Source organism: Sarcophilus harrisii, chromosome 3 (assembly GCF_902635505.1).
Source record: "Sarcophilus harrisii chromosome 3, mSarHar1.11, whole genome shotgun sequence".
NCBI classification, from domain to species: domain Eukaryota; kingdom Metazoa; phylum Chordata; class Mammalia; order Dasyuromorphia; family Dasyuridae; genus Sarcophilus; species Sarcophilus harrisii.
In genome coordinates this window covers 25792662-25936840 of record NC_045428.1, presented here as the reverse complement: position 1 = coordinate 25936840, position 144179 = coordinate 25792662, and the positions used below count along the sequence as shown (strand labels likewise).

At 38.0% G+C, this 144179-nt stretch overlaps 1 protein-coding gene across 2 annotated transcripts; it reads left to right on the top strand.

Moving 5' to 3' along the window:
- Positions 1 to 35129: 35129 nt before the first annotated feature.
- On the top strand, positions 35130 to 132934 carry GOLIM4 (golgi integral membrane protein 4). Of its 2 annotated transcripts, XM_023500820.2 has the most exons (16): positions 35130 to 36093; positions 100015 to 100089; positions 101431 to 101480; positions 103609 to 103662; positions 105009 to 105159; positions 107748 to 107830; positions 110681 to 110764; positions 114026 to 114187; positions 116969 to 117316; positions 121134 to 121375; positions 122484 to 122566; positions 124266 to 124369; positions 126265 to 126432; positions 126758 to 126826; positions 131390 to 131470; positions 132621 to 132934. In XM_023500820.2, the coding sequence occupies exons 1-16, from the start codon at positions 35907 to 35909 to the stop codon at positions 132762 to 132764; spliced, it is 2085 nt and encodes a 694-aa protein (XP_023356588.1). In that variant the 5' UTR covers positions 35130 to 35906; the 3' UTR covers positions 132765 to 132934. The 2 variants fall into 2 exon arrangements, with proteins under 2 accessions (XP_023356588.1, XP_012402057.1); XM_012546603.3 differs by lacking the exon at positions 110681 to 110764.
- Positions 132935 to 144179: the final 11245 nt, after the last annotated feature.

Below are 144179 nucleotides of genomic sequence, written 5' to 3'. Positions count from 1 at the left end.
TTAGATACATATTCTCTCTGTATGTATCTCATAACAAAGTGTTCTAAACTTGTGCCCACTTTTCCCACTGAAACTATATGTATTTGTGGAATGAATACTGCTCACTCACATTCATGAAGAGAAGGCCTTTTGTTACTATTGTTCTTATTATCTTTGCTTTGAGCTATTTGTATCTATTAATATTAAAGATAAGCACACTAGTGAGGGCTCATAGACTATAGTTTTGGTAGCATGAACCTAAAGAATATTTTTGAATCCTGAGGGTAGTTATTTTCTGAAGCCCCCAACCTGAACAGACTGCAAGTTAGAAGGAAGCAGATCAACAGAGATGCTATACTTAAAATAGCATCTTAACATCTATCCCAGCCTGATTGCCCTCCTTAGGACTCTGTACAATCTATCAAGATCTTTCCTAGTGTCCAAGACTAGAGAAACTCAGATCTGATCTGGGATAACCTTTCATATACTCAATGCACAAATGTATGTGTGTGTTTGTGTGTGTGTGTGTGTGTGTGTATACATATGCATGTACAAAGCAATAATAATAATGCTTAATGTTTATATAATGCTTATTATTTATCATGTACTAAACTAAGTGCTTTACAAATATTCTCATTTGATCCTTACAACTCTTGCCAGGTAAGTGTTATCATTATCCCCATTTTTTTACACATGAAGAAACTGAATCAAACAGAATTTCCTTGCTTAGGGTAACATGATTAATAAGTGTCTGCAGCTGAATTTGAACTAACTGCCACTTAACTGTTTATATATTTATCTTCCATTAGAATACGAGTTCCTTGAAGACAGTGAGGGTTGGTTATGCTCCTTTGTACCCTCATCTCTTAGCATAGTTCTTGGAACATTGGAAGTATTTAGCAAATATATACCAACTGGGACAGAATACAAATCTAGCAATCCCCTATTTCTGGACACTCTGCTTTTCCAAAGGCAAACTTGGATTTTATCTTCTCCTGACCCTTTCTCTTAGAGCAGAGATCCTGCTCCCCCCAAACCCTCTGACCTTTATCCTGCTATCCCCTGAAAATGATGATGCTTCAAAAGAGCTTCTGCCTCAAGGGACTCAATGATGACAGATTCCTTCCATCTCTGAGATTCTGAAAAGTCGCCACTTTCCAGAGTCACCTCAACTCATACAGATTACAGAAAAGGAAGTGAACTTTTTAGCAAATGATCTATATTTCTGTAATCTTTTGCCAACTACAAAGCCTTTCCTTCACTGTAATCTTATGAAGTAGGTAGAAAAAGTATTCCTACTTTACAGTTGAGAATCCCTAAAGTCCATCCATAGAGGTAAAGAAATTCTTCCCAATATGATCAGTCTTCTCACATAGATTTCAATGTTCAATTCACTCTTTTTCAATGACTCTTGGCAAAATAAGCATCTACGTACGTCAAGAAGTTCTGTGATATGTTCTGAAGGAATTCCCGTTGGTATTTGCTTGCTTTGATTTCCTTTTCTCTCTACTCAAGTGAATTTTAGGATGTGGTTTTGCCCCAAGCCAGTTTTGCAACAAGAAAGCCCTGTCACATGGAAGTGTATTCCTCTCTGGGTTCTTACTGAAACACAATACAATTTTAGATGTTGTCATCTTGGGGGGGGGATCCAGTGAACTGGAGGAGACATTTCTAGGGTAAATGAAGCTCATTTGACCAGAAATATGACAGAAGACTGAAAGAAACATATACATACATCACTGTATGGGCATGTAGCCACATGAATGTCAATAAACAGGATTAAAGGTATGTAATGAAAAACACACTCATTACTACAACACTGGAAGTAGAGAAAGTAAAGCCCATTTGAAATGGAAAGGAGAAAATAAGCAAAGGATCACAGGCTTATACCAAAAACTTCTTGTGCCACAGATATTCAAATGGAAGTCAAAGACCCTTAGCCTGCAAAAATGAACAGAGAGATAGGGCTTAGTGCTTTAGGGAGGGAGACAGAGAGACAAAGACACAGAGAAACAGACACACATACATACACACACACACACAGAGAGAGAGAGAGAGAGAGAGAGAGAGAGAGAGAGAGAGATCCATAAAAAGAAAGAGACAGAGATACTAGAGAAGTAGCTGAAATCCTGCAAAGAGACAATGGTCTAATCAGCTTTTTTTATCTTTCTTTGGAAGCCAGGAAGCCTAGTCTAAGTTCAAGCTCTCAGCAGTGATGTACTGATACAGATGAGCTCATCTTTGATCTGGTCTCTAGCCTTAGCTTCATTACTAGGGCACATCAATGCCTCAAGGAAGCCTTAGGAGGTCCCTGGAAGCTCATAAATAGAAAAGAAAACTGGGCAGGTCCCCATCCACAGCAGTCAGAAATTCCATTACAAATCAGCTTGTGTATGTAGGCTCATGTGTTTTCCTTGGGTTCTTTGCCACTGAGTTTCATCCCAGAAAGTATCTCTAGGCCATATATTTCTGAAAGGGTGGATCTTAGTACAGTGTTCTCTACCAAAATTATAGGTAGTGGGAAGAAAGTGGGGATCTTGTTTAAGGTACTCAACTTGCTTAAGGTAGACAGCCTGAATTTGAATTCCATATTAGACTAATTTATCTCATGTCTGAGCATTCTCTGAGGCATCTTGCATCTCAGTTCCAAGGAACTATACAAGGAGAGGAAAGAAGTATCCCTTTATCTAATGTTCAATCTCAAATAATCATCCTATAAACTTATTTTCAGTAAATGCAGTCCCATTAAAGCTGAAGAAGACTTTTTTTTTCATAAGCCAGATATTATGGTTTCTTAGTATAATCTAGCATATAGGTGGCTCCCCCCCCAATATATATGGGGCTTTGAGTCAAGCACTAAAGGCCTTAACTCTGTAAGATGACACAGGAAACCCTGGGTGATCCCTTTGTCCCCACTGGTTTCCTTACCCCCATTATTATAGGAAGGGGAATGTCAAAGTTCTATCAGTTTAAAAGGAAAGTAACTTCTTTTGCTATGTGTGTGTGTCTCTCTCTCCATCTCTCTCTCTCTCTCTGTCTGTCTGTCTTTCTCTATCTCCATCTGTCTCTCTGTCTCTTTCTCCCTCCTCTCCCTCCCCTCTCCATCGCTGTCTCTCTCCCTTTCCATCTTTCCCTCTCCCTTTCCTTCTCTCTCTCACTTTCTCTCTCCCTGGGTCGGTCTCTGTTTCTCTTTCTCTGTCTCTCCCTGTCTCTGTCTCTCTCGCTCTCTCTCCCCCTCCCTCTTAAAGTACCAAGCCTTATCTCGGAGTCTGTTTTGTTTCTCTGTTTCCTTTTTGTCTCCATTTCTGTTCATCTTTGTTTTTCTGTCTCTCTCTGTTCTGTATTTCTCCATCTCTACATTTCTCTTAAAATAAATCTGATTTTCACATAAGTCATGTGATGCCATAATTGCTTATTGGCAATGTCTAGAGTTTTTTTGGTCATGTCCAACTTTTCATGACCCCATTTGGGATTTTCTTGGCAAAGAACCTGGAGTGGTTTGTCATTTCCTACACCAATTAATTTCACAGATGAGAAAACTAAGGCAAATAGGGTTAGGTGACTTGCTCAGGATCATACAGCTAGTAAGCATCTGAGGCTAGATTTCAATTCAGGAAGGTAAGTTATCCAAATTCCAGGCCAAGAACACTAACTACTGAGCCACTTAGCTACCCTTCTATGTTAAAATACTAAACATGTTATCACTGGGCCACTTTACCTCTCCTAGATGCAATGGAATCACGGGAAAGAGATCATAAGATCACATATCCAAAGCTTGAAAGGACTTTACAATTCATCTAATTTACCTTGCTCACTTTATGGATGAAGAATCTGGAGAGGGCAAGGTTTAGGAAGGTCATGATTTCTCTCTCCACACATGAATGAATGAATGAAAAAGGTTTTAGTAAGTGCTTCCTATGAGCAAGAATTGTACAAAGTGCTGGAGATTTAAATGGAAAAATAGTCCCTGCTGCCAAGGAGCTCACCTCTAAGAGAAGATAACTCATAAAAGAAAATTCACCTGCAAGGTAGTTGGAAGGGATTAGGAATCCTAAGGGTTTTTCAGGAGCACCAAGTCCAAGGCTCAGAGATTCTTATGATGGGTTGTCATGTGGAAGAAAGATTATATTACTTTAGTTTGCAGGATTATTTAGTGATAAAAATCACAGATACAGTTGGAAGCTATGCCCTGCTGCTGCCAATCCAAACTTCCATTCTTCTCCTCTACATTGCTTCTCAATGAGTGGCTGGAGTACAGGTTCTCTCCTCCCCTATCCCATATAAGGGAGACAATTCCTAAAAAAATAAATCTACTTGACAATGGAATTGGAGACAGTTGGAAGTTATGGATAGATATGTCCAGAGAATTTCAAGGAAAGATTGGATTGTCAATTACCAGATATGCTTAAAGTAAGATTCTAAACCATGGCTACAATTTTAAGGCCATAAATTCTTCATTTGTAAAATGAGAATGTTACACTAAATGGTTTCTTTGGCCCTAAATTTCTTTTTTTTTTTTTTAATAGTCTTTTATTTACAGGTTATATGCATGGGTAACTTTACAGCATTAACAACTGCCAAACCTCTTGTTCCAATTTTTCACCTCTTACCCCCCCACCCCCTCCCCCAGATGGCAGAATGACCAGTAGATGTTAAATGTATTAAAATATAAATTAGATACACAATAAGTATACATTGGCCCTAAATTTCTGATCTTGATATCCCAGGTGATCTTTGAGGTCCTTCTAGCTCTGAGAATCTGAGAATCATTTCCAGAGAGAGGAAATGATTTGCCCATTATTTTTTTCCTTTTCTCCTTTTTTCCTCTAGGGGAGTCATCTTTTCCCGGGTAAAAATAGGTCTTGCTCTATATTAGTAAATTTTGAAATGCCAACTGTCTTTCCTTCCCACAATCTTAAAATGGAGGCTATAAAATCCCAATTGATTCCTTTTCCTGGATTGCTACATCTCTCAAATCAACAGGGTAAGCCTCCATGCCCTTTGCAAAAGAAGCTGTGCCTTGTCAGCCAAAGAGAGCCCAGAAGGTTTCCAGCAATAGTTCTGGGGAGCTCACCCAGCAAGAACCACATATCATAAAAGAACAAGAGAAGCCGTGTTTCATTCACCAAGGGAATTCTGACAAACAAGACAGAGGTGACTAATCTGCTCTAAAAATCAATGAGGCAAAAATGGGGCAGCAGGAATAGGATCTGAAATGTAATTGTATCTAAAGTGAGCTACAAAATGAATGCAGCAGTATTTCTATCTGCAATACAGTGTGCAGTCGTATTGACATTATTCCCATAACAAAATGCCCTATCTCCCAAGCCCTGCCACTTCTCCCCCAGATTTTAAGGCCTTTTTAAAATTTATGTTATTTTGAACTTAAAAAATAAAACAAGCATTTCTATAACATTATAGAATAGGGGAGAAAGGTGATTATACACAAAACTGCAAATCTATTTTGTACAATTAGCCATGTTTAATTATACAATAAAGTTATCATGTAATATTTTTTTTTCTTTTTGCTTCTCTCCCCAATCCCCCAGAGGTGACTATCATTAGACACAAATATGTATGAATGAGTAGACATGGGTATGTATTTATGTGTGTTGTGTGTATGTGTGTGTGTATATATATATGTATATATATACACATATATACAAATATGAAAAATCATTATATACATACTTCTATTTATCAGTTCTTTCTCTGGATATAAATACCATCTTCCTTGCTATGTCATTTGTAATTAATTTCAGTATTTATAATAGAATGACTTAGTCACTCAAAGCTGTCCTTAAGGCAATATTGCTGTTACTGTGCACAAAGAGCATTTTTGCTCTTCATTATTTCATGCAAGCCTTCAATGTTTTTCTAAGCTCATCAAGCTCATCATTTCTTTCTTTCTTTTTTTTATTTAATAGCCTTTTATTTACAGGTTATATGCATGGGTAACTTTACAGCATTAACAATTGCCAAACCTCTTGTTCCAATTTTTCACCTCTTACCCCCCACCCCCTCCCCCAGATGGCAGGATGACCAGTAGATGTTAAGTACATTAAAATATAAATTAGATACACAATAAGTATACCTGACCAAAACGTTATTTTGCTGTAGAAAAAGAATCAGACTCTGAAATATTGTACAATTAGCTTGTGAAGGAAATCAAAAATGCAGGTGTGCATAAATATAGGGATTGGGAATTCAATGTAATGGTTTTTAGTCATCTCCCAGAGTTCTTTCTCTGGGCGTAAGCTCATCATTTCTTACAGCATAGTAGCATTCCATCAGGAATCATATACCACTTGTTCAGCCATTTCTTCATTGACAGGTATCCTACCTGGCTTATCCAGTCCAACTTTAAAAAGTATAAAAAAAGATGGTTGCAAGTTTGAAGTCTTCTCTGGGAGTAGATACGCATTTTTATTTCAGATTTGTCCAGGCCTATGATGTCATTGGTATAAGGAATTCCTAATACAGAAACTCCTTTCTGTTCAGCACATCTACTTGTGCTTTGAACTTTGAGGGGCAAGCATCTTATCCTGTCATAAGTCCCACCAGTATGTTTCCAAGGAGGGAATCAAACCAGGCCTTCTTAACATTTCTTTAAATCATAATTAGGCTATATGATAGGTTTGATAAAGTTTTGAAAGGGCATTTTAGTAAAGCTATAAATACAGGAAATACAACTATTGGGGTTTAGAGTATTCTTAGAAAGTGTGGCAACAAGAGTAATGGGGGGGGGAAGAAATGGACTTGGAATCATTAGATTATAAAATCCTTGAAGATAGGAACTAATTTTTGGTTGGTCTTTGTATCCCCAATGCTAAACAGAGTACCTGGCATATAGCAAGCATTTAATAAAAACTTAATAACTAACTGAAATTGAGAATGTTGTCCAAATGCTGAATTTGACATTTACTAACTCTATGACATGGGCACAACTTTTTAACATGTGGAACTTCAGTTATGTATAAAAACAATAATATCACTTTATTAAGCACTCACAGGATTGAGGTGTGTAAAATGATATATTATTAGCTATTATAGTAGGAGAGAGAGCACAGATTATTTGCTAGTGTGGAGCAGAAGTAAATGAGGCTCATTCAGATTCTTCTGTACTGAAACAGGTAAATTTGGGCCAGCTGGGTGGCTCAGTAAATAGAATGCTGGACTTCTAGTCAGATAGATTCAGCTTCCTGAGTTCAAATCTAATCTCATATACTAACTATCTGATCAAGTCATTTAACCCTGTTTGCCTCAGTTTCTTCATCTATAAAATAAATGGGAAAAGGAAATGATAAAATACTTCATTATTTTTGTTAAGGAAAGAACAAATGGGGTCCTAAAAAGTGAAACAATTGAACAACAAATTTGGAGCCAGTAAGCTAGCTTGCTCTTACTACATGATGGCCCATATTTTTCATAGATTTTATAGACTGGGAACTGAAAGGGACCTCAAAGATCATTTAATCCAATCTCTCAATTTTCCAATAAGGAAACTGGAGCCTAAAAATATCAAATGATTTGGCCAGAGTCAAACAACGGATACTAGAGAGTATAATAGAAATCCCAGGCTTTTGTCCACTACATTAGATCATAAATGTGGACCTGAAAAGGACTTCAGAAGCCATTTGACCTAATTCCATAATTTTGCAGATGAGGAAATTTGATGGCCAGAAAGGTCAGAATTGAGTCAGTAGACTTGGATTCAAATGCAATTTCTTGTGGCATTTAAAAAGGCTCAACAGATATAGTTTCTGGGTAGTTTCATCATTTTATTAATCAGGCTAGAATATTTATTAATAAAAGGATGGTCATTTGGCCATCTCTTAGAACTAATGGTGATGGGCTCACAGCTTATATATTCTTGGAAGAGCAGGTGTTTCTCAGAGTAGCAATCAACTCTGTATAACAATGGGAAAATGAATATCACAATAATAGGTGACAGTATTACAATGAGGGTTTGGGGGGACATAACTTGGATCACCCAAATCTTGGTCAAAGAGTCATCAATTTCCATATTGCTCATCTGACTAAAGGGAGGGTCTACATTTTTCCAGATCTCTTGGAGCAAACAGAAAGTCTACTCATTACTCTTTCAGAGTCTATTCATTAGCCCACACTTAGAATTTCTCTTACTCTCTTATTAAATCTTGACCTAGGTAAATCTCTGCCTAAGGTTTCCCATACTGGTTAATTTCTGGATGAGGAAATAGAAAAGAGGAACATAATATAATATAATAAATATTGTATTGTATTGTATTATAAAAATAATATAATAATAATAATTAGCTATTAATGCCAGAGAGAAATAATCATTTCTCACATTTTGCCACTTATTACTGGTATGACCTTCGGCACACAGTTTCATTTTTCATCAGTAAAATGGGGGAGTCAGAATAAATGATCTCTGAGAGCTCTTCCATCTCTATACCTAGAATCTGATTGGCAGGTCTGGCCTGTAAACCTAGGGCCTCTGACTTTAATCAACCAATCAATCAACACTTATTAAGTGCCTACTATATTCCAGGCACTATGCTGCAATGCTCACTTGCACAGCTTTCTCCCATCATGCATTTCTCTGATGACACCCTTTAAGGCACAGTAAATAAGAGTCCAAAAATAAAAACAAAAACTCTTTCATACTGATGACAGCATAGCCCAAGAAGAACTAACAAGTGACTTTCTTCATTGCCCCAGTCCCAGAATACAAGTACAGTACATGTGTTTTCCCACATATCCTTAGCCTAAGGGTATCTTGTCTTCCTGTTTTTTCCTCCTGAGGCTAAGACTTTAAAGTGAACAAAGCTCCTGGCATTTTTCTCTGTTCCCCAGAGTCATTATTAGTCTGCTGGGCTGGGCCTGAAAAGGAGAAAGCTGCTCCACCCTACAAGGAGCAGGTCTCAATCTCTCATTCTTGTTTCATCTTGCAGTCATGATGGCACCTTTCCAGGCTAGCAGAAAACACAGGCTATTAAGCCGAGCACTTCAGCAAAGAACAACTTATTAATAAACACAGAGAAGAGGATCTGGGAACCAGAAACAATATACCAAGGAGGGCAAACTCTCCAGGCTTCCTTGTCAACAATGAAGTTCCTGTTCCCTCCAGCCCCTTGGAGACAAAGATATCTTTCCCGCTGGTCTCTAGCCTCTCAAGTGTTAACATCCTCTTGTAGCCTTGGTTGGTTCATTCCTAGGTGAACAGGCCCAGATTGTTGTCTCTGCTTCCTTTCCCCCAGAGGAGAATAGCACCACAAGAGAATCGAGTGGAAGAAGGCTAGATGGTACTCAATGAACTGAGCCCCAGCAGGTTCCCTGCTCTGGAGATAGCAGGGGAGTTAAAAGGAGCCTCAGCCTGTGAGCTCATAATATAAATTAGAACCTTCCAATAAAGCAATAGGCAGCCTGGTGAGTTAGGGAGCTGAAGGAAGAGTCTACTCTGCAGAGGCCAAGGGATATGGAGCATAGACCTCAAGCTGGAAGAGACTGTAGAGACCATCTTCTCCAATAAACTCATTTTACAAATGAGGAAACTGAGGCTAGTGGGGCTCATCAATCAACAAGGATTTGTTAAGGTCTCACTTAAACTAAGTGTGCCAACTAAATGTTGTGGATACAAAGAAAAAGTCAAAATAGTCTCTTCCCTCTAATGGGTATATATGGATGGTGTCAAACTCAGAGAACTGGAGCCACTAAATAGCACAAAAGAATCCTTATGGGTCACATTTTGACTTTAAAAGCCTTATATTAATTAGTATAATCTAGGATTTTATTTATTTTGTTAATTATTTCCCAGTTACACTTTAATCTGTTTGGGCCCCACTCTGAAGTGTTATGAGCTGATACATCCCAAAGGTATTTGATATCTCTGGTGTATAGTCAAGATACTTTGAATAGACAGAAGGCGTTCTTAGAAGGGAAGGCACCAGTACCTGGGAGAGTTCACAGATAGTGGAAATGTAAGAATCAGAAGCTGAATCCAGAGCAATCAAACAATCAGGGATGATAAAAAGAATCCAGCATGGTTGGCGTGGATGACCTAGGATACTCTTTGATTCAAATATCTTAATGATATTAGATATAGAAATCCCTCCCCTCTTAGATGCATCATAGAAGAATGATTCACAGGAGTGAATTTTCCAAATCATATCTTAAGTTCCTGTCTCAAAAATTTTGGTAATGTGAATAATTTTGTAAAACTTATTAATTAATCAGTCAGTGATCACTGATTAAGCACTTCCATGTACCAGACACTGTCCTTAGTATTAGCCATTCTTGAGTCATGTTTTCCCACTGGATTTCCATAATTCTGGAGAAAAGAATGACATTGATGTTCTTTTGCAGCTCATTCTTACCTGAATCCAGTTCATGACATCACTCTCCTGATGTCATTGATCTTCAGGAACAAAGGACAAATAACAAAAATGAAAGTCCCTCATCTCAAGAACTTCCATTCTGGAGGAGAAGAGATAAATACAAATGAATGTGCACATTATTAGGCAATGTATTGGGAAGAGGAAGCACTAGCTAAGGGAAATCAGAAGAAGCCTTATGTAGGAGGCAGCATTTGAACTGAATTTTGAAGGAAACCAGAAGTTCTAAGAATGGGAGTTGAGGAAGAACCATATGCTAACATGGGGGGGGTAGTCTTAGCAAAGATGAAAAATGGAGGTGGGGGGAGACAAGAAAATGCACTTTGGTCAAATTATGTGGAGTATTGGAATCATGGATATCATATGTCTTTTCACAGAAGAAAATCTTGAGCTTAATTTAATTTCTTTTTGGATGACCATAAAACAAAATCAAATATTTTAATATTTCAAAGTTTTTAATAGCCTAATACCACCTTTTCTATATTGTTCCACATTTTCTTTTGATGTAACATGAGGTAAGACAGCCTGCATATACACAAAGCATCTGAGGCTACTTGCCATATAGAAAAGCTAGAAAGTTGTATTCTGGGGGAATCATGAAAGAAAGAGAAGTAAAGAGAAAAGAAAAGGAGAGAAAGTTTAAAAAGAGAGAGAGAAGAACAGAAAAGCCAAAGTATCTTCGAGAGTTTTGGGTACATTTATTTACATTATATAACTGCTTCCAATCTACTAATTGGATAATTCGAACAAGCTCTTTTGATTAATTGCTGATTTCAGCCCATTCTCAGACCTTTCTCTTTCTTAGGGGAGGGGAAGCAGAAGCCCTGGGAAAATAAAGGCAGATAATTCTCACTACAATAATATAATAGAAAGAGTATGGAGTTTGAAGTGGTAAGAAGTGGGTTAAAAAATAAGATGGAAACAAAACATAAATTTAAAATCAATAAGATGGAACTCAATTACTAATATCTGTGTTATAGAGGGTAAATTACAATCTCTCTAGCCTTTGTTCTTCTGTAAAATGAGGGATAAGTCTATATGACCTCTAAATCTTCTAGCGTTAAATCTTTGATTTTGTATATCCTCTATACTTACAAGGCCTTCTTTCTCCTCTCTGACCATTAATTCCATAGATTTTATATAAAACCTAACTTAAAAGCTGCCCCCTCATCCTCCCAACTCAATTGCTAATGAACTTTAGCCATTAAACTATTAAGTCAGTTGCACATAAAATAGTGTGTTTCTTATACCTCCCTAACATTTATCATGCATTTATAATGTTTCTTCTACTTTTCTTTTATCTCCCAATTTTCTCTCTGTTTTTAAAAATTCTTTTTGGGCTTTTCCAGGGAATCTTTTGGGGCCTGAGACCAATTCATGTTCTACTTTGAGTCTCTGGATGAAGCAATTTTGATTTTGTTGTTGTCTTCTGGATTTGTTTTAATCTTCTCTGACTAACTTTTATGATTAGATTGTTCTTGTTGTTGTTTGCTTATTTTCCAGCTTTTTTCTTGACTTTTTATTTCATATTAAAGTGGGACCCTGCTTCCAGTGTGGAAGGGGCACTGTCCCAAGCTTCAAGGTTTTTGTGCAGTTCCCCCCCACACCCCGAGATAGTTCTATGGATCGTTAAGTTTACAGTTGTTCCAATGAAATGACCTAAGGAGAGATATGGTCACTATTCTCTGGTACTGTGCTCTGGTCTGTGCATAACCCTAAACATTCATTTCTACCCCTAAAACTTTGACCACATTCCCAGTTCCCCTGCAACCACAGCTCTGTGGTAAATAGTGCTCCTCCACTTTCTGGGATTGTGACCCAGGACCACAATCCACATATGGACATTGAAAGAGACTCTTACACTCAGTTCTAGCAAAGGAACCTGTATAATCTCCTTCTGACCAATGCCTTATACCCTTATCTGTAGGCTGAATGTTCTGGAAGACATGACTACCATCCCTTATTTGATCATCCTCAAGGCCTATTTTTGTTTTTCTATGACAAAATCAACTCTGGCACAACCTGCTACAGATTGTGCTTTATTCTCACTCTGGTACCAAAGACTTTTTCTGCTGACCTTCTAAGTTGTATTAGACTGAAAAGATGTTTTGCCTAGTCTTTTTTGTGGATTCTGCAACCTTAGATTCTATTTTGAGGCATTATTTAAAATTATTTGAGGGAAATTTGGAGAACTCAGACAAATCCTTGCCTTTACTCTGACATCTTGACTCTGCTAGATTGTTCATTTCTATAGCCTTATTATGATTTTGAGGTAATTCTGATTTCTCAAAGGCTATGCTTGTAGATGTCGAGGCTCAGCAACTCCAACCAAGCTTGAAGAACTTCAAGAATGATTCCAATTTGAAAGAGTCAGTCTCTTGCCTAAAGATCATTGTAGCAATATCATTGGGTTGGCCATATAATGAGGAATTTTTAGTCACAGATTCCTTAATACCATTGAGATTTTGCAATCAAGCAAACAAGGCTGATCTCTGGCTATGAGGTTACTATCCATCTATTTTATATGTACAGTACTTATTTATGTATATGTACATTTTTCCCTGATTCAAAAGTAAGCTCCTTCAGAACAAGACTGTTTTTTTAATGACACACTGCTTGGCATACAGCAAATGCTTAATAAATGTTTATTAAATGATTGATAGGAAAATAGTGATCCTTATATAAACTATCCTGTTTGGACCACGTGTGGACTATTGTGTTTTGGCACTAATTTTTGGAAATGACATTACATAAGCTTATTGAATAAACATCTACTAAACACCTACTCTATGCCCTCTAGAGCAGGGCTTCTTAAACTTTTTCCACTTGTGACCTCTTTTTTTGCCCAAGAAATTTTTATGTGAACCAAGGTATACAGACATATGAAATATGTATACAAATCAAACATTTATTAATAAATCATAATTTCACAAACCCTTTATTCAATTATGAGACTCTTATATGAGGTCACAAAGCACAGTTTAAAAATTTAGGCTCTACAGAAGGGCAACCATGATGAGAAAAGGTCTATTTTATTCAAATAGTTTATTTTTTATTATTTGTTTATTTATTATTATTCCAGTAAGTAATTTATTATTTATTATATATTTATTAATAAATAAATAAATTATTATTTATATTATATTAATAATATTAAAGAAATAATATTTATTTAATCTGATTGATTTTTAATTAATTTAATTATTTAATTTAATTAATTTAAGTAATTAATGTAATAAATATTAAAATAATAATAATTCAATATAATATTTATAATTAAATAAATAATAATATTATATTATATATAATATTTATAATAATATATTATATTATTATAGGGATTATTCCATAATAGCTAACATGTAGATAACACCTACTATATACCCAGCACTGAGCTGAGTACTTCACAATTATTATCTCATTTGATCCTCACAACAATTCCAAGAAGGAAGTGCTATTATTATTCTAATTTTGCAACCCATGAATCTGAGGCAAGAAGAGATCCCAGAACTAGTAAGTGTTTAAGGACAGATTTGAACTCAGGTCTTTCTGAAGTCACTGAAAAGAGAAACCTTGAAGTAGGAGGACATGTTAGTGGTTTACAAGTATTTTAAGGGATGCCATATTGAAGATTAGACTCATTCTATTTGGCTCATTGAAGTAGAATGAGGATTGGGAAATGGAAGTTATAAAGGTAACTTTAAAAAAATCAGTTTGATATAACATAAACAAAGTATAAAAGATTTTTTTAATAATTAGAGCTTTTTTAAAAATCAGTTTGATATAACATAAACAAAGTATAAAAGTTTTTTTTAATAATTAGAGCTATCCCATAGTTTAATGGAGTATCACAGTTTCTTCACTGTAGAAGGTCCCTAAATAAAGGCTGGATTATCATGCCTTAGGTATATTGTAGAGCAGAGGAATCAAACAAGCTGTCCATTGATCCGTGCAGCCCACAACACTCCCACATGAGACTGGAATTAAATTAATATTACCTGGGAAATATTTAACAAAATAAATAAATTGCAATAAAGCATAGAGAATATCACATTTAAATACCAAGGCAATGTACAGCTTCTTATGAAATTTTGTGGCTCCTATTTCTATTTCAGTTTAATATTACTATTGTACATATTGGGGGGTGTCCTCAAGCTCACATAGAGGGTAGGAGGAATGTGCTTTGAGATCCTTTCTAACTTGAAGTGACTATGTGATCATTGGATAACCGATATGTTACTGGAAGGGGTTCTGGAGGCCATTGAGTCTAGGTCCATTGTTTTCCTTAGATGAGAAAGGGAAATAATAAATGGAAGCAGCAGAGAAGAAGAATTTTAAAAAAGTATCAGAGTACCTGAGTTCAAAATCAGATGTTGAATATGTGACCTTGCATAAATCATTTCATCCCTATGGGTCTTAGTTTACCTCATAAAGAGAAAATTAGAACAAATGACAGCCACTCTCTTTTCAAACTCTAAACTTATAATCCTATAAAGATGAAAGTATAGATTTCATCCTATAAAGATAATTGACCCAGTAAATAGACTTAAGAATGCTCATATATAACTAATTGACTCAATATTTTGCTTCTGACAGTGACAGTAAGAGACCTGTGATGGTTATCTTTCTTTATGAGTGCTTCAAATCTTAACATGTATATAAAATATACCAGCTTCCTTTAATGTCTCAACATGACTCTGTCATCCATGCATTTATCTAAACCTGTCTTGACTAAGTCCAGAGGTGTAACCCATATATCATGTCTTGAAATAACAAATTCCTCACTTTTTTAAAGAACCTGCTATGGGAAGCAAGGAGAGGTAATCTGATAAAGTAATAGAGTTAATTGGAAGGTCAGCATGATGTGGGTTTAAGACCTGTCTCTGATTTTCATTAACCTGTGATTGAACAAGTCACTTCATCTTTAAATGTCCCAAGTAACTTTCTAAGACTGTTAGATGAATTGCTGACCTTCATCAGCACTGGAAATTTCCACTCTGGGAGTTCTCAATATACATGAAATCACTGATGTGGTCACTCCCTCTCTCCTTCCACCAAAAGAGAATTAGTTCTTCCTTTTTATTGGCTTTAAGCCTCTCTCTCAAACTTCCAAAGAGCAATCCCTAGTTCTGGTATCCTAGGTCTGAGTGAGCAAGCCTGTACTGACCCCATCCATTTCACTCATTACATAAGAACCTCTCAGGAGGCCTCCTCTGCTTGCCTTTGCCTTAATTAGGAGAAAGCTGCCCTTTGGGGGTTCCTCCTGTTTCTCTGTTTAGCAGCACACCTCTACCTGTCCTGGCTTGCCCATTTACAGCAAAGGCTATAAAATAGGGCACAGTGCAAATAGCTTCCTGCCTAGCAATGAAACATAGTCTGGATCTCCGGCTAATGAGAACTATCTCTGACTCTTGCCTTATGGACTATAGACACTGAGGATTAATGGAAAGGCCTTTAGATTTGCAATTAAGATGAAGTGAGTTTGAATTTCAGTCCTTCTATTTATATACTGAAGAAGGTACAATCAGAAGGGATTGTAGAAGGTGTCATCTATGTCAGGAAAAATCTCCCCTCTATAATGTACCCAATGAGTGATCAAATCAAATCAACAAGCATTTAATAAGCACTTGCTATGTGTTAGGATTGTGATGATGTCAGTTAACAAGACTTTGCCAATAATGTCTGATGTGAAAAAACAACCTACTTATTTTCAGGGAATCCCAATCTACTTATTTCTTCTGTGTTTTCAGCAAATTATATCCTGTATTAGATCCTCAATTTCCTCAACTAGAATGTGAAGAAATTAAGACTACATATCTCTCATTTTCCTTCTTTCCTTCTATAATAACTCTGCCCAGACCTTAAATTTTTCATGGCCTGACATGGCTTCTGATATTACCAATCCTATCTGCCTCTCAGAAACTTTGATATATTGCCTGCTTAACCTGTCATGATGAAAGTCAATACATCAGAGCGGGGAGAGAACTAACCTTGACAGCAGGGAGACGGGTTCAAGTCCTATTTTTGAGACATTCTAGTTTTGTGACATTTGCAAGTCATTTAACTCCCTCAGATTTCAGGGTATTTTCTAAAAAAATTAATAGAAGAATTGTGGAAGGAATCTATGAAGGTCAATCTCTTGAGAAGTTCAGCTGACACAGATCACACTCATGCACTGGCTAGAAGAATTATATGTTCTTGGGCATCAAAAGAAGTGACAGGTATGACTGTTGATCCATAGGAAATCACTGTTGAAAAATCAAGAGGAATGGGAGAACCAAAAAAAAATTGGTCTAGATCTCAAAAAAGGGAAGAAAAAGCTATAAAATAAAAGACTAGTGAGCTTGACTTGAATTCCTGACAAAATACCAAAATGGGTTATTAAAGATGTGAGTAGTAGACATCTAGAGAGGAAAACAATGATCGTGAAGTGTTAAGGGGCAGGCCAATTCTTGGAGAGCCTCCACAGCTGGGAATCATAACATCTGAAAGAGCTGCAAGGCAGACTTTGCTGACACAGGAATTGCAGACTGGGAATGAGATAAATTGGAAGCAAAAGGAAGAGGAGAAAGGTCAGACAACACAACTGCCTCTCAGTCTCTTTATATCATCCTCTCACAAGAGGAGATCCATTCTACAGGTCTGGGTTGGATCTCAAGCAGCCACCGTCAGGTAGCTCCTGTGTATTCCAACAGCTCCTGTGAATTCCAACAATGAAGAACAAGAATGATTCCTTTGAGAGCATGTCAGACAAATCTTATTTCCTTTTTTGGCAAGATTAGAAAGTGGTAAATATGTGCAATCCTTTTAAATATATTTCCATGTTTGTCATGTTGTACAAGAAAAATCAACCATGTTAAATATATTTCCACATTAGTCAGTCTCATGAGCTTATTGTGAGGAAAGGATAGATTGGGGTTAGATAATAATGGTGTGGTTGGCTTCCTATATCTTTGATGTCTAATTCATCCTCCAAAAAGCTATCAAAATAATTTCCCTAAGGCAAAGTTTTGGCCATGTCACTTCCTGAAAATCCATTAATGCTTCCCATTGCCAATACTATCAAATATGAACTGATTCCTTGGCATCTAAGATTTGGTAGGATGGAAGAAAATAAATAGTAACCATAACTGCAGGAAAAAAGCTTTATCAGAGAAAATTTCTCTGATAAAGACCTCATTTCTCAAGTTTATAGAGAACTGAGTCAAATTTATATAAATACAAGTCATTCTCTAATTGATAAATGGCCAGAGGATATAAAGGATATAATTCAGGCAAAGTAATCAAAACCATCTATAGCTGTATAAAAATGCTCTAAATAACCATTGATTTGAGAAATGCAATTTTAAATAATTCTGAAGCATCACTCTATACCCATCAAGTTGGCCAATGTGACAAAAAGAAAAAGTCAAACATTGGAAGGGATATGGGGAAATTGAGACATTTGATGCATTATTGGAGGAATTGTGAACTGATTCAACTATTCTGGAGGGCAATTAGGAACTATACCCAAACTATAAAACCATTTTTGACCTAATAATACCAGTACTAGATCTATATTCCAAAGAGATTTTTAAAAAAGAAAAAAGACCTATATATACAAAAATATTTATAGCAACTCTTTTGAGGTAGAAAAGAATTGGAAATTGAAGTAATGCCCCTCAATTGAGAAATGCCTGAATGAGTTGTGGTATGTGATTGGGATAGGGTAGATCCTCTCAGAAAAAAAATCCTGGAAAAAAGTGAAGTGAGCAGAACCAGGAGAACACCGTACCCAGAAACAGCAATACTGAATGATGACCAACTGTGAATGACTTAACTCTTCTTAGTAATAAAATAGCCCATGACAACTCCAAAGGACTCATGATGAAAATATTCTATCCACTATCAGAGAAAGAATTATGGAAATTGAGTACAGATTGAAGCATACTTTTAAAAAACTATTTTTCTTCTTTCATGTTTGTTTTGGTTTATAATTTCTTTTACAACATGACTTATGTGGAAATATGTTTTGCATGACTCCATATGTACAATCTATATCAAAATGCTTGCCTTCTAAATAAGGGAGCTGTGGAGAGAGAGAGAAAAAAATGGAATTCAAAATTTTGAAAATTAAATTGTTTTTACTTATAATTTGGGGAAATATTTATTTATTTAACTTTTTGCTAAGGCAATTGGGGTTAAGTGAGTTGCCCAGGGTCACACAGCTAGGGGAAGATTTTTTTTTAAAATAAAAAATAGAGTTAACTGAATAAGGGCTGGTTTGGACTTGATTCAATAGGGAGTCAACTATTAAAGCTTTCTCTGAATTATTTTATAATGGTTCATTAAAAATTGATTCACATGTAATTCCTTTGATGATTCACTGTTGGCTGGGCAAGACCTGGGTTTTCAAAGGCTGTGTCAGTGTTATGCAAACCACAGCAGATATAGAAATGCTTCAAGGTGGCCCTGAACAAGTAGCAATGTTTATCTTCAGGCTACTTTGGGAGATAAATTAAAGTATCTTCACCTAGATTCCTTCCTAGATTTCCATATAGCTTGCAAATTCAATGGATATCAAAAATACAATGTAGAATCCAAAACACACTCATGATGTCTTAGGCCATATTAAGTGACACTCAACTTTCAGGAGTAAGTTCTTAATAGTTTCTTTATATATATATATACCTGATCACACCATATCCAGAGCATTGTTTTCAATTCTAGATGCCAAAGCTTAGCAAAAACTGGAATCATACAGGAGAGGGTCTTTATTTTATAATGTTAATTGTAGCTAGTAGCATTTAGGTAGCACTTTAATGCTTATAAAGCACTTGACAAATTCTGTTTATATCATGAGCTTCACTTTACAAAAGTGTAAACTGAGGCTGAGAGATTAAGAGACTTGCTTAGATATATTCAAGAGAAAGAATTTAAATTCAGGTCTTCCTAATTTCAAATTGAGTGCTCTGTTCACGTCATCACCCACTTGCCTTTCCAGTTTATGCTACATAAGGACTTCTTAATGGAGAAGAGAAGACAGGTAGGTTATGATAATTGCCTTCAAGTATTTGAATGGCTATCATGGAAAGAGAAATTAAGAAAATTGAGTTTGACTCCATAGGTCAGAACCAGGAGCAAAGGGTAGAAATGAAGAGATATAAAGGGGAAAAATTATTGCTGACTATTATACAAATTCAAAAGCAAAATAGTGACCTTGAAAAATAGTAAGTTCTTCTTAAATGGTGATCTTTAAGAAGAAGTTGTCCAATCATTCATCATCTTTATTACAGTAGACATTCCTTTCTGGTGTAGACTGGGCTAGGATGATCTTAAACTTCCCTGTTCAGTTATGCCTACTCTTTGTGACCTCATGGAGCATAGCACACCAGGCAGGCCCTTCTCTCCTCTAGTACCTAAAAAGATCTGCCCAAATTCATGTCTATTGTTTCCACTACATTTTCCATCTTATCCTCTATTTTCCCCTTTTTCTTGCAACTCTGAAATTCTGTATTTCTCAAAATATGTGTTTTGGGCAGGTTCTCCAAAGTGTTCTGGCACTTATTGCCTTTGTGACGTTGGGATACTCAAGAATTTGATTTTTAACTGATATTTTGAAGGAAGATATGAAAATTAGATAAGTGTAGATGTGGAGAAAGGATATTCCAGGAAAGGAAGCAGCAGTTTGGATAAAAGTTCGGAGTCCAGAAAGCACAAGATATACCTAACAAATAATAGGGCCATTTTGATTGGAATGAAAGGTTTTTTTGAAAAGAATGATGGCTGGTGCAGCTAAAAAGGCAAGTTGAGATGAGATTGTGGAATTTCTTGAGAAAAAGACTAAAAAAGAGAACTAAGAATTCTATAGGAAATGGAAAGTGATTGAAAATTTTGGCTGTGGAGGTGAGGAGAGAAGAATGCTCAAAATATTATTTTAGATAAAAAATGTATGGGAGCTTAGATGGAATAGTGAAGAAGAATCTGAAGTTAAAGGGATCTGTTAGGAGAAAGTTATAATGCTTTAGGATGAAGTATCATAGACTTGGTTGCCAATGATGGGAACAGAAAGTAATGGAATTATACAGTAATCATTTCTTAAGCACTTCTTTTGAAATAAGCACCTTGCTAAATATTGTGAATAGAAAATAAGAAGTGAGACAATGGGTATACTAGGCATAGGTCAGGTAGGATCTGCCATGTAGGGTTTTGCTTTTAAAAACTCATATTTTAATTTATGGAGAAAACACATTGAGAGTTCAGCTGATAAATGGATGAATGGGTCCCCTGGACCTTGGAGTATACTTTTGGGAAGGAGAGATCACAGTGGGATGTGAGAGAGCAAAGTTTGGGATGAGACTGAGGAAAGAGCTCATATAAGTCTAGAAGTCTCCTGTATGGTCTCTGGATAGGTGGGATTCAGCCAGGATATTCTGAATGAAGAGACAAATGAAAAATAATTATAAAGAATTCTTTATGAGTGAGAGGGCAGAAACGTGACTAATGATAAAGTTCAAGTATGCTAAACAAGGCCTATATGGAGAAGATGTACTGAATTATGTCTCTGTCAAGTCCAAAGAGGGCCAGAGTAGGAGTCAGAGGGTCTAGGCAGAAATCATGGCTCTGGCACTTATTGCCTTCATGACCTTGGATTACTTGGGTAATCTCCTCAAGCCTCAGGCTCCTCATATATAAACTGAGATCAGATTAGATGGCCTTTCCTGTCTTTCCCACCTTGTTTCCATGATCCATATACATCATTTAAAGGGAACTAGAAGGCAGGGACATTTGTAAAATAGTAAGTATCACCTTTTATATTTTCTAAACTGCTTCAAGTATAAATTGGTAATATGTAAGGCAAATTAAAAGTTAGGAGATTGAACCAGCTAAAGGTAAATGGGATGTTGCTCCAAAGTATTGCCATCAAAGGGGGTTCATTTCCTCCCTATGGTAACTACCATCTTATGCAGGTCTACATCATTATGGAGTACAACCATCCACCCGCAGAGTGCCATCATCATGGTACCCTTTTCCATGCTACACCACCAAAACCAGCAAATAGTTTCCAGGGATTGAGGATTCCTTTCCAGAGGATCCCTTTCCCCCAAACCAGCATATAGTCTCCAGGGATTGAGGATCTCCTTTCCAGAGGATCCCTTTCCCAGAATGCATATGTTCTTATCAGCCAAACCTCTGAATGTTATATCTTTGCCTGCCTCACTTCATCCAACAACTATTTTTTCTCTAGTTACAACTCTGTTAAGAATGAATGGACATCAACATTTTCCTAACAAAAACCCTCTTTATATTCTCTAAATGTTCCAGTCAGAGAGACTTTCAGCACATCACAAATTGGAAGAGGAATAAAAGTTTCCCATCAGAAGCATTCAGGGTAGAATAAGAGGCCATCTGTGGCTCTTTGAAAATGTTGTGTTTACTCTAGTCTGAAGGTATTTTTCTCTTCAACCAATTTGCTAAAATTTACCAGCTGGGAAAGAAACAATTTGCCAAACCTGAATTAATTTGTCTTTTTCCAACATAGCTAGCCTGTCCACTTTGACGTTTATTCTTAGCCAGGTAATGCCAGCAGACTGTCCATCTGGGGATGTGACACAACAATATCCATTTGTCCAGGCTCGATAGGCAGATCAAAGAGATACTCTGAGCCAAATGTCCGAGCAAAAATGTTATCTTCCCTGAATTACCCAAGTAATTGAGTTAACATTCTGTTCTGCAGCAGCTGCAGTAGGAAACTTCCCAGGCATTGTACCCATAACATATAATAATTTAAAAGAACAAGGCATTGCACGTGTACAGGCCTTTAGAGTTCACAAAGCCCGTGCATGTATAATCTATTGTCTGATATGTACATCAACACAGGAGATTGGCGTGTTCCCATTCATGATCGAATACCACTTCTTTTGCTTTCTATCCATCTTTATTTAAATAAATGCATCAGAAAAACTTTTTTTGTTATTACAATCAAAGGAATGGAAATCTGGATTAAATATGGCAGCATAAAAAATTATCTAATCGTAAATCAGTTATAGAATGGTTTGCAATCAGATACAGTCAGTCAAAAGCAATTATTAAGGGTTTATCATGTGCTGGGCATTGTGGTAAGTTCTGGTGATTCAAAGAAAAGCAAACAAGCCATCCAGAAATAAGGAGCAATCTCACAATCTGAAGAAGAAGACAATATGCTAACAACCAACTACATACACATGATTCATATGCTGGAACAATTGAGAATAATCAACAGAAGTACTAGTCAGGAAAGGCTTCCATTAGAAAGCAGTATTTTAGGAAGGTAGAAAGGAATAAAGGAAGAGAGGGACTGAAGAAAGAAGGGAGGGAAAGAAGGCAGGTAAAAGAGGAAGGGAGAAAGGAGGGGGAAGGATGGGGAAGGGAGGAAGGAAGGAGAAAGGGAGGAAGAGAGTGAGGAAGGAAGGAAAGAGGGGGAAAAGAGAGAGGAGAGGAAGGAAGGGAAGGAAAAAGAGGTAGGAAGGGAAGAGGAAGGGAAAAAAGGAAAGAGAAAAAGTGGAAAATTTTAATAAATGCAAATATTTTCTCTTTTTATCCTCACAATAACCCTGGGAAGTTGCTGCTACCATTTTACAATTGAAGAAACTGAGTCAAGGAGAGGTTAGTCCTCTCCAAACTAGGAAGTGTCCAAGATCAGACTTGAACTCAAATCTTCCTAACTCCTGGCCAAGATCTTTACCCACTGGTCCACCTAATTGTGCCTCAGTGTCACAGCTTTTCCTTTTTTTTTTTTTTTTTTTTTTTTTTGCTGAGGCAATTGGGGTTAAGTGAATTGCCCTGAGTCACACAGCCAGTAAGTATTAAAGTGTCTGAGACCAGATTTGAACTCAGGTCCTCCTGATTTCAGGTCTGGTGTTCTATCCACTACCAAGGGTCCTCAAACTATGGCCCATTTCTCTTTTTATCCTCACAATAATGCTGAGAAGTTGGTGCTACCATTTTACAATTGAAGAAACTGAGTCAAGGAGAGGTTAATCCTCCCCAAACTAGGAAGTGTCCAAGATCAGACTTGAACTCAAGTCTTCCTGATTCCTGGCCAAGATCTTTACCCACTGGTCCACCTAATTGTGCCTCAGTGTCACAGCTTTTCCTTTTTTTTTTTTTTTTTTCTGAGGCAATTGGGGTTAAGTGAATTGCCCTGAGTCACACAGCCAGTAAGTATTAAAGTGTCTGAGAGCAGATTTGAACTCAGGTCCTCCTGATTTCAGGGCTGGTGCTCTATCCACTACCAAGGGTCCTCAAACTATGGCCCATGGGCCAGATGTGGCAGCTGAGGACATTCATCCTCCCACCCAGGGCTATGAAGTTTCTTTATTTAAAGGCCCATAAAACAAAGTTTTTGTTTTTACTATAGTCCGCCCCTCCAACAGTCTGAAGGACAGTGAACTGGCTCCCTATTTTAAAAAAATTGAGGACCCCTGAGACTACACCAACTAGCTTTTCCCATTTCTATAATCTACTTCAAATAAAACTAGAAAACAGGTTTCAATCTGGAATAGAAAATCAGTTTAATTTTGATGATGATTTAATCATCTTGAATCAACTGAAATATTAAAGGAGAGAAAATAAAGCTAATTGAAAGAAAATTTTAATACTGTACAAATCCAGTCCCATAAAATTTTGGCTGCTGCATATGGCAAAGTAAATAGAAGTCAAGAAGGCTTGAGTTCATATCCTGTCTCTGAGAACCCTAGCTGTGGAACCTTGGTGCCTTAGGGAGCTCCCTGGGACTTGCTTCTTGAATTCTATGACAGAGGGAATTTCCAACAAAAAGTTCTCCACACTGACAAAACCACAGACACTTTAGCATTTCTTTGTGCAAAGCCACTTTTACAATTAGAATGAATACACTGTGATCAACAGGCCACTATCCCCCCAAATATCATATATCTCCATTATGTGCCTACAGCAATGACATTGGAGAGAAATATTAACATATTGCCAACTCCAAACAGACATCTTTAGAAGAGATAACATATCATTACCACTTGAGTATAATTAATTATTTCCTCTAATTAAACAACTAGCTGAGAAAAGGAAAGGAGATAATTTGGGAGTTTGAGTGAAAAAATTGAGGATCAGGAGTTGAGAGAAGAATCCATCTTGATTATGACATACTGGCTTGAGAAATGGAATGTTAGGTAGAAAATTAAGATATGAAGAAATAGCTGAAAGGGAGAAAGAAAAAGTAGAAGATCACTAAGATGTTTTGCTAGATTCATACTTTTGTCTAGAGATACTGCTCAGTTCTGAAGAGCTTTGGGATTTTAATGACAATTTTGTGAAAGACCATTTGATTTTTCTTTTGCCTTAAATTTTACCCACTTTAATTCTGAACATAAGTTTAAGCATCCCAAGGGTTAGCAATAATATGATCTTAGAAGCTCTCTATAAGGAGGTCCTCTGTAAAGTAGAACAGATTTTCCCATAAGGATAAAGAAATTATTTGGGGAAGAAGGGTTATGTTACTGACCAAGGACCAGAAATTGAATAAATTTCACATTTGATGGAGAATTTGCTTGCCTTTTTAACCTATGATAGAGTTTATGGTGGCTGGTTCGATGGTCCAAACTAACTAAGGAGATTTGAGTTTTTGCTTCCTTTCCTCCAATAATATTTTGTGTTTAATAATTTAATTCCCCCAAATAAATTTTTAGTAATTAAAATTCAACAAATATTAAATATCTAATGAATGCAGAGTTCTATAAGACTATAGAATCATAGATTTAGAATTATAATGAACCTTAGGCTATTGTTTGCAAACATTCATTTTACAGATGAGGAAACTGAAGCACAGATAGATCTAGGAAGTTGTCCAGGGCCATATGAATATTTGAGGTGGGATTTTAACTCAAGTCTTCTGGATTCCAACGTTGGACTCTACTCACTTCTCATTTGGTGCTAAGACAAAAAGATAAAACACTGCCCCTAAAATCATCAAAGTTTTGAATCTTTAAGGGTGAGGTGTATCCACAAATACTGTAATCAAAAAAATTGTATAAATACATAAGAAAGATTGGTTGTGGTATTTCACTCAGAGGTGGGAATAAGGGGTATTCCAAAAGTCTTAATGAAGTTTTGAACTATTAAAGCTGTTAAATTATAAAAATACATTTAGATTTAAAGGGGCACCCTGTATAATTTATGGCTGAGAGTATAATAGTTGACATGTATACATACACACACACATATATATTGCTTGAAGGTTTGAAAAAAAAACTTTTACACACATCATTTCATTTTATTATCATAAGTAGATACTAGTTTTATCCTCTTACATCTAAGATACAGTTAAGAGAAGCTGAGTGACTAGTTCAATAATAAGCATCTGAGGTTATTGTTAGTCCTTCATTCTCAAGGAGGACTATGACATCAGGGAGGTGATACCATGACATACAAGTTAATTAGATTTAAGTGAGGGAGGACTGTGCAATGTTACCTTCTTCCCTTTCCCCTCCAGAGTCATGTCTACTGGCAAGATATAGATCAAGATTAAGATGGAAATGGTCCTGGATGAAATGGGAGATGTCGGCATTTTGAAGCTAAGTTCTTCAACAGTTGAAGCATCTGAAATATAATGTCTTCCTGATTCTAGGCTAACACTTTAACCCCTATACTACACTTTCTTTTGAAGGAGGTAGAATTCATGTCGGTTCTTGAAGAAGGATACAATATTTCATCATCGTATCTATGTTAACAACACAGAGTTCCGGATACAATGATGAAATATAGGATAAAATAATTCAGTGAACAAATCTTTACAAGAAAAATATAATTCTACAATAATTACAAGTAGGCCTACAGAAGAATAAATGGAGGTGGAGAACAAATGATGCACATGAATGTTTGAATAATTTTATTTTAAAAGTGCTAAAAAAAAAAAGAATGATTTTCTTTAAAACTTAATAAGATATGATAATTCTGATGGATGTGGCCATCTCCAGCAATGAGATGAACCAAATCAGCTCCAATAGAGCAGTAACAAATTGAACCAGCTACACTCAGTGAAAGAACTCTGGGAGATGAATATGAACTGTGATGACCGCACTAGCACCCAGAATACCCCAGAATCAGCCAGAGTCAGGATAAGCAAAAGTCCTTAGTCTTCATTCTTGGTCTTTAGATGCAGGATGTAACAGGATGGAAGCAGAATCTCCCTGACTGCCTTCTTCTTCGTCTACTGCAAAAAGGGACTCTGGCTAGTCTTATTCCACCCCCTAGTCCCTCCTACGATCCTCTGTATACACCAATCATTGAGCCAGCACAGGATAGTGGGAAGGACCATTTTCCAAGCATATGCCCATAGAGTATTGTCCAATCAGTAATTAACCCTAAGTGCTTGAACCAATCTCAGTGCAACAACTCAAGAGTTTCAGCCTTCTACAATGAACCATTACATAGAATTCCCAATCCCTCTATTTTTGTCCACCTGCATTTTTGATTTCCTTCACAGGCTAATAGTACACTCTTTCAAAGTCTGATTCTTTTTATATAGCAAAATAACTGTTAGGATATGTATACTTATGTGGTATTTAATTTATACTTTAATATTTAACATGTATTGGTCAACCTGCCATCTGGGGGAAGGGATGGAGGGAAGGAAGGAAAAAATTGGAACAAAAGGTTTGGCAATTGTCAATGCTGTAAAATTACCCATGCATATAACTTGTAAATACAAAGGTATAATAATAATAATAAAAACTTAATAAGAGAACTGAGAATCTGAAATAGGTGAAAAATTATAACAAGGCAGTCTACACCTTCCCAAAAATAATGTAAGAAAAAAACTAAAAAATGCAGAGATAAAACAATTTTTAAAGAAAATCAAAAGATTGAAAAATTAGGAGTACATATGGTGTCTACAACTGACAGTAACTGATCTTCAAAACAGAGCATGGCAGAATAATCCAAGAATCGTTTGCTTTCCATTATCATCCTTGAATGCTATAGTTTTGAAAATCATAAAAGAATATTGCCCAGAAGTATGGCAACTAAGGAAGAAGGTAAGAGCTGATAGGAATCCATATGACACTAGCAGAGAGAACTCTTTAACTTACTCCAAAATGTAGTCATTAATCTGGAATTTTTGGAATAAGTTTAAATTCATCCAAGAAGCTAGAAGGAGACAAATTATTTGGCAAGAATGACAATCTGGATTGCATAAAACTTTTTATTAACAATGATAAATGAAATAAATGCTTGGAGAATGATATAATTAAAGCAAAGAAAAACAGCTTACACTAATATTTGAACATAATTTTTACCAAAAACTGAAATTTTAATACACTCATTTCCCAATCTTTACTTTTGAGAAAACCAGTTTAGCAGAATCTTTGAAATGCAAAAATGATGTACAGAGGAAATGTGAGAAGAATATATAAGTCCAAATAAACTGAAAGGATTAGATGATGATTTGGGGGTTACTTAAAGCCAGGAGAAAATAACCATTGTCTTTTGGAAGTCCCATTTTATCTATGGATGATTGAGGGAAGAAATAAAGTCATAGGCATTGGAATTTTTAAAAATATCCTGGAGAGAGTAGAGGAATGGGAGATATAATGTGTTTTGAAATCAGAGCATCCCATCTATAGATAATTCAGATAAAAAAAATTATGTGGGATTGAATACAGTACCAGAAACATTGTGTGATAATCTACTATAAATGACTCAAATTTTCTCACTAACACAATGATCTAAGGCAAGTACAAGGACTCACAAAGACAAATGTTATCCATTACCAGATAAAGAACTGATGAACCCTGATTATAGATTGAAGCATACTTTTTTTTCATTTACCTTATCCTTTCTCATGTTTTTTTCGCTTTTGATCTATTTCTTCTTTCAGAATTGTGATTAATATGGAAATATCATTTACATGATAACACATGAACTATATCAAACTGCCTACCATCTTCACAAGAAGGGAAAGGAGGGAGGGAGAGAAAAAATTTGGGACTCAGAATCTTGTAAAATGAATGCTATAAATTTTCTTGACATATAACTGGGAAAAAATAAAATACTATTTAAAAAAGAAATTGTGTGTGGATTGGAGATGCAGTCTTATTTTAGCTGGGCATGGGATAGGAAAAAGATTATATGCTGTAAGATTTTAAGTTGTAACAGTAAGATAAATGAACAGCATGCTGAGGCATTTTAAAAAGGGGAAAAAGTAAGATCTGAGGAATCTGAATCTGAAGAAGGAGATAGTAAAGACAAACTATCTTTAGTTTAATAGAAGAAATATTAGACTTTGGAACAGCAGGGACTTGGGTCCAAACCTGCCTCTGAATCCTAGTAGTTGTATGGACCCAGGGAATTCATTTAAACTGTCTCAACGACAAGATTGTGATCTATGAAATGAGGACAATGATAGCCGCATCACTTAGCTCACAAGCATTTTGTAGAGATTAAATGAGATAATGTGTATAAAGCACACTGCAAAACTTAAAAGGTTGTATAAATCTTATTACTCATTGCTAATAAAGGCTGATTTACAAAAAGGGAGGGCTCAGAATAGAGCTTTGTGTTTTCACGCAGAAGGGGTTGAACAAGGATAATGACACAAGGAAGGAAACCGAAAAGTAGCCATCAGAGGGATATGAGGACACCAGGAAAAATATATTTGTTAAAACACAAAGAACAGCATCCAGGAGTAGTGAGTGGTCAAAGTTAAACAAGATTCAAGAAGACTCAAGAAGAAGATGAGAGGAAAAGGTATTGATTTAACAATTAAAAGCTCATTGGTAACTGTACAGAAAACAGTTTCAGTCAAGAGGGTGAACTCATAAGCCAGATCTCAAAGTGGGAGCTGAGGACGCAAAGATAAGATGTTCTCAATCTCTTTTTCTAAGAGTTTGGCTATGTAAGGGAAGGGGGGGGGGCACAAATATGGGATAATATACTGAGAGGATTTAAAGGTGTAGTGGGTTTTTTAAAGGAGAAATCTGGGCATATTTGTTGGTATCACCAAGAGCCAGTGGAAAAAAAGAAAGAGTTAAGATCAAACAGATAGCAAAGATGGTCAAAGGGCCAAGATACAGGAGAAAGGTATGTGAGTGTATGCGCATGTGAGCAGAAAGATGATTTTCAGTTAGGGGAAGGAATATATTGACAAAGTTTGTTAGATAAAAATGAAAGATATCAATACAATTAACTTTTCAAATAAATACTTATGTTAGGAAATTTATATAGAAAAGGAATATGATAGAGAATACTTGATTGAAGATCAAGGGAAGTAGTAAGAAAAACACCATTCTAGGTAGGGTAAATTGTGGTTTGTCCAAATTTACACAGGTAGCCTTTTCATGGCAAGGTAGCAAAGTAACCCTATTGCTTAGAGGAAGAAGGAACATATCAGTGCAGTGATATAAACCATGATTCTTTAGAGAAGAAAAGTTGTACTAATTTATGGGATTCAGGAAGGTTTTCAATTCAGTAGTCAACATGTATTAAGCACTTTTTTTTAATTTTTTGCATAATTCAAAATTGTTTTCCAGAATGGCTGGACCAATTAACAGATTCAACAGTGTAAGAGTGTGTGTATGTCTTTCTGTACTCCCTCCAACATTGATCTTTTTCATCTTTTTATCATCTTTGAATGCAAGTCCATCACTCTCTCTACCATATCAAGTTGTCATTCATTAAGTATAGTGATGTATATGTCTTCAAATTCACTTCATACATTAGATGTTGAGCTTTTTGAAAGCGAGTATTTTTTATCTCTGTTTCTCTTGAAATTCTATAGATAAGCAGTGAACCTGGAGTCAAGAGAATCTGAATTCAAATCTGGCCTCAAATACTTGATATCTACTAGTTATGTGACCCTGGGAAAATCACTTAACCCTTATTGTCTTGAAAATAAAGAAAAAAGGAAGGAAGGAAGGGAGGAAAGAAGGAAGGGAAAAAGGGAAGGAGGAAGAAAAGAGGAAGGAAGGAAGAAAAGAAGGAAAAAAATTCTATGGATAGCAAGTACATGGAGTGACCATTCCATACATTCAAAATATAATTGGTAAGTCATGACTCTGATGTTATTCTTTATTCACTTCTCTCAGACCTTTGTTTGCAATGTGTTATAGGCTCTTCTCATCCACATGAGCCTCTCCTTTGCCAAGGGGGTCTCAAATTTAATGTCTCCAGAAAAATAATTCTGGTGACCTCTCAAAATATCAATATCAAGTGAGAAATAAACAAGGAATATGTATGCTCAATAAAGATTTCCAACAAAGTTCAAATAGAAGGGTGATTCCCTATAGGTCAGTGGTTTTTAACCTTTTGTCTTGGATTCTTTCGGCACTGATGAATCTTATGGATCCCTTTTTTTTACTTAAAAAAAACTAGGGAAATTTTAGCTAGTGGTAGGTGACAATGAAGATTTATTTTTCTTTATGCCAGTTCACAGACTGCCCCTCCTTGTAATTAACTTTCTTGTAATTATATTTAATTCAACCTGTGTAAATCTTGTTTGCAAATAATTGTTTGCATATTGTCTCCCTCAAATGACTGTGAGCTTCTGTTTTTTTTTTTTAACCTTTTTTTTTTTTTTTTGTATACCCAACATTTAGCACAATACTTGATATATAGGTACTGACACTAGCAGACATAAGGCATACCAGAAAGGAAAAAAGAAAAGAAAAAACAACAATAACAAACGAAGGAACATTGTCTCTAATAGCATTACACTATACAGTCTTAGTCTTAAGCAACAAACCTGCTGAAAAATCCTGATATTTAATAAACATATAATTACTCACAGTAAACCTCTCGTTCCTTAGCCAGACTGATTTATCCTTTGAAAAATCTGTCCACAGATTTAATGAAGATTCATGGACTGCAATATAAAACTCCCCAAGAGAGATAGTAAGGTTTTCCAAATGTTTCTGTGTAAAGCTAACCTGATATCTGTACCAAGTGCTAAACCAATCAAGAATTTCCAAAATGAGATCTATAATCACTTAAAATGGTTTGATCAAACTATCTAGAAACCTTCCAGAGGGGAAAGCCAAACCAAACCAAACAGAACCGAACCAAATAGATAAAGAAAAACCTTGCCACCACCACAAATGAATGAAGAATACTTAGCATCTAGACTATGACAAGTAATTAGATGGATACCTTAGATAACAAATCTATCAGCAATAGTGTAGCTTATTGAATCTATATATCTATCTTTACCCATAAATGGCTTCTATGTAGAATGTTAATAGATTATATTAATCAATATGTATTTACATAGATTGTCATATTTTGTATATTTCACTTATTCTAATTTTAATAGATTTACATGAAAATACATTTTCTAATCCATATAGACAGTGTCTTAAAGGCAAGAAACAACGTTTTATCTTTGTATCCCAGTGCCCAGCAGAATGCCTTGCATATTACAGATCCTTAATATTTCTTGAAAGAATTCTACTATTTATCGTATTATAAAGGAAGGAGGAATAGTATCAAAAGTAGAAATATTCTTATCATGAATAATAATAAGCTCAGAAGAAATCATAAAACATGACTCAGGCCCCCACCCCAAAGCACAGGTGTATACACACAATTATTACCTTTCATAATATCTTGGCTCCCTCCTTCAGTCTCCAAAAAACTCTTTTAAAAAATTTAAGAACCCAACAGCATGCTTCACCTTTGAGTTTTAATATTCTGAGCTTGCCATAGGCAAGTTTAAATATTTCTTACATTTGAAATAATGGGATTCCTCAGGTAATAATTTTTGTTCTCTTTCAAATTTTATGACTAAAATATTGAATGGAATTTTACCACCTGTCAATTCCATTCTGCATAGTCAGATAGTCAGCTGTAGGCAATCAACATTACTGAGCTCAGGACTGGTGGTTAAGGAACCAGAGGTTTACTGTAAGTAATTATATGTTTATCAAACATCAGGATTTTTTCAGCGATTTTGTTGCTTAAAACTAAGACTGTATAGCACAGCACATTAGAGATAATGTTCCTTAGTTTGTTACTGTTTTTTCTTTTCTTTTTTTCCTTTCTGATATGCCTTATATCTGCTAGTGTTAGATGTCAGCTCCCTCAGGATTCTCAGGCTGCTTGTGATTGGGATTACTTGTCACTATTTTCATTTAGCAATAAAAGGTAATTTATTAGGGAGAAGCAAAGAAGAATTTAAATATCATCTGACAGATTTCAAACAAAACCTAAATAAGAGATAATCTAAATAAAATGATAGGTTATAGCAATTATTCAATTAACAGACACTTATTATGGGCCTACTATGTGCTAGGCTACTGTGCTAGTGACTGGTGATACAAAGATAAAACTAAAACAGTTCAAAAGGCTTATATTCTATCAAGAGACACGAACTACATCTATAGTTCTACAGCGTTTTATATATATATATATATATATATGTGTGTGTGTGTGTGTGTGTGTGTATGTGTGTGTGTGTGTATGTGTGTGTATGTGTATGTGTGTGTATGTGTATGTGTGGTCAAAGCTTTACTCAGGTGCTGTCTTATACACAAGAGTTTTCCTGTTCCAAATCTGGGCCCAATTACTAGTACATAGAACTTAATAAATTCTTGTTAATTGATTGGCTGACTTTTCCAATTATTATTACCCCCCTCTCTCTTGAGATAACTGTATGTTACTTTATATTTACCTGTTCACATGCCTTCTTCCACAAAGGAGAATGTAAGTTCTTTGAAGAAAGGGACTTTTTTTTTTTAATTTTTGGTCTTTTTATTTTTAGCATCTAACATAGGATTTCATTCATAGTCCTCCCAATGCCTTCCTTCACAGAGGGCAGAAACTAGATTCTCAATTTGCTTCTCTTTGTATCTACTGCCCTGTTTTCAATTCCATTCCTCCCAGAATAAACTCATCACTTAATTTCTCATTCCCATGGCCCTAATTCAACTTGATTAACTTAATTGCCACCACCTCTTCAGCTTCCTTTCCTTTCTGATTGGAGGTCTGAAGTAGAGTTCAGGAGGGCTCCTAATTCCTTCCTTTACAAAGGGTAGAACCCGGTTCTCATTTCACTCCATTTTGCATTTGCTGCTTTTCCTAGTTACAAATACAGAACAAAATGCTCTGGCATTGGGTACTTTCTAGAATCCAGTCACTGCCATTCTTCTGACTTCTGTCTCCCCCTTTAGATTGTAAATTCCTTGAAGACAAGATTCCAGTTTCCTTTAATTCATTGCATCTCTAGAGCTTAACACTGCACACTTAGTGTTTTATTTGCTTGTTTATTAAGTAGACACTTAAAAAAAAATGTTTGGTAGCTGCCTTTCACAGTGGTTAGAACACTAGGCTTGGAATCAGGCTTTTCCTGAATTCAACCCAGCCTGACACTTACTAGCTGTGACCCTGTGGCAAATCACTTAATCAAGTTTACCTCAGTTTCCTCATCCGTAAAATGAGCTGGAGAAGGAAATGGCACACCACTCTACTATCTTTGCCAAGAAAACTCCAAATGGGTCACAGTCAAACACGATTCAACAATGACAACAAATTGCCTTTGTATTCCAAACAGTTTCCTGGTGCTCACTACAAACAATTAATGATAAATAGTAAAATCCTGCCAGAGTGTAATTAAAATGATGGGGCATATAATGAATTTCACTAATAATAAGGAAGCATCTGGGAAATAGCTCACTTTCCTTAGAATTTAGGTCAAGGGCAGAAACATAATTATCATTTTATGGGTATGCACAACCTGAATTCCCCTTCCCCATATACATCTCAAAATATGCCTGCACTGCAGATTTGATTTTCTTTTTGAAGTAGTGAATGCTTCCCAGTTTTGCTAATGTTTCAATTATTTTTATCTAAATAGATACTCCTTTCCTTTACAATGTAATTTAGAAATGTTTCAATGACTTGCTTTTCTCACCACTAATAAAATAAATATACATGAGGAAAGAATATAAACTCATTTCAGCCAGTGAAATTTGTTTTAAAAATCGTTCTATTGGGGGTGGGGAAGCTCTGGGGAACGACCTCTTTTTTTTTTTTTTTTTTTTTTTTTTTTTTTTTTCCTTCCTCTCTTCACTAACAGGCTGATTTCCAAGGGCCGCTGTAGACAGCTGACACGGCACTTCCAGTTCACCTGGATCCGGGGATGCACACATGCACACACCTAGACTTATGTAGTGCATAATCCGCATGTGTGTATCACACGCCAGATCCCATCTGAGGATGCTGGTTCCGAAGATAGCGCACTCCACGTGTGAGTGCAGCGTTTACACACTGTGCGTCGTAGAAGGCAGAGAGGGCCCTGCATTTCCCAGCCAGTGTCCTCTGGGCACTTGGGTGTCTGCCACACGCCCTCTGCCCCTCCTTCCCTTCCACGTGTGCTCACACTTGGGATGCGCACACTCATTCACAGTGCCTGCGGTTCATGTGTCGGCGTCTGGACCGCATATATAATAAACACAATCCTACACCCACACGGTCACACACGTGCGCTTAGTAGTTCCATGCCCCTGTCCAGCGACAGCTAAAAGTCCCCTCTGTTCGCCCTCCTCCTCCCACCCGGGACAAGTTCCACGTGGGCACCCCGCGGTTCCAGCTTTTTTCCACCTCTCCAAGCGAAGTAGCCCCCCTCCAGCCCGCCCGGGGGGCGGGCCGCCAGAGCCCTCCGGCCAGACAGACAAAGCGGGCGCCCAATGGAGCTGGGCCCTGCCTCCCCAAAGGGAGGGAGTGGCCGCTCGGACCAGCCCAATGAGCGCCGAGCCGCGCGCGGGACTTCCTCCCGGAATCCCGTTGGCCGGAGGAGCGGGGCTGGTGGGTGACACGTAAGTTGAGTGGGAGGCTGTGGCGGCCCCGGCCCGGTCAGAGGCAGCGGTCGAAGAGGCAGTGGTCACCCCCTCCTGGCCCAGGCGCGCCGTGCCCCGCATTCTAGCCTAGCCCAGCAGCGATGCGCCCGGGCTAAGGAGCCGGCCAGCGGACCGGGACCAGCCTCGTTTCCCTTTGTCCTACTCTCACCCTCCTTTAGGTGGCAACAAAGTAGCGCCCGGAGTCCGAACCGGCCTGTCCGGACTCTGACCTGTGTGCTGCCGGCCAGCCCAGCCCAACCTGCCAGCAGCCCAAATCGGCCGGATCCCGCGGGTGCAGGGAAGCGGCGGTTGGCCGCCAGCTCGGCTCGGCCGGACCAGGGACCGAAGCAGGCTGGGCAGCCGGCACCGAAGCATGCGAAGGGGCCCCGCGCGGGCGACAGCACTCGGGGAGAGCGCACTCAGGAAAAGTTTGCTGCTCCGCCGCTGCCCCAAGGAGTTGGAGTTGGAGCGGTCGCGGCGGTAGCGGTGGCGACGTAGATGGCAGCCCACCCCTCAGTGCCAGGGGGCTGAAGCGATCGCGCGCCGCTGTGCCTGGGGGTCCTACGCCGCCTGCGCCTCCTCCCTTCTCTCGGACCCGTGCCCGATGCTGCTCCTGCTGCCGGGTGCTGCAGCCCCCTCCTGTTGCGGCGGCTGCAGCTGTTGAAGCGCTTGGGGCGCAGAAGAGAAGGAGGTGGAGGAGAAGGAGGCTCGGGGGGCCAAAGCGGGGACTATGGGAAACGGGATGTGCTCCCGAAAACAGAAACGGATCTTCCAAACGCTGCTGCTGCTCACCGTGGTGTTCGGCGTCCTCTACGGGGCCATGCTCTACTACGAGCTGCAGAACCAGCTGCGCAAAGCCGAGGCGGTGGCGCTCAAGTACCAGCAGCACCAGGAGGCCCTCTCCGCCCAGCTACAAGGTACCTGGGGGCCCCGGGGGCCCCGGGGGCGGAGCGGGGCCGGCCTGGGAGGCAGCGAATTGAATTCACTGGCTGCACACACACACTCTCTCTCTGTGTCAATGTATCTGTGTCTCTCAATGTTTCTCTCTCTCTGCCTCTGTCTCTGTCTTTGACTTTCTCTCTGACTCTCTGTCTCTCTCTGACTCTGTCTGTCTGTCTCTCTCTGTCTCTGTCTGCCAGCCTGACCGCCAGCGAGCACAGTCCCCAATCAAATTTTGCCTTTCTGCCTCTGATTTAGGACACAGTCATGGGTGTGCTGGTGACCAAGGCACCGCCTTTGACCTTCAGCATCTCTATAACTCACTCTCCTGTCATATCTCCCTGCCCCCTTTTACCTGTTAAGAAATGGGACCATCCCTCCCAGCATTCCTGCATTTCAAGTAGCTTCAGAGAATGTCATTGGCAGGTCACTTACAAAGTCCGTCTGAGGGTTATAATGGGATTTTTGATCTGAAGCTGGAAAGGTCCTTCCTTAAAGATCAAGTTAGTTCAAGCCCCTTATCTTTTTCAAGCCCAGAGAGAGTAATCAGATTTTAAGAAGAAGGTAAGCAGATTTGAGTTTCTGCCCTGGAGTTGAGATACTTTGCCCCTTACATTATATCATAAGCAGAGATCTAAAGCTGGCAGGGGTCTGAGCGATTATCTGGCCCAGTAGGGAAACTGAGCTTTGGAGACATAAAGTGGCTTGACCTACGTGAGATTTGGAAGTGGCTCTGTCAGGATTGGACTGCTTGTATTGATTGATCTGAAATTCTTGGAGAGGGGGAGAAGTGTTCATAACCCCATCTTTTGCTTTCCTAGTTGAATTCCAAGTTTTATCAGTAACAAACATTTGTTACTATGATGTTGTGGAGTTCCTGGACTTGTAGTCAGGAAGAGCTAGACTAAAATCTTCTTACCTTCCACGTTTACCAGCAAGTGACTTAAAGTATTTTTAACTTCACTTTAACTTAAACTTATTTTTTTTTCATCTGCAAATGGGGAGGCTGGACTCACATAACCTCTCAATCTCTTCCAGTTCTTTATTTTTGATGCTATGACATGTTTATTATATGCTGAGTATATAAAGAGCAAAAACAAGCAGTCCCTGCCTGCCCAGTAGGACCTTCCATTCTATTTACTTTGGGGGAATGAGGAGATAACTAGGTATAGAGATAGGCAATTACCCCATATGTAAAAATTTGAGTTAAATACAAATTAAAAAAAAAAAAAAAACGAACAAGCAGAAGAGGAATACTAACATCTGGCCAAGGGGAGTATGGCCCCTTGTTGAAGGTCACCTTTGAGCTGAGCCTTGAAAAGGGAACTTAGTGGTTTGCATGCAGTGGGTGAGGAAGAGGTTGAGTTCTCATTCATAGAAGTGCCCTTCCCCTCAGACTCTGTCTATCCATACCCTCTCAGACAGGATCAGTATTTTCAAGAGTGATACTGAGGAAATTTGGGGGAGTAGAAAGGGATCATTGCCACAAAGCTGATGGAAACTGATCTAGCTAGTAGTTGAAATTTTCAAAATGAAGTCCTGATCCCCTGGTCTAAGCAAACGGGGAATCAGCCGTGGATTGTGTCAGTGCAGATGGATTGGAGAAGCTTGGAATGTTCACAGTGTATATGCCATACGACACTTAATGACTTGTTTACCTTCACTGGTTGCATTTGGTGCATCCCATATGGCTTATTTTCAAAAATGTTTCTTCTGGACTCAGTGCAATTGATCACTTTTCCAGCCTCAGCAAATACCAATCCCAGCCACACCATAGACTCACTCAACTTCTATCTATCAATATATCTAATGGAAGTGTCAAAATCACATAAATAATGCATGGATTCAAAATAAACACTATGTATGGTAAATAGTCCTATTGGGAAAGTCATTTAACCTTTGAAGACTTTGAAAGTCTTAAACTATAGTTACTTTTTAGCTGTTTCATACCTAGTGTTACTTAAACTAAGGAGTCTAAAATTCGTCTGGAATCTTTTGAGATAGTGTTTCCTGCAAAGTAACTGTCAAATTACCATTGTATACTCTAGCTATAGCTTGTATGTATCTAGATAATTACACATTGTTTCCTAATTTGAATGTCTGGGTTGAATTTTCCCTTCTTTTTTTATTTTTATTTATTTCCAGGACTTCTATAGTATCTGGGCACAGTTTGTTGACTGTAAAAAGTTTGTTGACTGAAAATTGGCTGTCTAATATACCTTAAGTATATTGCCTTCCAGGGCAGGGACTGTTTTGGTTAATGTCCTCATCTCCCCTGTCTGAGTTTTCACACCAAGTAGTTGCTTAATAAATATTGGCTTGAATCTTATTGAAGATTGTTATGGAGACACATTAAAGCAATGCCTTTAGGTCACTTTAGTTCTTTTGGATGCTTTTTCTAATTAAAAAAATATATTAAGGCCGAAGAGAAAATTAAACCCACCTATTTGCCTGCATGTTTGCTATGACCAAATTAGAAGAAAATAAGGTATTTTTAGCAAATAAAAACTTCATAGCTATAGGCACCATCCATCTGTGGGCTCGGCTGGACTCTGAAGAGATCTTGTTTTTTGCATTCTGGCTTTTGACTGGTTTTTCCCCCCTTTCTTTTTTAACTGGGTGAATTGACCCATGAGTTATTGTTGGTATGAGGGGTGGGGATTTATTAGTCACCAGCTTCTTTCCGGCTTGCTTCCGCATATCAGGTTGCACCATACTTATCTTAGAAGTCCAACTGGTGTTTTAGAAATAGATTTTCATAAAAGTATAGAAGAGGAAGGAAAGGGGAGGGCTGTAGGTGCTCTTGGATTCCTTGTCTGAGTTCCTTGATCGAGCAAAGTGAGCCCTCTTTCTCCCCCTCTCCTCACCCCATTGAAAATTCTGAACCCAAGTGAGGATACTCATAAGCCCTCTTCTGTGGGTTCCTCCTCAACCCTCTGGATCTGATCTGGCTTTGAAAGCAAAACCAACCAACCAAGGAGGGACCCCAGTTCCTCCCTCTGCCCAGCTAACTAAATCTCCTTAACAGCTGCTGCCAGAATTTGATGACTGAGCTCTTAATTAATGAATTGATGCTTTCTTCCTGTTTGCACTATTGGATTTTTGAATATAGATTTGATTTTCTTTCTCATCCTTGTTCTTTCATTTGTGAAGTGAGATGGGGGAACTTAGCATGATGCAGACTGGTATTGGGGGGTATTTGTAGGACAGAAATGGCATCAGAAGGGGGAGAAATAAATCTTGAAAAAATTTTGAGTTAGGTGGACTTAAAGCCCAGCCTTTCATTGAATCTGTTATTTCCTCCTGAATTGGGATATTGTAATAGTTACAACAGGGCAATGGAAGCAGCATTGCAAAATTAGGCCAAAGTGTTTGGGTAGCCCTTGTGCAGCTAGCTCACTGTTAGCTGCAATTCTGGAACAGTGCTTCTTGTTTATTTTTCATTTGTTTATTTATTTAGATTCGTGAACAACCTGGTTTATGCGTTTTCAGTAGATTATGCCTTGGTTTTCCTCTGCCTCTGGAAAAATGCATTTCATCAAGAGGAGTCAATAAGGAACTACCCAGGAGGATCCTTGGTGCATAATGCTCTCAAGCTTCTCTGTAGTTTAAATTTAATCTTTCTTTTGTGGTTTGACTAGATGAGGTAAAAGGAGATAATTGTATAAATTCTCTTTTAAAAAATATGAAAAAATTCAGTCTGAAAAAATGGTGCTAGTTTGTTTTCAGCCAACAGGATTATAGTCAATCCCTTATACACACTGTACTTTTGAAACAAAATTCGATTGGAATCCTATTATAGTGGAAGGAACACTTGGATTTCCAGGCAGATAACCTAGGTTAGAAATTTGGCCCATCTGCTACTATCTGTGCAATTTGGACAAATCACACTATCTTTCTGGGTCTGAGTTTCCTCTTCTGTAAATGAGGAGATGATATGAGGTAATTTCCAAACTCCAGCTCTGGGTTTGAGTTTTTGTATTTGAGTCTTAGGGCCATTAAAAACTCCATTAGGGGTTTGGTGTATGAAGTGGTGAAAGTTAGAAGTTTGGTACTTGAAAAGCAAAGTATCATTGGGAGATTGGGTAAGAGACTTGGAGAGTGGGTTCCCACTAGTCTAAAGATAATTTTAATATAGGAAATTCCATTGCTCCTCTTTCAGGCACTTAGTATGTTTGATTTTTGCATTCTAGCAACTTGTTCTAGAAATAGTAGCATAATTGAGAGTTTGCATTAGAGATAGGAAGACCTGACTCTAGATCCTGCCTTTGACCCATACTAGCTGTGTGACCTAGATCAAGTTATTTAAGTGTTCTAGGTGACTGTCTAATACTATATGTTACAGAGAAGGTGCTGACCTGCATGGATCAACAATATCTCTTAACTTGGAGTTTCCAATATGAATGAACTAACTCAAGGATCCAGTCTTTATGCTGTTCTTGTCCTTGGCCTTAATTATTTGTCTGGGGGCCAGCTAGGTGGTACAGTGGATAGAGCACCAGCCCTGAATTCAGGAGAACCCGAGTCTAAATCTGGTCTCAGACACTTAACACTTCCTAGCTGTGACCTTGGGCAATCACTTAACCCCACTTGCCTCAGCAAAAAAAAAAAAGAAGTAAAGGAAGAAAGTAAAAAAATATATATTTGTGCTTTGGAATGTTCTATCTTCATTGTCTCCCCTACATTCCCCACTAGCTGTTAAGTCCTTTGAAAGCAGGGGCTGTGCCTTCATTAAGTTTTGTATTTCTCTGTGTGTTGAAATAAGAAACATGTCATGGATGTGTCTGGTAATAAAATATTCCCCTTCATTACCCATCTCTGCTGTAATCTTTGCCTCAAGTGTCCTCGAATGTCTCTACTGTCAATTTCTCCATTACTCACTTATCTAGTAAGCAGTTTTGTTCCTCCCCCCCCCCAAAAAAAAGTCTCCTTTTATTTAAACTTCCCCATTTCTGTTAAAGATACTGACATTTTTCAAGTTAACTCAGGTTTGCACTTTGAGAATTATCCTTGACTTTTTCTTTATTCTCAATCCCCAAATCTAATCAGTTTCTTTTTTTTAATTCTACTTTCACAATATACCATTTATCCATTCCCTTCTTTCAGCTCACATGGCTAATACGTTGATTCAACTTTTATCCAAACTATTTTGATAGCCTCCTAAAAGGTCTCTCTGACACCAGTCTCTCCCATCTCCATTACATCCTTCAAACATCTGCCAAATAGATATTTCTTTTTCTAAAGGGGTTCAAATTCTACTATCAGCATGAATTTACCAATTTTAATATTTTTATTAAAGCTTTTTATTTACAAAACATATGCATGAATAATTTTTCAACACTGACCCTTGCAAAACATTGTATTTCAAAATTTCCCCTCCTTCCCCCTACCGCTTTCCCTGGATGGCAGGTAATCCAATACATCTTAAATATGTTCAAATATATGTTAAATACAATATATGTCTACATATTTATCAGTTAACTTAGCAAGCAGTTTTGTGATTTGTTTCGTTTTATACTTGTCTTGGATTGTGAGAATGTAGAGAACTGTGTATCTGCCATAGGTGTGATATTAACATATGAATAGATGTTAACATACACAAAAGGTAAAAAGCATCCACCCTCCATGAGAGTATACTCTACAAATTCAGAAGTCATTGCAATAGTAAAAGCTTGAGATTCAGGATGAAGAGGCACTTGTTGATAATGGGGGGGGGGGGTGTTAGATTATCCAGGGGATCTAAAAGAACAGGAGGGTTTAGGAGGTCAGGAGCTTTCAGAGGTTAGAACTGAGGTGAATGGAAATATCCAGGTGTACCGGGAGAGATGGAGAGTGGGGGTTAGTTTCTGCTTGAGCAGTTATTGAGCAGTTATTGAGTCAGGGAGATAAAGTGATGTGGCTTCTGGTAAGCATTTTGCCTCTTTTCTCCTCTGTCCAACTTCCAACTGTAACTCTGAAAGCAGTAATTAAATCAATATTACCTTTGCTGGCAAGACCTTCTCAAGGAGTTGTCCTATTAATCCAATCACTCTCCTGACTTCCCTCTCCTTATATACTCTTCCCTAGCTACCACTTCCCTAAATTGGTTGCTTTTCCTATCAAAATGTAAGCTGTTTGAGGGCAGGGCCCATCTGGTTTGCTTGTATTTGTTTCCCTAGCTTTTAGGTGAGTGTCTGGCCCTTAGTAAGCATTGAAACTTTTTAAAGTGGTGATTTTGGTCTCAGGCCTGTCTTCTTGGAGTCACATCCTAAGATGGAAGCGTCATGAGGTACACTCAGGAGATACTCTATGTGAGGAAAAGGCCCCAGGCATCTCATCTTAGACTCTTTGAGAGCAGAGTTTATTCCAGTCCAATGCAACACTGGGATTCTGGGGTTTAGGACTATGATGGCCTTGAGTCCCCTTCAAAACAGCCTTTTTGATGTACCAGGTACTACACACTGAAATCCAAGGTGGATATGAGGAGCTCTTTGAAACTAACTCTTGTATCTCTGGTTTTCAGAGGCCAGGTTTTCTTCTAATTCTGAAATCCTGGCAGTAGTGGTCCTCAGTACTCTAAAAGTCTGCTTCTCATTTCTTTCCTTTTCCATTCCATCTTGTGTGAACAAGAAACAAAGAGTAGATAGGAGCCCTAAAGTATGAGAATCATAAAGGATCCCGGATGCAGTTCTTCCAGACTTGTATCATGCTAGTTACCTGCTTGAAAACCCCATAGTGGCTGTCTTTTCCTTTCCCAAGTTCAGGCTGTTCATCTTATTATCCAAAACCCTTCATATTTGGCCCCATATTCCTTGTAACATTTTTCTTTCTATTCTCTGTTCTAAAGAGAATCTGATTTAATTCTAACTTCATTGAAATCCTAACAATTTGTTATCTTGTCTTTGGCCAAAGTGTTCCTTCTACTTTTTTTTATACAAAGACTGTAACCCTCTTAAGGCTGTGAATCCTAACCCAGATGACAATAGTGAGTCAATTACAAAAATTCGGTACTCATTGGCTTGAATCTGTCCCATGATATTTGTCTGTTGGACATGTGTATTGGTACTCTATTCACTAGAGTGAATAGAGCTGTGTTCTCCCGTGAAACCCTCTCAAGAGGCTCCACCCAATATGCTACTGGCCTTTCCCTTGGCCTTTTATTATTCTATGGGTACCAGTGCATCATTCATGTTGCATATCTTTCATCCCTCTGAATCCAGGGTTAGCTCACTTCCTTTCATAATCCTCCCTCTCCTTAGGATCTCACGTTTGGGGCTGAAAACAGACTATAGAGGCCATCTGGTCCAGCCTCTTAAATGTTACAGATGAGAAAACTGATGTACTGAGATCACACAGGGAATATGTGTTAGAGGTGGAATTTGAATCAGAAAAGCTGATTCCAGAATCAGTCGTTTTTCTTTTCTTTTCTTCTTTTTTGGTTTCTGTAATTGAGTGATTTCCTTTTTCTTGCTTGTGTGCAGGTCATTGTGGGTAATATGCTTGCAACACTGTGTTGAAAATATTAGGGTCCCCAAAGCACTGAGTTACTTCATATTTCCTCTGCAATATAAATACACTGTTGCTATTATATAATTATTAAAAATAATAGCTCATATTTTTATAGCTTTAATTTTCTTTTACAATGTTTCACTATTTATTTAATTTCTACTTCAACCCTGTGAGATATAGGTGCTTTGATTATTCCATTTTATAGATGAAACTGAGTCCTGGGGCAGGGGTGGCAGTGTGTGGTGGTAAATGATTTGTCCAGCATGAAGCTGCCAGTGTGTCTAAGGAAGGAATCAGATTCACATCTAACTGACCACTAGCTTTATCTGCTGGACCAGGTTCTAAGAACTCAGCACTGAAAGGACCAGATCCAGCAGTTGAAGAGATCTGTCTTATTTATCTGTCCTAGCTATACCAATAGATATGACTATATATCATATGTATCTATTATATATGTGTGTGAATGTATATACACATATGTATGTACACACAGATATAGTATGTTTACATATGTATTGTTTATAAAAATATTTAATTTACCTTGAAATATATATTTTGTATAAAATCTCATTCTTTGCAAAATATAATTATTATTAACATAGTGATAAGAATAATATATTTACAATTATTATAATATATTTTATTTTGAAATAAACATTTTTATCTACTATTTTTATTTTTTTATTTTTTTGCCTCAAGATAAAAACAAATGCATTATATCATCTGACACACCTTGATCTCTTAATGGTAACTTAAGTTCACATAAATTTGTTGTTGGTTTTAATCCTTTTCTAGTCTAGTTTTTTTTTTTTTTTTTTTTTTTTTTTTTTTTTTTTTTTTTTTTTTTTTTTTTTTTTTGGTACTCTTCTTCATCAGCATCATCAGGACAATTTGAGTGCCAAAAAAGTACTTACTAGGTCAGGCAGCTCAACTCTGAAAAGCAGGCAGACATTTTCTTCTGTTTTCTTTAAAACTGGGTTCAGTTAAAACTGAACCCTCTATTTGGAGCCTTCTTGGAGCATCTTCAGCGCGCGCGCGCAAATTTTATTAGACCTGGAATTAAGTCTCTTGCTTGCCATGCTCTGTGCTCCTGTTAGCAGACAGATCACTCTCCTCTCGCCCCCCACCTTGTCTCAGTTCTGCTGCCTCATTAGGCTCAGCATTAGTCTCCAGTAAAATCCCACGTCCTGCATAAAAACAATTCCACTAGACTGTTCTCCTTGGGGGCAGCAGTGTAGGAGGTGGTAGTCCTAAAATTCTCTTACTCTGACTGATAATTTATAAGATAGTTTCTGTATTGCTCAGAACAAAATAGTCCTTTTTTGAGTACTGCTATTTGTGATATTTAATCACTGCTTTGAACTTAGTACTTTGGATTATCCATCTCTTTAAGAAAAGAATGTGCATTAATCCTTACATTTTTTTCCTTTGAGGATAAAGAAGGGAGGGATTAGCCACATAGTAGTTCTTTTTATTTTTTTCTCACATGGACTGAGATAAACTAATTTTTTTTTTGTAAAGTTTAATATTTTTCTTTTTCATGATTTTCAGTTCCCAGTGACTCCTCCCACAATACATAAGTATCATCAAACCAAACAAATCAATGTGTTTATGCCCTATCCCACACCCCTGGCCTCCTATCATAAGTTTGCCAGAGGCAGGATTAGTTACTGAATGAACACTCAGTGTTCTGATAGCTTTGTAGCCCTTATCTCTCTAGTGGTCACCAGTGTGCATTATTCTCCTCCTTCTACTCTTTTTTTATTTTTTCCTGTGTCTCCTTCTCCATAAGCGGCCCTGAATTCTTTATATTGAGGGTGAACTATTTGCAAAGTATTGTGGGAAGTATACACAAGAAGGATCTTGTGCTTCCCCCAATGTGGCCTAATTGCGGGCCAAGGACTGCTTTAGGGATAGGCATATAAAAATAGATAACATTTGTATCATTTCTAAGGTTTGCAAAATGCTTTACAAATAGTATCTCATGTTATCCTCGCACAACCCGAAGAGGTAGATGTCATTATTATCCCAATTTTAACATAGGAAGGAATTGAGGCTGAAGATCAGGGGTCACCCAGATAGTAAATTGCCAATGTCATATTCAAACTGGGACATTCATATGTCCAAGTCTTCAAGAAGGATGTAATTCCTGTTGTCAGATTTTTACATTCTAATAGCTGTGGATGAAACCATCAAGAGAACTATCCTCTTTTAGACTTTTTCAAAATGATATTTTCTAAATGAAAGGATGAAGATTAAATTCTCAGTATTTAAATTAAAAACAGTATTTTTTATTTATATATTTTAAAAATTTTGTTGTCTTTTACAAAATTTTACAAACAATGTATTTTCAAATAGAAAACAAAACAAATCTCTGAGTTGATGAGGCACTGTACCAACTTGTATTGCTGCAGACTGGAAATGGAACACGCTGCATATCTTTTACACATCAGTTATTGAGGGTAAATTGTAACTGGCTATCTCTGTAATAGAAGTACCTGATATCAAGGCTTTTGCATTTTCTTAAAGCTACTGCTGAGTCTCCAGAGAGCAAGCAGTGCCTGTTTATGTATTCTCTTCAATAATAAGCACGTCAGTACTTGGGAAATATTAGTCAATGATGTTACGATAATGGCTTACTATCCACGGATCTTTACTTCAGCCCAAGGTCTGCTGGGATCTCCTTCTACTGTGCAGCCTTAGCTACTATATGATAGAATAATATTAGCTTTCTCTGTAGCAGTGGTTCTTAAGCAGAGGTCTATGAACTTGTATACTTCTTTTAAAATACTTGATAATTTTATTTCAACCTAGTTGGCTTCCCTTGTAATCCTAAGTGGTTTATCTTATGCATTTATAAGCCATCTTCTGAGAACAGGAACATAGGTTTCATTCGCCTGGCAAAAGGGTCCAAGACACCAAATGATGAAGTGCATTTGCTTTTTAGGAACTTTAGCCCCCAATCAAGAAACACTTGACTTGTGTGTACCATAATATCGTCAGTAAATTCCTGGGTTTGGATTCAGTCTTACTTGGAGTCAGAATAACCAGTCAGTTATTCTCTTTGTTCCTCATTTTTCTCATCTGTGAAGTGGGGGGGGGTGGCCTTGACAGCTTCTGAGATCCTTTCCTTCCAGTTGGTTGCCTCTGCTTTTTGGCACCTGTGACTCTGAATTTCCAAAGCCTCTGCTTACAAAGCATCTTTAGGGTGCCCAGAGTATGAAAGGTTCTCCACAGTGTCTATATGAAACGTCATCGAGCTTTGAAAAGCTTATCTCTAGAAGGGCAGCTTCAAGTGAGAACATTTCTACTGTAGTCATTTCTGACCACCTTCTAAGGTGATAAGGGGTTGTGATCTGTGGGTTAGAAAGGTATCAACTCGTGTGAATTACAGAATTTTAAAATACTTGTCTTTTTGGATCTAGCCTTGTGATCCATTTGGTATGAGGGAACTTCTAGTATGATAGCTTTCAACTTCTCTGTTATTTGTAATTACTGGTCACCTGGATACTGAGAGGTGACTTGTCCAGGATCACAAAGCCAGTATGGGCAAAAGAGAAGACTCGATCCCTTACTCCGAGGCAGACCACCTCTTGACTGTGTCACTTAGTAATATAATAGATGACACTAGCTGTCAGTAGTTATGATGTCTTCTTGTTGTTACTGCTAAGCTAGGCTTGTGACTTCATTTACTTAAGGAAATTTCCCTCTTCCGGTGGAGATTGTCACCTACTTGGCATCGGGTAAAATTCCTGAGGGTTGGCTGAGGGCACCAGGACCCTATAGGGGTTTATCTAGGAACAGACATGTAAGGCCAGTCTCTAATCCATGGCTTTCTGACTGAACCTCTCAGTGGAAGGTCACCATCTGATCTGGAATTTTATTAATGAGGATAGACATTATAACAATTTTTCATTTGTACAAGCTGCTCATTTGTTTTCGGTTGTGTTTGATTCTTCATTACCCCATTTGGGCTTTTCTTGCCAGAGATACTAAAATAGTTTGCCATTTCATTCTCCAATTCATTTTACAGATAAGGAAACCGAGGTAAACAGGATTCAGTGAGTTGCCTAGGATCACACAACTAGTAAGTGCTTGAGACCAGATTTGAACTCAAGAAGATGTCATTTTGATTTCTAAGCCCAAAGCTCCATCTGCTGTGCTACCTAGCTGCAATCACTTATGATCTATTTACAACCTGGATTTAAATGCAAAATATCCTTTAACCACTTGATGTTGAAATGATGATAATTTTGTTGGGAATGTCCATGCCGGGGCTGCTCTAGTTCTGTAAGAGTAGCATTGGGCATTTGCTCCACCCTACTCGAGGTCAGGAAGTGGAATTATTGTTTTTGACTCTCTATAATTTTTTAGAGTAACATTGCCAACATATAGCATAATTCTTGACAAAGCAAGTACCACATTTATCCAAAGTTAATGACAAATTATAGTTTAGAATAAAGCAGAGACTTTTATTCACCTTTATACATGAAGATATGGGTATTTGGTTAGATAGTAATTTGGTCAGTATTAGTGTGGTTTTTGGTTTAAATTGAAATCCCTCTCCTCAACCCAGTAATAAAAGAAGTTGAAGTTATAAGTTATATTTATATATAAATATATATATATATAAATATATATATAAGTTATATATATAAGTTATAAGTTGAGATTATAGTGTTAATTTTGATAATTGAATAGTCATTGATCATGAATGACAAGTGGGTGATATTTCATTAAGGAGTTTTGTAAAGCAGTGATTTTATGGGAAAGAAAACAAGAGACCTGGGTCTAGGTCCACTTATCTCTGACACTAAATATGGAACCTGGGACACCTTTAATCCTGGAGGCAGATTTGAATAATCAGAAAAATTTTATATCCAGTCTTAACTAATTTTGATAGGACACCACTGTTTTTATAAGATTGAGAGCTGTTAGTTAAGGGACAAAGGTGTTTAACCTAATGATTTATGACTTGTGTCCACCCCTATGTAGAAAATTTATATCGTTCAGTCAATTTGTAAGATCAAAATAGAATTTTTGAAATATTAACATCCTCTATCACCTACTTCCTATCCTCCTGGAAAATATTGAGGTTATAATATAATAAATGGAAAAGAATGTGGAACATCAGAAGGTGACAGATTAGGAATTGGAAAACTTTGAAAATTGCCTAGTTTAAACCCTCTCACTTTTTTTTTTTTTTTTTTTTTTTTTTTTTTAAAGATGAAGAAACTGAAACTGAGACCCAAAGTAGCTCGGTTAATGTCACATAGCCAGCCAGCGTCAAAAGTGATATTTGAATCCAGGTCTTCTTGATTTTAAATCCAGCATTTCATCCACTAGCCCATGCTGCTTCAAATTATGGGTAATTGTGAGTGATGCTATTTGAGCAGCACTGATAGAAGTAGTCTTACCCTACTTTACAAAATGGGCATCTCTGAAAATCTGAGGACCAAGTCAGAAAGGTTCCTCATGTAATTTCCCATTGCTGTTAATTCTGATTTCCCACTTATCTTTTAGTGTGGAGGATATTGACATCTAGTAAACATTCCAGAAGCAAACTGTGTTCTGCCTTTGTTTGGGTAGGTGATTCATAGAATGAATCTTAATCCACGAGTTCTTTGAGGTTAGGGATTATCTTGTTTTTCCTCTTTATATTCTCAGTGGTCTGTGCAGTTCCCTGTATTTGGGTCACATAGTGAGTAGTACACTGGGCTTGCAGTCAGGAAAATCTGAGTTTGCATCCCTTCTCAGATACGTACTAGATAACTGACCCTGGGCAAGCTATTGCTTCTGTTTCCTTATCTGTAAAATGGGAATAATAATAGGACCCACCTCCCAGAGTTGTTGTGAATATCAAATGAGATAATCTGTGAAAAGTGCTTCATATATTTTATAAGTGCTAATTGTTATCTTCATAATTAGCCATCATCATTATTACTGAATAAAATCGAATAATATTGAATAAAATTGACTTGAATAATATTGAATAAAATTGAATTAAAAAAAAAAACTGGCCTTTGAGGTTATTTCCCACAATAGAATTTAATCAAATGGGTAGTCGCCATTTTCATTTACTTTTGTAGCCTTAGTTCTTGTGGGGTTGGATAAAGAAAGGGAGCTGGATTTGGATACAGCTTCTAATTAAATCATCTTTTCAGGAGGCTTGCTAGCAAGGAAAATGGAGACTTCTTTGGTGTAGATCGTAGCCCCTTGGCTGGTGTAGCCAGAATGTTCTGGTGATCTAGAGACCAGCCATCTAATATTGAGCCATTCCTATCTTAGCTGAGCTGACCATGGGATGCCATGACTTTGGCTATTATAAAAGGGCCAACTTGTGTTTGAGTCTCTTGGAGGAAACAGTAACAGACTTTTAACATTGTTGTCTCCTGTTAACTTTTTATGCTCAAAAAGCTGCTACTTAACAGTTGATCTTGCTTATTGTTGTTATTGTTCGTCCTTAGTTCTCTAAGAAGACCATAACATCTGGGAGGTAGGTGGTACCCTGACATGCAATTGAACTGGATTGAAGTGAGGGAAGACTGTGCAAGGTTACCTGCCTCACTTTCCCTATAGAGCCATCTGGGTCCAGTAACCAGATATAGAACAAGATGACTGGAGATGGCCCTGGATGAATTGGGAGACTTTGGCCATTTAAACATCTCTGGGACGACCTCTGCAGAAGAGCACTATATATCACTCCTATACCCAACAAGAGTGGCAGTCAGGACTTTTGTCACCCAAATCAATTGCTATTCAATTATCAAAATTAGCACAATAGTCTCAATTGTATACTTATAACTTGAACTATTTTTTTTTTTTTATTACTGGGTTAAGGAGAGGGATTTCAATTTAAACCAAAACTTGGAGTTTTCCTTAATTCAGATTTTCCTTCCCCTTTATTACTTTAAATGAGTGAGATCTTCTGAGAAGCTGGTCAGATCCTCTTGACAGAATAAATTCTCCTGTAGAAAAAAATTCCTTAGTCTGGAGTTCATGGATAGATTTTAGAGGAATCTGAACTTTGGAAAAAAAAGTTTATTTTGATAACTCTTTCCTTTACATCCCTATATATTTTAATGTATGCATTTAAAACCATCATTTAGCCACAGGGTCAGTCCAGACTTCCTCAGACTACCAGATGGGCCCATGGCACAAGAAGGTTAAGGGGTAAGACTCCCTTTCCTGTGGTCATGTTGGGTGCTTTTGAAGCTACCTTACTCTCGGTCTAGTGAAGAATCTGAGTAAACAACGTGGTCATTTAGGGTGCCTAATGATGCTAACTTATTAATCCTATTAATAAGTAGAAATATCATTAGTTATAATTACTGATATTCTTATTAATATTGACATTCATTCTTTAGAGACCTGATATTTGCTTTGCTTTGAAATTATAGTGTTAGGTTAGGTTTCTAATACTTTTCCTTTTAGGTGTATTTATTTTTGCAAGAGATTTTGGGAAGTGATTAACAAAGTAATGGCAAAAGCTAGTGGTGAGGAGGTATAGGGGTGCACTGAAAACCAGGTAAAGCTCCATTGAGATGAGAATGTCGGGGACCTTCTTGTAGAGGTTGTTTGGAGGGCAGACTTCAGGATAGAAGTATCTCTGGTAGATAAAGCCACAGATGTATTTGATGAGCAAGGAGGTTCCCTCCTGTTTCCTGGAGTTCTGGCTGGCTCACTTGCCACAATGTAGAGTGTAGAGACTCCCTTTTTAAAAATGTATCATACCAAAGTAAAATGTTGGTTTCTTTTATTTGTTTCTCCAGAGGAAACTGATAAAAATAAAGAACAGTTCAAAGCTACTAAAAAAGCCAGGCAAGTTCATTTTAAGACATTTAATTCAAATGTAGACTTCTTGAGGGCAGGAACATTATTGTCCTTATATCACTCCTATACCTAACACATAGATGATTAACAGGTGCTTATGGATCAACTGCTTCCTTTATTCTGAAATCAAGAATTTATGTTTTTTTTAAGTCATTAAGAAATGGACTCTATAAATCTTTTACTCATTTCCTAGACACATAGAATTGTAGAGCTGGAAGAGTCCTTAAAGACTATCCAGCCCAGTTTCCCAGTTGAGGAAACTGAGATTAAGATACATGAAGCAACATTTTCCAAGTTTTACAGAAAGTTGATGGCAGAGCTGAGACTGAAACCCGTGGTTCTCATTCCTTCCAAGGTGCCTTCCTCTCCCTTCTCTCCTCTGGCATCCAACTGCCTCTGGAGCTACATTGGATTCAATGATTAGTTTCTTAGGATGGGAGTTGTGATACAGTGGACCAATTTTGTATCAGCTTTGGGCTTTGGAGTCAGAATCATTGATTTGGATTCTGCTGTTTAGTTCCCATATGATTTCTCCTTTCTAAAACTTAATTTCCTCCCCTGTAAAATGAAGGGGCTGGGTTAGATTTTCTACTATCCCTCCACTTCTACATTTTTTCTCATACAATAAGTGACTATGGACTCGGGCCCTGGGTCTTTGGGAAGTACTTTTGATTTTAATTGAAGTGAACATTTAAAGCTAAATGCCATCCCATAGAATCTTTATGATTCAGATTTTTAAAATTACATTTGTGTGGGTGGAGTTTTCTATTAAAGGGCTCAGGGAACCTTGGGATACTGCTTTGAGCCTTGGAAACGAGGATTATAAAATGAATGTTTTTGTGTCGCAGCTTTTTTATATAAAATTATAAAGGTTTTGACATTTCTTTAAAAAGGCCTTAATGTATCTCTTAAACTACTAAAGAAGGAGATGAAATGGTATAAATTAAGGCCTGACATTAATTATAAGGTCTGGTGAAGGAGGTGGGAAGAGAGAAAAATGGGAAAATAAAATGCCAGTACTTATTAACAGTCACATGCAGGGCTTGGATTTTTTCCCTCTGGTTGCATAATTAGATTCTTTCATGGGAAGTAAAGTAACTTTATACTACCAGGAAGGTAAGTAAAGATACTGATAACCATTCCCAGTCAGTAGGTACATTTTGAATTCTGATACCAAGAAGGCTAATCAAAAATTCTTGGGACCATAAGCTTGTCCCTCTTTTGTAGGAACTTGAGTTTGGAAATATATTTTTAGAACTAACAGCTTTTTGTTTCTGTGATTCCAGCCTGCCCATTGCAGGCTCATTATGAAGATTGCAATGAATGTGTATTAGTGGTCTTGGGTCCATCCCTTTTATTGGATTCTTTTATCCATGACTTAAAAATTCAATCAAATAGACTTCTATTATGGGCCTACTGTGTGCCAGGCAAAGCATACTAAGAATCAAGAGTTTGTTTTTTTAAGCCCCTTATCCTTAAGGAGTTTATATTCTAGTGGAATAACTTGGCCAACAAGCATTTATTAAATGGGTTCTGTGCTAGCTGCTTGGGGCATCAGGACACCATTCCATCATTCTCTCCCACCTCCTCACCACTCCCCCTGGGCAGTCTGTTGCTGTGGCTTGGCTATTTTGCCTTTTAACACAACCCCATCTTTTCTCACACAGTCACTACCCAGGTAGGGCCTCCACCTTAAATTATTGCATTAGCTTTGTGCCTCAAGTCTCTCCCCTCTAGTCCATCCTCCATTCAGCCCCCAAAGTGATTTTTCTAAAGCACTAGTGTGCTCATGGCACCCCTTACCCTACTTAATAAGCTCCAGGGGCTCCTTATCACTTCTGGGATTAAATTGCGAATTGCTTGATTTGACATTCAAAGCTATCCTTCCTTCCCTTTCTAATCTTTTTACACACACTCTTGGATTGCGGGACCCTGGCCATTTCATGAATAAGATACTCCATCTCTCCCCCTGTGGCTTTTCTCAGGCTGTCCCCCATGTCTGAAATGATTTTTCTCCTCATTTCTCTTTCTCAGGTCTCACCTAAAATTCTGTCTTCTATAGGAGACCTTCTTTATTCTAGTGCCTGCCCCTCTTTTATTTACTTCCAGTTATTGATCTCCTGCTCCTATTTGTTGACTCCTTGAGGGCAGGGTCTATGTTTTGACTCTGTTTTGGCTCGCCAGCGCTTAGAATGGTCCTGGGCACATCACAGGCACTTAATCAATGTTTATTACTCCTATATTTGAGTAGCTAGCACTTGGCCAAATCATGCTGATCATCTATCTAATAGAACAGCCAGCTGGTGAGAAGCTTCTTCTCATTCACTAGCCTCCAGGCATTTCCTCCCAGGACTGATACTGATCTGTTTTTGTATCTCTCTGGATCTTTATTTACTGTGGAGCTGTAAAGCTTGATGGGGATAGTTAGTAGCCGCTGTTTATATAGCATTTGAAGATTTACTGAGCTCTTGCTACAGTATCTTCTGAGCCTTTCCAGAGTATCCTGTGAATGAGTCCTCTAGGCATTTTAATGGAATCTACATTTTAAAGATGAAGATACTGAGTTATGGGACTCGATCACGGAGCTAGTAAAATGTCAGCAACATGATTGGAACCTGGGCTTTCTAACTCCCAGCCTAGAGGCCTTCTGATTAGATCATAGGGTTAGAAAGATCCATTTGCTTTGAGATACCCAAGTCACCTCCAAGGACTTCCTTGGCAGGCTTTCTATCTGCTATCCTCATAAATTGGAACAAAATTGAATCAACGGTGCCTCCTTTTTGGATTCTAACAAAAGTGAAGGAAACCCATTTCCTTATATTAAAAACCTACAGTCCTAGTAAATGGTGTTTATATGTGTTTGTTTATGCATTTTATAATAAACCGCTCATTGGACAAATTGTAGCAAAATGATGCCTTTATTTCTGCTAAGTACTGGTTAGTAATAGTTTTCATATCTAAGTGTGTAGATTCTTGTAGAAATATTCTTGGTGAGGGGAAAGGTAGGGTCAGGTGAGGAAATTAGTGAATAGCCTGGCTTTTGCATGGTCAGTCATTCAGGGCCCTGGGCCAAAGGAAGCTGACCACCTCTCTCCTTTAGAGAGGGACATGGTTCAAAGATCATTTTTAAAGAGGAGCTGATTATTAGCAGTTAGGACCTTCTTTGTCTCTCATTTTAATTCCTGAGTTTAAAAAAAAAAAAGCTTAAAAGTCAAATACTTAAAAAATATTTCCAGATTTTGGAACCTGGAAAAGATAAAACTGTTTGCTAATTGCCAAGACTGGAGCTGGGCTGATTCTCCTTATTGCCCTAAGCAATTCCATTAGGTGGAGGTGTCAGTTTGTTTTAATTTTCATCTTAATCATCACCAAACAGGAGAACAAAAAAGAGGATTACATATGAAGCTGTAACTTCGGTTACGGTATAATTTGTTTAAGAAGTATAGATCAAATTTAATGAGGTAAAAAAAAAAATTGCTATCTGTATTCCCCTCTGAGCTCTGTTTGCTTTTTTAATCTCTCTCTCTCTCTCTCTCTCTCTCTCTCTCTCTCTCTCTCTCTCTCTCTTTCTCTCTCTCTCTCTCTCTCTCTCTCTCTCTCTCTCTCTCTCTCTCTCTCTCTCTCTCTCTCTCTCTCTCTCTCTCTCTCTCTCTCTCTCTCTCTCTCTCTCTCTTCCTCCCCCCTCCCCCCCATGTGGCTGTCTTTCTGTTTTCTTTCTATATGTTTGTCTTTGTGTCTTCTCTCTGTCTGTGTATCTCTGTTTCCTTTCTCTTCTCTTCTCTCTTTCTCTGTTTCTCTGTGTTTCTCTGTCTGTTTCTGTCTCTCTGTTTTCTTTGTTTTTCTGTTTCTTTGTCTCTCTGTGTGCCTGTCTTTGTCTCTCTCTCTGTCTCTTTCTCTTTGTCCCACTCTCTGTCTCTCTGTCTCACTGTCTCCCTCCTTTCTGTGTCTGTGTGTCTGTCAAGCTGCCTCTCTGCCTCTGTCTCTCTCTGTGTCTTTCTTTCTGTCCATTTCTGTCTCTGTCTTTGTTTTTCTCTCTGTCTCCCCCCCCCCCTTTTTGCCCATTTTCTCTTCCTCTCTCTCTTCTCACTCTCCTTTTCTGGGAAAGGCATTTTTTCCGCCAGACTTTCCTATCACCTAATCGTTTCATAGATTTTTCAGGCCCAGAGGTAATTCTCAGTGGAGATTTGACCATATCTACTTTCTCTATTGTTCAGTGTCTGGGTCTGTTTTGGGGATTGAAATTCTATGTTAAGCCAAATCACTAGGAGTAAGAACTGAGTAAACTGAAACTGCCTCCGAGGAGCTTTTGGGGAATGAATGGCTCTGGATTGCCCAAGTTTAGCAATTTAGAAGCTTTCGGTACATTGAGCACCAAGACTGGTTTTGATTTTTCCAGCTTAGAATTTCTGTCATTTCAAAATGTGTTGCAGTTTCCTTCTGTTTCTTAAATGTACAAAATGAAAGTTACTTCTTGTTTCCCTTTTTTCTCATGTGGCTTGAGTCATTATCAATGAATGTCCTTATTAATAATAATTATTATCAATCAATGCCTTTATTAAGCATTTGGATGCCAGACATCATTTTTCCTGCAAAGACAAAAATGAAACAATCTCCCTCCTCCCTCCAAAGGAGCTTATATTCTATCCTGGACACAATACATCAGATAGGGCTGGGACAATTTGGGCCCAGACAAATGTTCGGCTGATTTTTAAAAATGGGTTTTCCTTTCTTCCTCGGGCTGTCATCTGCCCTTTCTTGATGCTGTGATTGGAGTTCTACAGAACAGCCCCTTCGAATTAGCTGCTTCTGATCTACCCTGGCAGAAACAGCATGATGACCGCCTGGAGTGGGCCTCCAAGCTAGGGAAGCCCAGTTCCAATCTGATTTCTTATAGATCAGTTCTGTGACTCTGGGCATATCTCCCTGAGTTCTCAGTGCTCGAGGCCCCTCTCTTCTCTGAGACTCTACATTTCAGAGAAAGCAGTGTTGTCCTACCTTGGCAGAAAGTTTTCTTCATTTGGGAGTCTTCTTTAGCACTAAAATCATCCATTCAGTCCTCATTTGTAATCTACTGTGCTTTTATAAACCGAATAAATTTTAGTATAATTTATTCAAAGTAAGAATCACGAGAGCCTGAGGGAAGGCCTCAGTGATTTTTCTGTGAGTAAGTGGCTGTCTTGGCAAGTTCCTGCTTACATGTTTGTAGGCTGCCCAGTCTTTAATAGGGGACGTCTCTAAATTGACTTCCACTTTTCTCTTCTTCTTTTTTTTTTTTTTTTCTGCTGTATACACTTCTAATTTGGGATAGAATGAAACGAGCATTTATTAAGCACCATTTGTTAAACAGTGCTAGGCATTGTACTAAGAATGCCAAAGGCCTCATTAGATCCTCATCCCACCTCTGCAAGATGGGTGCTAATTATTATTGCCATTTTATAATTGAGAGACCGAAAGGTTCACAGGGACTTGCCCAGGATTACAAAGCTGAGAAGGGTCCAAGGTTAGATTTGAACTTGGGTGTTCTGGCTCCACACCCAGCACTCAGTGCTCTGTGGTGTCAACCAGCTGCCTATATTTTGTTCTTGTGTAACAACATTATGAACTATCCCAGCCTAAGTGAAGTGATAGGACAGCCTGAGGGGGTAGGCTGGAGGCAACATATGCCAGGCAATTAGAATCACCACTACCATCTGCTGGTGGCACTTGGACAGCTTTTGTTGCTACCGGTAATGGAAAATCTGGGGCCCCTTCTCCATAATAATTTCTTTCCTCAGAGATAATAGTGGGAAGGTGGGCAGGAAGCAGTGCTTCGGGAGAAACCCCTGTCAGTGGGTTAGGGTCCCAGGCTGCCTTTGTCAAAGCTGAGGATGGCCAAGGAAACGAAGGTGGTAGTGGTTCTGTTGGCCTGGCACTGCTACCCCTCAGATGCCCTTTCACTTCATTCAGGCTGACTCATTTGCCCTGGGTGTGGTCAGGGTAATTTGTCCCCAAGAAAAGTAGTTGGTGCTGCTTCAACACCTCCAGGTTTATTCTGGTGTGACACTGTATGGCTTAAGTAGAGATAGCCCTTGAAAGAAGGGGGTCTTGTTCTTTCTGGTACCCCAGGTGCCTCTGGCACTCTGATGAAGCTTATGGAGCTCTTTTTTAGGGTACTGCTTTTAAATGCACAAAACAAACATGTAGGATGCCAAAGAAACAATTCCTATTGAAATGCAGTTATGGAAATATTTAAAAAATAAAATCAAGAATATAAGCAAGAAGAGGAGGGAGAGGGGAAGAGAGAACAATACTCAGACACTGAGCTGTGAGCCAGGGAAGACCAGGAAGGCATATTGCACAGGAGCTAAGCATGGAAAGGCCCTAAGGTTCCCAAGAAGTGTAGGTTAAGAAGACAATTCATTCCAGACTTGGGGAACAACATGGGCAAAGGCATGTAGGTGGGAAATGGAACGCTGAATTCAGTTTGGCTGGAAGAGAGAGTGGATGAATGTGGAATAAAAGAGTATTCTCAATATTGAGAAGAGATTTAAATGCCAAGTTTGAGGTTTTATTTTGTGTTAAAGGCATTAGAGATCCAGTGAAGCTTCCCTAAGTGGGACATTATATGGTTAGAGCTCTAGACACATTACATTAGGACCCATGGGAAAGATAAGTGAGACAGAAGAGCTGCTGGTCACTGGGAGCCAAAATGTCAGCCTGGGATACTCTTCTGATGTGTGAGATGAGGCGACCCTGGATTACACTGTGTGTGTGTGTGTGTGTGTGTGTGTGTGTGTGTGTAGGTGATATATCAAGAGATGCTTTGGAGGGAAAATTCAAAATTTGGCAATTTATTGGATACAGTGCATGAAAGAGAAGAAGAGGCAAGAATGTGTTTAAGGTAGACTGGAGAGATGGTGATCCCATTGATGGAAATGGGTGAAAAGTTCTGACTGAGGGATGCTGAATTTGAGATGTTCACAGGACCTCTAAATGGACATGTTCAGGAGGTGGGAATGGAAGGGCTCAGCTCAGGGTGGAAATAAGGGCTGGATGTGGAGTTTGGGAAATTATTTCTATAGAGATTATTCGTGAAGTTGTGATAAGTGGTGAGATCAAAGAGAGAAGAGAGATGTAAAACTCTGCCCAGATGCTGTTTCTTTAGTAATGAACAGCCCTCTATGGGTAACCTGACCAAACCATGTTCAGTAGAAGCTATTTCTTAATTTAAAAACAACAACAACAACAAGATGGAGCCTACAAAGACAGTCTTGTGAAAAGGCTCCCAGAGTTTGCCCTTCAGTACATATTCTGCATTTCTACTCAACCCTGTGATTCCCTTAGCACAAAAATAAGCTCCATTGACATTAACATGCTTGTTAAATATAAACTTATTTACCTTCTGGCAAGTTAAGACTTTCTCAGACTAATTGTAAATAATGTGGCTCAACTTTCTTTCTCGTAATGGTTTTCCAAGCAAGATGATAGAGCAGTGGACTTGCAGTCAGAATGATATGAATTTAAACTTGGTGTCAAACATTTACTCACTATATGACTTGGCACAAGGCAATGTCTGCCTCAGCTTCATCGTCTGTAAAGTGAGCTAATATAATATTTACCTCCCAGAGTTGCTGTGAGGACCAGATGAGATAATATCTTCCATAGTGTTTGGAAAACCTTAACATGCTAAATGTTAGCAATAATAACAGCAATAACAGTGATAATTCGTGAGTGAGAAGAAGCAGTATCCACATTTTACTAATAAGGCAGCTGAGTCTCAGAACAGTTGAATGTCCTCTTCACTTCACTGTTGACTCTTTCTTTCCTCATTTTTCTTGTTTTTCACCAGTGCCAGCTTAGTGCCTTTAATCTCCAGTCCTTCATGTTTCTTCTGTAACATGGAGCATTTTTAATTGCCGAGTTATTTCTTTACTATAGCCTGTAAACATGCTCTGGATTGTAATGTGTGCCTTTTCTCAGCCATTAGTTTCTTTGCTGTTGCTTGTAAACATATTCTGGATATTCTTTACAATTCCCTTCTCCCTCCCCTAGCTCTCCTTCCCTTCTCCCTCCTCCTCCTCATCTTTCAGCTGCCCTTCCCTTTTCCCTCCCTCAGCTCTCCTTCCCTTCTCCCTTCCCCTCTTCTTTGCCATCTTGCCTTTATATGCAATCTCCGCCTCCACTCCACAATATCCCCACACACATATATTCCCCACACATATCCATACTTCTTTGGTTTTCATGGTTTCTCATTTTATCCTACCTGCGTGTCCTTTCCCAGTGTCCTTTGCTCAGTTATCATTTTGGGTTCCTGCCATTATTTCTCTCTTTAACCCTGAGCAGCTTCTTTCCATGCCCTCTTTTCTCCCTATCCTTTTTCCTTTAAGGATGATATCAGTTCCCATGGGATCAAAAATTCCCATGCAGATGACTTATCTTGACATCTGAAATCTCACTTGAATCTTTAGTTCTAGCCCATACCACCAGCCGCCTGGAAGACCCAATTTCCTTGTTAGACACATGGGACACAACTATGGGTGTGTCTCATAGGTATCTAAGTAGAATATGAATAAAATCCCTGACTCAGAATTAGGAAGGTCCCAGGTTCCAGTTCTATGATCAGCTATTTCCTAGCTCTGTGGCCCTGGGCGACATCATCACACCTCTTCGTGGCAAAGTTTTCTTATCTATACAATGGGGACAATAACAACATCTGTCTTCCAGACTTGTTGAGAGGATCCCATGAGAATAATCTAGAATAATTGAATTATTATTAATTATTATTATCACTTATTATATAATTACCATGTTATTGAATTATTATTAATCACTGTTATTATTTTATTCTACAAAGTTAAAAGAGACAAAGTCTGGAGAGGAACAGGGAGGCAAGTGTGGAGTTTCTTCCTTTTCTGTTTTCACAAGGAGTACAGAGCATGCTAAAATTAGTGATCTTTTCCCAGATTTCAAAGAAGAATAGACTTTTCTAAAACATTTCTCAGGGGAGAAGCTTGTTAAATATTATGAGATGCAGAGGATAACCTTCTTACCTCTAGAATAGCAATAAATGCTCCATCAGAGGGCAGCAGAAAAAGGAAGAAGGAACACCAGGTCTTGGATTTGCAGGTAAAAGGCCATCAAGTTGTAGCCTCACATTTTTCAGCAGAGTTACAGAGACCCAAAGCAGCCCTAGAATGATTTATCATAATTCAAGAATTCAATCCTGATGCCTCCTCACTGCAATTCTACTTAAAAAAAAAAAAAAAAAAGGCAAGCAAACAAACAAACAAACAAAAAAATCTTAGTCCAAAGTTCCAATTCAGATAATGGATATATGAGTGTGATTGTTCATGCTACAAAAGGATTCTTTATTTTGTAAGAACAAATATAACTGAAGTGTGTGTGTGTGTGTGTGTGTGTGTGTGTTCCCAGATAATGACTGGATTTATTGAGCTTTTTTATAATTCAGCCTTGCAGGAAAGCTGGATTTGCTGAGGACCAGAGTGAAGACGAGCTACTTTGGGGAGAGTTGAGACTTTATTATGTATCCTGTTTTGTTTTGTTTTGTTTCCCCCACATCCGCCCTTTTATTTCATATTTATAATTTATAAGGCTTTTGAGTTTTTGTTGTAGTTACAGACATTGTGGGTGAATGCCTGAGTAGTTTGGCAGAGAGCCAACCAAAATGTTTACTGGGAATAAAAAAAAGATAGACTTTTCTTTTTTTTTCTTTTTTTAAAATAAAGCTTTTTATTTTCAAAATATATGCATATATGGTTTTCAACATTTACCCTTGCAAAACCTTGTGTTCCAATTTTTTTCTCCCTCTCTTGCCTTCACCCCCTTCTCCTAGATGGCAAATAACAAATTGTGAACTGATCCAACCATTCTGGAGAATAATATGGAACAATACCCATATTTAAACATGTACAATTCTTCTACATGTCTTTCCACAATTATCATGATGCACAAGAAAAGTCAAGTAAAAAAGGAAAAAAAAATGAGAAAAAACAAAATACAAGCAAACAACAACAAAAAAGTGAAAATACTATGTTGTGATCCACACTTAGTTCCCTCAGTCCTCTCTCTGGGTACAGATGGCTCTCTTCTTCACAAGATCACTGGAATTGGCCTGAATCACCTCACTGTTGAAAAGAGCCACATCCATTAGAATTGATCATCTTGTTGCTATGTACAATGTTCACTTGGTTCTATTCCCTTCACTTTGCATTAGTTCATGTAAGTCTCTCCAGGCCTTTTTGAAATCATCCTGCTGATCGAAACTTACAGAACAATAATACTCCATAACATTCATATACCATAATTTATTCAGCCATTCTCTAGCTGATAGGTGTCCACTCAGTTTTCATTTCCTTACTACTACAAAGGGGACTCCTACAAAAACTTTTGCACATTTGGGTCCTTTTCCCTTTTTTTTTATGATCTCTTTGGGATACTGGTCCAATAGATATACTATTGGATCAAAGGGTACGCACAGTTTGAGAGCCCTTTGGATATAGTTCTATATTGTTCTCCAGAATGATTGTATCAGTTCACAATTCCACCAAAGTATTAGTGTCCCAATTTTCCCCATCCCCTCCAAAATTCATCATTATCATTTCCTATCATCTTAGCCAATCTGAGAGATGTATAGTGGTACCTCAGAGTTGTCTTAATTTGCATTTCTCTGATCAATAATGATTTTAGAGCATTTTTCACATAACTAGAAATGGTTTTAATTTCTTCATCTGAAAATTGTCTTCATAACCTTTGATCATTTATCAATTGGACAATGGCATATATAAAAGATAGATTTTGCTAGTATTGGGGTAGGGAAGCACCCTTCTGGATCATCCTGTCCAAACCTCCCATTTTGTGGGGAGACCAGTGATTTCATCCTTTGTGAAACTTTCTTCCATATGTGGATGGCCTCTCTGGTGGCTGGTAGCCTTTGTACCTTAGCTGGGGCCTAGAAATGTTAAGTGGCTTGTCCAGGCTGACAGAGTCAGTTAATGGCAGAAGCAACACTTGAATGCAGGTCTTACTGATTCCTGAGCTTGCCTTATTTTCATTATGCCACACTTTATCTCTCCCATTTTACAAGTTAGGATACTGAGGTGCCAAAGGAAAAGAGACTGAAAATTTATTTATACATATGGGAAGGAAACTACCATCCATTCATTGGGCAATGGAATCAGAATCTTGGAGAAGTATTTTTGTTTTTGTTTTTTCATTTTTTAAAATCTAAAAAAAAAGTGAAGGAGCTACACTCGTGTTAACATTGAATATATAAATGATGATTGTAGTTAGATTTCCTTCATTCTAGTATTGAGAAACTTACCACATGTTATTTGTAGACATTTAAAAATGATTTTATTTGTTGAATGACTCTAAAAATTGGTGATTTAACTTTCCCTAACCAAATGATAGGGAGTCTGGGTAATCTGCAATAAATAACATCTGGCATTTATGTGCATTTTTACAGACTGTGAACGTCGACTGTTTCTCAAAAAAACCTCTGAGGTAGGTACTTTAGGTCTTAGTGTCATTGCAGATGAAGAATATGGTTATTAAAGGTCTTGTCCATGATCCCATCTGAGCAGCAGAGGGCAAATTTAGACTTTGGGTTTTCCTGATCTCGCGGGCAACACACGTTGTCAACACTGGGGAACAGGAGTGTTAAATCCATGCCTTGCTCTCGTAACAGCTGCTTTGGGTCCCATTCCAACATCTGTATAATGAGACTGGATTAGAGAATCTGAAGTTTGTTGAAGTTCTGTCCTAATTCTTTGAAAAGCAGCACTAGAATGGTTTGTCATGAATATGTGCAAGAGCCATTGAACAGTTAATGGGAGATGAGTGAACTCCAACATGATTCTGCCCTATGTAAATGTAGGAACACACTCATTTATTATTTACAAAGAAAACTTTATTTTTTGTTTTGTTTTTATTATAGCTTTTTATTTACAAGATATATGCATGGGTAATTTTTCAGCATTGACAATTGCAAAATCTTTTGTTCCAACTTTTCCCTTCCTTCCCCCATCCCCTCCTCCAGATAGCAGATTGGCCAATACATGTTAAATATGTTAAAGTATAAATTAAATACAATATATGTATACATGTCCAAACAGTTATTTTGTTGTACAAAAAGAATCGGACACAAAGAAAACTTTAAGTGAGATGTTGTAAATCAAACTGGATTTTGATAAATGATCAAAATTTTCATTATAGATCATTTCACTAAAATTGGATTCACTTTATTGGAGTTATAGTCTGTGGCCTAGTCAAAGTCAGCCACCAAACTACCTTTGTGAGCTTTGGGAAGATATATATGCTTCAGTTTCCTCATCTAGAAAAGGAAAGGTTGGATTTGATGATGTATTAAAAGAAAAAAAAAGTCCTGTAAGCTCTGAGATTCTATGATTCAGTTCAAAGGAGAGATGCAAAAGTGAGCCTAAGAGATGGACTGGGACTTAATTACCTTCTGTCTTTATGCTTCTATTATTGCAGGTTTAACATGAAGCAGTTAATGCCCAGCTGTGAAATTCTAACAAGGGCTCCTTATAAACATTTTCTAGGAAAAGCAGGCTATAACGTACTTCACTCACCAGGAGAATGTCCACTGGCCCAAGATCAGCTCTGATCACATGATTGTTGATTATTTAGAAGGAAAACAATCCCCTTGATAATGTTCATCAAGAGTATTGAAGGAAATAGCTGTGAAGCTCCATCTTGGGTTATTGCATAAAATCTTTGCTACCAAAAGGAGCTGCCTTTGTTCTATTAAAATACTCTGAAATGATATTGTAGAAAAATTTGATAGTGATGTTCCCCAGACCAGTGATCTACTACAAACTCATTCTCTCTGGAAAGGCTGGCTGTTGTAGGATATTAGAAAAAGCATTGGAGTCAACAATGAAAAGATCTGGTCCCAAATCCTGTCCCTGAGATTTACCAGTTGTATGACATTGGGCAACTCCCATTACTTCCCTCCATTTTAGGTTCTTCATCCAAAAACCAGGAAGAATAAAATTTGTGCCTCCCACATGACTGAGTGCTTGTTAGTCTTCTCAGAAGAGAGGGCAGAGGACTCTGTAAATGTGAATGATTTTCAAGCAGCCATCAGCAGAAATTCCCCTTTGCCTGGGAGGAGGTCCATGTGCTTGTTGTAGATTAATACCCTTCTTATTGGACACATTGGTCAATCTCCTGATGTGGAGTGTCTGTGATTTTAACCATGCCTCCCTTTTACACACTGTACATTTGTGGGCTCTTATCTGGGGGGTTTGTAGCTTTGGGATAGTTGTCAGAGCTTGCAACCTTCAACACTGGGGATCTCTCTCTGCCATGAAAATCTGCAATTTTCAGTCTCTTTTCCTTTGGCACCTCAGTATACTAACTTGTAAAATCGGGCAAGACTTTAGGAGAGGGTTACTAATAAATACTATCACATTATTATTGTTTTTCTTTATGCTTTGCAGACACAGAATCCACCCTAGTTAGCCTGCTCCCAATTCACCATACTTCTGTCCTCCTACCTTCTTGCTATGGGTCACTGTTGTACTCTTCCCTTTTCTCTTTGTCCATGTTTCTCTCTTTAATCATTAATAAAAACTCCATACTAGCACTTTTTGAAAGAATATGACCATCCATTGTCTTATGATTCCACTTGTCCCTTTGACTTCCTAGGACACCTTGGAACAATAGCATGAGTGCTGAATTTGGAAATCATGGGAATCACGGAATTGAGTTTGAATTTCAGCCCTGTCACTTACTTCCTCTGTGATCTTTGAAATCCCTAAATGTATTCATTCATTTATTTATTAAAAACATCAATCACATTTTAAGTGCCAAACTGTCTTCTTCCTTTCTTCTTTCACTAGAGAAGGCTACTGGTTGACACAGAGAGATAGGTAGGTAGATAGATAGATACATATATAGACAGATATAGATGCAGATAGATCTAGATATATATGTAAAAGTTTAATAGCCATACTTAAATCACTTCTTTCTGTAGATGTGGATAGCATCTTCCTTCATAAGTCTTTTATAGTTATTGGAATATTTATATTACTCAGAACAACCTTAGTCATTCATAGTTGTTCTTAGAACAATATTGCTGTTACTCTATACAACATTTTCTTCATCCTGTTTATTTCAATATTTCATGTATTTCCATGTCTTTCTAAAACCGACTAGCTCATTATTTCTTATAGGACACTAATATTCTATCATGATCATATGCTACAATTTGATCAGCCATTTCCCAATTGATGCGCCTCCTTGTAATTTCTACTTCTTTAACAAAGAGAGTCACAGTAAATATATTAGAACATTAATGTTCTTTTGCATTTTTTCCTGCTCACTTTGGGAACCAGACCTAATAGTAGTATTGTTAGTAACAGGACACATAGTTTTAGAAATCTTTGGGCATGATAGGCCCAAGTTTAAAATGAGAACCCAGATTAGATGAACTTTGAGGACCTTCTCACTGTCCCTCTGTTTTTCCATGATCTCCTTCTCCTGGGCCTCCACTCTCATATTCATTGCCTTTCATAATGAGAATGTGAGCCTTTTAGCATATGACACCTGGTATATGGTACCCACTTAATAAATTGTAGTTGGCTGACTGAATTGCTTTCAGTATTTTTATTCCCAGCACATAACCTAGGCTTATCACACCATCAGTATTTAATAAATGTTTATTCCTTCATCCATTCCTTCTCATTCTTATCAGTGAAGTTCAGATAGAAATAGTCGTAAGGACAGGATGTTGTTCTGTTATTCTTTTCAGTTTAATGATCTGTGTCTCTTGCCTAGGTGGGTTCACTGTTGCCTTTGTGAAGCTGAATAAAAGTATGAGGATGTATGCTCAAATCTGTAGTTTCCCTGAGAGTGCCTCTGGAATGATTCCAGGGCAGGCTAAATGACAGAAATGAAATGCTTCTCTCCTTCTTCCCACAAGACCTTAGTTATCTCTTCTAGGGCCTTATGTTTAGAGAGCCTTAAATATTCTGCATCCTTCTGCTGGGAGAAGATATTGTTTCTAAGTGTTATTATTCTAATGATTAATTTAGTAAACATTAAGTGCCTACTATCCTTGGTGTTAGAGATAGATAAAAATAAAAAGCTTTTTTTTTTTCAAGGAGCTCATATTTTACCAAGAGGTGGGAGAGGACAATGTTCTATATGTAAATAATGGCCAACAAATTTGGGAGGTGGGAGAGCATTACCCCTTGGAGATAGCAGGATGACTTCTTGCAAGAGATGTAGTAGCTGAGCTAAACCTTAAAGAAACCTAAGGATTACATGTGGGGAGATGAGTAGGTGAAGCCAAATGGAGTGTATTCCTGGCTTTTTATTGGCTGGGGAGCTGTGAGGGTGGGAAGGTAGCTAGTCTGAGCAAAATCGACTTGCAGAGGTTGGGGGCGAGTGGCTTAGGTGATGTGATCAAGACTCCACAGTAGTTGCTTGTAAACTGCAGATGGATCCACACTGACACAGTGAGTGCTCTTCTACAATCCAAGTGGCTTCTGGGATTCTCCAGTAGTTAAGTAGACTGAAAACTTGGACAGATAATTCTCAAAAGAAGAATTGAAAAATAATGAGAGCCACATGAAAGAGTGCTCCAGATTACTAACCAGGGAAATGTAAAACAAACAAAAATCTTGAGGTTTCGTCCTATCCCCAGCAACTTGGCAATTATGTCAAACAATCAGAGCAGTTCATGATGAGGGAGCTGTGGAAAAATGGGGATACATTAGAGCCATGTCTGAGCTGTGAATCAGGCTAGACAACTTGTAGTGATGCAAATCTAGTGACTAAAACATTTGTGCCCTTTAAGGCAGAGACTCCGTTACTGGATTCATAACCCAAGAAAGCTACAAATAAGGCATAATAAATAATAATAAAATAAAAATCAAAATGTTTGCTATGGATCTATTGGTGATAGCAAAGAATTGGAAACAAAGTTGGTGACCACCTTCTGGGTATGGCTAAAGAAAATGTGGTTCACAAATATAATGAAATATTGCTGTGGTGTTAGATATGATTATGTAATGAATAGGGAGAAGCAAGAAAAGATCTCCATGAACTGATGCAGAGAGAAGTAAGCAAAGTTAAGGAGACAATGATTACAACAACAGAGACTGAAAGGATAACCATTCATACCTAAAATAAATCAGAAGTGAATGTCACAAAATTATAAAGAACCATCATGACTCATGAGAAGAAATAGGAGAAGATACAGCTATGCTTTCCCTTTGTAGAGGTGCAAGGTCCATGAGTGTTGCATAATGCACATTTTTGGTGAATTAATCAATTATGTTGATTTTTTTTCCTTTTTGTTAAAAGATACTATTGTATGGGCTGGCTCTTGGGAGGGAAAGAAATCCTAAGGGAAATTATTTTTAAGTATTTTTGAAATACGTTAATAAAAACTTATTTTTTTCAAAAAAAAAAAAAAGGTTAAAAACAAAACCAAAATAAACAAAGGAAAAAAACAACAATAACAACTCGGTTCAAGCATCACTTCCTATGTGAAGTCTAACTTGGTTCCCTGCCAGAGACTCCTGCTCTCTTCTATTCTTACTCTATTACTTTAGGTCGAATTTGGTTCTGTTTTCATTTGACTTTGTTCCTCTAATTGGATTTATTTTCTTGAGGGCAGGGACTATTCTTGCTGCTCTATGTGTCTAGCACATTGTACAAACTTAATATGTGTATGAACAAAGTAAAATCAGTGGATTTTTATGTGATAGGACTGCTGGCCAATTGACTCAATTTTTTTTTTATTCACATTTCAACATATGGAAACATTTATGAATGGGAACTGTACTTGTAAACCTCTTGGGAATTCATGGGATCTGCATTTGAGGGAATCTAAGGTATGTCTCCTTAGTTCCACAAAAGTCAGGTAGTAGGTAGGTCCACTGGGAATCATTAACCTATCCTGGGAGCTCACTGAGCCTTTAGCACTACTGTTCTCTGAAGAGTTGTTCCAAATGTAAATGAGGTATGTAATGGGCCCACAGAGGACTTTAATAACTTCCTGAATTTATTCCTTGTTGCATGAACAGTATTCTGCTGATCACACAAGAGCAACCTTTGACTTCCTGGTCCTGCTCTTGGAAGTGGTTGGACTCCACCAATCCTGTGCCGAACATCTTCCTGTGGCTACAGGCTCCATAAAATATAGGATTTATACTCGATGTCTCTTCTAGTTTGAAAATTTGCTGAAGGAAGCAAGGAGAAGGAATGGCCTTCTGGGAAAAGAAAAAAAAAAAAAAACGAAACAGAAAGTCATGGAAACCCTGACTCTTCTGTTCTGAAAAAGGAGATTCCACTGGAAGGGAAGAGCCCCCACGTTCTATCTCAACTCTACTGATGGCAGATAAACCCAAGGAGCCTGCATTTGGAAATAGTAGGCTGACATCTTTTGTGACTGGGAAAAGTAATAATAATGAATAAATAAAAATAATAGTTGACATTTCTATAGCACTTACTAGGTGCCATGTACTATACTAAGCATTTTCACCATTTACCTTATTTGATCTTCACAACAACCCCCCCCCAAAAAAAATAGGTGTTGTTATCATCCCCATATTACAGGTGAAGTGACTGAGGACAACAAAGTTTAGATCTTTTAAGGCCTTTTAAAGATAGTTTGAGTTCTGTACTTCTGAAGTATTGCATTTAATTTTAAGGGACATGTTTTAGGAAAATAAACATTGGAAAGCCAAAGAGCATGAAGGAGGTCCCCAAGATCATCAAGCTCATTCAGCTTCAGATGACTTCTTGAAGGTGGGATGCATAGTTTGGAGAAAGGAGATTTAGGAAGCACAGGATTTTAGAGCTGTCTTCCAAGTATGGAAAGGCAGTCATGTGGAAAAGGGATTAGATATGTTTTATTTGGCTCCAGAAGGCAGAACTCAGAAAGTAAGAAGGAAGATCTCTGGCTAACAACTGAACCTGTCCCAAGTGGAAAGGACTGCCTCAGGAAGTGCTGAGACCTTCATTGGAGAGAGACCTTCAGGCAAAAGCTGGCTGATCCCTTGTTTGGGATCTCAGGAGAGTTTTCTTTTGAAGTATTGACTGGGGGAATGGTCACTGAGATAATCCTGCTTTTCTGAAATTCTGCAACTGCTTCTCAGGGAGATTTTTTTGAATATCAGTTCTCCTTTTATGATGGGGGAGAGTTAACAATATAGAGTTGAATGTGTTCTGAGATTTGAACATCAGTAGTCTGGGGCAGTGAACTTCTAGGGAGATGGAATTCTGAACTTAGAGTTGGGGGGATATGAATTCAAATCATGTCTCTGTGACCATGGGCAAACCACTTTCTCTTCCATTATCTGTGGAATGGGGATAATACCATCTTTTAGAGCTGTTGTGAAATCCATTGAGATAATGGATGTATGATGTTTTGCCAACCTTAAAGTATTATATACATGTTAATCATAGCACCTGTCTCCCAGGGTTGTTGGGAGGATCAAATGAGATCATTGTAAATGGCTTAGCACAGTGGCTGGCTCAGAAAAATGTTAACTATAATTACTACTACTACTACTACTACTACTACTACTACTACTACTACTACTACTACTACTACTATTGTTGCTGCTGTTGCTATTACTACTACTCCTACTACTATTACTATTATGCATTTGTTGAATTTGTCAGTATCTAAGATATATATGTGTATATATAATATATATAATATACACACACATACACATAATACACACAGATATGTTATTGATGCAGGTCAATATGTTTCATATAACTTAGAAATATAGGTCCTAGAGAGCCCCATCAAAACTTAAAATGCAATTGGGAAATTGTTTAACAGAGTAAAAGTGCAAGAAAATATGAAAAAATGTTTAATTTGTGGATTCCTGGTATGTAGCCAGCAGGGATCAGTGGCTATTTAAGTTTGACCTCACTTGCCTGAAGCATTAAGAAATTAAGTGACTCACTCAGGATCACACAGCTATTAAATATGAGTTGAAATTTGAATCTAAGATCTTCCTGACTTTAGGCTAACATCTGTTTACTATATTCTGTTCTCTCTCCAGCCATGGTATGGTCTGTATGATTTTAGTACCTGGATTTCCTGATGTCCACATATTTTTATGTTATAACCCAGATATGGTGGATAATTAAAAAAAACTGAACTCTTGACTTTATTAATATTAGAAATGATTGATTTGAGGAAACTCCTTGTCTAAATACAGGTCACTGCCTTCTCCATAACTTAGATAAATGCCTAGATGAGAGATTAAGTGATTTTCCCAGAGTCACTGAGCCAAGGCTGTCAGAGGTTGGTCTTGAACCCCAAATCCTCCTGGATTCCCTAAGTTGAGCAATCACTACTACACCCTTAATGTTAGTTGAGCTCAGTATAAGCCACGAAAGTACAACGAAAGGCAAAAAAGTCTCTGATCTCAAAGAGTGAACAATTTTCCAGCTCTTGCTCCCTCAATAACAAATAATCTAAAATGGAAAGGAAAATAAGACTGAAAAAATAAGTCAGTTCCCTCCCACTGCTTCCATTCTCCTGGAGGTCATCATTTGGATAGAATCTCGGATGGAAATTAATTCTCTTGGGCTCAACCTCAAGAGTATCTGCACCCCAGGTTCCCTCCTCACAAGAGTATGATCTTTTGGTTAGTCAAAAATTAACAGAGAAGGAAATTATTAATATTATTATTATTATTTTGGGGGTTTCCAGTTGATTGGAACTTTGCATACCATTTCAATTGCATCAATCAAAAATAGTTCAAAACATTAGATGACCCATTTGTCATCATGTAGTGCAGAAATGTATTTCGCCTAAAGAACTGAGTGTGTGAAGGTTTCAGTGGAATAAGCACTCTGTATTACTCATAAGCTGCTCTTGCCTTTATGCATTCAAATTTCAAATTCTCAAAGCAACTTCAAGAAAATGCAGATGACAAGGGCATTCTGGCACTGGGCTAATGTGTGCTGCTTCTTACGCTGGCAAAAAGAAGCCTTCTGTCTTTTTACATTAAGCAATATGGCAAGGGGCCCCCTTGGGTTTGGGCAAGAAAAGCAGCAAAGTATTTTGGAAACGTTCCTTTACCAGCAGTGGATATGGGAATAGTAAAGGGAAGCACAGACCTATTTTCAGAATGTCTGTTCAGAAAACAATATGGCTCTGAAAAGGAAGTCATTTTAGAACCCAGGCTTTGGAGAGGGGCCTTTTGGGTTGCTCTGTTTTCTTACTTGTAGTTATAAGAGAGCAATTTTATCAAAATAAAGAAAGCTAACTTTAAACAAAAATTCTTCCATGCATATTCTTTCCCAGTCCCTTCCCCTCATAGTGTACACTCTCTGTACACTCTCTCTCCCCACCATATCTCCATATTTCTGTCTCTTTCTGATTTTTAATCTTGATCTCTGCCCCTCTCTGATTCCCTTTTTCTATCTCTCTCAATCTCTGTCCCTGTCTCTATTTCTCTATTTCTGTTTGTTTCTTTGTTTGTTTTGTTTCTCTCTTCCCCCTTCTTCCCTCAGCAGGACCTAGAGTCCAGCCCCATTCTGATGTGCACCAAGATTTAACCTGCTCAGTTTCAGATGATTTGCCCCTTATTAGGCAGTCTGGTTCCTCCATAATAAAGATAAAATTAGAGAGGGCCTTGCTGTAACCATTTCCCCAACTTAAACTGGAAGGAACCCCTTCAGTAATATCACAGACAAGAGGTCAGCCAGCCTTGGCTTGAGGATCCCCAAAGGAGGCCAACCAGCCTCTTGTCCCCTGAGGCAATCCATTCCACTTGGGAACAGCTCGAATTGTTGAACAAGGTTTCCTTTCACCCTCCTGCTCTGAATTCTGCCTCTCAGGGCCAAGTAAAACACATCTAATCCCCTTTCACTTCATCATTTTCCTGCACTTGAAGACAGGGCTTATGTCCTTTCCACCTTAGATCTTCTCTTCTCTATGCTAAAAATCCTCTCTTCTAGTCAGACCTCCTATGGCATGACCTTGCTGCTCCTCACCACCATGCTTGCCTCTTTCCCTTGGTCTCCAATAATGACACCAACTTTTTGGATGAAAAATCAAATTATAAATAGGTCTAGAAATGACTTAAAATCCCAGCTCAGAGAATGCTAGTTAGATTTGAAAGTGACCTTTATATCACCCAGTTCCCTGCTCCCTTTGCTCCCTTTGCTCTCTGTCTCTTTTTCTGTTTGTTTCTCTTTCTCTTTCGATCTTTTTCTTTCTCTCTTCTCTCTCTCCATATGTGTACATACACACATACTTATGTATTTTACATATAAGGAAATTGAGTCTGAAGTAGAATGTTCAAAGCTTGTTCAAGGTCAACCCTCCAGTTTATAAGAGATGAGTGACTAGAGTCTATTCTCCCAGCTTTCAGTTCAGGGCTGGTTCTGGGACACTTTCATTTGGAGCTATTATTTGAAGATGTGCAACAGGACAGAACATTCTCAGCACTCTTTTCTAGATATAAAGGTGTTAAGGTGAAGTATTTTCTTGAGCCTTTTAATTTTGAGGGCATTATTTGTCATACAAATCTCTGAGACTTTGACATGAGTCTTGGCCCTAATTTTATCCCTCCAGTCACAGAGCTGGATACTTTGACACCTCGTGTATGGGGATGATTTACTGGGCTCTGCCAAAATCACTGCTGGCATTTACTTTTAGCCCCAAGATGGTATTTTTGGAGCCTCAGAGAGAAAGTGTTGATGAGAGAAGTTTTGGATTCAGAGATACTGTTAGTGAGCACTCGGTGCTATCCTCATTAAGGAAATCAATGTAAGAAAAAAATTTAATATTTGTATAAAGTAGTAAAATTGTTAATTCACATATACAATTTGTTAGTAATAAGGATTAATTATTCCATCTTATTTTAGACAAGTTAAGGAAGTAATCACAAAAATGCTTTCTTTAAAAATAGTAACTAAAAGTCAGCACATTTCAATGAATTTTTTTTTTTGGTTACTATATCAAAATATATTTGAAGAAGATGATAAAGGCTGAATAGGCAAAAACACTCCAACATCCAGCAGCCCAGAGATCAAGTATCTTGTTCAGGAAATGCCAAGAAGGCCAGGGTCAGTGTAAGAGAAGAGGAGGAAAAGTGTAAGAAAATGAGAAATAATCAAGGAAGAGGAATCTGGAGGTGACTTGGAGCTACTAGAATTTGAGTTCAAGTCAGACCTGGCTTTTAGGAAAATTATTTTGACAGCTATATGGAGGATGGACTGAAGAGATTTGAGACAGGAAGAGCAACTGACAGGCAGTTGCTATAGTTCAAACCTTAGGAGGTGAGGATCCAGACCAGCAGGGTGGCGTGTCAAAGGAGAAAAGGGGGTATATCCAGAAGGTGTTTCAGAGGTGAAATCAACAGACTTTGGCACCAGATTGAATAAGGAAACAGAATAAGGAAAAATAAGATTTGAGTTGTGTCAGACATATGGCCTGATGTGATCTACCGAACTCCTCTGTGTAGTCCAAAGCAACTAAAATGTTATTGGGAAATACTTAATGACATAAATAAAAAACACCACAAAAGAGATTAAATTTCACATGTGGTTTATAAGTCAATATTATCTCACAGGGATCCTTATCTACAGTACAGTGACCCCATTTACATTTTAATTTGACAACGCTCACCTAGAAAATAATGGGGAAATTTTTTGTTTTTTTTGTTTTTTGGAAAGATACTGAGTTCTAATTGTCGAGTTTAAGATAGAGAAGCAGTGGGAGATTTGAGACTGGAGGTCAAAACAGAGGTTAGGACTAGATAAGAAGATTTGAGAATCATCCATGTAGAGATGATGATTAAATCTATGGGAACTGATGAGATCACCAAGTGAAGTAGGAGAAGAGACTTTTGTATTCCCATTTTTATAATTTAAAAAAGTGGTAGCAATATCATCCATATTTCTGCAGTGAAAATTTTGAAATATGCTTAGTTCACTTAAGTTAACCTTTTCTCTTTTCCTATTCCCATTTACACTAATAATTCTAATTTCTTTACCTTTTTGAAACTTCATAGTTGCTGTTCTACACATGTCTGTGGATTATCTCCCTTTTATCCCTGTTTTAAATGGATTTACAAAATTACTGTTTTCCCTATTTCTGATTACTCTTAATACTCATGCCTTCTCTCTCTCTCTCTCTCTCTCTCTGTCATTGTACTTTATTTAAAATTTAATTCCCCCCCATTTTATTTTATTTTTTATTTAATAGCCTTTTATTTACAGGTTATATGCATGGGTAACTTTACAGCATTAACAATTGCCAAACCTTTTGTTCCAATTTTTCACCTCTTACCCCCCACCCCCTCCCCCAGATGGGGCAGGATGACCAGTAGATGTTAAATACATTAAAATATAAATTAGATACACAATAAGTATACATGACCAAAACGTTATTTTGCTGTACAAAAAGAATCAGACTCTGAAATATTGTACAATTAGCTTGTGAAGGAAATCAAAAATGCAGGTGGGCATAAATATAGGGATTGGGAATTCAATGTAATGGTTTTTAGTCATCTCCCAGAGTTCTTTCTCTGGGCGTAACTGGTTCAGTTCATTACTGCTCCACTGGAAATGATTTGGTTGATCTCGTTGCTGAGGATGACCAGGTCCATCAGAACTGGTCATCATATAGTATTGTTGTTGAAGTATACAATGATCTCCTGGTCCTGCTCATTTCACTCAGCATCAGTTTGTGTAAGTCTCTCCAGGCCTTTCTGAAATCATCCTGTTGGTCATTTCTTACAGAACAGTAATATTCCATAATATTCATATACCACAATTTATTCAGCCATTCTCCAACTGATGGACATCCATTCAGTTTCCAGTTTCTAGCCACTACAAAAAGGGCTGCCACAAACATTCGTGCACATACAGGTCTCTTTCCCTTCTTTATAATCTCTTTGGGATATAAGCCCAGTAGTAACACTGCTGGATCAAAGGGTATACACAGCTTGATAACTTTTTGAGCATAGTTCCAAACTACTCTCCAAAATGGTTGCCCCCCCCCCCATTTTAACAATGATGTATTTTTTCTCCTTCCCTCTCCTCCAGTGGAAAATAAAACCAAATCTTTGTAACAAATATGCACAGTTAAGCAAAGCAAATTCCCACATTGGCTATGCCCCAAAATATATCTCTCATTCTGCATCATGAGTCTATCACCTATCTCTCTGTCCAGATGTGGGCAGCAGAGTTTATTATCAGTTCTATAAAATTGTGGCTGGTCATTGCATCAGTCAGAATTCTGAAAGTCTTTTCTATCTGTGTATCTTTACAGTGGTGTTATTAGGAAAATCATTCTCCTATTTCTGCTCAGTTCACACTGCATCAGTTCAATGAAGTTTTGCAAAATATCGCAGAAACCATCCCTTACATATTTCTTATGACATGATAGTACACCGTGAGATTCCCATACCCTAATTGTTCGGCTGTTCTCCACTTCTCTGATTTTTGTAAGAACTACTGTGGGTATCTTGACATGGCTGGGCCCTCTTTTTCCTTTTCTTTGTTTTCTTCTTTTTTGATTTTTCCTTTCCTCTTTATTTTTTTGGGGGTATATACAGCTGTTTAGGGAACCAACTCAGGTCAGCTAACAATTACATTGATATATTGTTTTGTTGTTTAACTGTGCATAACTTAACTAAGTTAAGAAACTGTGTTTAGAGAAAATTTAATAATGTAAATTAAATTTAAAACTGTGTCAAGCCTAAACTTCCTCCCCCTAGAAATAGTCATTAAAGATTTACCAGTCCATCTTTGAATATAGGACTAGTAGCGATATTGATCAGTCAAATTACTTCCTGGCCTTAATCTGGACTCTCTACTTCTGGGCTTTCTTCTCCAGTCATTCTTGTACTCACCTCTTTAAGTTTTCTCTTCAAGAAACACATTTTTATTGGGTCATCCCTAAATCCAAATATTCAATGGCTTCACGTTGTTTCCTGAATAAAAAGTCACACTTGTGAGTAGGAGGTTATGGACTTGTAATGTCTGGTGTCCACCAATATTTCCACAATGGTAGTCTTTCTCTAAGGAGATGAGATAGAGAAACCTGCCGCCTCAGTCCTGTTGTTTGGACTTTTTTATCTTAATCCTATCTTCTCTTTGAAGGTACCATCTAAAAAAAATTCACAGGAATTCAGAATAACTGAAGAGAAAAACCATTCTGAATTTGGCTGGGATTTTTAAAAGAAGTCAAATTTTATACCCTGATTATGGAATCATGTGAACTAACAAAAGGTTGCAAAGACTGTTAGTGAATATATATAAAGAATTATTTGTAATTAGCACCTGTGTAGTTAAATGAGTGCTGTTAGGGGGATTTCAAAGTGCATGGAATGATTGGTTTTAGCTTCCCAGGCATCTGGCTTTATGGTACTCCTGCACATATCCCTCCCCTATCCTATATAATCCTGGGGTGAATGTCAGTCTAATCCGTGTTCAGAAAATTAAAAAGTAAATAGTAGATCTCTGAATTTTTTCAGTGACTAATGAAACTCCTTGTTCTAATTGTTTCTAACCTCTCTTTACTCCCTGTTGCTGGCAAAACTAATATTCCATTGGTTTATGAACATTCTTCAAGGACTCACACACACAAATCTGTTCATTCTAAATTTTCAGGTCTTCCCTTATCTAACAGTCATGCAATCAGCCAATATGTATGGAGTACCTGGCACCAGAATCTCTCAGTGCTGTCAAGGAAGAAACGGTTGGGCTTTGTTTTTTTTTTTTAAGGTGTTTGCCTATATATACCCTATTCCTGCTTCTCTCAAGGGCCACCTTGTCCTATGAAGGAAAGTGGACAGAATACAGCAAAGAAATCAGGGTTTTAGAAGGGATTGCATTTTTTTGTTTGCTAGTAGTTTTTCACTTTTGCTGCTGCCAAGTATAGATGATAAAAGCAAAAATGTTGTTTTGTTCTATCTAGCTCAATGCTGGCCCTTACTTTGTCTTTCTGTCTCCTCATTCATCTCTGAAATGACCTTCCTTGCCAAGCCCCCACAGCTAATTAACCATTATAGACTTGTGGAGCAGGAAGGAAACTTGGCTTAGGACAACCCCTATCATTTTAAAGATGAGGAAACAGGTGTTGAGGTCATGTGACTCATCTACATTAGTGGCAGAATTATAATAATCCAGGTCTTGTCCCTTGTTCCCCTCTTTTCCTCTTTCCACAGGGCAGGGTCACTTTAAAAAAAATTAATTCATGAAACAAAACAAGTATTTCCATAATACAATACAATAAAAAAAGAGGATTTCACATGAAACTGTAAATCTATCATGTAGGACTTGCTATAAGTTATCACGTAAATTAATTCCTTCCTTCCTTCCTTCCTTCCTTCCTACCCTCCTACCTTCCTGCCCCCCTTCCTTCCTTCCTCCCTCCCTCCCTGCCTCCCTGCCTTCCTCCCTGCCTCCCTGCCTTCCTTCCTCTCCCTACCTTCCTTCCTCCCTCCCTTCCTACCTTCCTTCCTCCCTCCCTTCCTTCCTTCCTTCCCTTCCTTCCTCCCTCCTTCCCTCCCTCCCTCCCTCTCTCCTTGCCTCCCTCCCTCCCTGCCTCCCTCTTTTCCTTCCTTCCTTCCTTCCTTCCTTCCTTCCTTTCCTCCCTCCCTCCTTCCCTCCCTCCCTCCTTCCCTCCCTCCCTCCTTCCCTCCCTCCCTCCTTCCCTCCCTCCCTCCTTGCCCCCCTTCCTCCCTGCCTCTTTCCCTTCCTTCCTTCCTTCCTTCCTTCCTTCCTTCCTTCCTTCCTTCCTTCCTTCCTTCCTTCCTTCCTTCCTTTCCTTCCTCCATCCCTTCCTCCCTTTTTCCCTCCCTCTCTCCTTCCCTCCCTCCATGATTTTTTGATATCATCAGAGATCTTATTTCTTCTTGAGTTCTCTACCCAGCTCTCCCTTTTTCTGCCTCTATGTCTAGACCCCATCACCTAAGAACCAGTTAGATATTTACCAGTGGATAGTAGGTAGTTCTTTAGTGTGAAGAACAAACAAGGTCTCATATTTATAGCTCAGGGAAAAACAACTAAGCACATTCATTAAAGAGCTCTGTTTACATTGCCTAAGAAAACCAATTATTTGCTGAACTAAGTGTTCTTTAGTTAGATTTTCTGGAGTAAGTAGTAATATGTTTGCATTGTCCCTTCTTCTGAGAGCCTTGGGGGACCCTAAGGGAACTAATTCTTATACTAACAATTTATAAACAAGCATCAGTATGATCAGCTAACAACTAATTATCATTCACTGGTTAACATGACTGAAATTAAATGAATGTTGCTTAGTTGAGAGATGTTGTTGTTCAGTCATGTCTAAATTCCTGGCTTTATTTAGGGTTTTCTTGGCAAAGATATTAGGAGTGGTTGTGGTTGATCATTTCCTTCTCCAGATCATTTTACAAATGAGGAAATTAAGGCAAGCAGGGTGAAGTGACTTGCTCAGGATCACACAGATAAGTGCTCTGAGGTCGGATTTGAACTTGGGAAGATGAATGTTCATGACTCCAGGCAGAGAAGTCTCTCTGCTGGGCCACCTAGCCCATTTACTTGAGAATAGAAGATCATAAGATGAAGGAATTGGGATGTTTGATCTCGAAAGTGGATTTAGGAAGAGGTCATGGAAACATACTTTCCTTTCAACAGCTGCCACACAAGAAAAAAATATGATTAAACTTGAACCTCATGGCCCCCAAAGGCAGAGTTAGGAGCAGTGAGTACAAATTACATAAGTATTTAGGTATGAAGTCAGGAAAAATTTCCTAAGTTATAGGACTAACCCATTGTGAAATGGGTTGTTTTGAAAGGTAGTGAGTTCCCTAGTCCTGGAGATCAAGCAGAAATGTACTAAGATCATTTTCTGGCCTTGGAGTAGGGAAGATTCTTATTTGGAAGCTATTTAGACAAGATGGTCACTTACATTCATGTCAGCTCTGAAACTATGTGACTGTGTTAAACTTGGACATTTTATTTTGAGCCAGAATCCCTTTGTAAGCCCACGGGTGCATATGATATCACTTCCTATTAAGTCTCCCTGAATTGTGAGCCAAATTTTCCATTATCAGCTCCCATTCCAATCTCTTCACTTATTAATTTGTTAGTACTTGAATGTCTTAGAAAGACATTTATAATAATTAGATGACTTAGATCACTCCACATTAAAGTAGATGTATGAAAGGTGATCAACACCAAGTTCTGTAGCCTTTGTTCATTTGTTCCTCTGCTCTCCTCCTCAGCCACCCCTGGCTGCTTGATCCCTGCTTTTTACCCTTAGCTCACTGATTTTAACAAACATTTTGCAGAGAGTGGGATGGGGAAGCTCTTAAGAATTTTGTGAGACTGTGATCCAAGACAGTTCCAAAAATGATTCAAGACATTTCCAAAAGACTCATGATGAAAAATGCTATCCACCTCCAGAGAAAGAACTGGTGGAGTACACATGCAGATCGAAAGATACTATTTTTTACTTTATTTTTGTGTGTGTGTAGCTTTTGGTTTTGGTCTGTTTTCTTTCAGTACATTACGTATATGGAAATGGTTTGTATGATAGCTAATGTATAAGCTGTAGCAAAATGCCTACCCTCGTAGGGAGGGGAGAAGACAGAGAATTTGGAATTCAGAATTTTTTAAAAAAGTGTTAAAATTGGGTTTTTGTGTGCTTAATAAGAAAAAATAATTTAAAAAAGAGAATCTTTGTGTAGCACAGAGCCTGAGCCCTGATGGGAACCGTGGATTGATTTTTCATGACTTTTGCAGCAAATGGTTCATTCTTTGTTGCTCAGACAGTGTGGATAATGTCACTTTCTTTCCCTTCTCTTAGAGGAAGCAGCTTTGTTAGCCATCACTGTTGCCCACACATTTAAGGAGACTTCTTTAAAAGCAGCACTTAGTTCAGAAAGCCAGCTCTCACACTATTAACTTGTTCTTGAAAGAATCAGAACTTCTAGAGTCTCGGTACCAGTGCTCTTCTCTGGGGCTGATTTCTTCTACAGTAACTTTGTGGTGAAGGATAGCTCTCAAGACCTTTTTTGAGCATAGCTTCAGTTTCTCAAAGTTGAGGGGAAGATAGGCAGAATAGACTGGTCATTACTGCCCCGCCCCTGGGATCTTTATGCATTTCTTCTATATCCTTTCTCAATTTAGAGTCTTTCTTCATTCTCATTCATTTTCTCTGTGTCTTCTCTCTGTCTTTCTGTCTCTCTTTATCTCTCTGTGTCTGTCTCTCTCTGTATCTCTGTGTCTGTCTCTTTCTCTCTGTCTCTCTCACCCCCTCCCTCCTTCTGTCTCTGTGTCTCTGTCTCTTTCTCTCTCTCTCATTTTTCTTCCTTTCAGTTATGTCACAAAATGCTTTCCAGGGAATGCTGCCCAAACATTTTCAAAATTAAATTTGTAAATACTTAAAAGGTCAAGCCCCCCCCCCAACATTTCTTAAGCCTCTACCTTTAGCCCATACACTTCTGTGCCCCCTTTCCCCTCCAAAACCCTGCTATGTGCCAAACACTATCAGTACAATTATTTAAAATGGATTCTGGTCCCATTGTCAGACTTGGCCTTTGTATGGTTTACAAGTAAGTTGCTATTAGTTCTCCCCCTGTTCCATTTCGCTGGCATCAATATTAGAACCTTGAGGCTGGTCTCTTGTCTGTTCTTTCTGAATCCTGAATTCTTCAGACTCAGCATCCCCTTCCTTTATGTTGACAAAAGCCCCCAGTGTTCATTCCCTCCCACTGCTTTAACCCCTGGTGTCCTTGACTATTGCCTGACCTCCAGCCTCCTTTGTGTGGTTCATCCTTAGCCAGTTCAGGACCCCAGCTCTGTATGTGAGTGCCATCTTGGAGCTGGGCAGTACCTCTTAAACACTTGGCTACATTTGAGTAGATGCAGGAGGCCACAGCAAATTACAGCCCTGTCAAGGCTTGTCTACACTTGGTTGTTAAGGGCTTTAGGAAGGAGGGGGGTAACTAGTAAATAGCACCAGTCATCTATACAGGTTCCTCCTCCTGGAACGGTTCCTTTTCAAATCTATGGTTGGATTTATTCTTTCTTCAGACTCTTGTTTACCTCCTGGAACTTTTTTTGGTGTTTGGGATTGGGAACTGGCTGAAGCACTTTCACCTAAGCACTCGCTGCTGTTTCCTTGGATGGGGAGAAGGAAGAAATGAATGCTTTGTACAAAATAACCTTAAAAATACATTTTTAAGTTGGAGCCCAAGATAATCTTCATAGCCCTGCAGGGAGGGAGATGGGCAGGGATTGATTAATAAATCCTGTTTATGCATAATGAAGATGTTTCATAGAGGTTGGATGACTTCTCCAATATCTCACAGTTATCAAAGGCTAAGGTGGGTTAAGACCTCTGGACGACGCCAGCCCCTTCACCCATACTTGTACCCAGAGAACCTCATAGAACTTCTTTCCAAGCCAGTCATCATCAATAATTCTATAGGTGCCCAGTGCCAACATAGGTGGGGCATTGGATAAAATGCTGGCCTTAAGAATCAGAGTTCAGATCCCCTCTCACTTGATACTTCTTAGCTTGAGTGAATCTGGATAAATCATTTAACCTTGCCTAGCCTCAGTTTCCTCATCTATAAAACAGATAATAATATTTATTTTGCAAGATTATTGTGGAATTCAAATTAAATAATATATCTGATAGGCTTTGGAAATCTTAAGTCGTTGTTACTACCACCACCACTACTGCTACTATTCCTACTACTGTCACCCCCCCCCCCCACTACTACTACCACTACTATTTTGCTAGGTTTAACAAGAGTTAAACTAAGAACAAGTATTTATTAATGACCAGTTCCTCATGAATTATGAGAGGTATTCTGGATAGAAAGAATAGTCCCTGTCTTCAAAGAGCTTCCATTTGCTTGGGGAAAATTAATGATAGATATACTGTATACATGATGATTTAAGGCTAGGAGAGCATTGTTATCTTAGAGACCTTGGGAAGGGATTCCCCCAGGAAGTGACTTTGTCCATCAGCTGAGCTTTGAAGGAGATTTGGGGTGCTAAGAGGCAAGGATGTGGAGGCAGTGCATTCTAGAAACATGGGGTAGGATCCTAGGAGGGATCCCACTGAATTCCACTCAGTTTCTTATATAGATCTGGTCAAATTGCACATAGAATTGATGACATTGTGTCAATAAATGTGGTTAAAAATGAACCGCTTTTGATAATTATTGTGTCAGTACTTGAGGCCCATGAAAAGAAGGCAGCTTACCTGAAAGTATTACATCTAAAGAGTTTGTTACTCTGTTCATCTGAAGGTCCTGGCAGTTTTTGACAATAATATCCTTAGAGATGAATCCCAGCATTTTTTCAAAAAGTGAATTTAGGTTGAGAATCCCTGGGCCACTGGAAGTCCTCTGTGCAGTATGGTGTGATGAACAGACTTCCTTAATTATGGGGCACCATGGAGCCTTTTTTTTTTTTTTTTAATAAATGCTTATCTGGGCTAATTATTTAGCAACATAGTCTAGTAGAAAAAACCCGTTGTGTTAGAAATTTGGAGCCCTAGTGAATAGTGCATTGTCTTACTGGATAGATATTTCCTTTCCTCTCTTCACTTCCTTACCAATGCTGTTTATTCTAAGGCATTTTGAAGTTTAGGTCCTAAAATGTTGGTGAAATGTTTTCTCATTAAAGACAGCTCTCATGGGATAGTAAATGTCCAAGAGGAGTCAGAAGAGAGCTGTCTGGTGATCTTTGTGTCACTTACTTGCTATGTTACCCCATCCATAAACTTTCTGAGCCTCTTTTATGTTTGTGTGTGTGTGTGTGTGTGTTTTTTTTTTTTTTCTCATCAACAAAATGTCTGTACTAATAATCTTTCAAATGTAAGGATAAACATAAAACCTGGAGTCAGAGGCCACGGGTTCAGATGTGAACTTTTCTATTTATTGTTTGGGGATTCTTGGGCATTAGTTTCCTCATCTACAACATGAGAATATAATCAGTTAAAAATAAGAAGAGATCAAATGGTGGCATAAAGGCAGAAACTTGCCTAATCTGTCTCCCAAACTGCTCCAAATTCCTTTAAATAATGACTTTAAAAAATTTTTAGAGCACCAGAATGCCCCAAAAGGTGGAATAGAACATTTTCCACCCAAAGAAAACTTAGAAGCTCAGCAGAAAAGGTTTGGGGAGGGAGTCCAGTGGGTAGTCCCAGTAGAGATCATATCAGCACAGTCCAAGCCCCAAACTGGAGATAGCAAAGCAGGACTTTGAAGAACTGAGATACTCCTAATAGCTCCAGGGCAAAAAGGGGTGTTTGCTATAAGGTCCCTAGAAAGATCTCTGAAAACAGCTGCAGAAAACTCCTGAAACTTGGGACAGTGCCCCCTCCCCCCTGAAAATGGAGCCCTACATTAACAAAAAGTTAAAAGCCAAGTAATAGAATAGGAAAATAAGCCGACAACAAAAAAAGTCTTACCATTGAAAGTTATTGTGGTGACAAGGAAGATGACTACACACATTCAAAAGATGATAAGAAAGTTGAAGATCCTCCATCCAAAGCCTGCAAGGAAAATAAGAATTGGGCTCAGGCCATGGAAGAGCGCTAACGTGATTTTGAAAATCAATTTAGGAACAGAATTGAGTGGTGCAAAAGGAAATACAAAAAACTAATGAGGAAAAGATGCTTTAAAAAGCAAAACTGGCCAGTTGGGAAAAGAGTGAACCGAAGTTCACTGAGGAAAATAATTCCTTAAAAATTGGAATTGAGCAAATGGGAGCTTAATGGCTTCATTAGAAATTAAGAAATTAAATAAAGCTAAACCCAAACAATGAAAAATAAAATAGAAAAAAAAAATGAAATATTTCATTGGAAAACCAACTGATCTGGAAAATAGATGCAGGCAAAATAAATTAAAAATTATAGGTCTATCTGAAAGTCATGATCAAAAAAAGAGTCTAGACATCATTTTTCAAGAAATTATCAAGCAAAACTGTCCTGATATTCTCAAACCAGAGGGAAAAATAGAAATTGGAAGAATCCACCAATTATCTCCTGAAAGAAATCCCAAAATGAAAACTCCCAGGAATATTATAGTCAAATTTTTTAGAAAGTGATATTCTGGAGAGCAAGAGAGTAATGATTACAACCAAGAATTATCAACCCAGAAAAATTGAGAATAATCCTTCAGAGGAAGACATGGTCAGTGAAATAGAAGCTTTTTAAGCTTTATGATGAAAAGACCAAAGCTGAATTGAAAATTTGATTCCCAAATACAGGACTCTGAAGAAACATAAGGAGGTAATCAGGAAAGTGATATCCTAAGGGATTTAATAAGGTTTATATGTTTATATTCCTATATGGGAGGATGATACTTGTAACTCATTAGAATATTCTCATTCTTATGGCAGTTAGGGCTATATATATACAGATAAAGGACATAGGTGTAAGTTGAATATGAAGGGATAATATCTTTTAAAAAAATAATGAAATTAAGGGGTGAGAGAAGAATGTACTGGGAGAAAGGGAAAAAGAGCAATGGAACAGTGCAAATTATCTGTCATAAAAAAGAGACAGGAAAAGGCTTTTACAGTGGCAAGATAGAAGGGAGGAGAGGGTAAGTGAGTATTTTAATCAGAACTGACTCAAAGAAGAAATAAATATTGTATACTTAATATGGGTATAGAAATCTATCTTACCTTGCAGGAAAGTAGGAGGGGAATGGGATATGAGAAGGGGTGAGGGTGATAAAAGAGAAGGTATATTGGGGGAGAGAGTAGTCAGTACCAAAACACTTTTGAGGAGAGATAGGGTGAAAGGAGAAAGAGAATAAATTGGAGGAGAGAGAAATACAGTTAGCAATAGTAATTGCAAAAATATATATATATTTTTCAATAAGGTCTCATTTCTCAACATTGAAGGAACTGAGTCATATTTATAAAAAATAAAATAAGGGCCATGCTCCAATTGATAAATGATCAAAAGATATTCCAAAGGGCTGTAAATTTGTGCATATTTTTGACCTAACAACCCTACTACAAGACATGAATGCCAAAAGAGATTTTTTTTAAAAAAGGAAAATGATCTATATGTACAAAAATATTTACAGCAACTCTTTTCTCTGGGCAAAAAAAAAAAAAAAAAAAAAATTGAAATTGAGAGGATAGCCATCACTTGGGAAATGGCTCAATAAACTGTAATGTGTGTTTGTGATGGACTATTATTGTTCTATGGGAAATGATGAGCAGGATACTCTCAGGAAACAAAAACAACAACAACACTGAAGTCCTCCATAAACTCAAGCAAAGTAAAATGCACTGTATACAAAGTGAGAACATTACTCTGGGATGACCAGCTGTAAATGATTTTGCTATTCTCATTAATACAATCATCTATGACTACGATGAAGGACTATTCATACTATCCATACCCAGAGAAGGAACAGATTATGGATGATTTCTTTTTCTTTCTTTCTCTCTTTCTTTCTTTCTCTTTCTTTTTCTCTTTCTCTCTCTTGCTCTCTTTCTTTCTTTCTCTCTTCCTCTCTGCCTCTCTTCTTCTCATTTTCTCTCCTCTTTCTCTCTCCTCTCCTTCTCTTTCTGTCTTTCTCTTTTTGAACCTCTCTATCTCTGCCCCGCCCCGTGTGTGTGTGTGTGTGTGTGTGTGTGTGTGTCTCCTCTTTTTTTTAAGCTTAAATTTTCTTGAGGGTTTTTATTTTCATTAGGGCGGGAGATCTATGTTTTCTTTCACAACTTGACTTTTATAGAAATATTTTGCATAACTTCCCATGTGGTTTCTTAATAGTGGGTGGGAGTAAAGCAGAGAACATAGAACTCAAAAATTTTAAAAACAAATGTTAAAAAAGCATAGAAAAGCAGAAAATAAGTACTTCAAAGGCATTTATTCAAAAAAATAAAATAAAAATAAAAAAAGGATAGGAGCAGCTAGATGGCATAGTAGATAGAGCATCCGCTCTGGGGTAAGGAGGACCTGACTTCAAATCTAGTCTCAGGCACTTATCTAAGCTGTATGACCTTGGGCAAATTCACAATTCCAATTGTCTCATCTCCCCTAAAAAAATAAAATAAAAAGAATGAGAAGAGACTTTGTAGATCATTTCACCCAGGAATCCTTTAACTTTTATTGTCAGGGACCCATTGTTCAGTCTGAAGAAATCTCTGTTTTTAAATGTGCCAAAGATGACACAGAAATTATCAATTCGATTGGAGTGCAGTGATCAGCATATTTTTTTAAAAAAACAAAACAAAACAAAACAAAAAAAAAAAACTGTTCCCAGACTCTAGAATGAGAAGTAGTAATTGAATCCAAAGCCTTGGTTATATGGTTGAGAAAACTCAGAGGTATGTGACTGCCTCCACATCCAGAACTCTAAGACTCAGTGCCTGGGGATATAAAAAGATAAACACAAATGATAAGCCCTGCCCTCAAGGATCTTACCTTCTACTCCAGGTTAAGACATAGATAGTATTCAGCTCAGCAGATGGAGATGAGGAACAAGCCATAGAAACCTGGACATTTGGACCAAGAGAAAAGAGTAGCCAAGAAGAGAAGAGGTAGTAGAGAAGAAGATGTCCTAGAAGGTGGCATCTGGGCAGAACTCTAAGGATGATAAGGACTCAAAGAGGTATCAGTTGAAGTGAGATGAGCCTCCTAAACTTAAGGCATAGACCCAGATTTTTGTTTGGTTGTTGTTGTTGTTGTTGAATTGTTTTTCAATTGTGTTCAATTCTTCATTTGGGATTTTCTTGGCAAAGATACTAGAATGGTTTGCTATTTCCTTTTACAGCTTATTTCACAGATGTGGACACTGAGGCAAACCAGATAAAGTTACTTGCCCTGAATCACTCAGTTTGTATCTGAGCTAAGTAGCTGAGACTGGATTTGAACTCGGGAAGAAAAATCTTTGTGACTCCAGACCTAGTGCTCTGTGTACCACGCTGCCACCAGCTGCCCTAGATTCATGGATTGGAGATTCACAGATTTCTGAATATATACCACACATTCTCACTTGGATTATCCACTCTTACCTCAAACTCAATCTTTGCCAAATTATGCTTGCCCCCTCTACTTGCTAACAGCCTCCTTTCTGTGGGTGATAGTCCCACTCCTTCTTTCAGACTGAGAACACTAAAATCATCTTCATCTCTTACATTTCATCTGCCATCAACTTCTGTCATTTTTCCCCTTTATAATGTTTCCTTCTCCTTTTTCACAGTCGGTGGTCTTCATCATTCACTCCCAACTAGATAGTAGCAGTGACCCTGCCTTTTGGATCTTTCTCCTCAGTCCATTCTATACATATCCTCCAAATTAACCAGCTTAAAACTCTGCTTTTATCACATCATTATGGCTTTATATTCCAGGGATTCGAGTTCAGAGGCCTCTCTTCAACTCAAGATTTCAGTTTGGATCCACTTTCCATATCCTTTTTGTTCTTCTTTCTTACTACCTAGTTCAGACCCTCTATTTCCAGATTAGCCAGTTTCCTTGACACTGTCCAAGTATTTTATGCTCACTGTTATTCCTGATTTCTGGTCTTCCCTGCATTCTTTCCTTCAGTCCTAGAAAGGTTTTATATTTTCAACTCCTTTTTATTTTTATTTGTTTATTCATTTTTGCTGAGGCAATTGGGTTAAGTGACTTGCCCAGGATCACACAGCTAGGAAGTGTTAAGTGTCTGAGGCCAGGTTTGAACTCAGGTCTTCCTGACTTCAGAGCTGATGCTCTATCCACTGCATCAACTAGCCGCCCCTGTATTCTCAGCTGTTAATACTGCTGAGGAGATTTGCCCATAAGTATCCCCTCTGATTGTGGAATTCTGTCAATAACAAGAGTCCAAGCATCAGTTTGTTCAACTTTCTTACAATGGCCAGAAACAAGTGGGAAGAGGAAGCCCAGCAGGATTCTGGCCCTTGGCAGGTTCAAAATGTGTTGTCGCTTTCCACTGCGAACCCAGAAGAATAGACCACCCTTTGCTTCCAGCTAGAGCAATAGAGGCATTGGAAATAACAAGTTATCTCATTGTACATCTAGGGAAGGGGGCTTTTTAAATAAAGATCTGTTTGCATAAATGAAAAAAAAAGGCACAGCAGGTCTGTTACTCTTTGACCTACTAAAGAATAAACATTTAGTTGAATCAACTACTTTTAAATCCAGATGAAAAAGAGGTGGTTTTTTTATTGCTTTATCTTATTTTTCAACATTAAATTGTATTCATATTTTAAAATATAAGCAATAGTTCACTTGAAAATATGCCAAAAAAGAAAACCTTCAGTGTAAGGAATGAGTGGCGTAGGCCAGACTGGATTTAAAAATATTGCCAAGTCTCAGTCAGTGTCATGGGGAAAAGACTGGGTGTGTATTTTCTCAGTATCAAAGCTAGAAAAGGCTGTCAGCCCCAATTCAGAGCTCCATGAAAATTTCTGTTTAAATTTTCCGAGGGAGCTGGATGTATCTGCAAATGCATAAATAGATAGTGATGTAAATGATTAGAGAAATCGCTGTTATGTTTCTGAGAAATGCAGACCCACTACAGGAGAATATTGTTTTCTTTTTCAGTGAGCCCTCTAAAAGCCTTGAAACTGGGTAGCACCTGGGATTGGGGGTAGAATGTTTAGTGATTAACACTGGTCTCAGGAAGCCCCAGCCCATCAGAAAAGTTTAACTGAAAGGTAACTTCCATTTTGTAATTGGGCCCATATCCTGGAGGGCAATGTCAATGGAGGTACATGTGGTCAAAGGGTGGGCAGGCAGATGGAGAAAATGGCAGAAGGGTCACTGACTGCCTTATGAGTTTAACAGGCATGTCCCTAACCCTTTGGGAGATAAGAGTTCTGCCTAATGAAGCAAGTTAACCTTTGCCTTCCCTGCCTGCCTACCCACCCACCCCCAGGTAGGCAATCATGAAACATTGACATTAGCAAAAGAAGGCAGTCTGTAGTAGGATGCAATGGAGTGAGCATGGGTTATAGATTTGGGTGGTTTGGGTTCAAATTCTGTTTCTGTCACTAAATAAATTACTTTTTCAGGTCCTCAATTGCCTCATCTATAAACTGAGGGCTTTAAACTTGATGGTTTTTGAAGTTTCGCCAGTTGTAAATCTCTGACCCACAAGGCAGTACAACCAACATTCTAAGAGTTTAGAGGGAGGCAGAGATCACTACAGATGCAGAAAGCTTCAGAAAAGAAGTAGCATGGCTAGGGTGTCAGTAAGCATTTATTTAAGAACCTACTTACAAAACAAAAAGAAAATTGTGGAGCTTACATTTTGTGGAGGAGGGAGGAATAATTCATTTATGAAATGTTTTAAATCCAAAGCATCTTATGTGTGGCATTTCAGTCACTAAAACCATTGAGGCAGGGACTGACATTCCTCCCTTTTTTTCCCAAATGAGGTAATTGAGGATGAGAGAAGTTAGGACTTGCTTAGGGACAGACAACTGTAGTGAGTAAATCCCGAAGGCAATCTAACCAATGCACCATGTTGCAGAGATGAAGATGGAATGGGAAGAACATTCAGATGAATATAAAATGGAAGTAAAGGTGCAACTCAACCAGTCTGGTTTAGAACAGAGATTTTTTTTTTTTGTGGGTCAGCATTGAATGACAAGTTAGAAAGCTAGAGAATCCTGAAAGTCTGGCTGAGTTTGGCCTTTCTCCCTGGCAATAAAGAGCTAGTAGATCTTTTTGAGAGGTGAGGGACCGGATGAATCAGTATTTCAGGAAGAATAATTTGGTAGTGACTTATAATGTAAAAATGGATTCAGGGACCCAAGACTAATTAGGAGGGTGGCAGCAGTGGAATGGAAAGTGAGGGAATGAGGGGATGGAGTTGAAAGCCCTTCTGAAGTAGCAACAGCTGGTCTTAGTGCATGATGAATTGGGAAATACACCGAGTGAGGAGAAGGAGAGAGAAGTTATTGTTGGTGAACATTTGTTGAGTACCTACCTTGAATTTCACAGAAGAACCGGAAATCAAAGATGGCTCAGAGTTAAGCTCTGAAATGTTGGCTCCATTAATAGAAATGAGGAAGTTAGAAAAGTGAACTGTTGAGTAGTTGGACCTTGTACTTGAGTATGAAGTAGAATTTCTGAATCATCATTTGGATAGAGGAGACTCTTGCATAAGAGCTGAGGACATCCGCTTAGAGGGCCATTCATACAGAGGTATTACTTAAAATTGATCCACGAGCATATAAAAATATGGATCATGGCCCAGGTACTAGGGATACAGCTACAAAGAAGGGAATAAAATCTACCCAAATGGAGTCTGTATTTTAACAAAGGAGACAACAAGCACATATAAAAGTTCACAGTGGAAGCATCAAATTAATAAATAGTAATATTGACAATAATAATTGTTTTTGTTAGTTGAATTGATCATGTTCAACTTTTTGTGACCCCGTTTGACGTTTTGTTGGCAAATATACTAACTGAAGTGGTTCACCATTTCCTTCTCCAGCTCATTTGACAGAAGAAGAAACTGAAATAAATAGGGTGAAGTGACCTGCCCAGGATCACCCAGCTAGTTAGTGTCGATGGCAGATTTGAATCCTGGAGCCATCTTTCTGCCTCCATCTGGTGCTCTAACCACTGCGTCACTTGATGGCCCATATGACAATTAGTAACTAGCATTTCTGTAACTTGTTAAGGTTTATGAGGATCTCTTTATATATATGTTATACAAAGTTGTTGGAAGAAGGGATGGTACTAACAGTTGGGCAAATCAGAAAAGACTTCATGCAGAAGATTGTGGCTGAGCTGTACCCTAACAGAAAAGAGAGGTTCCTCTGTTAGGTAAAAGTGGGGAAGGAGTGCGTTTCAGGTATGTGGGAGGGCTGGGGGCAGGGGCATGGACATGAGGGATGGAAAGCTGTGATAGAAGAATACAGAGGGAAGGCTAAGTTGTCTGGATCAAAAAGGAATCAAGCAGAAGCGTATCGAATGAAGTTGCAAAAATCTGTTTAACAGAGCATTTCCATAGGGCATCCCAACAATCTTACAGCAGGTTTTAGTCAAGCATAAATAGTTTAAAGCTTCACTAAGACTTTGGGGACACCTTTTAGAAGTCATAGAGAGCCATTAGAGTTGGTTATAAAGGGAAGTCACATGTGCACATAAGAACATTCACTTTGACATCTCTGGATGGAGTAGAGTGGAGTGGGAAGAAGCTTGAGGAGAGATCCAATAGGAGATAGCAATGGAAGAGGTGATGAGGGCCTGAATTCTGTCCTTGGAAAGAAAGGGCTGGATGGAGAGATGCTATTCCTGAAAAGGGATGAGCTCTTGCAGGGAGGAGAGAGAAGGGGGAAGCCGGGGACTTAGTAGAACCAGTGGTGAGGATCCGTCCAAAGAAGCCTTGAAGGTTGGCTGGGTACAATTAGCTACTTCTTTCCCAGATTTGCTTTGTATGATTTTGTATCTGGGGAGTTCTTGTGTCCTCCAGAACAATGAAGTACTGTCCTCCAATGTACCTTGGAGGTAAGATGATGGAAGAGGAAGGAAAGGTACTTGCAAAAGTGCATCTGTGGTTTTTTTTTTTTTTTTTTTTTTTTTTTTTTTTTATTTACCAATGCCAGCTGTCATTTTAGGTCTTTAGTAAAGAATGCCTGCCTTCCTTCTTGTATTTTTTTTAAAAAGCGTAGCAAAACCCATATGCACTTTAGCAACGTGATACACACAGAGAGAGACAAACAGGGATGGTTACCACTAAGACCTTAAAAATAAAAATTAAAAAAGGGGAAGATGAGAAAAACAAAAGAATACATGAACCCCTTTGTTGAGATAAATCTCTTCCTTTTTGACTTGCCTCAGTAGTTTTTCCAAGTTTTACCATTGAATATTACCATACCATAGTGTCAAAATATAGGCAATATGTGGTCATACATAAATCCTGTGTTTAATAACAATACTTAATAATATTATCAGTGAATGAATACTGGCGTGCAAGAGATCCCTGGCACAGCCACATAAAAGCCTTTGGCAAGCATGTTTTTCCCCACTGTAACAATGAATGGTTTGTTGAACAGCTATCTCTGATTTCATTTATCAGGGATTCTTATCTGATCTTAATATGCATGAGAGACTCCTTGTTGGAGGAGAGGCTTTCAGGCTGAATTTTGTTTTTACCTAGTCAAATGCTTTCCCTTTCCCTTTCCCTTTCCCTTTCCCTTTCCCTTTCCCTTTCCCTTTCCCTTTCCCTTTCCCTTTCCCTTTCCCTTTCCCTTTCCCTTTCCCTTTCCCTTTCCCTTTCCCTTTCCCTTTCCCTTTCCCTTTCCCTTTCCCTTTCCCTTTCCCTTTCCCTTTCCCTTTCCCTTTCCCTTTCCCTTTCCCTTTCCCTTTCCCTTTCCTTTCCTTTCCCTTTCCCTTTCCCTTTCCCTTTCCCTTTCCCTTTCCCTTTCCCTTTCCCTTTCCCTTTCCCTTTCCCTTTCCCTTCCTTCATAAACTAACAAAACGGAATTTGGTATCTCTTCAGCAACTGTGTTAATTGCAAGGGTGTGATCTACCGTAAAGAAGGATTTTTAAAGCATGTCTACACTGCCTCATAGCTTGCTTGTCAAGGAAAGGATGGCAGTTAACAGTTGAATGAATCAGTTGTGAGAAACCTCATGGGAGTTTCTCTGAATATACTGGATCATTCTTTATTCACAGGTTTTACAAAAAGGACAAAGTCTGAATTGGTCATGGTGGGTGTTCTGTTGTCTAGGGTAAGCTCCTTGAAGGCAGTGATTTTTGACTTTCTGTGTCTCTCTAGTACTTGACAGCATTTATGCTCTGGCTCGTAGCAATAAATGCTTGTTTATTACTAGCCTTCTGGGTAGCAATATCATGTTTATCTTTCTAGCATTTAACACATGATTATAAATGCTTTTGATCTATCTTTTCAACAGAAATTCTCTCCTAGTGAATATATAGAGTTGGACATCTTGGAAAACCAAAGTTGAGAGAAGTCAAAATTGAGGGTAACTAAGAGAATGATGGATTAATTCCATGGTAGGCTCAAGTGATTGGTACCATGTTTCCAATCACAATTTCCTCTCAAGAAGGGAAATATATCAAAGCTGCTTAAACTATGGGTTACAACTCTATATAGAGTCACAGTTGAATGAGGGGTATTTTGATAATTTTAGCAACAGTAAAAGGTATCAAATCTGCCAAGATTTAATGCTTTATGCAAAAATAAGAAAAGCCATCCCTTTCATTAGTATGCAAACTTATTTTTGTCATAAATGGTAAAGTCCTTATATATATGTGTGTGTTTGTGTGTATGTATGTATATATATATATATATATGTGTATATATATATATATACATACATACACATACATATAAGAATTGTTTTGAAATTAAAATCTCTATGCTTTATTATCAGTAAATGTTTGATTTGTATGCCTATTTTATATACCTGTATATATCATTTCTCAAGTGAAAAGGAGTTGCAAGTGGGAAAGATTTCAGAAGCCCTGGGATATATGATACCGAGGAAATCCATGATCAGAAAATGTATGTGGATATCATGGTAAGACTAAGGTGCTACTGGGTGAATAATTCTACCATCTGTTGGTACCTACAAAAGGTAATAAGTCCTATAGGAAAACCTCCAGAGCACAATGTCTTTTTAGGAAGATTTTTAAAAATATGGACACGGCAAGGGCATGGATGAGGCAGATATCAGTATCAAGTCGAGGGAACACTTACATCTCTGAGATCACAGGTCTTCTAAAATTTACTGATAATAAGGCTGATGAATATTTTTGACACACGCAGGAAAAAAAAAGCATGTATTTTCAGAGCTCTTTGTTTTTGCAAACAGCACTGAAGTTTGTTTCATGCAGAGTCCCAAATTTCACTGTAAATATATTTTTAAATGATGTTGTAGGCAAAATTATGCCAGTCAGAGAATCCCATGGGGGAATTGATCCTGGGTTGTTGCTGTAGATGAAAGAATCATTGCCCTCTTCTAACATTTTTTAAAAACCTTATAAGAAAATTTGTGTGTATAATGTTTAGAGCTATATACTAAATGCAGTCTTTGAACTCGTCCTCCCTAGGCAGAATTGATGGGCTGGACTGCTTTTTGTTTTCAAAACTGATCTATGTTTTGCTGATTGAGTAAGTATAGTGCATTTAATTGATCTCTTGAGATTTTATGATGTGAGTCAAAGAGATAAAATGAAAAAAATATTGCTTTAAGAAGCTGGTACATTAAAAAACAACAACAAAAACCCTCTAGTACTTGGAAAAGTAGAAGTCTGCTTCCACTCCTGAATGCACAGAAAATATCCAGTTATGTTTCAGTAAGCAGGAGAGGAGATGAGCATTCTGGCTTTCATCTTTGCTCCTGATTTCCAAGGATGTGAACAGAGCATGCACTGGAGTGTGATTCTGGCGTTCCAGATCTCAAAGGTTCACAATTGAACCCTTATCACTATTGTCCTCATTTCCTGGGAAACTTTTTTGATGACTGAAGAATAGTCATTAGGGACTGCTTTTGGGTACAGGGGTTCTTGTAGCATCACTTGGTCCTGGCAGATGCCTTTGTCTTTCAAATATAAATAGAAAAGTGAATATGACAAAGGTTGGCTATCGGTCCTTCTTCTCTGGAGAAAAATCGCTAGCTAAAAAGCCCAGTTCTGTTAGAATTAAGAATGATTTTTCAAAAATCCATTTTTGATTTTTTTTTAATGGCCACAGAGCTGTTCTCTAGAACAGCAGATGGAAACATTGACGCAAAGCGGCTGGGTTTTTGATCTGCTGTTCTGCCCTTTGCTCAAGTTTTGTTAAAAAAAAAAAAAAATCTCTTGGATTTTGCCTGGAAAATGAGGACAGTCATTTACTTTTGTGATTTTTTTTAAAAACAGATTTCCATTTCAAGAGTATTAAAAATCCAGGAAAAAGAAACTATGATCTAGCCCAAAGCAGGCCGCCTCAGCTTTGCTCTTGGTACACTTAGCAAAGGCTCAGTTAATCTTGGTGGTTGTACTGTAATCATGGGCTTTGGGAGGGATCAGGAGAGGTTGGCTGGATCATTGCTCTGGCATCAGGTGGGATTGCATTTAACCCACTGCAAACAGATGGAAATCTGAGGGGTTTTTCAAGGTTTCTGGAAAAAGAATTTCCCAAACCTCCTTGCTAGTAGAAACATTTTCTTTCTGTTTTCTTGGAGAAACCCAAAGTCCCATCAGGTCTCAGCTCAGAGGCAGTTCCTTCATCTTGATAGCCCCAACTGCTAGACTTGTGCAGACATCTCTCTGTTTCTAGATATAATATTATGGAACAAGAACTAGAAGGGACCCTAAAAACCAGCTAATTAAAATCCCCCATTTTCTAGATAAGCTTAGACTTAAGAAAGTAAGTAGTCTCTTTCTGTAGCTGTTGTGTTTACTTCTCTGTTGTGCTATTTCTCCCCAGTGGAACATAAACTCATGGAGAACAGCTGGTACCAGACGCATATTAAGTGCTTGTTGAATTGATACTTTAAACGTGTTCAGGTGTCATTTTGTTTGTTTGTTTGTTTGATTGTTTGTTTTCCTGATTTGAGATGTAGACTGACTGTCACTACCCTCTGTGTCAGAGGCACCTCAGATTAGGGCAGCTAGGTGCCAGCAGATAGTACCAGACCTGGAGTCAGGACAAACAAGTTCAAATCTGGCCTTAGACACTTACTGGCTGTGTGACCCTGACCAAGTCACATAACCCGGTTTGCCTCAGTTTCCTTATCTGTAAAATACTGATTATAGTAAGCACCTCCCTGACAGGACTGTATTAGGATCAAATGAGATATAATAATTATAAAAGCTTGCTTAGTACAGTGCCAGACACATAGTAAGCACTGAAAAAATGTTAGTTATTATTATTATTGTTGTTGTTGTTATTGAGGAATTCATGTCCAGATAGTTATTCTCTATTTTGCATTTCTTGCCTTTTACTGTTGATGTCACTGAGGTTTTGGCTTGGATGGTGGCTCCCATTTGCCGGGGCACTTCTGAATTTCACTGTTGTCTTACAGCTGTGCTAGTCTCTCTGGGAAAGACTGGCCAATTCCTTGGCCAGTTTATTTATGCAAACAGCCCGGCCTAGGAGTGGCCCTTGTGGTCTGGCCCAAGGATAGTTACCAATGGTGGTGGTGGTGGTGGGGTGTTTGTGTGTGTGTATGTGTTTGTGTTAGTGTCTGATTCATGCTACCCTCACAGGTAATTTATCCCTGCTTTCAACTAACTAAAGTACAGGGAGACACACAGCTGTTTGTAGACTTGGAGATCCTATGTCAGACGGTGTGGGGGGGGGGGGGGGATAGAATATAAGACCGCAGTACAATTAACTCTGGCATTCACTAATGTGTGGCTGCCATTGAATTGTTGAACTTCTCCAGGCCTCAGTTGTTTTGTTTTGTTTTCATTTGCAAAATGGGCACAGAGATAGCTGAGCATGTTTCATACACTTATTGGTTATTGAGTGAGGCCGGGCGTTGGGACTTTTTCTGAGGGCTAAAGACCATATGGAGGCTGATCTTCAGAGCCCCCCTGGGAGGAGATCGCACTAAAGCACACAAGGCATGAGCTACAAAATGTCATTCCTATATTCTATGCCTTGTGCATTGCCCAAATCAGCTCCACAGTGGCATTCTCCTTCTACATTAAGGCCAAATTCAAAATTCAGACTGGAGAAATCATCATTAATCACCTCAGTGACATTAATATCCAGAAGCAATAAACAGTAGTAAAAAACTACTATTCCTATTTATCATGTTTTCTCCCCGTTTTACTTGCATCTGTCATCCTAGATAGGTGTTTGAAGACTAGAAAAGAATCCAGTGTAATCAGCACATTTTGGGTTGGCTAGAAGGATATTTTGGTTTATGGAGGGAGGCTCGAAAGAAAAGGAAGCAAACAAGCATTTATTTAACACTGTGCAAACATCATCTCATCTGATCCTCACAACCTGGGTGGTAAGGGCTACTCTTGATTTGACAGTTGAGGAGACTGAGGCAGACAGATGCAAGGTGACTTACCCAGGATCATATGACTACTAAGACCAATTTTACTAGCAGCTAGCTCTTCCTGACTCCAGACCCAGTTCGATTTCCCTAATTGTATCGCCTAGTTGGGGGAGGGAAGGGAAGAGGGTATTGACCCACTTGGGTAGAATATGTCTTTTTAGTTATTTAGTACCTTTGAGTGTGCCAGATTGGAGTGAATCAGAAAGCCTCACTTAAGGTAGATTGCAGGGATTTCTTCCTCTCAGAGCTATTAGCTTCCACTCTCTCAATGAAGATTAGATTACTCTGATAGGCTTTGTCCTTGCTGAAACCACGCTGCCGTACCCAATGCCTTGTTCTTCTCAGAGCCAGAAGGGAAGGGGGATATATATTTATTAAGCATCTGCTGTGTGCCAGGCACTGTGCTAAAACTTCACAGATATTATCTCTTCCTCTTCCCTCCCCTCTCTCCTTTTATTCAGCTATACCTAGACAGGGCTGCTACCAGAACACAGTTCCTTTCCCCCAGCAGCTTCCCAGTGGTTTCTTTCAGGCTCAGGAAAATATATTCCTCCAGTAGGGATAGGCTAGAATATTGAAAATGCTGTTTCTGCCACGTAAGACAGTCATCATCATGGAAATCTCACCCAGTTTACCTGTCTGCTCTACTTCTGATGGATCATAGTAACAGAAAAATGAGACATCTAATGTCAGACCAGGTATAATGCCATTTGGTCCACATTTAGTCTCGTTCAACATGTATCTTTTCAAAGAGTATTGGAGTGGCTTATGACCCGAGTTGTATGTAACTATCTCAAGATCCGGGAATCTATGAATATAGTTTAGAAAATAAAACTCAAGTGTGTGTCTTATGAACCCAAATAATGATAAGATTGATGGAGCCTTATCTTCCCTAAGAGTGATCATGGTCTTTCTGCTTTTCCAGGGCCCAACTCTGAAATCAAAATGACAGTCGAATTACCTGTGATTATCACCAGAAATTACTTCTAGCTTCTTAAACATTCTCCTTTTTCTCTAGTCAGTCCTGAACACCTCAGCAAAAATTGCTTAATATATTGAAGCAATAACTGTTTTTTAAAACATTATATTTTTTTGGTGAAATTCACAGTAAAATCAACAAACAATTTAGCATACGGAGTAGAACAAGAAAGGGGATTGAATCAGAAGCTACACTTATTATTTTCAAGAACCATACATTACATTTAAAAGAGAATACATCAAAACTGGTCTATTTGTGCCTACTTTCATACTTTTGTGTTCTATGCATTAAAAATGTTTTTGAGACTTTTTGATGAAAGATCTGTCTTTAAAAAAGGCAAAAAGCAAAAGGAAGCTTCACTTGTGGCAAATGTAAATATTTTTGATCATCAAGATAGATCAACCCAGTGGCCACATCTAAAGATACATATCTCATTTCACATCTCTGTCTGTAACCTCTTTGCCTAGAGATGGAGGTATGTTTTGAAGTCAGTTATCATCTACTTTGATCAGAGTTCTGAGATGTTTCAAAGTGGTTTTCCTTCATAGCATTGTTGTGGTCACCATGTAAATTCTCTTCTGGTTTTTCTAATTTCCTTTTCATATCAGTTCATTTTTGTTTTTCCAGGTTTTAGCATTCATTTTCTTGATCATTTCATACAGTGTAACCATATTCCATTATATCTCTGTATCACAGTTTTATACATTTTATTATAATGAATAATACCACTCTCTATATTACATATATGTGTGTATATATATATATATGTATATACATATACATATATATATATATACACACACATATATGTGGGTCCTTTCCCTCTGTCCTTGATCTTTTTAGGGATTTATGGCTGCCAAAGTTTTACTAGATTAAAGAGTATAAACAATCTAGCGATTTTTTGAGAATAGTTTCAAGTTATTTTTCAGAATGGATGAACTAGTTCACAATTGAAACAATTAACAGTACACTAGTGTGCCTGTCCACACTTGCTATAACAATTGCTGTTTCCCCTTTTGTCTATTTGTTCATTATTCCAATAAATCATTTACCCTTCAGAATCCTCCAGTATCTCCTCAGTGGCTTGTTTATAGTCCTATAGCTCTCATTCTCTAATTAAGTTACGTGAAAATTTTTTAAGCAGAGTAAATGCAGAATATACTGCTTTTATATGTATTTATCTCTCCCTCTCTACCTTGTGAGCCTTTATGTCTTGCTACCATTTTTTCATGTCTTGATTGTTCCTGGAAAGAGATGATCTTGGCGATGGAGGTGATCTAGTCCAGCCCCATCATTTTGCAGTGAGGAAACTCAAGCTCAATGACTTGACAAATGGGTAAGAAGTCAGAAAAGCTCAGCTCTGAACCAGGACCCTCTGATTCAAGATGCCTACAGAATGACCATTGATGTGTATGAGTGTAGCAAGTAGAAAACTTAATGGCTAACAGCTCTTTACTCAGCTGAGGACTAATAGGTTATCTATAGTAGGAACACTTACCATAGAATATGCAAAATTCTGCACTCTTTCCCAGGACATTCCTGTTTCTAGAAATTATACTAAATTTGTTTGAGAATGGACCATTCTTACAGGGATTGCTTTTTCTTTCTTTCTTTGCAGTTGTATATGAACACAGATCAAGACTAGAAAAATCTTTACAGAAGGAAAGACTTGAACACAAGAAAGCAAAAGAAGGTAAAATACTTTTTTTCATTTGGCTCTAATGTTGTATTGCTGAGTATTCTAATACTTGATATGTTAGCTTTCCATTTGTTTGGGGGTCTTATATCTGAAATTGGCCCAAGGTCAGTGTCAGAAAGTAGACCTACTATGTTCATTCTTAAACCAAGAATTAAAGGAATCAGAATATACATCTGTGAGGTTCTAGTCCAATATGTAGTCCTTCTAGCTAAACTTACTTCTCAAAGTTTTACTATAACAGGGAGTGACAGTTTTGCAACCAAAAATGTTGTTGGCTGGTCCCTTGGATGATCTAATCCATCATTACATCTATGTTCAGAATTGACTTGTCATGTTTAGTACAAGTAATAAGTTTTTCCTTTGGCAGAAGCATTTTTGTTTGAATGTCCTTTGATTGCATATGTGCTTTAGTTGAATCTGATCATTATTGTTTAAATGCACAGAACAGTTCTGCTATGAGAAGCAATTGTATAAATGACTTTTTTTTTTTTTTTAATGAAAACTTTTCAGGAAGCATCTCTCCCCTTGAGACTTTTGCCATTTCAGCCACTTGGCATTTCCCATTTTCTTATGGTCAGCCTAAGAGTCAAGGTCACAAAAGTCCTTGGTGTTCTTTGGTAGCCTGGAACTGTAAATGACAAAGGCCATTAGTTAGAATAGTTTATTAAAGCTTCGAGCTTGTCTTCTGAATATTAAGGTTTTTTTTAAGTTTTCAAGGTGTTTAAAAAATAGCACTTGATCCTCAATAGGAGGTAGGTATTATTCTTCACTTCATTTTAAGTATAAAGTTTAAAGTGCATGGTAAATTTTTGAGGAAAACAATCTACTAGCTTTCTGGTTTTCAGATTCTGAATGATTTTATGGAGCCATCTAGTGGATAATAAAGCTTAAGAACCGTTAAGGACTTTTTGATGGCTTGATGTGGGGTGGGCTGAGCTGGCCTTCCAATCTTGAATGATTTTATGGTGCCATCTAGTGGCACCATAAATCATTTTGTTTCACTTTCTCTAATAAAATGAAAATTAATTCCTGAGACAATTTACTTTTTTTAATGTTGGAGTGTGTTTTGATTTTTTTCCCAGATTTTTACGTCAGTAGAAAAGAAAAAAAATTAGTTTCCTTCAAATTAGTAACAAAGCTGGCTTGACAAAACTGCTTTAAGGAAGTGTTGTTTTTTTTTTTGTTTTTTGTTTTTTTTGTTTTTTTTTTTTTTTTAAATTTAGAACCTTTTCTAGGGCCTTATGAGATGAGCATTTTCCCACTTAGACTGGCATCATAAAACATCCCAGCACTCACTGCCTATCTATATGTCTCTCTTCTTTTTTTATTTCCTAGATTTTCTGGTTTATAAATTAGAAGCACAAGAAACACTAAATAAAGGAAGGGTAAGTTTTTGAGTACGAGTGTCTGTGTGTGGTTCAGTTAATAACAATGTTTGGTACGCAGCCATTGGTACAGGAAAAGCCAAAAAAATTATTTCAGATTAATCACATAAAGATTTATCCGATGCCTACCCTATGAAAGGCATAACAAAAATAAAACAAGTAAGTGGCCAAATGAATAGTCCATGCCCTCAAAAAGCTTATATTGAACATTTTCTTGGAGAAAAGGAAAAAAAAAAGTTTCTCAGAATCTAAGAAAATAACATTAATGATAATAATAATAATAACTTTGTTTACTACTTGTGTTGGAAGTTCATGAGTAGTTAGTAGTTTGGGTGAATGATTGTTGCAGGAAAATCCCATCCAAGGTACTCTGTTGCTACTTGACTGGCTCAGTTCCAATTTCTAATGTAGGGGTCCTCAAACTATACCCATGAGCCAGATGCAGCAGTTGAGGACGATTATCCCCCTCACCCAGGGCTATGAAGTTTCTTTATTTAAAGGCCCACAAAACAAAGTTTTTTGTTTTTTACTATAGTCTGGCCCTCCAACAGTCTGAGGGACAATGAACTGGCCCCCTATTTAAAAAGTTTGAGGACTCCTGTTCTAATGAAACTATGTTTCCTAGACTGTGGTTACAGATGGATACTTCTGTGCAACATGAGCTCAGGACTTCCACAGTGTAGGAACTTATGGTGTGGAGACTCATTACTCTGGGAAACTAAGAGACTTGCTCATGATCCAACAGGTATTAAAAAGGCCCATTTAAACTCAAGTTTTCTTGACTCCCAAGTTTTACCTTTTATGCACTATGCCACTTTGGCTTAAGTGAAAAACAAAAGCAAATAAAACAAAATCAGAGCAGTAATTGTAAGAGGAAAATGGAATGTGTGATTTAGTTGATTGATATAGTTATGAAAGGCTAGGCTAGAGTTAATTAGGTTAAAGAGAGAGGAAGAAAGCAAGATAAAAAAAAAATAAACTCTGAAAGTTGATAATGTGCTCGGGTGCCATTTTTAGATAGGCTAGTTCCAGATGCTGACTCTTACACATTTGGGATCATCCTATTTTGGAAACTCAACCTCCCTGGATAACACAAAATGTGAATTTTCTTGGACATTGTTAAAGATAGAGTAGCCCTAAAAAATGTCAGACTGTTTCCAATCTGTTTATTAATTAAAAGAGGGAAACTTAGTGTGTGAATCATCTTAGTTATGTGGCTGTAAATTTTATTTTCAGACTCTGGATCTATTAATGTGGAAGCCAGATGTAAGTTGGCTTGGTCACTTCCATCATGTGAAAGTCTTGGCAGTTCTGGGAATAAGTTCGGCTGAGCTCATGGGCAGTTCTTCCCTCCCTATCCCTGGTCTCAATAGAATGGAATGATTTCAAGCATCACCATTCTCATCTTGACCTGAGTCTTGAGCCAATTATTGCCATATGCTTTTTCTGTGTATTTTTAGCAAGGCCATTACTGTCTATTAAGTGTGTTTCCAGTTCATTCTGATAATGTCAATTCCTTGAGGTCAGGAATTTTAGTTTGTTTCCTGTCTTCATATCCACCTTGTGTCTAGTACAATGCCTGGCACACAGCAGGTGCTGAATAATTGCTGGTTGCTGAACTGAGTTTGACTCCCCATCGTTCTTCTTACCACTTCTTTCACCTGGGGAAAGGCTCTTCACTCCTGAACCTTATTTGGTTCACTTGTGAAATGAAATGGTTAGGCCTGTTCCATACATAAAACAGGTTCATGGATTTTGAGCTCAAGAGACCTCAGCCGTCCACTCCTCCAACCTCCTCATTTTACAAATGAGACTCAAAAAGGTTACATTGCCTATCAAGGTCACTCATTCAGGTAGCAAGCATGGAGGCTATAATTGAAATCAAGTATTCTGAGGACTTCAGATCCAATACTGACTTTGACTCTGGCTCCAGTTTTATCATCACTTAAATATGATAGCCATACCTGACCCTTTGAGCTTTACTGCTAGCGTGAAATAAAGAGACACTCTGTTCTAGTCCTGAATTCAATTTAGAAGCAAAATCATTCTCTTAACAGCTCAAGGCTGAGTTTCACGTGAGCAGATCTGGTGGCTTTGCATTGACTTTTTTTTTTCTTCAATTTTACAGCAAGATTCTAACAGTAGATACAGTGCGTTGAACGTACAACATCAGATGCTGAAAGTGAGTATTTGATAAAACATGGCCCTTAAAAATGGCTTCTTTTAGTGGGTGAAGGAATGAATTAACTGCTGCTTAAGATCATTAGTGATGCTGGCCCAGGAGTGATTAAGGGAAAATTGGAGAAGATCAATGAGTACGAATCTATGGTAGATAAAATGGGACGTGGTGGGAAATGTTGCACGCTCCTCAGGCCCCTCTCTGTCATTGCTGAGCTAAACTCTCCATATTTAGCTTATTTTATCTTTCCTCATAATTGGAGCAGCGAGTTCCCTCGTCCTTCTTATTACTGTCCTTGGCATCGGTTCAGGTTTTTTGTTTTTCACTTATTGTTCCCCATGGTGGGCTTTCAATGTACTCTTCTGGACAAAATTGTCATCCATTTAGCAAAGTATGCAGAGGTCTGTTAAAAAGAACTTCAGGGTACACAGTCATTAATATGCTTACTTTGTGCTTACTAATATGCTTAATTTGTGCTCAGAGATTCCTTTCTCCAGTCCTTTAGCAAAATTCAGTCATTTACATCAGGAGGAAAAATTGTGTGTATCTAACCAATAGAAGTGACCTTTTCCCACCAAAGGACACACAAACCATGAACTGCAGCCATTAGATCTGTATTTCCTCTTCACCTGAATGATGAAGGTCGGAAAAGAAGTACAAAAAACACTATTGAAATTGAAACCTTGTATTTTTCCTGAGGGCATATCAAGTGGATTAAGTCACACCATTCTTTCAGAGAGGATTGCTGAATGCAGTGGGATTACTATCAGTTGAGAGCATGGGGCAGTAAAAGCTCTCACAGACATGTAGAACCTATCAGTGTTGCCAGTGAAAATGAACCCCAAGGGAAACATCTTTGACATTTACAATTTGTGGTGCCAAATAAAGCAGAAGACTGGGGAAGAGAATTTGAGAGTGAAATTGGTAAGGTGATGGAGATACTATGGAACATGGAGAGAGGCTGAGGACACACAGGCTTCACTGTATATTATTGATAGTTTTCTGGTACCCCATATATCTCAGTGATTCTAACTTTTTCCCAGTCACCCCCTTAGAACTTCAGAGATATAGCAAAAATTATGTTTTTACATGTCAGTTATTTGGTGGCCTTAGTTCCGAGACATTTTTCTGGTTCAGAGATGTGGAAAGGAAAGATTGGGCAGAAAGATAAAATCTTGTCCATGGCTATTCTCCCAAGGATTAGATTCCGGGTCGTTTTTGTTGCATTCCCTCTTGCTGTGAGCTAGAACCAAGGCAGCGGAGGACAAGTTCTCAGAAACACACTATATTCTACCCACCATGTTTTCAACACACCATACTTTTTCATGCTTCCATTTTGGTCTTTGCAGAGTCAGCATGAGGAACTAAAGAAGCAACACAGTGACCTAGAGGAAGAACATCGAAAACAAGGAGATGACTTCAGCCGAACCTTTAGTGACCACAAGCAGAGATACCTCCAGCTTCAGCAAGAGAAGGAGCAGGAGCTGTCCAAGCTAAAGGGTATTTCAAAGTAGAGGGGGAAATGCTTCATTCCAGGCTCTTTAATAATAGTAATAATAATAACTAGCATTTATATAGCCCTTTACATATTTATATAATTGGAACATCACAAAAACCCTGTGAAATAAGTGCTATGATTCTCATCCCCATTTTACAGATGGAGAAAAGGCTAAGTGTTTTACTGAGGGTCACAGAATTAGTATCAGAAACAGGATTAGAATTAGGGGTTTAACTTTAGGTCTGGCATTCTATCTACCTGGCTACCTGGCTGCCCTGACTCCTCTGGGCTTTCAGGTTGGTTATGTTACCCAGTAGAGCTTGAGACTTTTAATTAGTGTAGGGAACAAAAGTGTTGGCTCAGCTCAGTTGCCTCTTTCCACAACAAATACAATTCTGTCCCTCTTCTTATTTTCTTAGAGAATGTTCTCTTTCCTTGGTCCTGTCATTTCCTCCCATGTATTTCTCCCTTTCCTTTTCTTTTTCCCCCTTTTTGATTGGTCTTAAGATAAATATCAGTGGGGTGAGGAGCCCCTCTTCTACAGCTTAGCATCTTCTAGGTAGCTTGGTCCAGTGAAAAGGGCAAGACATGGGAAGCTAGCATCTCTGGCTTCCCATCCTGCCTGTGCGGCTCACTCTCTGCCTGGCACTTCAGCCAACCATCTGGCCCCAGTTCTGTCACCTGTAAAATGAGAGGACTAGAAATGATGACTTTTGGGGTCTCTTCAGGTTCCATATTTTGATTCTTAGGAGACTGAAAGTTAATGGTCATGATTTCACAGCCAGCATCCTGTGTAAGAGACTGAAGTTTAGCCTTGATTATCCCTGCTATTAGGTCCCTTCTGTTTAATACAACATCCTCCTTTTTTTTTTTTTTTTTATACTTCTATAGCCTAGCATAGTGTGTGTGTATGTGTGTGTGTGTATACATATGTATGTGTATATATGTACATATGTATAGTGTAGATAGTTTTATATACACATATAAATATACATAAGTATATATAAATATACACATATGTGTACAAATAAATAAACATATTTAAATTATATATAAATATGATATATATTATATATGTGTATATATGTATATACATATATATTTTTATACACACACACACATACATATATTTAAAATGCTTGAATCAAGGACCTTTTCATTTTTGACAGACAAGAACCAGAGTATTTCATGTGAATTAGTTTCTGGAGCTATCAACCTATCTAATATTAGATTAAATTGTTGGTGGCCAAGTTCATATTCTATCTCTCTTCTTAACTTGATCTTGATGTATTTCTAAATTCTTTCTTGGATAAGTGTGTAAAGGGCTGAAACTGAGTAGATGCACTGGAATCAGACAATCAAGCACTTAAGGCTAATTATCCATTGGACAATACTCTATTAACATAGAGTTGAAAAATGGCCCTTCCCTCTATTCTGTGCTGACTCCATAATTGGTGTATGCAGATAATTGTAGGTGCGATTAAGGGGTGGAGTAAGACAAGCCAGAGTGACTTTGCAGTGGCTGAGGAGAAGAGAGGTTGTGGAGATCTTGTGTCCATTCCCTTCACTTCTACCCCTAAAGACCAAGAATAAAGACCAAGGACTTTGGCTTATCCTGACTCAGGCTGATTCCAAGGCATCCAGGGTGCTAACTCGGTCTTCACATAAGTGCATTTTGCAGGTAGCCATGAAAAGAGATTTTTTACATTAAGAAGGGGATAGGTGGGTGAGGAGAGTTCCTTATAAGGACAGATAATACTTGACCTTCGCTGCCCTGATACCAATTCAAAAGACTGTCCTCTATCTGTAAAGATAGAGATGGAGAATCTGCTTTAACTATGGGCAAAGCAGCATGGGAATATAGTAAATAAAAGCTGTTCTGGGTTCAGGTTCTACTTCTGACACATCCTAGCCAGGCATTTGACCTATCACCTAGCCACTTTTTCTCTGTGTACATTGAGGAGCAGGTTCCCAACTGTATCAGTAGACAGAATTTCTTTACTAGAAGTATTGTTTACCTGTAAAATTGCAGGTTGAGTTTTTTTTTTTTTTTTTGTAAAACTCAAAATGTGAATAAATAGATATATATTAAAACAGATTATTTATCAAAAAAGGGAAGAAGACCTGAGAATTGCTTAAAGAATCTGCTCAGAATCAGAGTACCTCAGAATCTGAAGGGAAATGAAAGACCATCTAATTAGTCCAGATATGAACAATAGTCTTTTAACATAGCCTTTATTTTGGTTTTCTTAGTGTTTATTAGCTGCTCTTCATATGAAACTTGTATTTTGAGACCAAGGAGAATATATATGGATGACAGTGAGAAATGCCCCTCAAAAAATAAATATGGCTGCTTCCTTCAATGTAGAGATCATGTATTTAAGAGCAGCAGATATCCCCTATTTTGGGTTTCCAGGTGAATCTCTGCCAGTTATCTTTATATGAAGAGCAACATTCCTATATGTCTCTGTGTAATAGTTCTGTAGAGAAAGCAAGTATTAAAACAAATTAGCAGAATTTTGTGTTATATGAGATGTTAAAATAACTTCATGACATAACTCACTAAGTACATATTTTTTTTCTAAAATAGAAACTGTTTACAATTTGCGAGAAGAGAATAGACAGCTAAGAAAGGCTCACCAAGACATGCACACGCAGCTTCAAGATGTGAAGGTAAATTCAGTCAAACTCTGAGTCTTTTGGTTGTTTTTCTTCTTAACATTATCAACATACACGCCCATGAAGCACCTGTTAAGTAACCTGAGGATCCTCTGGAAGAAGGCAGCCCAAGAGGTCATGCTACACAATCGTGGGCTGAAGGAACTAGGGAGGTCTCAACTACCTGAGGGGATGTGACAACTTGAAGGATCACTGTGGGGATGAAGGGTTATCATATGGTCATAGTTGTAGGGAGCTCAGAGGTCCTCAATCCAGCCCCTCAGATGAGGATGAGGAAGAGGACGCCCAAGAGAAGAATGTCTTAGTTTGGTCCTTCCATTGGTCATGAGAGTCAGAAGCAGGATTCAATCCCTGGTCCTTGGACCCAGGCCTGGAACTTTTGTCCACTTGAGTCACAGAGGCCAACCTGGGTACAAGGGGTAAAAGTGGCAAAGAAGCAAATTTAAGTTTGATATAAAGACAAAGCTCCTCTCCCCAATTAGTATCCTCATAAATTTAGAATTGGACCTCAGTGCTATCAAGGCCAGGCCTTTTATTTCCCAGATGTAGACAATGGACTCAGAGATACTAAAGAATTTGTCCACGGTCATAGTATTGGTAAGTGTCCAGGGTGGGGATGACCTGGTCTTTCTGACTACAACCCTGATCTCTACACTGTGGAGTGTCCAAGAGGAATGAGCTGGTTCAGGAAGTCATGGGCTGCCATTTTGTGCAAAGGCTGGAGGGCTACTTATCCAACATGTTATAATGGGACCTCCTTTTCAGCTGTAGCTTTGACTTAATGGTCGTGTTGAAGGCTAAAGTCCTTTTCAGCTCTAAAACATCAGATATCCCAGGGCTTAGGGGCTGAGCTTTGCAGTTAGGTGAGATCAATACAGCCAAGACCCACTTGGTTCTTTCGCCTCTGCTGTAGAGTTTCATCATTGCTTTATTATTGCTTGAGAGCCTCAGGGAGCTTGTCATGCTAAATGGTTATTTCTGGTTATACAGAAGAAAAATGTGCTAAGCAGGAAATTCAACATCAATGTGAACATTCCTGAAGTGACGAGGTTACACTGTTGGATTCAAATCAGTCCTTGTGGGAGAAAGGGAAGAAAGAATTGTTCAGGTCTTGTGACCAAACACAGTTGATAGGTAGGCGCTGGTTGGATTTCTTTGAAGGGGACTTATGACCACTTTGCACAATATTTTGTGCCTAAGAATTATTGAGAACTCTGCTTAACGCTTTACAAGTTAAGTTCAATTATTGATTAAACACCTACTTTGTGCTCGGCACAGTGCTAAGTGCTGGGGATACTAAAATAAGCAAAAGGCAGTTGCAGCTCTTCAGGAGCTCAGTCTAATGGATGAGACAACATGCAAATAACTGGGTAGAAACAAGCTGTAAATGTGATCAACGTGATTGCTGACAGAGAGAAGGCATTGCATAAAGGGAGCGTGTCAATAGCTTCTTGTAGAAGCAATACCTTATATCCACATCCTGAGGTGGGGAAAGCTCTTTGTCCTCCATGCATGACCTTTCAAGAGAAAGAGAAGAGGTTCTGTTTTGTGCAAACGTTCCTTGCTTTATATATTTTTTAAAAATTCTGAAAAATTCAGCGAAATTAATCAGAATTGGGTTCTAGTTGCATGGTCCATGTTAGAAGAAATCTAGGTCATTACACTGCACTTCTTCAAGAAGAATGCACAAACACCTTGGAACTTCACCTCAAAATTGTCCTCCTACATTTGGACACATCTCCAAGGATGTGTCCTTTGGTCCTGATGTGTCCTTTGCTTTTTTTTTTTTTTTAAATAACTTTTTATTGACAGAACCCATGCCAGGGTAATTTTTTACAACATTATCCCTTGCACTCACTTCTCTTCCGATTTTTCCCCTCCCTCCCTCCACCCTCTCCTCCAGGTGGCAGGCAGTCTTATACATGTTAAATAGGTTACAATACATTGTCCTTTGCTTTTAGGAGTGCATTATGTTAGCAACCTAAGCACAAGCCAGAGTTGTTCATGAAAGATCACAAGTTCCTAAGTTATACATGAGAAAGAACCTTAAAGACCATCTAGCCCAAGGTTCTTAGGTTTTAAAGGGTCATGGAGCCCATCTGATGATGTCGACGCATCTCTTCTCAGACTCATGCTTTTAAAAAAATATTATTCATCATTGAAGGAAATGCTGAATTTCAGTCAGAGATTGGTGAAAAGGATATAATTTTCCCCCCATACAAATTCATTAACCCCTCATAAGTCCATCCATAGATCTTCCCTGAAGCTCTGGGTTAGCCCTTCTCTAGACCCATCTTTAGTTTTTATAAATAAGGGAGCTCAGAGGCAAAGTGACTGATGAGGTCACACAGCTAATAAAATGGTGAATTGAGATTTGAAACCAGTCTTCACATTTTGCATTTAACTGGTGTCCCCAGCTGTTTCTGTTTTGGTTTTGATTTCATATTCTGTATTCTTACTGATTATGTTCAGAATCTCTAAGTCTTAAGAATATAGACCAAGGTAGATTGAACTAGAGAGGGACCTCAAAGTCTTCACGTTTCACATTTAACTGGTATCCCCAACCATTTTTATTTAGGTTTTGATTTCATATTCTGTAGTCTCACCAATTGTGCTCAGAACTCTCTAAGTCTTAAAACAAAAGTATAGACCAATGCAGATTGAACTAGAAAGGTTAGTTTTTTCACTGGGGAATTTTTTTGGGGGGAATGGGGAGGTGTTGGGGGGTGCTGAAAAACCAGTTTGCCGAGTTGAGCACAATGTTCGGTCTTGTAACGATCAGCTGGAGAAAGATGTGCTTTGAGATCTTAAAGCTCAACATGTAAAAATTCTTTCTTTATGTAGCAACAGCATAAGAATTTACTCACCGAGCACGAACAACTAGTAGTGACTTTGGAAGACCACAAGAGCGCGCTAGCTGCTGCGCAGGTTAGGATGTGGCAGCCTCTAACTGATGGGTTCTTTTCAAAGGCAGCTTCCTTTTCTGAATTCCTGTATGCATGTAACCTCTTGCAATGACTCTCCGATGAGCTGCAGCGTGGGGCAGCCCAACACTGTATCCATCCAGGAGAATTATGCATGTGTAAAGGTTTCCAGCTCTCTTTTCTTCACTGCCCCCCCTCCCCCTCTCTGCAGAATGAACGAAACTAACTCCCATGGCGGTGCCTTTGACCTGGGGGTGCTGTGGGTATCACTGAATCGATAGGGAGGAGGAGCAGGTCAAGCCCTTGTCTTGCCTTCTTGTTCCAAGCCGTGAAATTTTCATTAACTCCCCTTTTAAGATCTATTATGTTCAAGAGACCCGAGAAATTATCTACTTTTGAGGGGTGCTTTCTCCCTACTGTGGAAATGATTTATGATCATTAATACTCACACCGATGTTATTAGATCCAAGGATTGTACTTTGTTCTGACTTCGTAAATCTATTAACTTTGAAAGCAAAAGCCAAGAGCTGCAGAGACTTCTTAGCTTTGAGAGGAAAGCTTGAATTAGTTGCCATGCAAGATGAGTGGGGTACTGCAGTGAGGGGCAAGCTGCTGCTCCTCAATAGGCAAGAATTAAAAATGTACCACATGGAGGGGCGATATTTCTCTGAATCTCTCACTTAACTCAAGAAAGAAGCAGAACGTTGGGGCTGGGGACAGGGGGAAAGAGTGTTAGCTTATATCCTCTAGGAAGCAGGAAGGAGCTAACAAAAGGACAATGGACTAGAAATATAATTTTTAAAAGGTGGAGAGCATGCTTACAATGGAGAGGCTTCTTTTTGCTTTTCTTATACTTTTTTTCAGAATGTAGGCTAGATAAGGGAGAAGCAGAAATGCTAGATGCAATCTCGCAGAAGATGCTACTACATGAAATGGGTCTCTCCCTTTCACCCTAATTCCAGAAGTTATCTGTGTGTGCCGAAATTTTTAAAAGTTAAATTAGGTTGACTTTAAGAAAAGGGCCTCTCATTTAAATCCTCAGAAAGGGAAATCCTGCTGAGGCTAGTGGGGAATGGGAGAGGGATGGATATATGTCATCTTTGGTGTAAAACCAAGGCCCACTAACTTCTGATCTTTTCTTCTCTCTTTTCTATCCCTGTACTTCTCTCTAACAAAAGGGCCTTATGAAAATTTTGTTTGTTCATCCTGTCACTTTAGCCCTTTCACATTCATTCTTCAAAACTTGCTTTCAATTCAACATTAAAAAAATGTTCTGTGCCCCAGACACTGTACTAATTGTTGAATATACAAAGAGAAATATGAAAAAGTCCCTGACCTCCAAAAGCTTATATTCAATTGGGGTCATAAACATTCAACACATAGTAATGTTCTGTAAAGCCAAGAATGGAGTTTGTACTTTATCCTAAAGGAAATAAGGACTCCAGAAACCTCATAAAAAGGAGAGGGTCAGGATTATACCCTTGCTTTGGCCCTCATGTAGAAGCTATGTTGGTGTGGTGAGAGATTAGAGGAAGGGAGATGATTATTTTAGTCCAGGGATGAGGCAATGGTAGTTTGAAATAGGAGAAAAGGCAATGGGTGTTGTGGAGGCAAAGGTGACAGAATTTAAAAACTGACTGGATGTGGAGGGTAAAACTTAGGAAAGTGAATGATTGGAAGATTGGTGGACTGCTTCACAGAAATTTCAAAGTCAGGATACAGTGTGTTTCAGAAGGGGAAAGTAATGAATTTTTTTTTTTTACCATAATGAGTTTGAAATACTGACATGGCATACAGTTGGGGATGTCTGGCAGGTTCTTGGTAATGGAGGCCAGAACTCAGGAGAGAGACCAGGGCTGATTAGGTAGATTTGGAATAGACGTGTAGAATAATTTAAGTCATGGCAGGTGATCATAGTGAAAGAAAGAGAAGAGGGGGTTCAAGATAGAGCTCTTGGTTAGGTACATTCACATATAGTCAAATGAAGATGGTGTTCTAGTTAAGAAAGTGAAAAGAGGGAGCAGCTAGTTGGTGCAGTGGGTAGAGCACCAGCCCTGAAATCAGGAGGACTTGAATTCAAATCCGGCCTCAGATACTTAACACTTCCTAGCTGTGTGACCCTGGGCAACTCACTTAACCCCAATTGCCTCGGGGGGAAAAATAGAAAAAGAAAAAGAAAGTGAGAAGAGGTAGCTGGACAGACAAGAGGAGAACCAGGAGAAAGCAGTATCACATAAACCCAGGGGAAGATTTCTAAGAAAATGTAGTATGAGGAAAGATCACTGGATTTAGCAATGAAGAGATGCTGAATCACCTTAGGGTGGCTAATTCAGAGGCTGTGGTACAAGGTGTTGAGCGGTGAGTGGGAAGCGAGAAGGATGAAAAAATTAATATAGATAAGCTTTTTTAGGAAGTTTGACTACGAAAGATAAAAGAGGAGGGTAACTTGAGGGAATGTCAAGGTCAAGAAATGGAGATGTTCTGGGTATGTTTTCAGGCAACAAAGTAGGAGCCAGTAGTTAAAATATGGGTTGAAGTTTATAAAGAGAGGAGATAATCTAAGGTGCATGCTCACAGAATAGATGAGAAGGAAAGGGAACTAAGGGCATATGTATAACTGAGAGCAACTCAGGAACAGTAAAAGAATTAGTGAGCCCAGAAAGGGGAAAAAAAAGGAGAAAACAGGCAGGAGCTAGGTTTTTAAAATCCAAGGCCAAGATTCATTGTCTCCTTTTGCCTGTGTTCCCAACTGTCTCTCATGCCTTCTCCACCTCCTTTCAGCACAAGTTGACTTGATATCACAAAATGTATTCACATTTTAAAATACCTGATTGTTTTCAATTGAGGAAAAGACCATTATGGATGATAGAAATGGATTGGCATTTGGCTAAGCATCTTTTCAGTAGATTTTTATGGAGTAGTATAAGAATTATACAGCTGGCTCATTTATAAAAGTGGTGTTTATTAGAAAATAGAGAAAAATAGCAAGAATTCTGGCTTCTTTTGTATATAGCTTGGGAAATTAACATCTGTCTTCAATAATTTTTCCATGTTTTCCTTAGAGTTCTAATTTCTAATTTGCATGTACTCTATAATGGTGAAGCATGTCAAAATAAGACTGTCTAATGCATGGAAACCATCTGCATATTTTGCCAAACTGGAGTCTAGTTATGCTATGTGTGTGATGCCGGGAACTCAGATTCATAATAAGCTGCCTATAAATGACATATTTTTCCTCCTCTCAAATTCTACAATTTGCATCCAGACCCAAGTGGCTGAATATAAACAACTGAAAGATACGCTGAATAAGATTCCAAGCTTCCGAAAGCCTGATAGGGTCGAAGAACAAAATGTCATCCAGGAAGCACCTTCTCGCCAAGGTGATTTCACTGCCAAGGAAAAGAAAATAATTGAGCAACCAAAGGAGGTAATAATGATGAACCCTGAAGAATTCTATTTTTTTTCAATGAACATTTATTTTTTTTCTATCTTACATCCATATCCTTCTCCTTATCACCCTTGAAAAAGAAAAACAAAATCCTCATAACAAATAATCGTAGTCAACATAGCAAGTTCCCGCATTGATCGTGTCCAAAAATGTATGTGTCATTCTGATTCCTTTGAGGAGATAAGTAGCATCTTTCATCACACTGTACTCCTGCCTGGCCATTGCTTTGATCATAGTTATCAACTTGATTTTCTTTCTAATATTGTTGGTTTTTATATAAATTGTTCTCCTCAATGATAAATGCTTAATGTATGGACTTTTGTTCCATCTTTGACCAATCAAGTTGCCATCTGAGTGAGGTGATCAGTTTTGCCAATTTTGCCTATCATTTCCAATCCAGCAAGCTAACGGTTAAAAAAAAAAAAAAAAAAAAAAAAAAAAAACTAGGGTTGCAATGACAAGATAAAAGAATAGTCTCTTAGAATGTTTAGTCTTTATCCATTGATGTTACCTTTGTTCCTATCAATTTGCCATGATTTAAAGTTACCTGAAATATAATTAAGTAATGCTTGAGAGTGATCCAGTTGGTCTTTGAGCTGATTCTCAATGTTTATATTTTTATTTCTTGAGATGCAGTTTTTTTATGGTAGTCATTACTGAGGTTTGCCCTATTGATTTTAACAGTCTTGTTTGGATTGGCATATAGCAACCATTCAAGGGTATTAATTAGGAGCTAATCTTAATAAAATTAAAATTTAATATCCTAAAGTGATGGAGTGGACAGACCCAAATTTCAATCCTGCTTGGATACTTATTAGCTTTGCAACCTTGTAGTAATTCACTGTCTCTGTGCCCCATTTGCTTCCTATAAAATGGGAAGATTAGCCTTCATGGCTTTGGGGTTATCTTCTACTCCCATCTGTGAGGTGCTAGTTTGAAGAAAAAAAAAAACAGACAAAAATTAACTTCATTGCCTTCAAGGAGCCTCTGTTCTACCAGAATGCATGAACTGGGCTTGTGCATGGCAGATCCACAGAGGTCAGGATTGGCCCTAGAGGTCAGTCTGTGCTCTGGGTAATTGATTCCCGTGGGAATGTGTCTGTCTCTGCACTAGAAGTAAACAGTTTTCTTCCAGCTACATAGTTCACTTCACCCCAATTATTATTGTCTAGCTTTCTGTCATCCCCTCGCCCCCTTCTTATTTAAGGCAACTCAGTTCAGTAAATAGAGACAAAATAGGGGTCAGGAAGCTGGGCCCCACTTGCCATTTAACCTTGGTTCAATCACTTAACCATCCAATTCTTCAGCTTCTCCATCTCTAAAGTGGAGATAGTATTATCTGTTCAGAACCACTTCATGGGGATTTTGTGAAGATAAATGAGATATTTGTGAAAGCACTTGGAGCTCAGAGAAGGAAAAAAACACCATAAATCCAGGGTATTCTGATGTCAGAGCTAGACTAGGTGTGAAGAGGGAGAATCTTCCAAAGTTTGTCTTCTTCCTTTCTTCTTAGGAAACTGTATCAAAATACCTTCCTCACACATTTGTATGGTTTCACAAATAGGATTAAATTGTGTTCATTTAAAACCTGTTAGATTCAAGAGAAAATTGGCTTTACATTGGCAGAGGAGAAATTCCCTTTAATAGCCAGAGAGCAAAGCACATGATCTAGCTGTTCCTGTGTGGGAAGAGAGGTGCAAAGTGAATCCTTGGCAGAGGAGGGAGTGATGAGAAGTTTTTTGGTTCCTTTTTCTCTTCCTTTTTCCTCCCTTTTGATGAAAGATCTCTGTTTCACCTCTGTCTGCTTCAAATGAAGCCATTTCTGAAGGGATGGGAACCACAGGGACCACATTTCCATTTCAAATTCCACATTTCCTGAACCTTTTCAGATTAAAAGTGTGTATTATTCTGGAAAGCCTCTAGCTAATTGGCTATAGCTAACAAACACTACAGACAAAAGGACACTGTGCTTTGAAATCACTGACATTGAATTGATATTTCACTGTTTCCATTATTTTTATTAGCCACTATTTTTAAGCAGCTGGGCTGATCTAATTTCGTACTTGAAATTTTTGCTAATGCTGTTATTTTCTTTAATCCAGAGCATTAGATGAGAATCAGTGTGTCTTCCATTTAATTTTTATTATTTCCTTTAACATTATTTGAGAACCTTTTAAAAAATGGATTGAACAAAAAGACATAAAGGGACTTTTTTGTTCTCAAAGTTTGCTGTTTGGTTTTTATCTCAGGGGGAAGAGAGTAAAGAAATACTCACTTTGCAAAATAAAATAAAAGTAGCCCTGTCATGTGGAGCATTTGGACTAGACCTCTATCATCAGTGTCAGATAGTTTTTGGAAGTGGACATTTTATCTACAAAGTGTCCCCATTTTGCCAATGAGGTTAATGAGAATTATAGGCTCATAGATTTAGACTTGGATGAGACTTTCAAAGTCATTAAATATAAGGTCCTCAATTTACAGATTGAAAAAGAAGAAAAAAACAAAGACCTGTGGTCCAAGAATTTGCCCAAAGCACATGGTTAATAAGTAGGAATAGGCAGAGTTGAACTCTGCTATGCTACATTGTCCCCGTGTTCTGACTTCCTTGAAATTTCCTAGCAGGACCGTGTAGTAGATGTTTTGGCTTTCCCCAGGTACGTGTCTCCATTTGAATGAGTAAACTTGAGGACGGTGATGTCCACCATAATATAGCTTTATAAATTCAGCATGGTTTTTTTTTTCATATTTTCTTTGGCCTAGGGTCGCCACAGTAATGAAAAATGGCAAGCCCAGGAGCAGGCTGTTGAGGAAAGGATAGCAGAGACCAAATCCTTGCATCCCACCCCGAAAGAGATGGAATTTCACCCTGGAGATGCACCAAACCAGCCACATGAGGAAGATCCCAGAAGACAAGAGGAGCAGGAGCATCAGGTGGAAGAGGAGAATAAGAGGGAGCTTGAAGAGGAGGCGATGGAGCAGGTGGGGCAGGCTGAACACCTGGTGGAAGAACAGGATCAGGCTCCAGATGAGCAGGAGCGGGCATGGAAGGAGCAGCAGGAACAACAAGAAGAGGAAACTAATGTGCTGACAGAGCATGCTCATGTGGAGGTAAGGGCCTCTGTTCTGGACTGTCTGCTTTGGGAGGCAGCATTAGAAGTAGTGGGAGCCCAGAAACCCTGGGTTTATGTTCAGCTTCTGCCTCATCTTGGCTCTGTGACCCTAGCCAAGTCATTTTCTTCTCGGGGCAGCTCTGTCTGTTGCAGTTTTGCATTGATGGAAGCTGTTCTACAGAGAAGGGAGGAGGTACAGTACATTGGCCTGAAAGCATTGGTTATCTTCAGAAGCTTAGTTTTATTTTTAAAGACTCAGTTGGTCAGCTGTATCTGAGTTTTCATGACCCCATGGACCTTGGTGCACCATGCCCTTCTAGTCTCTCCTATCTCCCAAAGTCTATCCAAGCTCATGTTCATTGTTTTCCTCGCCACTCTCTGTCTGCCTTATCCTCTGCCATCCCCATGTCCTTTTGCTATTAATCTTTCCCAACATCAAGGTCGTTTTTAATTATTAGAAATGGGAATGAACTTATATGTCAAAATCATTCTGTCTAAAGATTTGGAAAGTGAGGGCCAAAGTAGCAGAGATGAAATTTGCAATTTTGTCTTCTGGCTGCTGATCCGTCCATGAACAAGCATATATAAGCACCAATTTCACGCCAGGCACACCAGGAGTCAGGACTCCATTCTGGGGATAGCTCCTGCTTATGGCTGACTGGGGTCACCAACCCCATAGACAGATACAAGGACATTGGGAGGAAAGAAGCATTGGCAGCTGAGGGGATCCCAAAAGGCTTTGTGAATAAGGTACTTCAGGTGAGCTTTGAAGAAAATCAGAGCTTCTTATTAAAAAAAAAAAAAAGAAGAAGAAGAAAAGAAAAGAAAAGAAAACCAGAACTTTTTACTGGAGGGGATATGGAAGGAAGGTATGGAAGATAGCACAAAGGCAAGAATTAGCCCATTTTGCATTAAACACATAAATCTACCCTTTTATCCCTTCAAGGAAACATGGAAAGGGCTACTTTCACTTTATGGATGAGGAAATTAAATTTCTCTGTGCCTTAGTGATATACTTAAGCAATTAAATAGTACCTAGATCTCTTTCTTAGCAGCCTAATTTTGTTCTAGTTTATGCCAGCATTCACAGACTATCAGTGCCCTACATCTTGTTACAAAATCAGCCTACATATACTCATACAATCCAGTGATATAGCATGGTTTCCCATCATCCGCAGCAACAATAAAATCATCAAAAAAATCACTGAGTATGTGGTCAAATTTTTCTTTTCTTCCAATAACATTTGCTGTCAGTGTAGTTTTTTTTCCCCATCATGACTTCAGCTTTCTGTGAGCTGAGGTTGCTGTTGTGCTTTGTCACCACCAGGTGGGGAGCCCTGAGCATGTAGCTTGAATCAGTGAGCTTTAACCTACAAAGGCATTTACCGGAGACTCATGGGTGGCAGCTTATTGACACTCCCAAAGGATTAAATGGTTCATCAATTTCTGTAATAAAAAATATAACTTTGAAAACACCTGGATTTCAAGGGTGGCTGTTCGGTTTTTAAAGATGCTATTCTAGAAGAATTTTTGAGTGAACCTTTCTCACTAATCCTTAATGATTATCAATCCCCTCTTCTCACTCAGACTGATCTGTCACAGCAGTGTCTAAAACATTCTGTGACTTGTTTGCAGTTTAGATAAATCAAGTAAGCACTCAGATCACAGTTGATAATCAAACTAAACAGAACCAAGATACAGCTCAAGAGATAAGGATTCTAGCCCTTTGTAACCTTAAAGAGAACATTTAAAAGCCCAATATCTCTCTTTTATTGTCTGTAAGATGAGTATGTCTAAGATGTAACTTGCCTACCCCAAAAGAGTACTCATCTGGATTAAGGGGCAAAGTTCTTGGTAGCTTCTTTCCTTGATTGATAAGGTTATAACATTAGAAAAGAGAATCCTTCTTTAAAAAAAAAATTCAGACAGCCTTACATAAATATAGTTGAACTGTGAAGATCCATTATTTAAAAAAAAAAAAAAAGTACTGATAAAAAGCTACTGTGATTGACCTCCATACAATTTTTTTAGTAGTGTTCTATTATGTTTATGAAAATAGATTCTATATATACTTGAAAAATAACAATACCTATATGTGTGACACACTTGCATTTAGCAAAGTGATATTTTCTTAGTAATAGATTTATGGGCCCCTAGTAATAACTCCTTATCATTCTGGGATCATGACCTACAATTTGAGTCTTCAGTCCCTGGCTTTGAAAGGTCTTTGCTATGACTGTCTTCCTTCAAAGACTATGTCAGAAGTAATTTCTTATGATTTTTCAACTTTTCTGCTATTTCAAGTCTTTTCTCCTCTTTCTACTGAAGGAAATAAGAAATAGCTTTAAAGTGGTGCATTAAGATGATCTTTTGTGTGTTGTTTTTAAATAGTAGAAGGTAATCATCTCCCCATCCCTATTTTTTGAAAAAGAAGATTGCTTTTTTTCTTCGCTCCTTCTAAGATATAACTGCTAGTTGACTTTTTTTTAGCTGATTATGCCCTAATTTTTATGGCCAATAATAGAATTAATTAGCATTCCCTAATACACAGCCATCTTGAGGACCAACAATAGCTTCTGCTCACAAACTCTTTTTATTTTTTTTATAGGATTTTAAACTCTATATCTCCTTTTGAAGTAAATGGAACTCCCATTAAAATTATCATGTGGAAAAATTTCAGGCAAATTCTGAAAATAAGCCTTGCGATAGATGAAAATATATTTGCCCCAGAATAATTTAGGAGACATAACTCTTTCTATGATGATTTTTGTTTAACATGTAAAATCCTTCTTATTTGCCTACTTATAAGATGGATACTGTTAACGCTTCCCTTGACCTTTCCTGCCCACATCAGAGTTTCTCTGAATTGAATGTAGGCATGTGTCAGCTGAACTGGAACTGGATTTTAATGTGTGAGTGACAGGAACCTCACAAAGCAGGCCAGAGACAGCGATTTAGGACACAAAAGAAGTATAATTAATTTCCAAGTGAGGAGGATGACATTTACAAATGGAAGTCCCCCCCTTCTCCAAAAAGGAGGGCTTAATATTTCTGATGCTAGAGCCACTCATCTACGTGAAAGTGGTAGATCAGCAACCCAGTCATTCTTAGATCTTGAAATAAGTCTCATGGTTACAATTCTTGGAGCAATACAGGTGCTTTTGGATCTTCAGCCATCATCTCAAGTTTAAGGGTCATGGCTACCCTGGGGGACACAGAACAAAGACATAGGGTGATGGGAACAGGAATGTAATACCTGCCAGTGACAAGCAACAGGGATTGTGAACAATCCTCACAAATAAGGGGAGCTCAATTCCTTAGTGATACTTTGCCAAGGAGTGAGATTGTTCCATGTTGTAAAGGATTATTGTTTATGTAAACTCAGGGCACAACCTGCTTGCTTGCCTTAGCCCTGAGAAACAGAGTATCTCCAAATATTTTGATACATAATTTACCAAATATTATTCATTATTTCTGAAAAAAAGTTGCTAATAGGTGAAACAATATTGCAGGATCAGTTAGGGGCTAGGTTTATGTAGAAATATTGTACAAAAATGGCCAACATAAGAAGTCATCCGAAATCCCTCTTAAATTTCTAATGCTAGCTTAACTTGTCACCATCTGGGTTATCTGATTGCTATCTTGGTCTTTTGCCTGGCATTAGGAGTTTTATGAATCACAAATTAATGGTATTATCATGAAATTGCCAAGGCCACCTTATTGGGAGTTACAAGTGCAATAGATAGGGAAATAGAAAAATGCAAAAAATATGGTTAATGTGTCCCATCATCCAAATAACCTTGTGCTTTTTGTAGGCACTTCCTTCAGAAAAGGCTGTGACAAAGGTTAAATCAGCTTATGAGGAACAGCTAGAGCAGCAACAACTGGCCGCCAGGAGGGCTGAAGAAGCCCACCAGCTAAGAGAACGACAAGAGTCTTTGCATAAGCAAAGACTGCAAGAGCACTTGTTAAGGCAGCAGCGACTTCAAGAAAGAGAATTGGCTTTGCGCCGGCAGGCCGAGCTCGAAGAAGAGCATCATCGTCAAAAGCGCCTACGGTTGGTGTTCTAGTGTGAGGAGCCAGGAGGGACACAGTGGACAGTCACCGTGTGCCTGCTGCCCATTAGTCAGAAGACTAATGATACTTAGTATGGAGCAGAGATATATGCAATGAATTTAAAAGGGAAAAGTCAGTTTCCCAAATCTTTTTTTTTTTTTTCCCCACCTATATACATCATTTTTCTTTCTTTCTTTTTTTTTTTTTTTGAAAGAGCAATTCCAATGGTATAGTAGATAAGGAGATGGGCTTGGACTCAGTAACACCTGAGTGCAAATACACTTCTGACACTGACTGTGTAACTTTGGGCAAGCCATTTCATTTCTGTATGCCTCAGGTCAGCATCTGAGGAATTCTCCTATGGCCTGGGTGGGTTATGATCTGCGTTCGCAGAGGGAGATCTCAGTCCAGGTTTTCCACACACTGATGAAAACCCAGGGTCATATTTTCAAATTAGGGAGCCACAGCCAGGAAAAAAATGTCTCTACCTTAATTGTCTCCATCAGAACCATGTTTAGATATTACTCTTTTTTTTTTTTTTTTTTTTTTTTTTTTTTTTTTTTACATTGCTGTTATTTCCCAATATCCCATTATGGCCCCCAGTAGAATCCTCCTTTGTAACAAGGTATAGTTAAGCGAAACAAATGAACACATTGACCAGAACTGATGATATGTGCCTTAATGAATGCTTGCAGTTTATCCCCAGCTCTGAGAAAAAGGCAAGTCTGTTTCCTCACCCTTTGGTGTCAAAACTATCCATTCTAGGGATTTGAGATCTAATTGGAATTATATTTTAAAAGATTGTACCTTAGATCTTTTTAAATTTTCTGGCAGGCCTCAGGGTAGCCATGTAATACTGGTTAGCCTTTCCTTCTGATTGGCTACATTTCTTTGTTATGAAATAATTTTTTTTAGATATGCCCTGGCCTAGGGGAGTCTATATTTATCAGACCCCACTACATGCGTTTTGTCTGGTTTCATTATTAGCTTTTTATACATGTTGACAAATTTCGTTTAAGGCTTGTCTGCTTTGAAAAATAGTCTGTGTCAAATTTGAGTTTTCTATTGAAGTTACTGAAAAAAAAATGTATTCTTGTCTCCCTTCCCAGGCAGCAAGCACGTTATGATGCAATGGATAATGATATTGTCCAAGGAGCAGAAGAACAGGGTATCCAAGAGGAAGAAGGTGGTGGTGAGGACTCATAAATGGCCAATGTCTTATTGTATCATCCTGCTAAAAGGCTAAATTCCAATAGGACTAAATCTTAGGTCATGGCCTCTTAATCATTTTCCATTTACAACCCCTTTTCACTTGAGAACTTTTAATATAATTCTGGGTATGTAGGTATTTACAATGGGTATATAAATCAAATATTCACTGATAATAAATCATAATTTTGTAACTCCCCCATATTCAGTAACAAAACTCCATATGGTATTGCAACCATATAAGAAGCAGGGCCCTAGTTAGATACTAGGCACTGTCATATTTAATATGTATGTATATATATATATATATATATATATATATATATATATATGTCTCTCTATATCTAAATGTATCTATGTATCTATACCTATATATTTCTCCAATAGATATTAGCAATCAATTATTCAGAAATCTCTTCCCTTCACAACTTTTAGGTCATTCTCTAAATTAATTACTTATAGAAAGTTTTCCAAAAAAAAATTTTGTACTTTTAGAGAATTTTCATATGCATTTCTAGGTAGCCTTTTTCTGGTTGGATATATGAAAAAAATATGATTAAGTCACGAGTGACCTTCATTTATAGTTAGTAGTAAGACAGCATTCTAGAATGTAGCCAATTCCACATTGCCTTAGAGTGACCATAGAGTAGCCTCTCAGTGCTTCTGTCCCTTAATCTTCAAACGGCACTAATTTTGCTGTGTAATCTAATCTCCTGCACCTTGAAAGGAAACTGGCATGTGCTATCTCATCGATATATTTCAGTAAATGAGAATTTGTTATTTATAGTTAAGAATGATTTTCCTTCTGATCCTCCAATGACATTAGAAGTCCCTTTGTTCTTAAATCATTGGGAATAGGGGAGAGTTGATTACCCCACTCTGATCAACCCATCATTTTATGTACTTTGAAGACTAATGTTGTTATCCCATAGTTCTCTGTTCCTCAACCTTAACTAATCCCCAGATGTCTTAATCTTCTTATATCTTTTCTTTATATTCACTAAGCCTGAGATCTAGGAGAAATCTTCTTTAATCCCATTTTATGCCATAAGTTGCCAGCATCTTTATCATCACATCATAGAACATGTTCCGGATATATAAATTGTTCCCTAACCCCCTAAAATGAGGTTTAATCTTTTATTTTTGTGAGACATTTTTAGCTTTCTGGGTTTCTTGGTATTTCTTTCAATAGAGGCAATATTTTTGCCAATTTCATTAATTGTCACTTTTAAATTTAAATTTTATTCATTTTTAGTTTTTATTGGTCTTCTGGAGTGAAAAAACTTGGAAAGAAAATTTTGTCTTTCTCAAATACTTTTTATTTAAAGAAGGAAGATAAGTGAATTCACTCTTCTTTTCTTTTCCCCTTCCCCTTCCACTTTTTTTTTTCTTTCTCTTCTCTCCTATTTTTATATGCCATACCTCTGTCTCACATTTTGTTTTTCTCCTTTTTTCTTCATCCCTTTCTCCTTTTTCATTTCTCATGCTACCAAGCCTGAAAAGTGTTTTGGACAGAACAGAAACTAGACAAGAGGAAACATTGTTATTTATGATCCCATAGACTTGATGGTGGATTGTGGGCAGCACTATTACAGGAAGTAGAGCATTATCATTCTTGAGGGCTCACCAGGAAAAATTAGGCTGACTGTTTGGGAAATCTTGTAATTTGTTTCACTTTCCAGCCTATGAAAGAGACAACCAGCACCAAGATGAAACTGAAGATGATACACATAAAGAGAATGAGCCCCAAGGACAAGTACAGCAACCAGATAACCCTGAACCAGATGTGAGTACCCGCTTTGTCCATTTCTGTCCCACAGGTAGAGCTGCAGAGTCCTAGCGAGATCCTGGGGAGACAAGTGGGAAATCAACTGATCCATGCCCTGGATGAGATCAAGATGTATCCCCAGTGAGACAGTGAGACATTGGTGGAACAGATGGCTTGAAGAAGGAGAAGGAAGGCCATTTAGGAAACTGCCAGGTGATAGCGGATGAGACCTTAATCTAGGAGATCTCCAAAGGAGGCCAGAGTAGCAAGAGATTTTATAGAGCTTGACACAATAGGACTTGGGAGTTTATTAGTTATTGGAAAAAGGGAGGCAGGTGTTCAGATGACTCTGGGACTTGAAACCTGGAAGATTGGGATACTAAGTTGAAAGTTTAATCAGCAAGAAGAAAAGATAAGAGGGAGGGAAGATGTCCAGCTGCAGGAGGAGCTGACAAATCAACTTTGAAGATGGTCTCAGGTGTCAGAAGTTCAAGAAAATGGGAAGCTAGGATATCAAGTAATTGACACAAATGTTGTCATCTTCCCAGATAATAACTGGGGGGGGGGGGAAAGAAATGGATTATAAACCAAGATGTGTAGTCACATGAGCCCTAAATTAGTGAATGAGAGCATAGAGATTCAGAAGATCCAACTTAGTTCCCCTTCCTTCCCCTTTCCTCTACCTGCTCTTCTATACTCAGTCATTAAATGGAGCCTTTTTCTTTATCCTTTCAGCCTAACTCTCTTAATTTGAACTCAGTTCAAATTTGGCCTTAGACACTTACCAGTCTAGTGTGAGCATGGGCAATTCACTTAATCCATTGGAGGTAGAAATGGCAAAACATTTCAGTATCTTTGCCAAGAAAACCCCGTGGACAACATTGGTATGACGTGTCCCACAAGGCCTTGAAGAGTTAGACATGACTGAACAAGCTGTATAAAACAATTGAATATAGCCAAACATTGTTTTTACCTCAGATGGATCCATCTCCCCGTTTGGGGAGTGAAGCAGGGAGGAAAGTTCTCCAGGCAGCTGGATCTCTGTGATGCACATTTAAGTTGGCTGTTTAGGGCAAAGTTGTGCTGCCAACATGGTCATTTAGAGACCTTTCTCTCTTAAAAACTATGATTTCTCAATATCCCTATTAGGCATGAATACCAAAAGAGATTCAGAAACAAAGGAAAGGAAAATAACCCGTATGTACAAAAATTATTCATAGCAACTCTCTTCTCAGGGCAAAAAAAAAATGGAAATTGAGGGGGTGCTCATCAATTGGGGAATGGCTCAATAAACTGGTATGTGTTTGTGATGAAATATTATTGTTCTGTGGGAAAAGATGAACAGGATGCTCTCAGGAAAAAAAAAAAAACCTTGGAAAGTCCTCCATGAATTCAAACAAAATGAAATGTAGTATATACAAAGTAATAGCAATGTTCTGGGATGTTCAGATGTAAATGACTTTGCTGTTCTCAGTAGTACAATCATCCACAGCTACGACTTATGATAAAAAAAAAAAAAAAAAAATCCCATCCTTACCCAGAGAAGCAACTGATTATGTCTAAACATAAAATTGAAACTCACTCTCTCTCTCTCATTCTCTGTCTCTCAGTCTCTGTCTCTCTCTGTCTCTCTCTCTCAATTTTTCTTGAACATTTTTATTTTCATTAAGGTGGGAGACCTGTGTTTTCTTTCACAACTTGAATTTTATGGAAATATTTTATGTAATTTCACACGTGGTTTCTTAATTGTGGGTGGAGATAAGGGAGAGAACCTAAAACTCAAAAATTTTAACAAATCTAAAAAAAAAATGTTTTGAATGTAACTGAGGGAAAAATATGGTTTCTCAATCATAATTCCTTTTGACCTGAGAATTTTTAAAATGTTGCTTCTTTATTTTTCTTTGGAATAACAGCAAGCAGCTGGTGAGGATGTCAATCCTGCAGACGATCCAAACAATCAAGGAGAGGATGAGTTTGAGGAAGCAGAGCAAGTAAGGGAAGAGAACTTGGCTGAGGAGAATGAGGTGCCCAAGCAGAACAGTCAGAAGCAAGGAAATGCTGAGGTGGAGGAGCATTTGGTGGTGAGGAGCTCCCAGGGACTGAGTCTTGTTGGAACCCACATTTTGTAATGGATGATGGGCATAGGCCAAACGGGGAGGAATCAGCCATTCAGAAGGGTCTCAGCTTGGCTTTGCAGTATTCATTTAGCTGCCTGAGGACCATGAGAGATACTGGCAATCAGTGTTTCTTGTTATAAATTATTGTTCATCATTTCATGGCCACTGAGCCATTAAAAAAAAAAAAAGCTCTCTCTTAGGGATGGAGGACTCAGCTTGAGATCCCACAGTAGTAAAGGATGCATCTGAAATGGACAGTTGCTCTAGCCGCCCCATTTTGTTTTAACAGATGGCAGGAAATCCAGACCAGCAGGAAGATAATGTCGATGAGCAGTACCAGGAAGAAGGAGAAGAGGAGGTAGGAGTGTTCCGAGCCAGGTTTGGGTCAGAGGATTGAGTTTATGAGGATGGCAGGTGTTGCTGAAGCCAAAAGCTCTGGAAATATTTGTAGAGATTTCACCCACATCCTAAGGGATGAGCGAGAAAACCATGAACAATTCAGAGAATGTGCACTCATATGGTGGCTTCGGCTGTCATCCTGCAACAAGGCACAGTAGACAGAGCTGATCAGAAAGACCCAAGTTCCAGGACGTTGGGACACATATCTTTGTGACTCTGGAAACGTGTCAGCCCCTCTGAGCTGCAACTCCAAGTCTCATAATTTGAAGAGAACAAATGGGGAGGAGGGAGATAAAGAGAAGAAGAATGGAAGAGGATTTGTTGAGTGCTTATTATGCTAGAGAAAAAAGAGAACCTGTTCTCGAGGAGCTTATACTTTTAATTGGGAGAGGTGACACATAAAGAAAGATGGTCCTAATCTGCATTGGGAAGAAGAGTTTCCTCTTCCAATGGAATCCCAAATCCAGGTCCTTTCTAATATTTAGAAATCCAATAAACTCTCAGCAGTCCTGGGAGAGAGTGAGAATATCTGGGAAAGTTTAGGAGAAAGGCTTAAAGCTCTCAACAAGCAGTGAAAGTTACTAGGTGAAAAGTTACAATACTTCAGATGAGGTTGTGTTTGCCAAATGTTTTGCAGATTTTATAGTACTATATATTCTTTCTTATTAATTCATGTAATATCCCTGAGCATGGGGGTTATTATATCTACTTCCCAAGGTTTTTCTGAGACTTAAGTGAAAGTAAGGTTTAAAAAGTCCTTTGCAAACCTTAAAATGTAAAAAAAAAAAATAGATTGATAGATTGGATAGATATATGTAAAATATAATATATTGTATTATATATTATAATGTGTTGTATGGGATTAGCCATATTGATGAAGAGGATGTGTGACTATTTCCCTCTCCAAGAAAATAAAAATAAAGGAAAAAGTAAAAGAAGGGAAAGAAAAAACAAAATAAAATACAATCTAGTTTAATAAGGAAGGAGATCTTGAATAGTCCCATAACTTTGATCCTTAAGTGACATTTTAAAATTTCTATCCTTTCAGTTGAAACTTTATCCCCTCATTCAGAAGAATCTGTTGATACAACTAAAATTAAATATAAAGAGAAATAATTAGATGTGTCCAGCTTTAAAGCAAAAAGATTAATTTCCTTATTTTTTTATTTGGATAAAAGTTATTTGTCATAATTTGTACAAGCACTCATTCTTTTGGAGTGTTCACAACTCCACTGGTTTTATTACTTCATTTGGTAGTGTGGCACAGCTTAATCTGAGTTTTAATGTGTGTGTGTGTGTGTGTGTGTGTGTGTGTGTGTGTATAAAATATACAAGTAAATCTATGCATAAAAATGTAAATATAAAATAACATGCACATAAATTTATAGGCCATATACTCATATTTAATATAATATTTATATGTATTTAAAAATTTATCAGAGCTTCTGAAAAGAGAAAATAACATAAGTCCTCATAGTTATTCACAAGCAATCACCAGTCAAATTTACTTTAGCCTAAATCTACATGTCTGCTATGACCCAGTTTTTATTTGATTTCTCTCTTAGTCATTATAAAGTCAGTCAAGTCAAATAAACACACATTTTAATCACTTATGTGCTAGGCTCTGTGCTAAAAATACTAAAGATCTGAAAAATGGAAAAATTGGCCCAACAGTCCTTGACAAGTTTGGTCTGTAATCAAGTCTTTGAAATACATAATTAATAAAGAACATTGGAGATCCTCAAATTATTAAGCTCAGTTTAAAAATGGTAAAAATACATATATACAATATGTATAGTATACACAAATATAAATAGGTATGCATATATACATACATTTATTTATATAAAAATAGAAAAAAAATGGGATAGAGAATCTGTGTTCAAATTCTACTTTGTCTATATACATCCTGGGAAAGAGCTGATGAAAATGCACAGGATAAAGAGATAGTAGATTGTGTCTGTGGATTGGCAAGTGGGCCAATGTCATTAGACTGCAGAGTAAGTGAGGAAGGATATGATGTAAAAAGACTCAAAATGTAGGGAAGAGCACAGATTATAAAGGATTTTAAGAGCTAAATGTGGATTTTTGTGAAAAAACTGAAAATGTGGAGAAGAGGATAGATAATGGAGGATTTTAAGACCAAATGTGGATTTTGATTTTGATATTGGGAATGATAGGTAGGCACTGTAGTTTTCTAGATCCCTAAGAGGGGACATGGTTAGACCTGTGCTTCCTTTAGGAAGATGAGTTTGAAACTGAATGAGAAATGGACTGGAGTGGAGGGAGTTGAGGTAACAAGATCAACATGCAGGCTGTTGCACTAGTCCAGTGAGAGGTAATGAGGGCCTTAACCAAGATGGTGGCAATAGAGCAAAAGAGAAGATGGTCACAGAAGGTCATTTTTATGCTAGAATGAATGGGGGACAATCAGGATATTGTGCCAGGTTTTCCCAACTCCAAGGTTAGTCCCTCTATTCATCACTCTGTCTTTTCTTCCTTCATATGCTCTTCCAATTTTATATTTTTAACTGTTCTCCTAACCTCTCAATTTCCCAATTAGTTTGTTATTTTGAAATTTTATTAAGAGATTCTCAGTGATTCCATTCCTTTAAAAAAAAATCTTTAAGGAGTATATCATCCACGTCTTTCACACGAGGGACAAGTTCAGAGAAGTCAGATTTTCTCTGAGCAGATGTATGGTAGGTTGTACTGGATTTTTTTAAGCGACTATGAACTTTGGCCTCCTCCACTATCATTTTCCTGTGACATCTCAGTGAGGCACAGAAGGCATTCTGGTTTCTTGATGGCTAGGCCAGGAAGGCACAAGTTCTGACAGGTATCTCCAAGCTGGAATGGCTTCCAATATGGATCAATTGGTGGGCTGTATGTCTATTTTCCAAAGCCCTCTGGAATCTTCTCTATTCAGAGACTGACTCACCAGATGGGGATTCTGGGTGAAGAATTCAGAGAGACCATAGCAACTCATGAATCCTTGCTTCCTTGCCCCTACACTGGGGAAATTATAGGTAACCTAATCTAGTGGATAAAGTGTGGTATTTGGAATTAAGATTTGGGTTGAAATTGTGCCTCAAATATTGACCAGCTTCCCACTAAAGTGTAGGAGTTTGATTCAGCTCATTTCTTACTTTAAGTCTTTTTTAAATTGTCCTTTAGGTTTGAGTTTTTAACCTTGGGGACTGTGAACTTGTGGGGTTTAAAAAAAAAAAACTATTTCGATAATTGTGTTATAATTGATTTAATTTTACTCTTACCTATTTTACTCATTTAAAAATATTCTGAAAAGAAGTTTCACCTTAGACTTTACCAACTATGAAAGACGGTCCATGAACAAGATAGTTAAGGTTCTTGGCCCCTATTCATCCCTGAAATGATTTGCTGCATGGATTGTGTGATTACAGGGCTGGAAAAACTTGCCCTCAGCCACCTAGGAATTAACCACACTAGAACTTGGTGACTGCTTCTTGCACAGATTTACAAAAGAAATTTGTTACATAAGCTATTTCATTTATAATTTAATTTTTATTAAATCATTTATTTCACACCTGGTTCTTTATGCCAGTTTAATTATCCTGAGGTTTTTAATCCACATCCGCCTTCCCAACAAATTTGTTTCGAATTCCTATAATTTTATGTATATTTTTTTAAACTAACAAGGCCTTAGGCTTAGTCACCTCCCCAGATAAATACATTTTTTGTAGTTGGTTATTATAAATGAAGACTGAGAATTGGTCTGGAATAAAAAAAAAATCTTGTTAAAAGGAAGAAATCCTTTTCTTTACCCTCATTTAGGAGCTGAAGATTGACAAAGAAATATTTTACCATTTCTGGCTTATAGATTGCCTTAAGGTGGATTTAATGAGATCCATTTATTGTTGAGTCATTTCAGATTTTCCATAACCCCATTTGGGGTTTTCTTGGCAGAGATACTGAGGTGGTTTTCTTCTCCAGATTGTTTTTCAAATGATCAATTGAAACAAACAGGGTTAAGTGACTTGCTGAGGGTCATATAGCTAGTGACTGTCTGAAGCTGGATTTGAACTCAGGAAGGAATCGTACTGATTCAAAGCTTAGCATTTTATCACTGTGCCATCTTGGTTCAACCAAAGTCCATCACAAGATATGCTATAGAGGCAGACCTGAACGGCAGTCAATCTAGGCACTTGGGGATTTTCACTTAACTAACGGACTTTGGTTGAACCAAGATGGCACAGTGATAAAAGTCCGTTAGTCAAGTGACAATCCCCAAATGCCTAAGGTGACTACCATTCAGGTCTGCCTCTACAGCATATCTTGTAAGTGGTCCAATTAGAGGCAGTATGGTCCAATGGACAGCTCACTACTATCACTTGCAAACCTCTATGGTCTGGGACAGGTAACACTTGATCCCTCTGGGTCTCATTGGGCTTTTAGGGTGATAGGGAGGTGCATCGTATTCTTTGGTTTGCTTTAAAATGAGAACAGTCATACTGGATTTGTAATTTTTATTTGTTTGTTTTAGGGTCAAGAAGACTTGACTGAAGAGAAGAAACAAGAACTGGAACATAATGCCGAAGAGCCATATGGGGAAAATGATGAAAATGTATGTTCCACATGTTTCATTTTTATTGTAATCATTTTTTTTCATTTTTATGAATTTTGAATTGTGAATATGAAAATTTCATTTTCCATTTTAATCAAGAGCCAGCATAGCTTCAGCGAGATGGAATTTGGCTACTCATGGCTGTCTAGAATGCCTCTATTGCCTTGCCATGTTTAACAGATTGATCATCATCTTGGAAAATAAGAGCAGCAGCAAGAGAAATGATAGGGGATAGATGAGGACCTTATCAAATCCTCTTGTTGCCTTTGCCTTTCCCCTTTGAGGAGTAATTTTTAAATTTAAGTGCTTTATTACTACCATTTAACATATTAACTAATTTCAGAGGAAAAAGTAAGCCTATCAACGTTTCCATTCCTTATTCTAAGTCCCCATTAGGATTCCTTTCATACTCACTTACACGAAGTGTATACTCTTTTTTTTTTTTTCCTCATTGCTTCACTTTTCACCATTTGCTCTTATTTCCATATGCCAGCTGGTGGTCAAATCAGTCCTTTGCCTCTCAGTGCTCCAGGAAACTTTCAAGGACTAGAGCTTATGGGGAAGGTGCTGATCTGCTTTGGTGGAGAGTATTTGCTCTCCGGGGAGATGTCCATACCAAGGATCTTAGAATTCCTTTATTATTTCCCATTGCTATCCCCATAATACTTGTGATCTTTATATATGTTATCCATTAGCACATTAGATCAACATATCCCAACTAAGCTCACTTTCCACTATTGTGGGTAGTTATCAATTTTGTCACAATTACATATAAAGTTGCTATGAGAATCTTTGAATAAACAGCTTTTTTATGTATTTATCTATTTTTTTCAGGATAGAGTCTTTTAGCAAGGGAGATTATTTGATCAAAGCATATAATCTTTCTGGTAATTTACCAAATAGTACCAAATTGCTGTCAAAAATAATTATAAACTTGAATTTGGTGGCTTTTACTTATTTTTTTGCTAACTTAATGATGGGGCCTCAGTTACTACCTCCTTCATTTCTTTAGTTTTTCCTCAGGGTGAACAGATTATTCTAATTATTAGTAGCACTTAGTGTTTCCTTTTTAAAAGCTTATCAGGGCATTTGCTTAGCATCAATTTTTCTGTTCCCACTCCTTTTTTGTTTTTTTGTTTGAAACTTTCAGATGGATGATAAAAACAATGATGCTCAAGAACAGGCAGCTCGAGAAGTAAACCCCCAAAAAGACCACGAAGAAAACTATGAGGAAGAAGAGGAGGAAGAGGAAGGCGGGGCTGTGGAAAAAGCTCATGGAAGAGCAGAAATGTGATTTAGTAGCTCTGGGGAGACTTCAGCTGAGGGTTCCTCTTTAAGCTGCTCACAAACAATATGCCTACTGAACTCTAGGGTATTTAATGATAATTCAGAGCTGCAACTTTTTTTATCTTTTGTATTAGATGCCCTCATTCCTTTATACGAATATAATATTTTGATATTCTAGGTTTTAGTGCTTCTTTTGTATCCAAGCTAAACACAAAGAAAGAGAAACACATTTAAGATAAAAGCATAGGGCTCTGACTCAAGTTTTCCTTGCTTTCTTTGTTGGGTGGTCAGTAGAGGTGGGTGACACTGTCAAGCTTGTTAATGTCATACTCTTTTTTTTTTTCTGCCAAGGCAATTGGGGTTACGTGACTTGCCCAGGGTCACAGAGCTAGGAAGGGTTGTGTCTGAGATCAGTTTGAACTCGGGTCTTCCTGACTTCAGGGCTGGTGCTCTATTCACTAACTGCCCCAATTCTGTACTTTTTTTTTTTGTCAAATTAGTTTCCAGGCATCTTTCTTCTGACATGTATTCGTCCTCCTGACTTCAGGGCTGGTGCTTTATCCACTAGCTGCCCCAATTCTGTACTTTTTTTTTGTCAAATTAGTTTCCAGGCATCTTTCTTCTGACATGTATTCCATTCCAACAAGCAAATCTATAAGAAAAACTAGTGTGGCTCTGTGGCACATAGACCATAGACGGTCAGCTTAGTAATCATGTTGCCAAGTTCCTCTGTACAACTTGGCAAGAATTTGAAGACTCTTTAAGTTATAGGGAAGCTGCTGGCCTTTATTGGTGAAGAGTATTTGATCTTCTGGGAATCTATACCCCAATGACATCTGTATTATTTCACCTTAATCTTTTCAGAATATTTTATTTAGCTCTTGTCTCATTCAAATACCAGATGCCCGTGCAGGGTAGTATACGTTTTACCAAGTCTCTAATTCCTGTATGTGGCCAATGTGGTTTTTGGACAATCAGAATCATATTCTGTGTGTGTATGTATGTGTAAGTGTATGTGATTTCCCATTGTTTATTCTGGAGAATGTGCAACGCTAAAATTACCTGAGGAGCAATTGAGCCAAATAGCAGGAGTATCCCAGCACTAGACTGATGGGAGATTGCTGTAGACCACTGACCTAAGTGATTTCAATGGTCAGGTGAGATAGAGTCAAACAGCACTTTAGAGATTTTTGTTTTCTTTTGTTTTGTTTTGTTTTTTAGAAAGCTGCTTAGTGCATTTCTTCGCCACAGCTTTCTTTTGTTCCAGTATTCACATTGAGCATTTTGACTTTGTTTTTTATTTTTGGAGTTAGCTGGTAGCATCAGGATCATCAAGGTTTGTGCTCATCAGTCTGTGTTGGCCACTTTTCAAATCGCTTTGCTATCACTTCCTTAAGAACCCGTTGTCAAAATGTAGTCCATCAGACTGAAGATAAATTTCCCTAAGTATACCATTTAACATAATCATTTTGCATGGAACTATATATAGCAAGGCATTATACATTCAGATATAATATACTCGTGACTTTTGTTGGCAACAATTAGGTCTGCTTTCTCTCTTCCCTCTGACCCCCATACATAAGGAATGATGGTAATTCTGAATTAATGAAGCCCATTAAAAAAGTCAGAATTTCCCAGAATGTTCTGGTTTTTGGAAATTGAGTGTTTTATACATTCAACACATACATCCTGCCATAAAATGAATCATCCTTTTAGGATGCATGGGTCAGTGTTTCCTGAATTTGATTGTGGGCTATGCCCAGTGGCTGTGGAAATTTTTTTTTTCCAAGGGGACTGAAAAGAAGGCACTTTCTAAGAGGGAAAAATTGCCAAAGGGAGGGAGGCTTGAGAGCTATTATTTTCCTCCTGGACGATTGTCAACTATTAGTGACATATTAATGGTAATGTTGACTCAGTTCAGAAAAGAAAAAAAAATTAACCATCTATTTAAGAGCCTCTTCCCAATTCATTTCCTATTAAGTTTTCTCTGACATAGAGGACTATATCTGTTTCAATGCTGGATGCTGGACATGAACGCCACCAGCAATAAGGGGTTAAATCATAAAAAGAAAAAAAAAAATATATATATATATACTTTTGTAATTTGTATTAATCCTTTCAAAGTAAGACAAATGTTCTGTTCTTACAATTTTTATATTAATGTAATTTACCCTTTTTAAGAAACAATCAAGCCTAACTTTATGTTCATTTCTAGTTTTGACTATTCCTGGCTGAGTGTTTTTATAATTATGCATAGAAAGGTTTCATTCAAATGTATTTTGAGGTTTTCTAGGAATCATAAATCAACTTTTACCTTATGTATAAAAACTCTGTGTAATGTAAAATGTATAATATTGTACATAATCTTCAGAATACAATTATTTTGGTAAATTAGTTTGTATTTTAATGTCCCAGTGGCAATATTTAATTATTTGAGGCGTAATAGAATTTGGTTACAGATAATAAAATCAAAAGACAGATGGTACATCTTTCTGAAGTGTGATATGTCTAAGAAGGGGCTTAATTTTCATAACCATTAAACTGTGTCACAACCACAGCAAGACCCAGACTCCATCTGCTATCTGGCAGCCAAATGGTAACAGAACCAGACGCCTGGAATCTATGGTCACATTTCTGTGGTTATCAGAAACTGAAGGTTCACTTCTCTTTGGGCCACAATTTATTGGTTCAGTTCTATGTTGATGGTGAAAGAACTTCTATAAAATTCTACCGTTGTGACATAGACAAAGCCACAGGATATTACAGTATTCTAATTTTATCCCAAAGGAACAAAGAAAAATTATTTCATTAAGGACCCAAGTAGCAAGCAACACACTTTGGAAAGGTCCCTAGTTTTCAGTTCTCTCCCAACTTATCTTCCCTTTCTTCTCGGAGGATTGTGAATCTATTTGACTGTTACGTCTATTCTCCATTATCACACCACCACCATAGGATATGCTCTTTGAGGACAGATTGGAGCCAAAAAGCCCCTGGGGTACTCTAAAGAGTAGTTAGAAAAGTAAAAGAATTCAATTTGAATTTATATTCTAGGAGTCTGTAAACCACAATGGAAGTTATAAGGAAGAATGTGCACAAGAACTTCATGGGATGAAGAAAGGATGGGTAACAAATCTTTACCACTGGAAGAAGTGTCCCATCAAATGATATATCTAAATGGAGGATCACTGGGCTTTACCACCTGTCCTGAATTATGCTGTTGAACAGATAGATGCTAGACACTGCCAACTGGCCTACAGTGTACTAAGGAGATGTGGACCTGGCCATCTCCTCCACCACCATATCCTTAGACTTTGGGTTCTTTCCATCCACCTTGCTGCCATACTGCCCTCCCTCTATGTTGTCTCCCCCGATTAGAGTGTGAGCTCTGTGAGAGCAAGGACAATCTCGCTTTTCTATGTGTATCTCGGTGCTTAGCACATTTGACATGGAGCACTTAATAAATGCCTATTCATTCATTCATTCATTCAAGTAAAGTATGAATTAGCTGACATATTTACAGAGCAGGTGCAATTAAAGAGATGGTTTGGTATATGGAGTTGAGCTTGGAGTCAGGAAAACAATTGAAATACAACATCTGAAACTTGCTGTTTCAGCAAGTCCCCTAATCGTGGTTTCTCTAGGATTTATCTACTCATGGACAGGTTTGAATTTGGGTTGGAGATCGGAGGTCCCGCAACAGTAATTTATCCCTGATTAAATTATTAGTCCATCTATTAGCTTATGTATAAATAATCTTCCAAATGAACCATAATTGTCAGGAGCCTTTATTGCAGTAACATGTCCACTTAGGATTTCTGATATTTCAAGATAGGATGATAATAAATTGAATGTTCAGGCTGAGTTATTTTTAGTGATATGTTACTAAGAAAGAAGGTCTCCAGTGAAGTACCCCAATAATCTCTACTGGGACCTGGGTTCTACAGGGTTTTTAATAAAATTTTGACATCTTTAATAAAATTTAAAAAAAATTTGACATCTATATTGGTTAGATTTAAATTTCTTTGTGTTCCTTCCCACAAAGAAAAACAAAGATTCAATAAAACAGATCAGTATAACAAAAATTGGACATGTACAACATTGCAAACCTGTAGACTCTCTACAAAAGAAGTCACCACAAAGTTAATAATTTTTATCAGGAATTTGAATAATAACAGCAATCACAAAATAGCATTATTATGTGCCAGGCATTGTGCTAAGTGCTTTTACAGTTGCCTCATTTTATCTTCACATTAGCTTTAGGAGGTAGATACTATTATTATCCCCATTTAGCAGAAAGAAAAACTGAGGCAAAAGTTGTGTCTTGCCCAGGATCTCACAATTAGGGAATATCTTGAGTCTGGATTTGAACTCAGGTTTTTCTGTAGCACTAGATCCACCACCACCTAGATGCTCTAATTGCCAGATGGCATGTTCAGCAAATAACACAGAACTGGGAGATAGGGGAGTATAATCCATGGGAAAGTAGGGTCCAAATAAACAATTTTGACAGATTAGGATTTGGCTGAATCCAATAAGGTAAAATTCGCTAGGGATCAAATTAAGATATTTGGGTTTAAGGAAAAAAAATTTAAATGCAAGTTGGAGGAGGCACAGTTAACAGTTTGTCTTAAAAAAAAAAAACTAGGTGTTTTCATGATCTGCATGTATATCGCTGTGGCAAACATACTGGTGCCATTTTGAGCTGCCTTAAGAAAGGCTTAGGTTCCAAGAATAAAGAGATGATATTCCCTCTTTGCAATGTACCCCGACCAAATTACATGTAAAACATTGTCTTCAGGCTGGGGGCTATCATTTGAGGACATTAATAAGCTGGAGAGAGGGTTTGGGGAGCAATCAAGGTAAAGAAGGACCTATCTAGAGTCCATGCTATATGAAAGTTGGTTGAAGGAACTGAACATGTATCACTTGGAGAAGAGAAATCTGGGATGAGAGGTGGGGAAGAGAACGGTAAGAACTAATATTGATGGCTATGTGGCAAGTATTTGAAGGGCTTTCTTTGAAGAAGGGTTATGTTACTTCTAAGCATTTAAATACATTCTGAAGGCGCGTGGTCCAATGGGTTTGTGGAAAATGCACTATTATCAGTCAGTAGACCATTATGAATTCGACTGTTTGTAATTTTCCAAACCTCCAATTAATGTGGGGCAGAACCATGTTGCAGAAAAATGAGTTGTTTTTTTTTTTTTTTTAAAAGCCATGTTGTAGTACTAAGTAATGGTGACCAGCAATGAAAATTAGAGTGGTACAATGTATGGAATGCTGCAATTGTGACTATGGAGACAAGGGTTTACATCCCAACTCAGACACAGTGAGACCCTGGGCAAGCTGGTTGATATTGTTCTGCCTCAGTTTCCTTATCTGTTAATGTGGATGATAACGTCACCTACCTCACAGGGTATACATGAATCTCCTTCCCTCCTGCTCTCTCCCTCTCTCCCTCTCTATTTGTCTCTTTTCCCCTCCTTTCTCCTTTGTTTTTCTCCTCCCATACTTTCTGCCTGCCTATCAATCTATCTAATATTCCATAATGTCTTATGGCTTCATTTCTATCTTTTTCAATGGGATTCAGATAGAATAGTTCCAAAATAAGTTTAACTTATTTTATATTTATTTTTTGTAAACTATGACATAGATAGGGGAAATAATAGCTTTTTAGGTTAATAAAATATTAGAGTATAAACACAACTTCTATAGGCTTGCTGAAAGCATCTTCAATGCAATTCTGGTAGTGGGTAGGAGGAGAGGAATGATACATCATGTTCTAATGTGATTTTGATCTCTATGTTTCAAAAGCTTTTCATTTCATATAGCTTGGAGATTGAGTAGTGTAGCAGTATAGATTAAAAATAGTATTACTCTTGGGTTTTTAGTGATTCAATGTTCTATCCAGGTGAATGTGTAAGTAACAGTATATTCTGTGAAACTGGTTCCCAATAGAATGTATTGACAGAGTTCTCCAAGCAATTTCAGTCTTTTTGTAGTATGTGGATAATTTTATAACTGTGGTCATGTGTTCGGGAGGTACTTCTGTTAACTTGCATTAGATGCGTTGAAAGTCTGAACTTTTCTTCTCTAATTTCCTCTGGCAGTAACTCAATCCTGAATTGCCATCACAACTATTCCTACTCCCTTTAATTCCACATTCACCTATCAATGTATGTTGGACAACTTCATACATATGTCTCGTATGAAGGGCCAATTATAATTAATTAACATTTTCCTTTGTTTTCCTAATCATATATGCCCCACATGCCTCTTCTTCTACCTTTGCTTTAAGCTCAGCTCTGAGCATGTCTCCTCCATTCCTTCCTATTAAGTAATATCCAATGGATCCCTATTACCTTCAAGATCACATATAAAATCCTCTGTTTGGCTTCCAAAAATCTTCATAACTCCACAATCTTCATGTACTCTACAACCCAATAACAATGACTTCCTTGCTGCTACTAAATCATTTCACACTCAATCCCTTGCCTCTGGGTATTTTCTCTGGCTGTGTCCATGCCTGGATTTCTGTCCTACCTCATTTTTTTCTTCCTGGCTTTCTTTGCAGCCTTTAAGTCTCAGCCAAAATCCTGCCTTCTCTAAGAAACCTGTGCTGGTTTCTCTTAATGCTTATGTCTCCCCTCAATGGTTGTAGAGGGCTGAAACTCTTGATTTGTTCCACTGAGGTGGGTTCAAGCACTTAGGGCTAATTACCAATTGGACAATGTTCTATGGGCATGTGCGTGGGGAATGGCCCTTCCCATTATTCTGTGCTGGCTCGATAAGTAGTGTATACAGAGAATTGTAGGAGGGACTAGGGGGTGGAGTAAGACTAGCCAGAGTCACTTTGGCAGTGGAAAAGGAAGGAGGTTGCCGAGATCCTGCTTCTGTCCCCTTCACTTCTACCCCTAAAGACCAAGAATAAAGACTAAGGACTTTTGCTTATCCTGACTCCAGCTGATTTTAAGGTATCCTGGGTGCTAGTGCAGTCATGGCAAGTGGTTATTTATAATTCCTTAGAAAAATAGATTTGTAGGTAGGTAGCTGGATCTATATGAATAGATAGATAGATCTACCTTTATTGATACACAGATCTACATAGATACATACAGAAAGAGATGTATATAGTAAACATGTGTATATTGACCTCTGCCTGTCCTTGGCATTGTAAAATGGTTCAACATAAGAAATTAGGAGGATTATTTTACTGATAAGGAAGAGAAATTGCAGTCTTCTTTACTACTTTACCTTAAGAACCATGGGACTTTTCCATAGAACTCACAGCTTAAACTTATTATATGTGTTTTTTCCCTTATTAGGATGGGAGCCCTCTAAGAATAGGAACTCTCTCTTTTTTGCTATTTGCATCCCTAGGGCCTAACATTGCTTTACACAGAAGATACACTTCATACTTAACTCAGTTAGTATTCCATAGTTTCCATGTTGTCTTTTCCATTCAATTGTGGACTTTCTTGAGGGAAGCAGGAATTATTTTCTACTCTTTATTATTATTTCTTTGTAGCCCTAATGTCCAACACATAATAGATACTTCATAAATGCTTGTGGATTTGACTGTATATCTTCAGTGTATTTCCTTTTCATTTCTCTTTATATTCCGTAGCTTCCTTCCAAAGTATAACTCATATGTCATTTCTTATAATGGGTTTTTCTTGAACTCAACTTTCTCTATGCCCAGTTCAACCTCACCTCCCTCATCCCTAGCTCTACTTATTGGCATTGTCATGTAAGAGATCTTTATGTTTTGCCCCACCCCATCCCCAGTTGAATTTAAGCTCTTGAGGACAGGAAATGCTTCATTTTACCTTTAGATATTGCATTCTTAGCACAGTATTTCATCCATAGTAGATGCTTAAGAAATAATGCAAGCATTATACATTTGAGAGATTGCTGGAGTAAAGATATCAAATGTTCCTTTACAAACATTTTCATAACCTACATCAACCTAACGTTTACAGAAAATAATTATTTCTGCAGAAAATAGAGCATTTTGAGATGTGTAGGTAACAACATAATTGTTTTGGCCCGACCTCTTCTATTTCAAGGAGGTAATGACAAGGATCGATCACCTGTTGCTTAGTTGCTATGTTTGTGAACCTTCTTAAATGAAATGAAATACTCTTGTCCTTTGACATCTTGGCAGACCTTGTTCTCACCCATCTAGCCGTGTTTCTAATGGAGCTTGAAATTAAATGTCATTCCTGTTTATTTGTTAACACATGCAGTATTCTGCTTAAAATAAGTATCATCTGAAGAATTGGTTAGTGAAAAAGCATGGATTTACCCCAGAAAAGGAGCCATTTTCAACTTGGATTTTTTTTTTAAATTATCATTAAAAGAGAAGAGTTCATATACATACAAGATTAAATAGGCTATTCATGGAAACATAAGCTCATATTGGCTCCTACTTAGATTATAGATTTAGAGCCAGAAAGGAAGTTCCACCCCACTTTCCCTTATTTTATAGATGGGGATGGATCCCAGAGAAGTTGCAGTTTGTTCAAAGACAAAGATGGATAATCGATGACCAAATCCTCAGACCAGGTATTTTGACTCTGACGGCCTTCCTCTTTGAATCAAGCTCCTAGTCTCTATCAAGTGTTCTTTGTATCCCAAAGGCTTAGTTCCTACATGCATTTTATCCAGTTGAACATGCTATATTCTGTATGCAGATATTTAGAGGCGTTCTTTTTCTTCCTCCATAAGGTTTTTAAATCTATTATGATGGGGCAATAAATCCAACTTAAGGTTTTTTTTTTTTTTCTTTTTTCCCAGAAGGTACTAACACATACTCCTTATCTCCCATGCTTCAGCTCTTGGCTCTCCTAGTACCATATGCATTTCTTGCTTGCATAATTGTCCTTTCTTTTCTTAACTTCACTCTTTTAAATGTTTGTTCCCTCTTGGATAATAATACTAACACATACCCATATCTTTGGAACACTTTTATTGTTTCCTTCTCAGCTGGGGACGTAGATAGTGTTCTCAATTGCCAGAAGAAGAAATTAAGCATTTTGTACCTAACATAATAAAAAGTGTTTGTTAGGAGTTTTCTGTACCAAGTTCTGCCTAAGGACTGATGATACAATATTTTTTAAAAGGTAAGAGTCAATAAGCATTTATTAAGGGCTTACTTTCTCTGTCCTATAAATTAGGGAGACAACTAAAAAGGTGAGACAGTTAAGCATTTATTAAACACTACCTTGGTTTCAATTAGGGTCAGCTGGGTGGTACAGTGGCTAGAGTATCAGTCTTGGAGTTAAAAATACCTGAGTATTCCCTAGGATACTGTCTGTGTGACTTGGGCTAATTCACTTAACTCTGTTTGCTTCAATTTCCTTATGTGTAAACTGAGCTAGAGAAAGATATGGCTAAACCACGCCAGTTTCTTTGCCAAGAATACTCCAAAAGGAGTCATGAAGAGCCAGACATGACTCAATAACAAATTCCGTGCTAAGATCTGTGGATACTGTGGATAGAAAGAAGGGCATAAATGTAGTCCCTGCCCTCAAAGGAATTACATTCTAAGGGGGTGGGGTGGGGGGGTCTAAGCATATCTCATGGATTGGGGCCAAAGAAAGGATTGTTTTCCCTGGCCTTGACACAGTAGAGTCTATTGACACAGTCTTTCCAGAAGCAATGTCAGGAATCATTTTGAGGCGTTCCAAAATGACAGATGACAAGAAGATAATCTGGTGGGCAGTGAGACCTGTCTTTGTCTTCCCCTGCTAGCTATCCATCTTGTCATATTTGGTATTCTAATATTTTGTGCTTTCCCTACAAGATAATAAATATCATGAAGGCTGAGACTAAGGTTATGTTTTATTGATCTTTGTATATCTCTTGGTATTCTCTGCACTTAGTAGTCATTTCATAATGGGTGATGAATTGTTACATGTGTTGGCACAGACCTATAAATCCTGCTGCTTAGGAGGCTGACATTGAATTGTTTGACTTCAGGGGTTCTGAGCTTCAGTAGGCCTGGCTATTGTGTGCCTTAATCCAGGCTCAATGTGGTGAACCCCTAGAAATGGAGGGCCATGAAAATGCCCAAGGAGAAGTGAATTGACCTATCAGAAAAATGGAATTGGTGAAAGATTCCATGCCGATCTTTATAAGGAGTGGGCTCACATCTGGCTGTGTACTTCCAGGCTGAAAAAGACTTGGAGACAAGTCCTACTCCCACCCCTCTTCCTTCTTTATAATTAAAATATATGTTGTGATTTGCCTAAGGTCTCACTATAAGTTAGAGCAGTGGTTCTCAAAAGGAAGTCTAGGGATCTCCAGAGTAATCCCCAGCCCTTTTAGGATGGGGTCAAGACTGACTACTAAAATATTTTAATTTACAATATGATAAATCTCAGTAGACATATCCCAACTGAACAAAAATTTGAGAGGAGAATTCAAAAATTTTTAGAAGTAGAAAAGGTTTCTGAATCTAAAAAGTTTGAAAACTGCAGAGATAGAGGATGTAGTATAAAGATTGCTAAATTCAAAAGTGACAAAGACATGGGTTTGAATGCTGTTTCCAATATTAGCTGAGACCACAGGTATATCATTTAATTTTCTTATTTCAGTTTAATACTTAAATGGATCTGTGATTTGATGGAAATGGATACAATCCACTCATAACCTTCTATCCTTTGAGTCTTGCCCATATATTCCTATCATATCAGTTTGTACTGAGGACAACTCAACTTATTAAGAACTTTCCTCAATTTCTCATAACATTAAGAAGATACCAGTAGATAACATACTCCCTCTCTCCTCTAGTATGACCAACCCATCAATTGCCTTTTTTAATCACACATTTCTTTGATAGTATAACTTATCATATATCTTGATAATTCCTTCTTTGTTATATTGAAAGCATCCTCACATCCACCTGTGTGACTCATTAGTATTTTCCAAGCAATCTTCACTCATTTTAAGTTGTTCAGAGACTGGTGTTCTGTGACTCATTAGCCATAAACAAGTATCATTAGTAATATATTAGTATTAAAAAGATGGACCTTTATTTCATAGAGAAGCTTAAAGGAGTTTTGCAATTCACAGAGGTAATATTGGCTGCCCTGACCCTTAACCAAATGGTTTTTTGGCTCCAGCTTGTTCATTTGCAGTATCTTTTCAAGATGTTGTAGATGAGCTCTTTAGGTTATCCATCTAACTTCAGGTCGCCATCTAGAAAACAGGCGTTCATTTTTTTCTTCCCTTTCTTTTAGGAAACTTTTTTTCTCAATCAACAAAAATTCTTCTCTCTTATCTGCCCTGCTCCTCAGTACTTATGTCTCTTTTTAACTGTGAATCTATCACCTCTCTGGCAAGAAGAAGTCAGTATTTTCCAGTATGAATTTTCTTGAACTGTATTTGGTCATAGACTCCATTAGAGTTTCTTTGT

Bases quoted from the DNA above. Each gene is read 5' to 3' on its own strand.
- GOLIM4 (XM_023500820.2), top strand. From the start codon at position 35,907: ATGGGAAACGGGATGTGCTCCCGAAAACAGAAACGGATCTTCCAAACG. The intron at 114,188-116,968 runs GTAATAATGATG...TCTTTGGCCTAG, and splicing joins TAATTGAGCAACCAAAGGAG to GGTCGCCACAGTAATGAAAA. The intron at 121,376-122,483 runs GTTGGTGTTCTA...CTCCCTTCCCAG, and splicing joins CATCGTCAAAAGCGCCTACG to GCAGCAAGCACGTTATGATG.